Below are 138,412 nucleotides of genomic sequence, written 5' to 3' on the forward strand. Positions count from 1 at the left end.
CATAGTTGAATTCATGCACCAAGATGGTGGGTGAAGAAATGTGAGATCACCCTCTTTCCTAGGACTGCTGCTTGGTTTCCTTGGTCTCTAATCAGCCAGCCTTGAACCTGGATTTTCAGCTTTCCCCCAGGATGACATGATTGTACGGGGCTGAGCCACTAGAGGTCAGTCTGCAGAATTTCTTCAAGGGATGGACGTTTTGGTGGTTGGAGTGGATCGTGGACCACTTCTTGTTGGTGCCAAGGGCATCAGGGAGAATGACGGTGCTGTCATTGTCCTTTGGGTGGAAGGCCCTGCTGGTATAGGATCAGCAGGCTTTGTCCAGTGACCGGAGGTTGCATCCAAACCCCACCTTCCTTCACATCCTGAGCTTCTCTTCTCATCCCTTGCAGGGAGGTCAAGGTCTGGCTTTCCCCCCTGCCTGAGAAACTTGGCTTTTTTTTCTGGGCCTTTTCTCTGTAGATCAAGGGGTGATGGGACAGGCAGAACAGGAGAGGCTAGCTGGGTTTGTGCTGAGGAGAAAAATAAGGGTGGGAAGGTAATGGCTGAGCTTGGGGTGGGTTTGGAAGGCTGGGAGTAGGACAGGAGAATCGAGCAGCAGCTGTCCTGTGTGAGGAATTGGTCGAGTTAATAAAGATTTTAGGGCCCTACTGTGTGGCTCAATGGCGTGGAGCCACATACAGGAGTCAGCCAGTCAACATTTCTGTTTTACGCCGATGTTTCTCTCTCTCCCTTTGTCTCTCAAAAAAAAAAAAAAATCAGTGAAAACATGTCCTCAGGTGTGGATAAAAAAAAAGTTTCTGGGACTTTCTTCGTGCATTTCTCTGTGCATTGCCTCCTGGCACCCCTTCCCTGCAGTTGCCACCCTCCTCCTTGCCCTGGTGTTGGCGGAGAAAACTGCGACAGAGATTACTGCTATCTTTTTCTTCTGGATATAGGCATGTCTTTTTTTTTTTTAATTAACTAACTTTTTAGTCCTCACCTGCCCTTACTGGAGATTGAACTCACAACCTGGGCACGTGCCCTGTTGGGGAATCGAATCTGCAACCTTTTCGTTTATGGGACGAGGCTCCAACCAACTGAGCCACATTGGCCAGGGCAGACATATGTCTTTGAATGGAACACCATATGTAGAAGTGACTGCAGGCCCAGCCTTGGACACGTTACACTCTTACTGCACCTGGAGAGTGGGCTCTGGGTCTCGTTCCTCTCCTGCTCTGGCCCCCACCTCACAACCCAGCACTGGGCCAACACACCAAGAGATGTGCCCATGTTTGCTGGATATAGTGGGGTAGGTCAAAGACGGGGGGTGGGGTGGGGGGTAGGGGGTAGGCAGCCGTAGGGGAGGGTCCTACTGTGGGTGGAATGACCTGTGATCCTGAACTGGGTCGGGGGCAACCATATGGAATAGGAACTCTCATCCAAAGTAATACTGGTGAGGGGATGACCCGGAATGCCAAAAGGAGTCTGGGAGAGAGGTAGCAGGAACAGGTGCCGTGCAGTGGTCTCAGCAGGACGGCGGTTTTATGAGCCTGAAGCACTTGAACAATCTTTTCAAACCTCGCACTCACCCCTAGAATAGGACACCCCCTAAACTCTCCAGGACTGGGGTAGACCCCACCCAGCATTTGCAGGTCCAGGTTTGAGCACTGGCTCCACCCCTCGAAAGTGGTGTGATCTTGGGCAGTGTATTAATATTAATGCTTTCTCAGTTTGTCTCCTCTTGAAAAGAGAGAGCGCATTTTTATTTGCCTCGCGTGTGAGTAAAATGCCTGGCACCTCTTCAGTACTCAGTATTATCCATCATGAACACTTACTACCATTACCAGCAGCATTTTGAGGTAAAGAACTGGGAGCTTTTTGCCTTCCCAGAGGCAGAGGAAAAATGAAAAGACTTCAAGCCTTTTCAGGCTGCAGAGGTGGGTGGGCTAGAGGGAAGAGGGAGGGCGAAGGGGTGGCTCAGGGCAGGGCTGCCGGCGACGGTGGGGGGTGGGAAGGGGCGGGGTTGGGTGCATTGTTGGGCCTTTCCTGCCACCTAGTGGTCCCCTCTGGGTTAGGTCACCCCACTGTCCCCTCAGGTCTGGTGGTGATGGGAGGAGGCTGGTCTCAAATATTCCACATGATCTCTAGTCCTCTTCTGCTGCCCCCATTCAATGCCCTGTCCCTTTGGGGACCCTGGCCCATGGCACATCCTCCACATGACCCTGGTGTAGAGGACAAGTCCCCTTTCTCCTGGTGGAGGGAAACTTTTTTTCTCTTGGCTCCCAGACAGAGTGGGGAGCTAAGGCAGATACCCCAAGAGCTACTGGAGGGTACCTCAGGTCTACCCTCAACCCCACGGGCTTGGTGACTACTAATAGTATTCTTATTTATTTTTTAATCCTCACGTGAAGACATGCTTAATGATTTTAGAGAGAGGAGAAGGGAGGGAGAGAGAAAGGGAGAGAAATATCAATGTGAGAGAGAAACGTCGATCAGTTGCCTCTCATACGTAACTCACCTGGGGACTGAACCCACAACCTAGGCGTATGCCCTGACTGGGAATGGAACCTGCAACCTTTCCACTTATGGGACAACACTTCAAGCAACTGAGCCACATCGACCAGGGCTACTAATGATATTCCTGCCCCAGAGAGATGCCAGGGTCTCCTGGCACTGGGAGCCCAGACCTGTCCTAATGTCTACCCTGGGTTTTATGTAATTCTATAAATACTTAATATCTTGTGCAGGCTCTGGGTTAAGGTTGTCCTGAGCCTCCCCCTCTCATCTTCCCCAGGGGATTTTGCTCTTCATCTTTGGGATGAGAGGAACAAAGGACAGGGAACTGCAGCCCAAGGTCTGGGGCTGAAGGGCCCCACTGGGGCCTCTGAGTCAACTGGGCGTCTGGGTCTCTGGTTGTCCCCCTCCCCCGTGGGGCAGTGCCCTTCTCCCTGGGGCGGCTGCCTGGAGTGATGTCCTGGTTGCATCATGCCTGACTCCAGCTGTGACTTTGGTTTTGGAGGAGGGCGTCTGGACCTGGTCCTTCAGGAGTAGGCCAGGAGCCACATACTGGGCTGGGAATTCGGGGTCAGGCATCCACAGGCCCCCAGCGTCTGCCCTGCTGCCCACCACCCTCCAACCCTGGATGCCCACGATTCCTCTAGTCCCCCAGCCGCACCAGGCCAGGATTGCATCATTCTTGGCTTTGTGTGCGGAGCAGCAGGTGGAGGAGTGGGCCCGCTGCTCGCCACCCCCCTTCCCCCTCCTCTCCTTCCACTCCCTTCTGGTTCATCCCCCTCCTTCCTCCTCTCTCAAGCCCATGGTGCCCCAGGAGCTGTCTGTCTTACCTCGAGGCTGTCAGCTCCCTTTCCACCTTTTCCTGCGCCCCAGAGAGCCCCAGAGGCTACAGGTTACAGAGGCAAAGGGAAAGAAGCCGGGGGCTGGATCCACACCAGGCTAGAAACTGCCCTTCCTCACCTCTGCTCCCCACTCAGCTGAAGGCAGGTGCCGTCCTCAAAGGGGACACCTGATTATAGCCAGGGTATGGCCTCCAGAATTGGGGAACAAGATCAGAAATGGTCACCTGCTAAACTAAGGATAATAATAATAATCAACAGAAGGCGAATTAATTCAGCTCTTTGTGGAAAGCGCTTCTATTGAGTATTTACGTGTTTGATCCAAGGCCCAAGCATTTATTTCCTGTTCACACCTTATTCAGTCTTTCATCAGCCCTGTGAGCCGGTGCCATCATCCTGGTTATGGATGGGGTTATGGATGGGGGATGCCTCAGCACCATATGGCTACTAAGTGGCAGACCGGCAGTTTGAATCTTGGCTCATCTCCCTCCGGTGTGACTCCAAGTCTCTCAAAGAGATGGTGGGAACTACAGTGCTGACCAGACTTGGGCATTTTTTTTTACCCCCTAAAAGAAGATTTTTGCCCAAAGATACTCATCAAGAGACAAGACTGTCCACCCTGGCCAGGTGGTTCAGTTGGCTGGAGCGTTGTCCCTGTGCAACCGAGGGGTTGCAGGTTCCATCCCCCAGTGGTCACATACCTGGGTTTTGGGTTCGATCCCCGGTTGGAGCACATACTGGAGGGAGGCCACTGATTCCATCTATCCAATCAATGTTTCTCTCTCTCTCCCTCTCTCCTTTCCTTTCTCTCTCAAATCAGTCAAAACATATCCTCAGGTGAGGAAAAGAAATGTAAAGAGAGAGGCAGAGAGAGAGCTAGAGAGACGAGACTGTCCTCTTTCAATCTTATGAAGGAAATAAGATACATATCAGACGGCCTGGGCTGAGCCTTGCCTCTACCCCCTACTGCTGCCCCTCTGAGGTAATGCTGTTGCTGAAGGTTCTGGCCTCTGTGGGGGCAGAAAAGGAAAACAAAGAGCAGGAGCTTGCTGGGGATCCAGGCTGACAAGGGAAGTCTGGTGGGCTGCACGCGCAGACCCCGCAGGCTGGGGCGGAGGTGGTGGGCAGTACCATCTCTTCCTTTCACGGGGACTCTCTGCTTGGGATGTTCCGGAAGTGCAGGGTGTGCTGGAAAAACAGCTTTAGCAGCCCAGCCACCATGACTTTGGCCGGTAGGAGTCTAATCCTCGGGGCCAGCTCAACATCTTTGGGGGCTGAGATTCTCAGCTTTGCAAAGCCCAGCTCCGGACCTCAGGCCTGGCCAAGCAGCAGCTGCTCCAGAAGCCCAGCACGGGCAGCTGCTTCCTCCAAGGCTGCCTCCTCCTTCTTGCTGTCATTTCCCAGTGGCCGCTTCAGTTCTGAAAGAAAACCAGAAGGGAACCAACTGGGAAGAATGGAGCCTGCCTTCCACGACCACCATGGTCTGAGAGACATGCTTGCTGGCTGGCACTCTTCTCTGTCTCCTGTCTCATTAGCCCAGGACAGACTCCGTCTGAAGGGACAAAGGGCCTCATTGACCCCGTAGCCTTGTGACCCCACCCAAGTCTGCCCTCCCCTCCCCAGGCAGCCAGCAGGGCACTCACTCGGGTAGCAGACAGGGGCCATGAGGCCGCAGAGAGGGCATGGTGGGGAAGCCAAGAGAGGCTGCAGCCAGCTGGGCTGGGAAGACTGGGAGAGCATGGGCAGCGCCCACCACATCCCTGAGAGGAGGGGTGGCCAAGGCGCAGGGCTGCCAGTCCTCCTGGCTGCAGTCCCAGGAGCAAAGCAGCAAATAAGGCGCAAGGCCCGAGCACAGGAGGGCTGGGGGAGTCCAACCTCAGCCCCAAACAGGGCTGGCTGGGAGCTCAGGGCCTCTCTGGCCTGCATTCCTGCCTTCCTGCCCCCAGCATGTCCCCCACACCCAGCCTATAAAGCCCCCTTTGTCCAGGCCCACTGAGGATCTAAACTCTCCCATCTCAGCTTCCTGCCCCCTGCCCCCTCACCCTCTGGTGCCTAAGGAAGAGGCCAGGGTACTGCGAGAAGTGGTGAGACCCCCTTCATGTCAGCCTGGGCGCTGGCCCTGGGGGGCTGGGCAGTTGACCCCTGAACACTGATGCCCCCACCCCACTACCTGTCTCAGGGCAGAGTGATCCCCACCCCTGTCCACTTGGGACTCCACCCTCCAGCCCTGGGCAGCAGCGGACCTCTCACATGCCTGCTCATGTGATGCCCCCCCCCCCATCAGTTTGGCCCTGCCCTGTCAGGGGCTGGGCAGAGAAGCAGTGGGCAGTCAGGAGCCAGGCCTGATGGGGGTGGGGGTGAGCAGAGGGGGCAGTCTTTCTGCTACTTCCCTGGTCTTCAGTAGAGTGGGTGGCCCCACAGCCCGCAGGTCAGGTTCTCAGAAGGTATCTGGGGCTGCAGATGCCCCTTCCCTAGTGATGGACAGTTTGACCATCCTCCTGCTTGGTATGTGCCTGGGGCATGCACACAGTGGGTGGCAGGAATCTCCATGCTGTTCCCCACACCCGACCCAGGACCTCACAACACATTTAAATAGAGGCTGAACCTCGGCCACAGAGAGTGGCCCTTCCTCACCGGGTCCTGTCTTTGCAGGGTCACAAGGTCTAGACCCCTTCATACCCAGGCTGGGGCAAAGCACTATGTCCTTGTGTGCCAGGCTCTGTGGACATCTCCCGCCCGCTTGCAGGGAACCCCTGAGGTGGGGCATCAATCAGCCTGGAAGACAGTGTTCTGGACCATGGGTCAGCTCTGTCATCAAACTGCTGTGTGACCTTGGGCAAGCCCCTGTAAAATGAGGGTGGGGCCATCTAATTCTAATAAACCTCAAGAATGAGGAGAGGGTTTCCCCTGGAAGGGGTCTTCTCTGAATTAACAGTGCCCCCCAGGACAGGCAGAAGAGAGGGTGCTGGCAGGGGTGAGCCCTTGAATGCGTGAGGAGTGTGTGTGCATTGTGTGTGCGTGTGATTGAGAGAGTGTATGTGCGCGTGTGTGCGCTCACGGTGCCTCCACCCGCGTGTGTCGAGAACAGGGGAGGGGAGGGGGCGGGGCCTGTGGAGCAGGGCGGGGCGGGGGTCTGGGCGCTGACACCAGGCGCTGCTTGGGCTCCGTGGTGCTGCACGGCCGTGCCGCATGGAGGGGCAACCACCCCCAGCGCCCCCCGGGGCTGGCGCGGCGAAAACGGCATAGCTGGCAGTAGTATGGAGCAGGTCAGTGGGCGCGGGTGCGTGTCTGGGAGGGGAGGGCAGGGACTGGGGGCGTTAAGAACAAGGTGTGGGTGGGCACGCCGCAGGAGAGGGGACTGGCCGCCGCGGGAGGGGGTTGGATCTCCGCACGGGCGGGGCCGAGGCTCTGGGGGCGGAATGGGACTGCTTCGGTGTGTATACATACACGCACGGACGCGAGTATCCCCCACCACCGACACACAGGGAGATGTGCACGGAGGGAGCGCACGCTGCCTCTCTCCTCACCCCACCCCCTCCGGAAGGAGAGCACCCGCATTTAGAAGCCCCCTCCCCACTCGATGAGGTCCCAAGCCCCGCTAGGATCCTAGGCCTAAGGGGGCTACAGACTGTGCTGGATGAAAGAGTGACAGAAGGTGGGGCTGTCTCTCCCAGGCCATACAGCCACCAGGCTGACCTGACCACCCTAGTGGGACCCTAGGATGCGACTGTCCCCTTTGCCCCTACACATCAAGGGTTTCTCCCAGCTGGGCTCCTGCTCCTCTCCCAGTTGCAGCCGCAACTGCTGACACCTTTACATCGCGGAGGCAAGATGGGGCGGGCTGGGAAAACCTCTCCATATGCCCCTCCGAGTAGAGACTTGCACCCCAGGCTGAGGGGGGCTGTCTTTTTCACACAGGCGCCATCCCAACGGGCCAGGGGCAAGTGCTCCCTCAGGTCAGAGCTCCGCACCCTCTCCATAGAGCTCAGCAAACCCTGGGTGAGCGAGGCCAGTTTCCTCAAGTGTGGGGAGGGCTCTATCCTGACTTGCACCCCCCTTACTCCGAGAGGGGCAGCGGCCTGGCCCCTGGCCAGAGTGCGAGGCTGCTCCCAGGGCTGCCTGGCTCCCTTCCCCATCCTCACTTCATGCATGGTCTTGGGGTGGGACCTGAGTGGTGGGGTTTTCTCTTCCTGGAGGTGCCTTTGAGTGCTGGGCTTGGCACATCCCCAGGCGCCTTAGGGCTGCTCTACCTGAAGCAGTGGCTTGGGGCCCTGGGCTCTGAAACCCGCTCTTCCAGACAGAGCCAGCCCCGCACCTCTGGGGCGGAGGGATTCCTGGGCTGCCTGTGATGGTGGTGAGGAGGGGCGGCTGGTGAGGAGTCAGGCCGGGTGCTGGGGAGCTGGGAGCTGGGCTGATCCCTAGTTCTGGGGTCGGAGAGGGCCACTGGGAGGGTGGAGTGCTCTGGGCATGGACTCTGCGCGCACAGCGTGATGTTTGGGGTGGGATTGTGGGCTGGTCTTCTCCAGGCCTGTTTGGCATCTTGGTTGTTAATTTAAATGGCCAGTGGCAGCTCCCTGGAGCACCAGGCCTGGCCGGGGGGAACGGGGCTCAATTCATCATTATCTGCTGTTGTTGTCGTTGCTGACTTTATCCTCAACTCCACTCTGAGGGGGAAAAAAAAAGCAGAAGGGGGAAGTACTAAATGCCGCTGAATCGCTCAATTTAAAATAGTTAATTTTATGTTATGTGAATTTCACCTCAATAAAAAAAGGAGGTGCGGGGCCAGGGGCCTCCCACTACTGTCTGCCTACATCACCCTAAATGTCTCTCACTGGACGGGAGACTTGGCCTGAATTGCTCTCCCAAGCAGCCCCATGGTTGCCTCCACCAGCCTCTCTCCTTCCAGGGGCCCAGCTGCTTCCTCTTTTTAAGAGGACAGAGCTTGTCTCCCCTGATCTGGCATTATGGAAGGGAGGAGAAGGCGGGATGGAGGGTCAGGACATTGAACTCCTGCCCTGACCCCATCGAAGAGACACACGGTGGCTGTGGACTTCTATCCTCTCTCTGGGCTGCTGTGATCCCTGCCAGCTGTGGTGCATGGTGGCTTTCCAGGTCCTGTCGAGGTGTCGTCCTAGGACACCCCTGAAGCAGAGGAGCACAGCAACCAGCCTGTCCCCTGGACTGTGAATGCCTCCACCGTGTGGGGACTCTGATGATGAGCACAAAGCGCCGCTGTGGGCCGTGGAGGTGCCCGGGCTGATGCCAGTGCCTTAAGGCAGCCCCAGCCCTGCCAGCCCCATGGGTATTGCCAGCTTTCTGGATGTGCCGGAAGCATAGTGTGTGGGGGGCACTTCTGAAATCAGGGCTTCTTTCACGGCACCAGGGGAAGCTCCTATTTTAAGTTTCCCATGTGCTGAGCCCTCTCGTAAAGCAAAGAATCCTTTTATAGTGCAAGAACCACCCTGATGTGTCTGTTTGGTATGTGTGGATTTTGGCATGTAGGGTTTCCTTAAAGGGGAGCATGCCTGGAATCTCTCACAAGGGCTGGAATTGCCTGGTGGTGTGTGGGGTGGATGCCGGGCTTGCCCCACTGTGGTCAGTGCCCTGCCCCTCTTTCTTCTCCATCTAACGCCCCTCACTCTCGCCCAAGGCTGGCTCAGGGCCAGACAGAGGCGAGGGGAGCAGCTGCGGGGGATTTCCAGAGCTTCCAGGGGGAGGTGGGAGGCACCCTTCCCCTCCTCCTTTCGCCCCTCCCCTCTGTTCCTGTCCCTTCTTCTCCTCCATTCCTCTACATTCCCCTTCTCTCTCCTCCTCCTCACTTCTTCCCTCCTTCCCCACTGGAGACAGGGAAGAGAGTGGAGCAGGCCTGTCCTGTGCAGAGTGGCGTGCAGGACCCAGGTGTGGCTAGGCAGGGTCCGGGGGCCTGTGTAGAAAGCAAGCTTGCAGGTCAGTTGCTAGAAGAATGAAAAAGACCTCACAAAGAACAATGGAATTTAGCATCTGGGAGCTGCAAGGGGCCACCTGGCCTGGCCTCTCCCAGGAGGGTCATGCTTTGGAGAAATAGCAAGAACTTAACATAGGCCTTCAGTAAGTTACTCACCCTCCCTGAGCCTGTTCTCTCCCTTACATAGTGGGACCAGCAATGCCTACCTTACAGAGTGGCCATGGGCAGTGCCTGAAATCATGCCTGCAAAGAATTTGCCCCATATTGGGTGCTCAACACATTTCAGTTCCTGCCCTCTCCATCTTTGTGTTGTTCTCAAGCTCCTGCTAGGCAATGTCACGCCCAAGCAGCCCAGGCCACTGGGTGGGTCTTCAGTTGTCAAAACGCTGAAAGGCTGCAGGGCTGAGACCCCAGCCCAAAGCCATTTCTTCTCCCTCAGGTCCCCACACATGGTTTCCCCCGGGGGCTCCCAGCTAGCGGTGGCAGCGCTGGGCATCAGTCATCCACCCTCCGCCTCGACACCAGGGCTTCTTCCCTGGGTGTGGCTGGCTGGCCTTGCCGCCAGCCCAGAGAAGCAAAAGTCTCTTGCTCCCGCCCCAAGCCCACTGTCCAGAGGTTGCTGAGTTGGAGGCCCAGCTGTTTGGCTGGTTTCCAGTGTCCCTCGGCCCCAACCTGGCCAGGGGTCTGTAACCTACCCTGTCTGAGGGATGTTCAAGTGGGAGCCCTCTTACCCAGGTTCCTCAGGGACCTGGAAACAATAAGGATGAGGGTGGGGACTGGCATCATCTTGAGTGGACGGTCGCCCCGCCCTGTGCCATTAGAGATGCTCAGTGAGGTTTGCTCTGTGGGCCGCCTGGATCCTCTGCCAGAGCCTGGGCTCCGCCCGCTGCCCGGCTCTCGGACTTCAGGCCCCCTTCCTCTGCCTGAAGTTGAGAGCCTTCCTGGTCTAGGTCTAAGACTGTCTCCCACGCCCCGGCCTCCCTTCCCTCATTCCGGAGGCCCCGCTTGTTTTGCTCGGTTTTCTGCTCCCACCACCACCGCCGCAGTGGCCCAGCCATCCTTCCCTGTGTTTGTTGCCCTTCCTGGAATAGGAGCTCACTGCAGACAGGCGTATCCAGTGGTTCATCGAACTGGCCCGGCCACCCCACACGGCAGTTTGCATGTAGTCAGTGCTCAGTAAATGTCTTTTGACTTGAATGAACTGGCCACTCACCTGCTTTGGAGATGAGAATTTGAGGGAGGGTGGGTTGCTCTGGGGGGACTGGCAGAGGCCTTGGAGGCTGAAAGCCAGAGGCACAAGGAGCCAGATCTCTCCTCAGCATTCCCTTCTCGCCCTGCCCTCTTGCCCTCTTCCACCAGGGGGTGCTCTTTTACCTTCAGTGGAAGAGCCGAAGCTGTGGCCAGGTTTATGGCCACCTGTCCTATGACCTGCCCCCCCCCCCCCATTGTTTTTGCTTTCCAGCTCACAGCATGCTTGGAATACATGGTCAAATCCAAGGCAGGCAGAAATGGCCTTATTGTTCTCAGCTTACAGAGGACGAAATTGAAGCTCGGAAAATGTCCTTTTCCTCAAAGACCTACAGCTACCAAGAGTCCTGGTCTTGGGACTCTCGGTTCAGTGCTCCCTGATGACACCAGACAGTGCCTTGCTAGCTTCCAGGCCACTTGATCCTGACCCTGGATCGTCTGGTCTGGGGGCTCCTGGATCTTCCCCTATGCCCCACTCCTGGCCCGACCTGGCCTTGGGAAGATGGGTTCTTTTTCTTCTATTCCACTCATCAGCCCCTCAGACTCTCTCTCCTGGGCGCCTACTCCTCAACCAAAAGGCCTGCTCTTGTCTCCCCTACCCAGTGGGACAGTGCCTCACCCATGGCTCACCTGTGTGCGACCCTGTCACTGTCCCTTCCTGCTAATTCCCTTAGCAGGGACGATTTCACGACCTCACCCCCATGCCCTTCCTTGAAGTCCGGCCTGGACTCCACCCCCACTGCACCCTGAAGGTGCCCTCCCTGCCCAGCACGGTGCCACCTCCTTCGGCCACCAGCTTCCTTTCAGTCTTCCTCGCTGCCTCTTCCTCCCGCCCCCCCCCCCCATGCCACTGACAGTGGGTGCTCCTCGGGGCCTGCCCCACCTCTGCTCTCCTCTCTGCACTGTCTCTGGAGAATCCGACCCACACTCCTGGACCACCAGTGATGCCAAAGCCATGGCTCTAGCTCAGGCCTCCCTTCAAGGAAGTGGACCCCGGGCTTAAGCTGCCGATCATTACTCCACACAGCCCGAGAGTTAAGTCTGTGGACTCTGGGCCCAAAGGCCTGGGTTCAAGTCCTGAGTGGCCTTGGGTAAAATATTCAGCTCTCTGAGCCTCGGCTTCCTTATCCCCAAAACGTGGAGTGTACTATTTCATGATTCTTTGTAGGGCTAAATTGGAACGATACATACAAAACAGAGCATGAGGTTAGGCCCCCCTCCCCGAGAAACTTGAGACAGAAATCTTGAAGTTGTTCTAGACTCTTCTATTTCTTTCCCCCCAGCACTCAGTTGGTCACCAAGTCCCAGGCACACTGCTGTTTGTTGCTCCATGCCTGGTGCAATGCCCCACCCCCTGGAAGTGCCCCCCCCCACCAACCGTGCTCCGCCCCTGTTGCAGCATCAAACCACAGTGGCTGTGGCACATCTCCTCTTAAATCCCTGCTCCAAACCAGGGTAAACTCCAAGTGCCTCAGTCCCAGTCACTCCAGGGTCACATCCCCACCCGCGTTTCCTTCCTCATCCCTCCACGCTTCCTGTGCACATACACTCCGCCTGGCTCCCACCACTCCCACGCCCTAGTCCGCTCTCTCCTGCAGCTCTGCCTTTGTCCATGGTAGTCCTCTCCCTGGAGTGCTTTTTCTCCCCATTCCCCATCCTGCCCCCATCCCATCCATGTAGCCCCCCAAAGCTCAAGGCCACCTCCTTCTGGAAGCCTTCCTCTGCTTCTCCAGCTTTGCATTGCTCTTTTTCTGGGACCTCACCCTAGAGTCAGGATTGGTAAGACCCCAGACCCCCCAAGGGAAACAGCTAGGCCTTATCTCTAGATCCTCAGGGGCCACCTCTGCTTCCCCACCCCCTCATGTATGAGGGTTCTCAATAAGCATTTGTGAATGAAGAAAGGTGACTGGGCTGGGAGGGGCAGTTTAGACTCTCAGTGAGGGACACCGTCCACCCTGGGTTGGGCTTTACTGCCTGAAACCCCAGAGAAAGTGCAAACCAGGAAGGGAAAAGATTTGGGGGTGGATGGTGGGATGCAGGAAGTGAGATGAAGGGAGGCAGGAGATGGGGAGCAAGAACGGAGAGGAAGGACGGTGGCAGAGGTTCTAGAGAAGATGGATGAGGGAGGGCAGGGACAGGATGGGGGTGCGGGTCAAGGTGCAGGAAGAGGTGGGAAGGGCAGGAGGGTGGGGCCAGAGCACACTTTCTGGGAAGTGGGGGAGGTGAGTGCGGCGCATTGTGGAGGGAGGAATGGCCTGCCGGCCAGTGTGAGCTCATTTCCTCTCACCGCCTCCCCCAGTATCTGAGGGCATCAGGCCCTGGAAAAAGTGAGCCAGGGGGCCCCCAGGGGCCACCACTCTCCCTCCCTTCCCCTAACCCCAGTTCAGTCTGGATCTCAGATGCTCTGGCTTCCCCCTTACAAGGACAACCCATTTGTTATGAGAGAAAAGGACCCCTGAGGCAGGGTGGCCGAAAGCTTTGGGAGCTACAGGGCAGAAAGTGTCAGAAACAGGAACCTGGTTGAAGACTAAGCAAGAAAATAGTGTGATGGATGACGGTTAGACAGCAGGAAGGACTTCTCAGGAGTGGGGGATGACTCTGGTTGCACATGACCTTCATGAAGAGAGATGGGGAAGGAAGAGGAGTCATGCACTGCCTATCATTGGAAAAGCATCCACTCTCATTGACTTCCAGGGGATTTGAAATAAATTAAATTAAATGTAAGATTTATTTTTTTATTATTTTAAAAAATATTTTATTTATTTATTTATTTATAGACAGAGGGGTAGGGAGGAAGAAGGGGAGGGAAACATCAACATGTGGTTGCCTCTCGCACACCCCCCACTGCAGGGACCTGGCCCACAACCCATGCTCAATCCACTGAGCCACACCAGCCAGGGGAATTATATGTAAGATTTGAAAACAAGTCAGTAAGTCCTTCCTCAGGTTCACAGGAGTAGGGATGGCCTAGTTGGTGTCTGAGCCACTCTCCCCTCCAGGGCCTGATTCCCTGATCTTGACCTGAGGGGAAGGTGCAGAGGGCTTGGACTCATCTGCTCTCAGGAGGCAGGGTGCTGGTTGACAGGTCTCCCGGCCCCAGAGGGTGTAGGTGATTCCAGAGTAGACAGTCAGCCTTCCTGCCTTCCTTGCCTGCATTATCCAAATCATATTCCTATTTATCTGTGGCCTCTGCCTTCCTTTCTTCATGATCTGTGAAACTGTGAGAAGGCGTGGGAAAGAGGTAAGCACAGGCTATAGGAAAGAGGAGGTAGGAAGGATGTTAGTTAGATAGCAGAAAGAACTGTGCCCATCAGAAAGGAAGGACTGAGCGACTGTCCCTTCCCGGATTGGCTGGAGGGGTCCTGCTTGGGGACCCAATAAGCATTTGAAATTGAGAAAATCGAGGAACTGGCGTGGGACCCCAATGGCTCTTTGAGCCCAACTCCAAGTGAAGCAGGGAAGAGAGGTTAAGGGCTGCCTGTGTCTGGGAGTCCTGAGGGTCTCTGCTCCCTCTGCTGCCCACGGGAGAGGGGGGGCAGGTCTGTTCGGAGGCCTGAGGCACGGACTGGCCGGGTGGGAGCCCGAAAGCCTGGGGCCCCTACCAGCCTGGTCTTCCGGCCTCCCTTCCCCTGCTTTGTGAGGCCTGTGGGCTAAGACCCTGACGGGGCCATGGGGGCTAGATGGAGGGGAGTCCTCGAAGGTCCCCCCCCTCTCGCACCCTCACCCATCTCTGCCTTTGCCTCAACTTCCATAAGCCTCTGGATGGGTTGGGTGCCCTTGTCCACTCTCCTTGGCCTGCCCGGATCACCGTCTGTTTGGGCTGGTCCCCTGGAAGCTGGCCGAGATTGTCTCCCTGAGACCAACGGTCTTCCCCAGGCTGTGTTCTGCCCTCTAGTTCTACTGCCAACGCAAACCCCTTCCTCAGTCCCCTTTACCAGTCTGGTACCCTAAGGAGAGGCGGTGCGTGCGCCCCGTCGGAGCTCAGGGGGAGGAGCGAAGGAGCGGGCCCCGCCCCTCCCGGGTCCCTGCCCGCGCCCCCAACAGTGCCCTGGCCAGAGCCGCCGCTGCCGCCCGATGAATGGAGTCGCCTTTTGCCTGGTCGGGATCCCGCCCCGCCCGGAGCCCCGGCCCCCCCAGGTGAGGCGCTGGGCCAGGGGAGGGGGTGGGCCCAGGCACTGCCGGGGAGCTGGAGGTAGGGCGGGGGTCGCCGCCCCCCTGTACGTCAGGCACAACCTGGGGCGCACGACGCCGGGCACCGCGAGCACCACTGCAAGGAATATAGGCTGGTGGCAGGCCCGGGAGGGGGCCGGGACTCGCAGGGTTGCCAGGACAGGGGCACGGACCAGGGCGGCAGTGCCAGGACCCCGGCGGCCGGCCAACGGGGACGGAGGTCCGCGCCTTTTGTCCGGGTTTTTCAGGCGGGGCGCCTGCCGCCGTTTCCTCTGCCCGAGTTTTCGTTTTCCGTTGGCGAGGCCCCGGCACAGCTGGAGGGAGAGGGAGTGGGGGAGGGGGTTCCCGGAGCGAGATGTCCTTGACCACTGCGGCCGGACACCCCCCTCCCCGCGCCACACTCGCCCCGTGCCGGGACGGGCCTGGCCGCGCGACGAACTGCCTGGCGCGATTCCCCGCTCCCCTGGGTCCTGAAGGAGAGAAACAGGTTCGGGACCCCTGGTCCTGCCGGCAGGGCTGCTCCCTCTGCCCCCTCGGGCTGGCCGTGGGTGGGTCTGGTCGCAGGGTGCCAGGGGATTACTCAGCGCTAGGCTGCTTTGCTTGGATTCTTTCATCTGCCAGCTGCTGAGGCTGGGGAGGGGCCAGCAGGGGCCTCCGGGCCCCGTGGGGCCAGCCCCCTAGGAGTGAGCCTGGCTGCCCAGTCCCGCTGGAGCACCCGAGCACACACTCCACCCCTTCCCAGGTTGGAGGATCGAACATTGTCAAGCCAGTCGTTCCCCGAGCTTGGAAAAGAAATTCCCTGGGGGTCTGGATGGGGTCAAGGTCTGGGCTGAGGCCTCTTTCGCTTTGGACAGGGCTGAAGGACTTGGGGATGCTCTTCCCCAGTCGGACCCCCAGAGCTGAAGCGAGGCCTGGGACTTTGCAAACTTTGAGACTGGCGTGCTTCTCAGGAGCTGGGTGGATGTACGCGCAGTTCACCCTCAGTCTGCATCTCCCTCTCCTGGACTCCCCTCTGCCTTTCAGCCAAAGTGTTCCTAATTATAAACTTGAAATTCAGGATGAACCGGGGGTGGGAATGGAGGCCATTAAACCTGAATCCCCTGGACTCCCCCCCCCCCACCCCCTGCCCGCCATCAACACACACTTTTCAATCTCTCTAGCATCTCCACCCCCGCCCCTACCCTGTGACCCAGCTGGGGGTGGATGGCTTGGATCCCATGTGGTTCTCCCTCTCTGCTGGGGCAACAGTTCCATCCCCAAAGTGGCTACTTTCACTGAGATGCTGTGCTCATTGGCATGTGATTTGAGTCTTGATTACATAACCAGTCATTTCACCTCCAAACGCAACTCAAAGGCCCCCAGCCGCGACCTCTTCCACTTGCTCACAAGGTGGTTGAGCCCCACACCCAGGGAGCTAGGAGTTCCCTGTTCCTGCATCCACGGCCCCCCAGTCTCTTGATGGGAGTCACAAGATGAAAACTTTTCGGAAGGGAGCATTATTAGGAAGGCGGCTTTAGGATGCCTTGGGGAATGGGACAGGCTTTTTGAATGGGGCAAGTCAAGAGGCACTTGTCCCGGAGAATAGGCCTGTGGCCAGGCACCTTGGATGGGGATTTCTGTGCCCCCTCCTCAATCTGGCCCTGAGCACTCATGGGGGAGGGGAGCAGGAGACTGGTCTGGCCCCCCAGGGGTGCAGCATTTTTGGAATGGATGGCAGCGGGGGTGAGGGAGGGTGCTGGCACCGAGCAGGGCCATGCAGGAGTGGGTAGAGGTATTTATTGCTTCATCCTCCATTGCAGGGATACTTAGAAGGATTGTGTGATATATATGGTTAAAAGACAGAGTAGCCCTGGCCGGGTGGTTCGTTTGATTAGAGTGTCATCCCACGCACCAGAAGGTTTTGTGGGTTCGATTCCTGGTCAGAGCACACACCTAGATTTCATGTTTGATCCCAGGTCGAGGTGCGTGCAGGAAGCAATGGATCGATGTTTCTCTCTCTCTCCCTTCCTCTCTCTTTAAAATCAATACACATCCTTGGATGTGTATTTAAAAGGAGAGAGAGAGAGACTACAAAAGAGGAGAATGGAGTAAGTTACAATATGAGGGATTGCAGTTAGCTCTTTGGGAGAACTTCCAGGGAGAGGCTTGTGAGCTGCCACATCCCAGGCTAGCTTGGAACACCATGTGGGGAAGTTTCCTTCAGCATAGTGGGTTAGGTAGATTCCTGTGAAGTCCAATTCCAGTGCAGAAATCCATAGGGGATGCAAATATAGTCAAATGAGCATATACATTAGTGCCTAAAAAAGTGTTGTGAGGAGAGGGAGTGGCTTTAATAGCACAGTTGATAGCTAAGACATAGATAGCAATTTCTCTGGGCCAGGATTTTTGTAAATTACCCCATTAACCCTCACAACACAACCATGAAGTGGGTAGCATTAGTAGCCCCATTTTACAGTCGAGGGCACGGAGAGCTAATAGCATGAACAAAGTCACGTCGCTAACAAGGGGCAGAGCCAGGGTAGGGTCCCAGCAACCCAGTTCGAGTCTGTACTGTCACTTTGCCATCCTTCTCAGGACCTGCCTTGACCTGCCATCATTCCCACCTTGAATCCAGGTCCATTTTCGACACAGCCCAAGATCGAGGTTGACCTCTCACTGGATTGCAGCGTGGTTGCTTTTCTTTAGGTTGGGACAGGGAGGGAGACAAGAGGCCCCAAGGTGGTAAGGCCTCAGGTGTCCATGGTCAATGGGTGGGAGAATCAGCTCGTTTACCCCTCGACCCCCCCCCCCTTGCTAGCCTGTAACACCTGTCTGTGGTTCAGTTCATTGGTGTTTTCCTTCCAAAGGGGCAGGAGCCCTGCTCTGTTCGCTGCAGGGGTTCAAAGGTGAGATATTGGCTTGGTCAAGGATTTGGACAAAGCCTGGTTTTAATTATCCTGCTCTCTTTCCCTCCCCGGAGAGAGCCATGAATAGGGCCTGCGGGAGCTGGCTCTGCCTTTCCCTTAGCGCCCTGCCCCCTTCAAATACCAGCCTTTAGATCTATGCCCCGCCCCCCCCGCCCCGTTCCATGTGAAACCGCCAGCCCCTTGGTGGGGCAGTGTTAGCCAGTACCAGGCAGGCCTCAGTGGGACGCAGGCTGGGACAGCCTTGGGCCTGGTCTTTAGGGCAAGTTTAAAGCTCTGTGGGGTGGAGGATATTCATCACCTGTCAGTGTGGGTCAGGACCAGATGGGTCATCTTGTCCAACTCGCTATGCTACAGTGGGGAAACTGAGGTCAGAGGGTGTCTGCGGTCAGGTAGCCTGTGAGTGGTGGACGTGAACCCAGGTGTTCTGACGGCCGAGCCCCCAGGCTGTGCCTTCCCACACACAGTTCTGTCCTTGGTGGCCCCCTCGGTGCACCAAGTTCTGGGACTGAGCCCAGGAGGAAGAGGGAGGGTGAGGAGGAGCCAGGATGAGTGGACAATGTGTCCTGTTCATCTCTGTGTCCCCAGTGACCAGCACAGTGCCTGGCACTGAGTGATTCTCCATAAATGTTTGTGAAGTGCAGGCCCGGGGGCAGCCCCTCCCCTGGCTTCCCAGGGTCCAGCTCTGACCCTGGCATTGTGAGAGTCACTCCACACGGCCCTCTCCCCTACCAGCCTGGCATCATTTGAGGGCAAGAAAAATAGTAATGGCAACTACTTCCAAAGTGCCCGCCCCTCTAGGTAGGTACATTATCATCATCCCGTTTGACAGACAAGGAAACTGGCACAAGAAGAATACATGGCTTCGCCCTGGCTGGCGTAGCTCAGTGGACTGAGTGCAGGCTGTGAACCAAAGGGTCGCGGTTCAATTCCCAGTCGGGGCATATGCCTGGGTTTCGGGCCAGGTCCCCAGGGGGGGCCATGTGAGAGGCAACCACACATTGATGTTTCTCTCCTTCTCTTTCTCCATCCCTTCCTCTCTCTAAAAAAAGAATTTTTTAAAGAAGTAAAATATTTAAAAAATTATATTAAAAAAAAAATACATGGCTTCCTAAGGTCACACTGCTAGTGGCAGAGCTGGGCAGTTGACCTTGCTCTTAGCCTCATTCCAGGCAGGCCCCGAAAAGTCGTATTTATCTTGGTATCCACAGGGCCTGGCACATAGTCGTGTTTGTTAACTGACCAGCCGTGTGTGGAAAAACCACAGAATTCTATCATCTCACCTTGTGGAAGTAGCCGGGATTGGCATCTTGGGAAGGCAGCCAGCCTAGCGGGGCTTTGCTGTGTTGTCTGTGCCAGGAGTACCTGAGCCAGCCCTAGCAAGGAAAGGGAAGCCCACCCACGCCGTCACCACTGTCTTCCACCACTGGGCAGGGGACGCTAGCTACTGACTTCTCTCTTGCCCTCTCTCCCTCCCTTCTTCTCCTGGAGTTCCAAGGGGTCAGTACTGAGCAGTGGGCACGTCGAGGAAGACTACAGGTTGGATTAAAGAGGCCCGTTCCTTTCTCATCTCTCTGGCCCTGAGGTGTTCAGCTCAGTGCATCCCCTTGGTGGAAGATTCCGCATTTTCGAAGTTGGAGGGTGCGCAAACTATTTGGTTAGGGCCTGTCAGAGCTATCCATTCTCTCTCCCACAGGAAGGGTTACTGGGTTTCTAGTCACCTCCAGTCCTGAACCCTGAGACACCCAGGGTCATCTCCTTCAACCCCCTCAAGGCTGTGTGCCCCCGGGCAAGTGACTACCTCCCCTCTGGCTCCCTCTGTTCCCCATGTGCCGTTTGAATTACCATCCGTCTGCATCACAGGCCACACTTCATGCTGTGACAAAGGCTGGTGGGGAGCCGGACAGGAAAAAGAAGATTTAGCGTGGGGGTGACGTCTGCCCTGGCAGGCCCCCGCCCCGCTGCCCCGCACCTGGGGAGGCAGCTTGGGTGTCAGGGGCCTCGGCCTGCTGAGGTTCGAATTTCAGCCCTACCCCTCGTTCCCTCTGTGACCTTGGCTAAGTTATTTAATGGTTTTTAGACTCAATTTAGACTCAATTTGCTTAGCCCTGAAATAATCCCTCAAAACTGTTTTTGGATTAAATTGGATTAAATGAGGTCATACAGGTAAAGGGGCTGACATTCCGTAATCTCTACTCTGGTAGCAACTGCTGTTAAACAAACCATAATCAATGAATGGCAATGAGGACAACACACTTCCGGCTCGGCAGAGAGAACCCTGTAAGGCAGGAGTGATCCGAAGAGGAAATGAGCTGGCCCCAGAGCTGCTGAGGTTCCCAATCAGAGCAGTTGAGCAAGCACAGGCCGGACTGGAGAGAAGTCAGGCCTTGTGTGAGAGGCTGACACAGGAAACCTTGAGGGGTCTCCTGAGGGGTCAGCCCCGTGGGCCAGGAAGTTAGACGAGCAGGTGGGCCTGGTTCCTGCTCTCAGGGGTGGCGGGGCGGGGGTGGGGGGAGTAATGAGAAGTTGGCCCCTGTGCTTTGGGCTGTACTGTGAGGCTCCTCCAAGAACAGGGAGTCCTGGGGGGGCTGCCTGAAGGAGGGAGGCCTGGGAGGGTGCGTATGGCTCTGAGGGGTGGGAGACCCTTGTAGGCCTGGGAAGGACTTGGTCCTTAAGGGGCACTGAGGCCCTGGAACACTAGTCCTAGAGTCGTCCCCAGGGCAGCCTCCACATTCTGGCTGCCCTAGGGGGTGGGTGTATGGTGGTAGCTCCCTGTCGCCCCCACTCCCAGCCTCTCCTGCAGGAGGGGCCAGGGCTACTCCCAGTGGCCAAGAGCAGGGGCCTGTACGGAGCGGAACTGGGCAAAGAAAGACTTCTTCTGCCCAGCGCATTTGGGGGCGTCTGGGGGTCGGAGGAACAGTGGAGCCTTTGTCCCCAGCCGCCGGGAATCTGGCCGAGGAGCCGGCCCTGGGTCTGGCTGGGTTCTCACAGGCAGGTCCTCTTTGAAGTGACCCTTTCAAAGCTCAGCCTGTGTCCCGGGGTGGAGAGACAGCTTGGGGCGGGGTGTCAGGATGACTGAGACCTGCGAGCCAGGGATGGAAGCAGATCCAGCGCCTCTGGGCGGGCAGGCTGGTGGGAGGTGTGTGGGCGGGAGGAATGTGGCCGGGCGTGGGGGGGGGGGCGCACGTAGGAGCCGTGTGGGAGGACAACCGCTCCGGGCTCTTGGCATCCAAGTGGGGGTCAATGTGGAGAAGGGCAGAGTTCATTTTGGCCCCCTACCTGGCTTCTATCATTCCCAGCTTGATTTCTGTCTTGATTTCTGGGCTCCTAAATCCACAGGTTCTTTCTCCTTTTTAATTTCCTCAAAGGGTGTGAGAATTCCTTAGAGAGAATCCAGGGTGGGTGCAGGCCTTAGAGCCCTTCGCAGAGGGCAGGGTGGAGAGATCTGGCTGTCAGAACTTTACCTGCTTCTGAGAACCCCCAAAAGGCTGAAAGGGGAGACTAAAGTGGAAACCCCCACCCCCACTACAGAGCTTCCCTCCTTCTCAGTGTGAAGAAAGATCTGTATTTCTTCAAATGAGAGACAGACAGACAGACCCCTGAGCAGGAATATCTTCAAAATTACAGCTGGGGGCCTCTTAGAGGCCACCCCTCTGCCCCTGCCTGGTGAGGATACTGAGGCCTAGAACAAGGACAAGGACAAGGAGACAGAGGCAGGGGGCAAGAGAAAGGTGAAAGTGGGAGGAAGAGGCGGGATGGAAGCCAGGTGAGGGGGGAGCCCAGGTGGCTGAGCTCCTTCCATTCAGAGGGTGGTGAAGTGCCCTGCTCTCTTCCACCGACCGTCTGGGATCCCATGAAAGGAGGAAGGCGGGGAATCGGTTTCTGCTGGTTTGTTTGTTTGTTTTTGGATTGAGCAGCGGACGTGGAGCCTCAGGCAGCCCAGGTGAGAACCCTGCCCTGATGCTATTTTCTAGTTCATGCCCCCACATCCCGATCTCTTGGCATAATGACATGCTCTGTACTTGGGAAGATTCTTCTAAATCTCCCTTACTTTGTCTGAGGGTGTGACCCTCGGTTCCTCTTTGAGAGAGGGGCAGGAGGGAGTTGAGAGTCCAAGGTCCTGCTGGGGGGCTGCAGGCGGTTCTGGTACTCTCCTGTATCTCGCGCTGGCATCTGCAGAGCTGAGCCCTCATTAGCTCTAATGAAGCCCTGGAACCGTGCCCCACCTCTGCCCTGCAGCAGCTGGTGGGAGGGAGGGGGCAGCTGAGATTGAGCCCAGAGACCAAGGGGGGTGGGATGTCTGTAAGAGGGAAGAGTGGGAGTCAGGAAATGGGGGCCACGCAACAAGGCTGGGGCTGCCGACAGGACTGGGAAAGAGGCCCTCGTCTCTTTCCTTCATCACTGGGACTTTTCCTTGTCCAGTGGCCCCTTGGTCCCACGGTGCTAGGGAGTGTTACCTGAGAGACTAGGGCATTGAGGACATTCCCAGGCCCGGCTTGCACAGAGTGCTGCCTTGCCCTCTCCCTAATTTCAGCCTGGGGCAGGAGAAGGACCTGACTCCAGAAACTGGAGCTTCTGTCCCGGGAAAATCAGGCAGCAGCCAGATCCCAAGGCCAACTGGCCTTTGTTAATTTGGTGGTCATTCCTGTGCACCCTCTCATTTCCTGTGTTCCTGGCTCTCTCTGTGGCTCTTGGGACTTGGAGAAAAGAGACACAACCCTGCCCTCAAAGGGTTTCTGGTCTGTTTTCCTACCATCTAAAGGCTCCACTAAGATTGTATAACCACAAGTTCTGAGATTTATATCTTTACTGTCTGCCGGTCTAGATCACCCCTCAACATCCTCTGCCAAAAATATTAAGATAAAAATGGTCTGGCATAACTGGGGAGACAGACCCGAAGCAGACACCGAGTGTCTTCACTGTGACATCATGTGAGGGCGAATGTGGTCACAGCGGTTTAAAGATGGAGACAGTGTTGCTGGGTAGAATCGCTATAGGCATTGGTTAAAAACTGGCTGGCAATATGATTCATCTCCTTTCTCTAATTTCCTGTTTCCACCTACCACTGAGGATTCTTTAAAAAATATATATATATTTTCGAGAGGGGGAAGGGAGGCAGAAAGAGAGGGACAGACACATTGATGTGTGAGAGATACATTGATCAGATGCACGCCCCCAACTGGGGACCTGGCCCATGACCCAGGCATGTGCCCTGACTGGGAATTGAACCAGGGACCTTTCGGTTCCCAGGCCAGCAAGCAATCCACTGAGCCACACCAGCCAGCACCATTGAGGACTCTTTAGTGAAACTTTCTATGATGAATTTTCAAGAGCCATAATGAAGTGGTTGTATATTTACTGATACAAGAACTGAGACCCTGATAAGGTTAATGACTCTACCAAAGGCTGCCCAGCATCTGGATTTAAATCTGGGTCTTCTGAATCCTAAGCCTACCCTGTGTCACTCCTACCTCCCCTGACAAAGAAGAACCTGGGAGACCACCCTCCCACCTGGGGAGGCTGGCACTCCCCACTGCCCCGAGCTGAGCCTTGAACTCCAGGTAGGGTCTACATGATGAAGGAGGATGCACATGCATGATCATATTCTGTTTCTCCATGACTCTGCTGTGTACAGGGTTCTTCCTGTGCCTGCCCAGAGTCTGGGTTTGCCCTTGAGTGGTATGGAACATCCCAGGGCACCATCAACAAATGCTACTGAACCCTTCCTTCTTCTAAAGATGCTCCAGCTCTGAGGGAAAGAAGCCTTCACTGAAGAGGTGAGGCTGGTCCAGGCTTGAAAGATGTCTGCTGGCCCTGGCTGGTGTGGCTCAGTGGACTGAGTGCTGGCCTGCAAACCAAAGGGTCCCCAGTTCAATTCCTGGTCAGGGCATATCCCCAGTAGGGGGTGCACGAGAGGCAACCACACATTTGATGTTTCTCTTCCTCTCTTTCTCCCTCCTTAAAAAAGAAATATATCTGCTGGGACAATAGAGGGGTGGTGGGCATAGAAGGGAGAGATGGACATTCCAGACCCAGCGTGACTTGCTCCCGTAGATACTGTGAAGCCCTGGAAGGGTGTCTCTGGCAGTGGAGGCAGCAGACCAGATGATGAGGGCTGAAACTGCAGTTGGGGGTGGAGAGGACAGGGTAGAAGCCCCCTTCATCTTTTCCTTTCCAGAAACTTGCCACACCATCTCCTCTGCTTCTCTGAAGAGCCTTCCTGCCTTTGCCATTTCTCAAACTCCTATTCATCCTTCAATGCCCAGTGGAAATATCCTTCTCTGTAAAGCATGCCCCCCCCCACAATGTCCTCAAACGTATGAGGACTTCCTCCTCTGCGCACTAGGCTGTAAGCCCCGTGAGCAGAGTCTTTGTCCTGTTCACTGTTCTATCTCCAGCTTCTAGCACAGGCCGTGTTGACTGGGTGTTGTTGACCAATGAACTACATGTTCCCATAGCACCTGGCACTGTGTTGTGGGGAGCACGTCATACTGACAGTAGGAGTACTGGTTGTAGCTACCGTTTGTTAGGTATCTCAGTGCCAGACTCTGCAGTGCTGAGCACTTAACACACTGTCTCTTCAGTCCACACAACGGCCCCGTGAGGAACAGATGATCTCTGTTTCATAAATGCAGAAACAGAAGCTCAGAGAGGTTAATTATTAGTTCAAGGACACACAGTTAGGAAGTGGGACCAAGGTGGGATTCAAACCCCCAAATCCTCTCAATCCTGTTTCAGAGCTTTTAAACACTGTGCCTCTTTATTTGGTGCATGTCTATCTCTTTATAAAGTCAGGGACTGTTTTATTAATTTTTAAAAAATCCCTGTGGACTACCAAACTAAGATTTGTTAAATATCTCCTGGGTTCCAGGCACTTAACACAGAGTCCTCTTGAGGATGCCAGTTACAGCTCGGGAGACAGAAGCTTGGAGAGGGAAGAGACTTGACTTGGGTCCCACAGCCAAAGCCTAAACTTAGGCCTTTTTGACGCCTCTTTCCCCAGTGTCACTGGGCCCAGCCCAGTTGCCAGGCCCTCCGTGACACCCAGCCAATAGTCCCGGAATGAAAAAAAAAAAGGGGGGGATTCTGAGATTAACTGACTTATTTGAGGGCACACAAAGGGCAGGACTGGGCTGGGGACTGGGTCTTCGGTCGCTAGCCCAGTGTGCTCCCCACTGCGGTCACTGATGAGGAAACGGGGTCCAGAGGCAGGGCAGGGACAGGCCAGTGACATTTCCCAAGTGCCCAACTGTCAGACCCATGAGCTCCAAGCAGGAGAGGTTGACCTGGCTCTGGGGTGGGCAGGGACGGTGTCTGAAGGTCATAGCCTTGCAGGGCCTTGAGAGAAGAGGGTGAGATGCCTCCAGTGCACAGTATCAGTGGAATTTGTGTCACAGGGTGACTCCAAGCTTGGGAACTGCAGCCGCCAGGGTTGCGGCTGAGGGAAGGGGTCCTGCTCGGTGCTGCTGACTGGCGCTCAGAGACTGGCTGATTGCCTATTGGGTGCAAGTTCCCAGGCCCTCAGAGATCCGCCAATCAGATACGTCATCTCTTCTCTATTTGCATGGTCACACCCCTTCGCTCCAGCCACTCAGGCTCTGTCCCCAAGCCTGCCTCTTCGGCCTCCGCCCCATTTCTGGCCCCCTACGCCCGGCTGGCGTGGGAGGGCTGGGGTGGGGGGCTGCAGCGCTGGGAAGGGCCGACCTGGGCTGCCAGCCTGGCTGCACTATTCATAGCTCAGGGGCTGGCGTAGTTCGCATACTTGGCGTTTCTCAAGTCTGGCTGGCCCAAAGCTGCCACCCCATTCACGCTCCTCCCTCCCCCCCTCCTTATCCCGTCCTCCCACTGCCTTCCCTCTACCTTCATCATAGCCAATCTTCATGACATCTTGAGGTGTCCGCAAGCTCGCAAGAAGAAACTGAGGCCTGGAGAAGGGGCGTGCCTTTGGGCATGGCCTCCACTGAGAAACTAGTATTAAGGAGTCGGGTAATGCGGTGGCCAGGAGCCTGGACTCTGCACTGTTGGCAGACAGACCTGGGCTTGAATCAGACATGTCACTACTTCTGGGACCCTAGCAAGTACCTTAACTCGCAGTGCAGGAAGCTTTTCAGAAGCAGTCAAGCTAAGACCTGGAGGATAAGGGATCAGCTAAAGGAAGATGAGGGAAGGAGAAAGACAAGTGTTCTATCCCAGGGAGAGGGACCTGCAGATGTGGTGGGCCAGCCCTGAGTGGACAAGGGCTTGGACAGCTAGAGCGAGGGGACAGAGGACACTGCAAAGGGGACTGAAGCAGTTTTCCTTTCCTCCCCACCTCTTACACCCTTATTCAGGCACCTGGCCCTCCTTTCTGAATCTGGTTCCCACTGAGGAAGGGGTAGGATGCAAAAAGATACAAGATATGAAGCAGCACCTGCTCCAGGTAGAACTCCCCACCAAGGACTGTCTCTGAGGAGCGAGTTATTCCTTCCTATTTAGAAATAGGATGCCCAGTACCCATCTTGTAACAGGAGTTGGGGATTTGACAGCCAGCAAAGCAGAAGGTCCCTGCCTTCCAGAACTCACAGCCCTGGGGAGTGGAGGGAGGGATTGGTTGGTCAAAATAACCTCATAAATACATAGACACCAACTCATGAGTGCTATGAGAGGGTGCAGAGGGACCTGACCTTGTCTGGGGCCCAGAGGAAGTGACTCTGGGGAAGTGACATTTTTTTCTGAGAACTATAGGGTGAGTAGGAGTCAATTAGGGTATAGGTTGGGAAGGTAGGGAGGGAGCTGGGGGAAGAGGACCAGCATTCCAGAAACAGCATGTGCAAAGGACCTGAGGCTGGATGGGTGGAAGGGTGCCTGGTCCTCAAAGAAGCTGGAGGAGGCCAGGGTAGCAGGAGCACAGAGGAAGGGGGGTATGGTGGGCGTGGAGCCCGGAGGCGTGTCCCATAGAGTCTGGTGGTTATAATATTAGAACGATTGGTCTGGACGGTCAGGGGCCAGAGGAGTGGTGGCAGCTTGGAGCAGAGGAGTGGCCGTGGTGGAGTGGTAGACTTAGACGTTTGGCAAACAGTTCACTCTCGCTGGGTGGAACATAGGGTTGGGGCCACGACACCTCCCATGTATCAGTGCCCAGAGTGCCTTCCCAGTGACTTTGTCAGGCTGCTATCCCTAGCTTCGTTTTGTAGCTGAAGAAGTAAGAAAACCTGTGTGACCTTAAGGTCCCATAGCCAGAAAAGGGCTAAGGACGGTACCAATGGCAAATGTGACTCTTTCACCATATCAGCCTTCTTGAGGTGGGGACAGTGATCTTTCTCACTAGTGTACTATCCCCCCGCCATGTCCCCCACCCCCAGTGCTTCTGTGAGCCCAGCACAGCACCAGACTGGGGGTGGGGGAGGGGCCAAGGTGGCAGGTGTGTGCATGTGTGTCACACTTATCTGCTGCTCTGGCCCTGGCTGGTGTAGCTCAGTGGATTGAGCGCGGGCCTGTGAACCGAAGGATCATGGTTCAATTTCCAGTCAGGGCACATGCCTGGGTTGCAGGCCAGTTCCCAGCAGGGGACTCACAAGAGGCAACCATACATTGATGTTTCTTTCCTTCTCTCCTTCCCTTCCCCTCTAAAAGATAAATAAATAAAATATTTTTAAAAATCTTTAAAAAAAGGGTCCTGGCTGGTATAGCTCAGTGGATTGAGCGAGGGCCTGTGAACCACACGATCACGGTTCGATTCCCAGTCAGGGCACATGCCTGGGTTGTGGGCCAGTTCCCAGCAGGGGACTCATGAGAGGCAACCATACATTGATATTTCTCTCTTTCTCTCCTTCCCTTCCTCTCTAAATGAATAAATAAAATCTTTTTTAAAATCTTATAAAAAAAGGCTGCTCTTCCCTTTTTTTTAAAAAAAAAGATTTTATTTATTTATTTTTAGATAGAGGGGAAGGGAGGGAGAAGGAGAGGGAGAGAGACACCAATGTGTGGTTGCCTCTCACGTACCCCCGACTGAGGACCTGGCCTGCAACCCAGGCATGTGCCCTGCCTGGGAATCGAACCAGAGACCCTTCGGTTTGCAGGCCTGCACACTGCGTCACACCATCCAGGGCTGTTCTGCTTTTAAGTGAGGTAATGCATGTGCACTGTGCCTGCAGACAGTAAGGGCTCAACAAATATTAACATGGGGCTAGGCTAACTGAGGAGGGGTAGGGCCTGGGACTGAAGGCAGTGCCATCTGTCCTCTTCCCACCACAGAACCCAGCCCAGAAACCATCTCAGTGCCTTCCTGGGCAGGAACCAGGGGAGGTTGTTTGTCCCTGCAGAGCCACCATTCCCTCCACCCTTTCAGCTGCCTCTGGGGCATCATGGACTTGATTAGGGAGAGGTTCAGCTCCTAAGTTGGGTGAAGGGATGACCTGGGCAGGTTGGGCAGGGCCTGGGTGAGGGGGCGGGTGGTTTCAGGGGTGGGGCTGAGAGCCTCTGCACAGGGAACCCCATGTGCCCCGGGGAAGATTTCTGGAATCTGTTGAGGCCTGCCCTGGGAGGAGATGTGGTCTCAGCTTGACTAGGACTGAGCTCTTGGAAAAAAATGCAAAAACACACACAAAAAACAGGGGGTGCACCTGTTGTTTTTGCCCAGGTGATCAGACAACAGGGAGCACTTCATAGAGCCTGGAGTTCTCCACCCCTCCTCCACTGTCTCCTCTGAAGTGAGCTTCCCAGGGCAGTCAAAGAATGGATATGATGACTTTGGAGAGGAGTAATTGTGGGCATCTTTCTGCCCGCAGGAATGACTGCCCTGAACACGATGTAAGAGGCTCTGGCCTCTCTCCAGTACTGCTAGACCCAAGGAAAGACCTTCCTAAGGCTCCATAGTCACTCTGTCCTTCTGCAGGGGACCCTGCTCCCTTGTAGGAGATGGGGACGGGTAATCCTGGAATGTGATGGGAGGGGTCTGGAGAACGCAGCTGGGGAGAGGCAGGGTGGAGGGAATGAGGGCACCCTGCCCACTCTGGGCCATGAGAGCCATAAGTGTGCTAGATCTCGGCCAGCAGGGGGCTCTCCTGCACATGGGACCTGCCTGCATCTCCAACAAGACTGTGCATCCCTCAGTGTTTAGGCATGTTTTTCTTGGAGTGTGTGCACGGGAGAGCATGTGAGAATAGAACCTTGCCTCTGTGTGCACACCCTTGTGTGTGTGTATGTTAAGGGTGTTTTGTAGGCTTGGAATAGATGTGTGTGCTGTGCGGGGTCAGCCCTCAGGAGGCGGGAGCCCCACACTTAGCCCAGCTTTTGCTGGAAAACTCTTCCGAGGTCCTGACACCATGGGATATGGCATCCCCTGTGTTTGTGCCTCTACCAGTTCAGCCTCTGATAGGTGGCAGGTCTTCATCGATGCCAAGGACCTACTGCATCAAGGTTCAGACTCCCCGGCAGCCTGAAAGCTCACCCTGTGCAGGGAGCACTGGAGCCCCCAAAGATGGCAATAGGGGGTCTGAGAAGGCACAGTGGAGAGAGGTGGGGGGAGGTCCTCCAGCAGGAGATGCCCAGCTGTCCTGGACAATCTCTGTGGGCAGGCCAACCTCTGGGCCCCCGTGGGAGACCTACCTGTTCATTTGTCTCATCTTCTTTCAACAGCATTTTTTTCCCATTTGAATTGTGATCTTGCCATTTTTTTATTGCAGTAAAATATGCAATATTTCGTACTGAAAAATAAATGTACTGTTTATAAAACATTTTTTAATCCTCACCTGAAGACATTTTTTCATTGCTTTTAGAGAGAGAGGAAGGAAGAGAGAGAAACATTGATGAGAAGCACCAATTGGTTGCCTCCCGTATGTGCCTAGACCAGGGATTGAACCCACAACCTTTTGGTTACGGGATGATGCTCCAACCAAGTGAGCCTCACCGGCCAGGGCAAAATGTACTGTTTTTGAAGAGTACAGTTCGGTGGCATTGAATACATTTACATAGTGGCGCAACCATCCCCACCATCCATCTCCAGAACATTTTCGTCTTCTCAAGCTGAAACTCTATACACTTTAAACAATAACTTTCATTTCCCAGTACCCCATCCCTCGGCAGCCACCATTCTATTTTTTTAAATCTCGCTGAATTTAGTTATCTCACTTAAGTAGAATCACACAATATTCGTCCTGTCTTGTCTGGCTTATTTCACTTAGTACAATGTCCTCAAGTTTCATCTATGCTGCAGCCTGTGTCAGAATTCCCTTCCTTTTTAAGACTGAATAAAATTCCACTGTGTGCACACCACCTTTTGTTTACCCATTCATCCGCTGAGGGACGTTTGGGTTGTTTCCACCTTTTGGCTTGTGAATAATGCTGCTATGACCACAGTGTACACGTATCTTTTTGAGTGCCCATTTTCACATCTTTCCGGTACAGAGCCAGCAGTGCAATTGCTATGTTTAATTTTGTGAGGACCTGCCATACTGTTTTTCATAGCAAGGGCATTATTTCTGCTTTCCCACCAGCAATGTGCAAGGGGTTCAATTTCTCCACGTTCTCGCCATTGACAAATAATTGTGGAGAGCTCACTATGCACCGAGCACTCCAAGCGCACAAATCTGTTGCAGAAACCTCAGTAGCTGTTACCGTTGTGAGGCTCTCAGTCCAATGGGAGAGACTCAGGCCATGCCCTTGAGCAGTCTCCGATCTGAGGGACAAGACACAGGCCGTCAGGCACCTCTGGGGGACCCTGGATTGTTATGGGGCAGAAACAAAGAAACATACAAACAAAAAAGCAACCCTGCTGTCAGAGGGTTCCCATTTTGATGGAGGAGGCACAGGCCCTTCCTTTTGGGGAGTCCCAGACAGGCCCAGAGACCAGAAGGGGTATGTGGAGGGCACGCATTGAGACATCAAGGGGCTGCTGGGCAGAGTAAATCAGGGGGTTGGAGAGGGCTTGTGGTGGGCCCTGTCCCACACAGCCTGCAGTTGCCTAGGCGACGGCCCTGCTGTTTACTTTGCGGCTGGCTCTAGACTCACCCTTTTCGGCAAGTGCTCATTTCCCACCATGAGGAAAGATGCTCATTTTTCGTCTCCCCTCCCCGAGGAGGGAATGGCTCTCCTGCTGGGAAAGGTCCTGCCAGCCTGGCACTTTTGCCAAGTTCCTTGCCTGCCAGGAGCAGGCCCCATCCTGGGGTCTCACGTCTCCCACTCCTTCCCCGCTCGCAAAGGACCTACAAGACAAGGCTCTGGGTCTGTCCAAGTTCTGCTGTGGAAGGGGGCGTCCTGAAGATTCCTCCCTGCTTGGGGGAAGCTGGGGTACACGGGAGCCTGTAGGGGGCTGGCAGAGGGAGGTGGTGACCCCCCATGTCAGTGGGTTTGTCTGGCTCAGTGTCCACGTGTGTCACTGTGTCTTTGTGCACACATGGCTGAGTTGTTCATGGTGAGTGTGGCTGGGTCTGTGAAAGTGCAAAAATCCAAAAGGCAATCAAAGCAGCCTGCATTAACCTTGAGGACATTATGTTAAGTGAAATAAGTCAGACGGAAAAAGACAAATACTTTATGATCTCACTTACATGTGGAATCCTAAATAACAAACAAACAAGCAACCCAGACCAAATCCCCCACAAGCTCATAGAGAACAGATTGGTCATTGCCAGAGGTGAGGAAGGGGGCATGAGGGAGGTAGGCGGTGGGTGGGAGTCAGGTGGGGGGTGTTGAGGGCGTGGCCAACTGTCAAAAGTTCCAAACTTCTAGTTCTAAAAGAAGTCACAGGGTGTGATGTACGTACAGCGTGGTGACTATAGTTAATAATACAGTGTTGCATATTTGAAATTGCTAAGAGAGTAGATCTCAGAAGTTTTCATCACAACAAAAAAATTCTGTAACCATGGCTGATGACAGATGTTAACCAGATCACTGTGGTGCTCATTTCGTGATGCACATGTCTGGAATTACTATGTTGTATGTCTGAAAACTAACATAATGTTGTATGTTAATTGTACCTCAATAAAAGGTTTTTTTTTTGAAGGAAAAGAAAAAAGAACAACAACAAAAAAACCCTTGCATTTATTGAATCCCTACTCTGTGCCTAGGGCCTGTGCTAAGGACTTTCTTTAATTTACTTAATTCTCCCAACAACCAATGAGGTGGAAGTTAGTGCTATTCTCATTCTAAAGATTTTATTTCTTTATCTTTTAGAGGGGACGGGAAGGAGAGAAGGTTGCCTCTCGTGGGTCCCCTGCTGGGAACTAGCCTGCACCCCAGCACGTGCCCTGACTGGGAACTGAATCACTCGATCCTTCTGTTTGCAGGCCTGTGCTCAATCCACTGAGCTACACCAGCCAGGGCCCATGATCATTTTACTGGTGAGAAACCAAGGCTCAGAGAGATTAAGTAGCTAGGCTGGGTCTCACAGCCAGAAAGTTGTAGGGACTCGGGAGCCCGTGATGAGCTCACCCCTGGGCCCTGCTGCCACGCAGAACGAAGGGTTTCTGTGCCACTCAGGCTCACGCTGGTCCCTCCTGGAGATGACACTGGGATTTCTGGCATCGCAAGGACTGCCTCCTCCCCTCTCCCAGCCATCCCTGGCTCTGGCTCTGGCCCTGTTTAAGGGCAGGAGGGGAGCCTCACAACCACCTCAACTCAGAGCAAGGTTGGCCCTAGACAGAAAGGGGGGCGGGGGAACATGAGTCTGGAGCTACTCTCAAACCACACCCTGCCATGGGACCATACCAAGTGCAGGGTCCCCAGGCTCCCAGTGACTAGGGGTTATCTGCACATGGAGGGTGTTGGGGAAATGCAAGCTTGTTGGGCCGGCTCGCCAGCTCAGCGTGTTGGGGCATGTCAGGACTGTACACAACTGGTGCTGGGAACCAGACATCTGAATGGGGCGAAAGGGTGGAGGAGGACCTAGGGGGCAGCTGCCCTTGAATGAGGAGACTGGGGCAGGGGTCAGAGGCCCAGGCGCGGGCGGGTGAGATGCCTTGGGTATCGCATTGCCCGCATGCCTGGGAGGGACAGAGCTGGCGGTACATGAGCTGTGTCTGATGGGGAGGCTGTGGGTTAGTTATAGGTCTGCGTTTAGTGGTGTTGCAAAGACGGGTGGATGTGTGGGCCCAGCTGAAGCTTCCTAAATGCCAGATCATTCTCTTGGGGTGAGGAGCCTAGTTCGTACACTTTGGGGCCTACGTTCTGGGAAGAAAAGCCAGAAGAAGGAAAAGCAGGAGAGGTGACCCCAAGCCCTTCTCTCTCTCACTTCCTGACCCACTCGCCCTTCAGCGGCAGTGGCGTTCTTCCTCTGGCTCCCAGACCCTCGCCTCCGGGCTCTCCTTTTCCCCGGCTCCTGACTGTCGGGCTGGCCCCTGCAGCCTTCTGCTCCTCTGCCTGGGCCGCCCTCTGGTGCAAGGGCTCTGGCCCCACCCTCAAACAGACTGTTTCCTCCCAGGGAGAAGAGGCCCAAACCCTTGATAAGGGGGCCCCTTGATGTGTGAGAGTCTCCTGTTCTGGGTGAAAGGTGCAGGCTCGGGCTTGAATCTGGAACTTGGAGACCCCCAAGGGTTTCGGAACCTGGCATGCTAATAGCACTCTAAGTGTCCTGAGGACGAGGTCTGCACCGTCTTATTCTCCAAGGTGCCCCAGGCCCTGGCACAGTGCCTGGCCCGCAGCAGACACTCGAGAAGTGGTTGTTGAAAGGATAGACAAGAGGGGAGTGGAAAAAAGATCCGTTTTAGGCTTTAAAACCCTGGGGCCTGTCCCAGCTTAGTAAAAGTGAGGCTTTGAACCAGTCACGTGTCCTCTTTGAGCCTCAGTTTCTACATCTGAAAAATGGGTGTAAAAATAATCCTGGGACATCCAGTTCTTAGGGTAAGGGTCAAATGAGATAAAATGAAAGTGCTTTGAAGTAGTAAAGGGTGATTAGGTCGTTTGAAGAGAAGAAAACTGGATGCCAGCCCCTTGAGGGTGCAGCTCCCAAGACCTGTCCCGAGAACCCCTGGAAGATAAGGTTGAATGGATTTTGCAAGCTGGTCAAACTAGAGGATGATGGGAGGGACTGCTCAGCTGGGTAATTCCTGATTTGGGGGGAGGAAGCTGGGGAGGGTGTAGGGAAAGAGGACTCACACTAGACAGGAAGGCTTGGAATAGAATCTCAGCTACGCCTGGTATTTCCCAGCCCTTGGCCCCCTCCCCCCCCACCCTCTGGGGCCCACCCCACATTCCTTTCCCAGAGGAAATGGGGGAGGGGGTTGAGAGGCTCCCCAGGCCTGGAGGATTATTTATTCAAACTATGTGCAACCTTGGACCCTACTGTGTACACCCCTTTCCTGATATCCCTGTAGAAGCAGCTGGGGTTCAGGGGGAGGGGGAGGGAATGTATGGGTTTGTGTTGGACCAGGCTGTTACCTTCTTTGCTGGGCCTGCTGCTCCGGCCCAGTGAGAGGGCAGGAAATAGACATCATTCATGGCTCATCACTTCCCAGGTATGTGCATCCCGGGACATGGAACCCCCAGGGGTTGATCCAGATGCACAGCAGCACCTGTTGGCCGTGAGAGACTCCCTGGGGCGTGAGTGGAGAGAGTCACTCCATTTCCTGGGAACCAGGGACTGGACTTACAGCAAGAGGAAAGGAAGTTAGGTATCTGGAAGGACTTATAGACTGCTTGCTGGGACAGCAGGCCAGATGGAGGACATCCCCGTGGCCATTGCCCTCCACTTGGGGCCACAGAGTCTGACGTGGCTGAGGACATCTTGGTGCTTCCGGCAGGAGCAGGCCGCCCTGAGTCTCTGGTTTTCTAGTGCCTGAGGAACAGCAGAGGTTGCTGATGGGAGCGTCATGAGTTCTGCTGCCTTGACCGCGGTCCTTTCCCACTCTGCTCCTAGGCCCTCCTGACTCAGCGCTAGTGGCAGCCTCCCTCTTCCCGTCTGGCTTCCGCCAGGGTGGGGGTGGGGGTCCAGCTCCTGCACAGGGGGCCCTGCAAGCAGCAAACAGGAAACAGGAGAACAAAACCGCTCCCTGGCCCCCACATGCCTCACCCTCACCCTTCCTCCTCCCTTCCTTCTCCCTCCCTCACTCCTGCCCACCCCTAGGGTCCTCTATTCTCCTCCCTCTGCTGCTACGACCCCTCTCCTCTCTGGGCCCCTCCACGTCACGCCCCTACCGCCCACAAGGCTGTCCTTCCTCGGAGGGGATGAGGGAGCCAACCCTTCTGCTCTGCTCTCCCTTTGGGTGGCCGCCAGCGAGGGCCCACTGCTAGGATTCTGTCTCCCAAAATTCCCGGGTCTGGGAGCCGGCTTTGGCTGGAGCTGCCTCCCCCACCCCAACCCCGGCCTCCCTTTCTTGACTGCTGGCTAGAGTCTGGAAATAAGACCCAAGGTTGGAGTGAGGGGTTCTGGGCTTGGAGTCCCAGTGACGCCATGACAAGCTGGGTGCTCTTGGGCCTCAGTTTCCTCATCTGAAAACCTTATCATAGTGGTGGCCCCAGGCTGTAGCGAGGGGCCGTGTTGAGAAACACACTGTTTGTGAACAGTCGAGTGGGATAGAAATGGTGGTGCTGACGAGCACTTACCTACCAGCCCAGACCTCTGTCAGCCCCACCCGGGAAGGGGCCTGGGGAGGGAGAGGGCCAGGAAGGCGAGGGAGAGCAGGGTCTGCCATCCACTTGGGCTTCCTGTCTGACTTGCAGGCTGGGTGTGGGGCGAGGACCAGCTTGGAGCAAGGTGTTGGCCCCTCTGGGCAGAGTGAAGGGGTGGTGGGTCCTGGGGAAGGGGCAGTCACACTTCTCCACAGTGATGGTGGGGACTGCACCTGTAGCCCTAGGGCGCCTCGGTGTGGGTGTGAGGAGAGCACCAATTTGCGTGCCAGGCAGAATGTGTGTGTGTGGAGCAGGGTGCTGGGCGGTGTGGGCATGTCACCTGCCTGCCATTGTGGGGGCTGCGAGTCTCTCCATGGGTGTGCGTAGAGCGGGTGGGTGGTGACGTGGGACATGTCTGGCGGGCTTTCAGGCCATGGTGGGTACATGTGCACACGTGTCTCTATAGTATGTGTGAACCATACACATATGGGAGGTGCCCAAAGTGTGCATGCGTACAGCATGCAGTCCACACATGGAGTGCGTGTAAGGGGAGTAGCATGTTGATGTGTGTGTTTCTGTGGGGTTTGTGGAAGAGGGAGCGTGAGTGTGCGTGGCTGGGAGGGTGTGGGATGTGTGGATGTGCATGTGTGGTGTAGGTGTGTACTGGGTGGGTAGGGTGTGTTTATGTGTATGCCTCCATGTGAAGGACATGTGTGCACATGTGAATGTGTGCTTCTGTGGGTGCAGGAAGCTGGGTGCGGTGTGTGCAGGGCCGGCACGGGGTGAGTTTTTGTGTGGGTGGGAGGGTGAAGGGGTTCTGTACTTGCGTGCCTGTGCAAGGGCGCTGTGTGCGTGTGTGTGAGTGTGTGTGAGTGTGTGTGAGTGTGTGTGAGTGTGCGAGCTGGGGCGGCCCTGCACAGGGGCCGCCCCGGAGGGGGAGGCGTCTGCTCTGTGCGACTCGCCGGCGTGTCCGGGCTCCGCGCCTTCAGCCGAGTGGAGCAGGAGGCGCAGAGACGCTCCAGCCGTCCTGCCGTCCTCTGCGCGGGCCGGCCATCCCTTCGGGGCCCCCGGGCCCCGGGCCCGCGGCTCTGGGGGGCAGGCGGGGACCCCTGGGGTCCGTCTGCCGCCAGGAGGGCCAAGGACGCCGCCCGCGGGGCGCCGAGGAGTGGCCGTGGTCCCCCGAGCCGCCCGCGGTGCTCCGGAAACCGGGCCCCCAGCGGCGCAATGGGGCCGGGACCGCCTGCGGGGCCGGGGGCCCCCACCTGCGGCGGCGCTGGTGGGCAACGCTATGTGGCGCTTGGAGCGCGCGGGAGCCGGGGGCTGGGGCTTCGAGCGCGCCGTCGGTGTGGACTGCAGTGCCCCCGAGCCACGCTGCCTCTGGCTCCCCTACCTCAGCCACAGCGACCGCCAGGCGCCCGGGTCACGGTGGGCCAGGGTGAGCGCTGAGGAAGTAGGGACTGGGGGCAGGGGCCTGGGCAGACCTTGTGAAGAGGTGGGGCCGCGCGTACTGGACCACCAACTCCCTGGGATCTTTGAGCCGTGTGTGCCCTGAGCTCTGGGACCAACGCCCCAGAGCGGAGAGTGAGTGAGGAGCTGGAGAACTGCTGGGCTGGGTGGTAGGATTGTGGCTGAGAGCTCTTCCAGGGGTGCTGGGTGACAAACCCTAGTCTGGGCGAGGGCCTCCAGGGGGCTCAAGCCTACTAGTTCCCAAGCAGCAGAAGCATGGAGGAGACCTGGGTTCTTTGAAGAGGTGCTGGGGCATCTGGAATCCTGGGGAGTTTGGGCCGCAGGGACCTTGAGCCAGAGGCAGGAGCACCACTAAATGGAATGGTGGGCACCACTCTGCCCTCCCTTTGGTAGTGGACAAGGGCCCAGGGTTTTCTAGGGGGCAAAGGAGACTGAGGTGGCAGGACGGGCCACAGTGGGTGGTGAGCGACCTGTGGGTGAGGACTAGCAAACAGGGCAGGAATGGAGAGGTGGGGACAGTGCTTCTGATGCCGGGGATCGGCCGGGCTGGCAGGGCGTGAGTCACAGTGGGCACCCTGCCCGGCATGAACGTTGTGCTCCCTGCAATGGCCTCTTTATGCCCCTGGGGGAGGAGCAGGACTCCTGGGGTCTTGTTCCTGGTGTTGCCGGCACACCATGTGTCCAGCTGTGTCTGATTTGTGGCCCTGGGGCCACTGCCCTTCTCCTAGAATCAGCTGGTGTTTCTGGATGTCCCCTTCTCTCCTGACATGAGGGTGGGAGCTTTGAGAAATAGATCTGGGGCAGGACAGCATTCATCAGGTGTGTCCCCGTGTCCCCTGAGCCTCTCCTTCTGCACCCCCTGTCTCTGTTCCAACCTCAGAGAGCAGAGTTGAGGATGTGTGTGAGCAGCACCCCTTCCCAATCTAATTACCTTTCTAGTGCTCCTTGCTGGCTCCTTCTTTGTTTCTGCCTCTATCACCTCGTCCCCCAGCAAAAGAGCACGATGGACCCAGCATTGTCCCCCGCCAGATGAAGGGGAGGAGAGGGCACAAACCTGTATAACTGCACAGAGGGATTGAGGCTAAACCTAAGGAAGGGAACTTCCTGCAGGACGACGGCCAGGGCAGGCTGTGGATGGGGGCTGTGGTGTCCCCACTTCAGGCAAGAGTGAGGTAGCTGTGGCCAGGGGAATCGCCACACTGACATCCTCAAAAGCCTAGTTGGGAAGGATGGGGGAAGGGACACTGGAAAGAGGGAAAAGGGGGAGCCTGAGATAAGGTTGGGGGCGCCAGCAGTGCCTGGGTGAGGAGGGGACCTGAGACAAGGCATGCCTACCGCCCTGGGTTCCGGGCGGGCCCCCCGGAGGGTGGCACCCCCTAGGCAGCTGGCAACTCCAGGCAGGATGTGTGCTGGGGGAGGAGTGGGGGGCATGCGGGGACCTGTCTCAGCCACTTCTCGTCACTGGGGCAGCTGGTGGCTTAAACCTTAATCCAGGACACCAGCAAGACAATGGTCCCTGCAAACAGCCTCAGCTCAGAGCCTGGGCGGAGGGTGTGCAGGGGCGGCTGCCCCCACACTGGAGAGGAGCCGAGGCTTCTGGGAGGAGCGGGCAGGGGAGGGTCTCCTGAGGCCCTCTCTTCTCCCTGGTCAGTTCATTGCCAGGTCAGCAGGGATAGGAAATCCGAGGGATTTCAGCCCTCAGCAGAATTCCCAGAGAATTTTCTCCTCTGGGCTCCCATGGGACTGTGGGTCAAAGTGGGAGAGTCTGGGCTGTCACCATAGGTGGAAGGAGCTGTGGGGGGCATCGCTGGGCCTCGGACCCCATGCCAGAATCCCAGCTGAACCCTGTTGGACTGGGGGACCTGCCGCTTTTGCTCGAACACTTGCAAGCACAAAGGGCCCACCCCTGCCTCTGGGCAAACTGCCAGACCTACGGGCCAGCGTGGTCACCTTGGCCTGGAGCTGCGCGTCCTCGTCGCCCACCCAGCTGTGTCCCCTGAAGTGGGGCTGTGGCCACCGCCGCATTTTCCTTTACTCTTCCCAACCCCATGTCGATTTTCCTAGCCTAGTGCTGGGCACAGGGCAGGCTTCCTTCCACCAGATGTGTGAACAGGAGGCTGGATGGAAATACAATGGAACTTCTTGTATCAGTACATTTGAGTGGCAAACTTGAGCTCTCTCCAGCTATTAGACGGGGAGGGAGGGGGCCTTAAGAGGAAAGGGGGGGCCCTCACCCCAGAGCTGGTAGTCTTCTTCACTCTGCACCTTTCTTTCTGGTCCCAAGGAGGGATGAGGGGGTTGAGGGCTGTTTAGGGGGGGAGAGGAAGGGGCTTCTTGTCCATTGAGGGTTTTTGGTTAGGCTGTCCGAAGCAGGGGTTGGAGAGCCTCTGAGGGAGCCCTCCTGGCTTTACACTGGGCCGCCGCCCTGGGCGCCTGTCTTCTCCAGTCTGCCCTCTGCCACCCCGTGAACACACCTCTCTGACCCCCGCCCCCACGTCACTTGCCTTCCTTCCTCGGGTCCAGGCAGGGAGCCTTCCCTCAGACATTGTCCATCCTCTTCTCCCTCAGGCCCCAGAAAGAGTCCTGTGTGTCCCCAAACCCTTGTCTTCAGACACCCTCTGCCACGCCATCCTGGGCAATCCCAAGTGTCCCAGCGGGCCAGCCAGAGGGCAGCGAAGTGCCCCCCGCCCCCACCCGAGTTCCTAGTCACCGAGAGCCAGCAGGCCTCTGGGCTGGGCTCCCAAGCCATAGGAAGTCTCTTCAGTTCAGATGTCCAGTTGACTCCCTCATGGCTCTTGGTCCCCGACTTGTTTCAGCTGCGGCTCCTGAAGGACATGTGTGTGGGCCAGTCTGTCCATGCCTATGTATGTCTGTATGCATGACATGTGCTATGTGTGAGACTGATTATGTGCAACTGTGTATACCCATGTCTGCATGTCCACATAAGAGGGCGTGTGTGAATTCATCTGTGTGTGTGTGTGTTTTGCACATGGGTGTGCTTGTCTGGGTCTTGTGATGTGTTCCATGTGCATGAGTGCGTGTGGAGGTATCTGCATCTGCCTACACGTGCATCTGTCTGTGTGCGTGTGTGAGAGTGTGCGGCGGCCAAATGAACTCAGACAGCAGCCGGCCCCACGTGTCCAGTGCCCGGCACGTGGCGGGCAAATGTCTGGGGAACTGAGTGGAGCCAACACCTGGTTCACTCACTGCGTTGTTTCCTTGGAGGCAAGTTGTCACGAGGGAATTGAGGGGAGTGAAAGAAGGAAGAAGCTTTTGGGCTGATGAGGATGGGAGAGGGAGGGAGGGCAGGAGGGTGCCTCGAACCCCAAGGACCCCGGCCTTTCGGGTCCTCTGGGCCGAGGGGGGTAGTGGCCACTCACCTGGCTCCCTGTGCTTCTACAGCTGCCGCTGGGCCCGAGAGGTGGGTGCGCTCCTGGGCGCCCCTTCCCCTGGCAGGGGACCCGGACGCTGCTGCTGCACAAAAGGCCCCAGGATGGCTTTGGCTTCACCCTGCGCCACTTCATCGTGTACCCGCCCGAGTCCGCCGTGCACTGCAGCCTGAAGGTACGCCCAGGTCGCCCGTGGCCCCAACCCACCGTGAGGACGCCATGATGGGGGAGAGGGGATGGCTTTGTACTGTCCTCTTCCTCACAGTCCTTTTTCTGGGGCCCGGGTCATTTTCAGCTTCTCAGGTGAAGGCAGCGGTTGTGGGGGGAGCAGGTGGCGGGTTCAGTACAGGAGACCTGGAGGTGGGGGAGCCAGGATGCTAGTTCACGCCGCAGACTCATGATCCCTGGAAGGGGGACAACCTGCTCGGAGAGGTGCAGTCCATGACCCTGGGTCCACTGGCCACTTCTGAGCGGGGTTTGTTGCTCCCTCTCAGCCTGAGCTCTCAGAGGGTCTGTCCTAACACACCCTGGGAACCCCTCCTAGAGCACCCAGGCCCTTGCTGACCTCCCTCTGGGTGCTGGAAACAAGTCTGGGCTGGGATGGAGGAGGCCTGGCTTGTAGCCCTAGTACGACTCCCAACTCACTGTGGTCCCTGGGCTTCTTTTCTCCCGCTGTAACCTTCGGGCATTTCTCTACTTGACCCTTAAGGGCCCTTCCAGCCCTCATATAAATGTCAAGTTCTCTGAGTCCAGGAACCAGGGCAGCTCAGCCCAACCCACAGAGTCAGCTGGGGAGGAGGGGGTCCTGAAAGTGAAGCAGTTATGCAGGAAGCCATGGGGAGCCCTGGGCAAGGACCAGGGCTCCCCAGGAGAGCCCTGCTCCCTTCCTCAAGTCTCCCAGCAGGGGAGAAAGATTTGTTTTGTATGTATATTTTAAATATTTTATTTATTTATTTTTAGAGAGAGGGGGAGGGAGGGAGAAAGAGAGGGAGAGAAACATCAATGTATGGTTGATTCTCGTATGCCCCTACCTGGGGACGTGGCCTGTATGTAACCCAGGCGTGTGCCCTGACTGGGAATAGAACTGGCAGCCCTTTGGTTTGCAGGCTGGTGCTCAATCCACTGGGCCACACCAGCCAGGGAGAGAAAGATTTATTTTGGAGTCAGTGAGCCAGTTTCTCTGCTTCTTCCAGGGCTGGCACCAACCAGCCTGCACAGCTGCTGGGGTCTCCCCTTGGAGAACTCGGTCCCACCTGCCAGGGAACCGAGGCATTGGATTTCACGGCCTGTGTTTGTGCACTTGCATGGCTCTTTGTGGGCACATGTGTGTGCATGGTGTGCTGGTCATGTACACACACATGCATATATTGGCGTCTGTAAATACACATCACACGTACATGGCTGTGCAGCTCTCCTCACCATGTCTGGGTCTGGGGCGCGTGGGCTGCACACGCTATTCTCACTGGCTGCAGTTATGCTTCTGAGTTTAAGTGGGGATTGATGGTGTGGGGGGGCACTGCCCTGCTCCTGGATGCCCAAAGACACCACCCCCTAGTTCCTTGGAGCTTCAGTCCTTTCTTCCCTCCTTTTCCAGAATGCCCCTCCATCCTGCCAACTTCTCTCAGGGGTCCCTGCTGAGGGGTGACAAGGGCAAAAGCAGTCTGAGTGGCCAAGCTGGGCGGTGGACCTGTCTCCGAGAGACCTAGCTCACATGGGTGCTGGCAGACTCCGGGGCAGAGTGGGCCAGGGACAGGCTCCATTCCCTTTCCACAACCTGCCCAGGACTGGGAGCCTGCAGGGAGCTCAGGCATCCGAGTGCATTGTCTGCATTGTCGGCCTCAGCCACCCGCTCCCTGCGCTGTCAGCTCCCATTGGCTGGCACGCACCCCACGTGGGAGGGCGGGGCAGAGCGACTCTCCAGCAGCGCCCAGAGGCCCTCCTGCCCTGGCTGGTGTGCCTGAGTCTTGGCTTCCAGCCATGGCTCTGCTGCTGAGCCTCTGAGAGGCCCTGGACAAGTCCTCTGTGACACGGATGCTCTGTGGAGAGGGTTTGATGTGATGACACTGCAGGTCAGATCCTGCTCGAAAGCGCCACGTCCCGTGGGCCTGTTTTTGTCCCTCTGACCTTCTCCTTCCGTTTCTGTTTCCTCCCACATCCAGTGCCCTTCCCCCTCACCAGGGAGACCCCAGAGGCCCCCTAATGGGTCCCCTTGACTCTGCTTCTTAGCCCTGCACCTCGATGCCTCTTCTCCAACTGGTATTTTCACAATCACTTGCTCCCACTCAAGAACCATCACTGGCTTCCCCCCTCTCTCATTTCAAACTTGAATGCTTCAGTCTGACTTCCATGGCCTGCTGGTGTTGACTTCCTTTCTCCTTCGCCTCCGCCATGAAGTCCTATATATCTTTGTTTATTTCTGACACCAGGCGCCTGCACACTCCACTCGCCTCACCCAGGAGGCCTTCTCTCAGCCTTCTGAAGGCCCCTCCCCCACAGGGACACTAATCAGGCCCTCCCCTCCCATTCTCTAAGAACCGATAGCCACTTTTTGCACTTGTCATGCCTGCTTATCTCTGTCTGTCTGGGGTCTCTCTCTGCGTTAGTATGTTTGCTTCAGGCTCCCCAAGGGAAGGGGTCATAGGTCCCCCACTGGATTGGGGGCTTTTGGACGGTCGCGATGTTGATGTGGTGGGATCAGCGTGAGAGAGAGCTCATGTCATTGGGAAACCCTGCCTGGGACTTGATGTCCCCATAGACACCCCTCCAGGCACAGGGCTATTTGGAGAAGATAAGGAGGTAGGCCGTTGGGTGAGGGAGATTGAGGGGGCCCACCCAGGCGGAGCCGGGCCTCCCTCTGTGCTTCCAAGGGCTGGACCGAGGGCCAACACCCATCTCTCTGTCCCCTGCAGGAGGAAGAGAATGGAGGCCGAGGAGGAGGTAAGGGGTGGTGAGGGGTGGGCCCCAGGGGCTGGGGCCGAGCTGGGGTTCATCCTCCAGCTTCTGTTTCTCTCCCTCTCCCCCAAGTCAGCCTGGATTTCGCTGTGCCCCTCAGCCTCGGCTGCTGTCCCTGTCCTTGCTCTTCTTTGTGTGGCCACTCTGGACATCTGCTCACACTCTGTCTACCTTCCCTTTCTTCCCTCACACTGGCCTCCCTCTGGACCCTTCCGTTTCACACTAGAGGTGGCACCTGGGGGAGCAGATGGGTTTCTGAGACCTGGCTCACGCCCTGGAGTTACTCCCAGCCTAGACTGAGGCACGCAGGGGCTGCAGGGCCTGGGGGCTGCAGGGGGTGCAGCTGATCAGGGGCTGTTCTTGTGGAGAAGAGCCTGCAGCCTCTGGCTGTCACCCTTGCTGTTTCAAAGGGTCCCTGCACCCAGGCTTCCCAGGGTATTCAAGGCAGAACTCCTCGCACAAGCAGCCTTCTTCCTTCTCTGCTCCCGGGGTTTCTGCTGGGAAGCCACAGGGACACTGTCTTTCTGTGTCCTTATTACAGAGGCCTGTGGTGAGGGAGGAGCCAGCTGACTAGAATAGGCCCATTTCTCTGAGGGAGACGGTAGCGGAAGAGTATCTCTGAGTATAGTGTGATGTCGGAGGTCGGGGAGTTGGGTGTCTATGAGCTTCAGGGCCTTCCCTCAGCCTCCCCTGGTCTGTGGGTGTGGACATTCTCTGTGTGTGGGAGTGTCGCTCCCTGCTGGTATGTCTGCAATGCTCGATACAGCCTCTTTTATGTTACCCTTGTCTCTACCTTGTGACGTGTGTGTGTGTGTGTGTGTGTGTGTGTGTGTCCATCCCACGAGACAAGGAGCAGAGAAGGGGAAGAACCACGTCTCTGCCCTTTTTAGTCTGTCTCCCAGCACAGCGCTGGGATGCATGAGGAGCCACTCTGCACCTGTGTGGAATTTCCCACTCCCAGGAGCGTGTCTTTCTGTCTCATCCTGTGCACCTGTGCCCCTTTGAACACGTGGGGCTCTGTTTGTGTCTGTGTGAGTGTGGTTATTCTCTGAGTGTGTGTAGCTGTGCATGGGCGTGACCTTCAGCAGGTCCCCTGCCAGCTAACCTGGCCGATGCCCACCAGGACCCTCCCCCCGGCACCGCCTGGAGCCCATGGACACCATCTTTGTCAAGAATGTGAAGGATGAGGGCCCCGCACACAGGGCAGGGCTTCGCACAGGTGAGCTGTCCCAGTTAACAGGCTCATTGAACCCCCTGGGCCTCTTCTCCCTACCCTCTGGTTAGGACGGGATTCTTGGATCCAGGTGTTAGGGAGGCTGCTGTCAGCTGCTATCATCCATTCTGAGTAGTGGGGTTCTCAGCTGGGTCCATGGATGTACCTTGGCCTGCTCACACTTGGCCCTGCCCCTTGTCCCCAGGAGATCGGCTAGTGAAGGTGAATGGGGAGAGCGTCGTTGGGAAGACCTACTCCCAGGTCATAGCTCTGATCCAGAACAGGTGAGCGCCCTCCACCTCCCTCTTCCATATCAGCTCCTGCCCAGTCACTGAGCCCCTGCACACCCTTCCCCTGGCCCTGGGGGTGCCCTGGAGACCAGGGTCCCTGTTACCCCAGACCCTGTTGCCTCAGCCGAGCCTGACCCCATGCCCTGTCTCTGTAGTGATGACACTCTGGAGCTCTCCATCATGCCCAAGGACGAGGACATCCTCCAGCTGGTGAGTCCTGCCCTGCAGTCTGAGGTGGAGGACCCCTGGAGCCTGGGGGACAGGATATAGCTTTCCCCCTCGGGCCTCCCTCCTGTGTCTGCCCCTCTGGGAGGTAGAGAAGAGAGTGGGGGGGCAGCACCAGCCTGGTGTTGCCCAATCAGGGATGCCAGGCCTGTCCCTGGGCTGGGACTGGTTGTTGCTTCATTCAGGGCTGGTGTGCTGGGGGAGGGGAAGGCACCAACCTTGGCAGACAGGATTCCTGCCAGGGCGTCTGGAAGGAGGGTGACCCAGCGGGCCCTGCCAGCCTGGCACGTTCTTGTTGGCTCCCATGAGAAGCCTGTTACCCACACCTTCTCCCGTCCCCACGTGAGTGTGTCTCCTGTAGCTATGTCCACGCACACAGCACACCCACCCTACTGTCATGTGCTCCAGTTCACACGACACACCATTCACTATTCCATACACAAGCAGAACACACCAGCCACACAATGTGACCCCTTAGTATGCTCTAAACTGCTATATGCGATACACAAACACACCACAGCAGGTGCACGCCTCCACACACATAACCTCGGTGCACCGCAGATGCCACGCAGCCCCACGCAGCCCTCGGGGTCTCCATTCCCACGGCACAGCGCACGTCCCGTGTATCACAGCACAGGTCCTTGAGCTTCTCACTACCACGCATGAACACTCACTGATGTCACATTGCTCCCTGTCATCACAACAGGTGTGCCCCCAAACACCACAGCTCCAGCCCAACACAGGGGCCAGCACCCCCCAACACGCAGTGACCAGACCGCCCACAACCACGATGGGCTGTGCAAACTCGCCTCCCCTACAGGCGCCTCAGCCCACCTGGCGCTCAGCAATGGGCCCAGCACACGCCCCAGACATTGTGTGCATCACACCTGTACCTGTCTACCCCATACACTGTGCACACACATGCATGCACATGCACACACTGTCTCTCTCTCTCTCTCTGCCCCACTCCCAGCTCTGCCTCAGAGCCCGAGGCAGTTCTCTCTGTCTGGTGCCCAGTTCCCTGGTCTCAGGGGTCACAGCCAGATGCCAGCTTAATTGGCCCCAAGGTCACTGCCCCCTGGGGAGGCCGAGTGCCAGGCCTAGGAGGCCCTGAGAGCCACTGTGTTGGCTTCTTCCCTGGACGTGATCTCGTAATCACTGTAATCATCATGTCCTGCCTGGCACCTTGCCCCTCTGGGAACCTCCACCCCCGACCTCAACTGCCCCATTGCCCTTCCTGGCGATGGGGAGGCTAGGATGAGGGTCCAGAGAGGGGCGTGGCTCCCTCAAAGTCCCAAAGGCCCTGCCCACACCCCCCCAGATTGAGGCTGGGCAAGCTGTGGGCTGGGGCGACAGGACAGGGCCTGGGGCTTGCCCTCCCACTCCCTCTTCGGCTGGAGGGGGCACGAAATGGGGAGGGAGGCGGCATGGAACTCTGCTACCCAGGCTGGGGGGGGCAGGCCCAGATGTCAGCATTTGGGGGCCTCCGCTGGCACCCCCATCCCTGCCGGCTAGAGGGTGGGGCCCAGGCATTCCTGTGGTCGGGAGCCAAGGCTGGAGGCCAATGGGGCCGAGGCAGCCGCTGACGCCACCGCCGACGCTGCGAGGGCCCTCCACACCCATCCTTTCCTCCCTCCTCCTCCCGCTGGCCGAAATAGCTGGCGGGGGCCAAAGGCAGCCACTGGGAGGGCAGACGGGGGGTGGGGGGCAAGGAGGCCAGGGCTGGCGCAGTGGTCAGAGGGGTTAGCGCGGTGGGGGAGGGTGGAGGCCGGCGGGATGCTGCTGCCACTGGTGTGATTGTGGGGAGCCGGGAGCTGAGCCGGCAGGATGGCAGGAAGGAGAGGTATGTGCGTCCCGGCTGTGTTGGCTCAAAGGGGGCTGAGTGTGCGGGGGTGTGGTTTAGCTAATTTTCATCACATGATGTGTGTGCCTGGGACTGGAGGTGTAGTTATTTGTGTGTGTGTGTGTGTGTCTCATTGTGTTTCACTATGTGTGTGTGAGTGTGTCTCTGGGTGTGTATTTTCCTGTGTCTCCTGTGGGGCGTGTGTGTGTGTGTTTGGTTTCACTCTCCCACCCTTTAGTACTTCACCCTGAGATAGACCCCCCAGGCACCCCATCAAGGGCCAGGCTAGGGCTGGGCCACAAGGCCGCTGTCCCTGGGGGCTGCCTCCTTTTGTGGCTGGCCTGGGCACTGGCCCTGTCACTCCTCAGCAATGCAGCATCAGCCTCAACTCCCAGAGCCAAATTTCAGGCCTCCAGTGGCAGAAGGTGGCCCAAGGCCCCTCAGCCAGTCTGGCCCCTCCCCCAACCTGACCCTGAGGAGGCAGGAGGTGAGCTAGTTCCTCCTTACTCCAGGGGCCCGAGAGCCAGGCCCCCCTCTCCACCCCTCCCCCTCCCCATCCGGGGAATGGTGGGACAGCTGGGCATTCCAGCCTCCCCTTAGACACACCCCTTAGCCGGCTTCCTTCTCTGTCATCTGCCACCTTGACCTGTCTCTGGTGGGATGTCCCAGCTCCACCCGAGGGGCTGTGGGCACTGTTGGACATGGGGGAGCAGGGAGGCAGCTGAGGCCAGCATGGGGGGAGGACCCGGGAAAACAGATGTTGGGATGTTTGTGGCTAAAGGCAGTCCTTGTCATAAGTCCTAGAGGAATCCTGGCCCTTTCTCCAGTGTGTGTGTGTGTGTGTGTGTGTGTGTGAGAGAGAGAGAGAGAGAGAGAGAGAGAGAGAGAGAGAGAGACTCTTGCAGGCCTCTTGTTTCTGTCCCCTACCCCACCCTCTTTGGAGCGCGCCCTCCTACTCCCATGACTCAGGACTCCCCCTGCTTGGTCCTCTCCTTTCAAGCCCCGTCTCTGTCCATCACCCTGAAATCCCAAGGCTGCAGTTGCCCTGCCCCATGCAGCCGCCCAGCCCAGCTCACTGGCCTCTGTCCTCTGCCAGGCCTACTCCCAGGATGCCTACCTGAAGGGGAACGAGCCATATTCTGGAGAGGCCCGGAGCATCCCAGAGCCACCCCCAATCTGCTGCCCTCGGAAGACATATGCCCCGCCAGCCCGGGTCTCCACCTGGGCCGCAATGGTGCCTGAACCCCTCTCAGCACTGCCCAGTGACCCCCGGAGTCCTGCTGCCTGGAGCGACCCGGGAACCCGCATCCCATCTGCTGCCCGCGCCCATTTGGACAACCCTTCCTTGGGGATGAGCCAACCCCGCCCCAGCCCTGGTGCCTTCCCCCGCCTTCCCTCGGAGCCCCGAACACCTCGTGCCTTCCCGGAGCCTGGCAGCCGGGTGCCCCCCAGCAGACTGGAGTGCCAGCAGGCCTTGTCACACTGGCTGTCGAACCAGGTACCCCGCAGGGCGGGGGAGAGACGGTGCCCCGCCATGCCCCCTCGGGCCCGCAGTGCCTCCCAGGACCGGTTGGAGAACGTGACTACCCACCACCCATGGCCCTGCTCCACCTCCCAGGGTGCCTTGAGCCAGCTGGGCCAGGAGGGCTGGCACCGAGCTGGCTCAGACGACTACCTGAGCCGGGCCACCCACTCAGCTGAGGCACTGGGGCCAGGGGCACTGGTGTCACCTCACTTCGAGCGCTGTGGCTGGGCTTCCCAGCATCCATCCGCCCGCACTCCTGCCTGCCCATCCAGGGACCTGCCTGGACCCCAGGCCCCGCCCCTGCCTGGTCTGCAGGGCCTGGACGACGTGGGGTACATCGGGTACCGGAGCTACAGCCCATCATTCCAGCGCCGGACTGGCCTCCTACACGCACTCTCCTACCGGGACTCCCCCTTTGGGGGGCTTCCCACCTTCAACTTGGCCCAGTCCTCTGCACCGTTCCTGCCAGAGGCCTCCGAACCACCCAGGGTTATCCAGCCAGAACCCAGCTCCCGGGCCCCAGAGCCTCCCGCCGAGGATCGTCGAGACGAGGTGATCCTGAGGCAGAAGCCTCCGACAGGCCGCAAGGTCCAGCTGCCCCCTGCGAAACAGATGAACCGTGGGTTTGGTGACGAGTCCTCAGACCCAGAGACCAGTGGGCGAGCAGAACGCCTGGGCAGGAAGATGGCCCCTCTGGCCACTACAGAAGACTCCCTGGCTTCCATCCCCTTCATTGGTGAGTGATGGTGCAGGAGGCTGCCTTGGGAGACCTGGTTGTGCCGTGTTGTACCCCACCCACCTGTCACCATGGGCAAAACTTCAGGTTGGGTGCTGGTGGGGTCAGACTGTTTCTCTATTCATTCATCCATCTACCCATCCATCCATTTTTCTTCTTTTCCTTCTTCCCTCCTTCCTTTGTTCATTTCTTTCTCCCTTCGTATTTTTCCATCAATCTTTCTATCCTTCTATCCTTCCTTTGTTCCTTTCACTCTTTATTCCTTCCATCCACCCTCCAACCTTCCATCCATCCGCCGAGTATTTGTGTCAGGCGCAGTGCCAGGCCCCAGGCCCTCCTGGGGCATGTGGCCCACCGAAGGGACATGTGCCCAGGCCAGAGCACTCCCATGGGGTGGGGGTGTGATGGGCAGACGGGGAGCTCTAGGAGACAGAGAAGGACCACACAGCCTAGACCGAGGTGTGGTGGCCAAGGAGAGAACCTTGGAGAAAGATTTTGGCGAAGCCTCGAAGGGTGAGAAGGAGTTAGCTAGGGGGAGAGAGTTCGGGGAGAGACTGGAATAGGCAAGGACGGACGTGATACGGGCAGGAGGCCTTTCCAGGTCGTCAGAATGGGTCCAGAGGGGCTTGTCCAACTCCAGGCAGTTTGTGCTTGATCCCGAGAGCAGACAGGGCACCGAAAGCTTGCTGCCTCTAGAATGGACGTTGGATAAGGGAGCGGCAAGGGAGTGGAGGAGCTGGGTGATTCCCAGGTTTCTTGCCTCACCGGAGGGTAACACCTCACCTGTATTTGGGAAGGAGAGGGAGTGGGGCAGGAAAAGGTTTAGGCTTTGCTGAATATGAGGCACCTGTGAGGGAGCAGGCTGGGCTGGGCTGGGTCTGGGGGCTTGGGAGAAAGACGGGATGAAAGGTGGTGGGGCTGGCGGCCAGGGGCCGAGAAATGGTTGCTGGAGCTGCGGCTGTAGTGCAGCCGTGGAGGGAGGGAGGGGAGAACCAGCCCCGGCTGCCCACAGCCGGCCTTCGGTGCTTCGGTGTGAGTGGGCAGGCACGGTCTTAGGAAGCTCCCGGTCTGACATGGAGGTACAGCCCTCGCTTTCGAAGTGCTCCCCATCCGAGGGGAACACACAGCTCCTGCCTCTCTGCCCTCTGGAGCCTGGTCTAAGAAGGCTGGCTGAACCTCTTGCCCGGTGCCCCTGGAGTGATGGGGGAGGCAGGGCCATGCCCCCATCACCACAGTCTGATTGGCGGGATGTCCTTGGCTGTGCGTATGTTGCCAGCATGGAACACTGGAGAGTTGAGGGGCTTTGGGGGTGTGGGCTGGGCCTGGAGGCAAGTCTGGGGGTGGGGGACAAGCAGGCTCAGCTTTCTGCCACCTTCACCCACCATTCCCTCCCTTCTCACAGATGAGCCCACTAGTCCCAGCATTGACCTACAAGCCAAGCACGTCCCTGCCTCTGCTGTGGTCTCCAGTGCCATGAACTCGGCTCCCGCCCTGGGCACCAGCCCATCCTCCCCAACCTTCACCTTTGCCCTCGGCCGCCATTACTCCCGGGACTGCAGTGAGTGCTCCCCACACCCACACCCACACCCCCGCCTTGCCCTTCCCCTTGCTGTCTAGTCCCCATAGTCTCTGTTGGGTCTGCTACCTGATGTCTGACCTCTTCTGGCCGGCTTCAGCTCCTCCTGGCCCTGCCCAGACTGGAGGGCTCCGGGGAAGCCCCTGGCCCGAGGCCCCACTGACCCTGGGGCCCCACGCCGTGGTTTTGCAGGCAGCATCAAGGCCAGCCGCCGGCGCTCCTCCTACCTGTTGGCCATCACCACAGAGCGCTCCAAGTCCTGTGACGACGGGCTCAACGCCTTCCGGGAGGAGGGCAAGGCTCTTCGGTGAGGACGCTGGGGTCCAGCCCAGCTTGCCCCCAGCCCTGGAGTCCTTCCTCCGCCCACCACGGCAGTGAGCCAATGAGCCTCCTCCCTAGAAGGCCTTTGAGCCTGGGCCTCTGGGAGAGTGGTGGTTCAGGCCCTCACGCTGCTTCCCAGGCGCCTCATTCTTGGTCCTTGCTCCCCAGGCGTCTGCCAAACCGCGTCCCCAGCTTGCGGATGCTTCGCAGCTTCTTCACCGATGGGGTGAGTGGCGTGTGTGGGGGGTGGGGGATGGGGGGTCGAGGGTGTCGGAATGCTGGGCAGGGCCTTGGCGCAGGGTCCAGGCCCATGACCTCTGTCATCTGAAATGGGCTCCTTCGGTTCCTGCCCTCTCCTTTCTCCCCAAACCCACTCGCCCCCGTGTCAGCCACGTGACCCACCCTCCTCCGTGGGCTCTGTCGTCACTTACAGATGCTACGCACCCTCCCAGCCAAGGCCTTTGCACCCACCCTGGAATGCCCCTTCCACAGCTCCCTGCCCAGACCTCAGGACTCGCTTTTTCCACTTTTGTCAGGTGTTTTTAGGCCTTCCATGAAATTTCAGCCTCCACCCCTGACACTTTATGCCCCACTTCACCACTTTTTTTTCTCCTGAGCACTCCTCATGTTCTATAATTCACGCATCCACCTCCTTTCCTGCCTGTCTCTCAGCTGGAACGTAAGCTCCTTGCGGACAGGGATTTTATCTGGCTTGTTCGCTGCTTGATCTAGATGGTACCTAAGACGGTGTCTGCACTGGGGAGGCACTTGGCCGGTGTTGGAGCTATGTCTCCAGGGGCCGGGGCCATCGGAAAGCCGTGGGGGGGACACAGGGTTGAGGGTGATGGGGAAGCTCGAGTTTCCGGCCTCAGGGCCTGGGGAAACAGTGGGTCGGTTCTGCAGTGGCCTCACCTCCTTGATTATGGATGGGCAGGAAGAGCCATCTTGATTTCACACTCCCAGTGTCTTTGGTTTGTTTAACACTCGATGACATTGTCACCGGGCTTACTCCGTCTAACTTCCCCTGCTGACTTCACTCTCCCTCCACATGTCACCTCTGTGGCTGGAGTCCTGCTGACACTGTCACTTCCTCCGTTTCACCCTTTGTGGACATGACTACCTGCTGCACTAATTTAGTCTTCGTTGAGGTTCCGACTTCCTCTGTTTACTTAACTCGGTGTTAAGACAATCACTTCCTCTGATTCCTTAATTCCTTCAAGTCTATAAAATTAAGTGAGGCTCTTGATGGGCTTTTCTGGCGCGATGAGGCCCATGGTCTGCAGATCAGAGCCTTTTTCCCTTTCTGGCTTTCCCAGTACCTCTGACTCATGACCTCGACCCAGCGGCCCAGGGAGGGCAAGCGAGGCCATGAGGCCACACAGCGCAGCGGAGCAGACTGCAGGCGCCTGCAGCTGCGAGGGCTCCATGGGGCTCCCACGACGCTGGCATTCTCAGAGCTACCTCAAGTCACCCTGTGTGGTCTCCTTGCAGTCCTTGGACAGCTGGGGCACTTCTGAGGATGCCGACGCCACTTCTAAGCGACACTCCACCTCTGACCTCTCAGACGCGACCTTCAGCGACATCAGGAGAGAAGGCTGGTTGTGCTATAAGCAGATCCTGACCAAGAAGGGGAAGGTAAGACGGCTGGTGGGGTGAGGTGGAGGTGGATGGCAGCTGAATCCAGAAGAACCGCCAGCTTCTTACCCCGCGGTCTCTCGAGCCAAAGAGAACCAGCCGAGGCTGCAGCAGGACGGGTAGGAGTTAGATGCTGGGAAGAACTGGGGGACCTAGAGCAAAGAGGTCTGTTCCGTGGAAGGGGTCTGATCATGTTGTGCTTGGAATTCTGACAAAACCAGCCCTTGGTTGGCAGGTCACCCCAAAACTGGCCACTAGGGTTCATGGAAAATGAGGGAGCAAGGCCAGGGTGATTCTCTCAGGGGGGCTGAGGCCCCCAAAGAAAGCAGAGGTCAGCCTTTTCAGAGCCAGCAAATGTTTTAGTCTTTATCCTGAGAGCAACTGAGAGCCCTGGGGCCTATTTCATGTGGCCTCCTGGGAAGTGCATTAGAGCCAAAGCAGAGGCAAGAGGACCAGTTGAGAGCTGCCACAGAGACCCAGGTGAGAGATCCAGGGGCCTTGGGCCTGGGGGTGGAGGGCCCGAAGGGGAGACCGCTGGGCCCCTGGTCTGGGCAGCAGAAGCTCCGTTCCAGGCTGGTGCCGCGGCCGAGGTGGAGGGAGGAGAGGCAGCCCTGCGCTGTGCCTCTGAACAGCACAGGCAAAGCGGAGCAGAGCGGTTCTCATGACCTGCACTTGCCTCTTGGCTGCAACACGGTGAGTCCCTCACCGGCCCAGGACTCAGTTTCCTCCTCTGTAAATGGAACTGATGATATCCCCAGCTCGCACATCTGTTGTCGGAGAGCGGATGAGATGGGTGGACTCGGTGCCTGGCACGGGCCAGCCGCTGTTCTGCTTCCTACTTTCACTCGAATGTGCCGGCCTGCCTTCCAGGGGTCTTGGGCCTGGAGAGAACATAAGCTTTGAAGTCAGACAGACTTGGAATTACCGCCCAGCCGCTTATCAGGCGTAGGCTCTGGGCATAAGGCCTGTTAGCTTCTGAGCCCCCGCCTCTCTGGTATGTAGAATGGGGACGATGTCACTCCATCTGGGGGCCAGGGGTGAAGTGAGGTGGCTGTCCAGGCAGGGCTGGCTCCTCTGTGCCCTCATCCGTCTGCGGGTAATGACTGAGGGCGGGGCCCGCCCTGATTCTCAGTGGAGGTTCTGGGGATTTCGTGATGAGGGAGCCGGGCCAGTCCTGCCCTGCTGGGGCTCCTGACGAGCAGAAATAGCTCAGTTGCATAACAGTTCCTAGTGCCTGACTGCTGTGATGGCGGTGTCCTGGGCAATGGCACCCAGTAGGTGAGGACGGGGTTGCCCTCCGGACCACCTGGAGAAGGGTGGGGAGGGAGTGCTGGGTAGCTGGGAGCCAGGCCAAGAGGTGGGAGCCAAGGCAGGGACTTGGGCACCTGCCTGCACAGGGGGCTTTTTCACTCAGGGCAAGAGCTTTAAATGGGGGTGGGGGGTGGGCCCAGGAGGCAAGTGCTGCGCCTGAGACAGGAAGAGACGATGCCACCGCTGTTGTCCCGGTGCACGAGGGTGCAGGCCCTGACCGAGACTGTGGCGGGGGCTGAGGGGAAGGGACAACTTAGAGAGATTTGAGGGGAAGAAAGGCCCGGGCTTGCTGATGGCTGAAAGGTGAGGGGGAATGGGGGAGACAACACTGGTCCCTGGGGTCCCTGCTTGGGCTGTAAGGTGGTGGGTCCCCTGAGCCACAGGCCCTGGAGGGACAGGTTTGGGGAAAGGAAGCCAAGAGGTTCCCTTGGGCCCTTGTGGAGCCCAAGGGTGGAGGTGTCCTGGAGACCGGGGTGCTAAGGGTACGGCAGTTAGGACGGAGGCCCCCCAGGGAGGGTACTCGTCCGTCTGGGTGTGTGAGGGCACCAGCAGCCAGGGTGCGGGCGCAAGGAAGGAGAGGGCCAGAGACAGGCTGCCCCGTGAAAGGAAGGGTGGGGAGACGGAGGCCAAAGAGGAGAGCCAGCAAGAGGGCAGGTGACCAGGAGGTGTGACCTAGGAGGCTCAGGAAGGGGAGCCAGGTGCCGACAAACCCCTTTGGCCCAACATTTGGGTCCCTCGAAGGGCCTTTGAGAACTGCTCCTCCTGCCCGCCTGGTAGCCCGTGCCCCAGCTCTATGCGGCTCCTGGAAGCCCAGCCACAGTGTTTCTGGGGCAGGGAGAGGACCCGGTCCCTTCCCGCTCACTGCCCAGTGCTGGTGGACAGGGGCTTCCACTCCCATCTTGGCCAGAGTCCGATTTCACTCGCCCCCTTGGTGCCATGGCCTGGGAGTTAGGAGAGGGGCCCTCAAGTCAGCTTGTATCCCCTGGTCTGATCGGGGTCCCGATTGCCAGCCAGGCGCTGTCTGTCCCCATGAGTCCAGCCTCTCCTGGGTGACCCCCTCATCCCTCAGTCTCTTTCCGAGACATTGACTATGAGAGAGGGGAGGGAGGATGTGACATGTCCCTGCAGCCACAGACCCAGCACTTGAGCCTGATGCGACCCTGGAAACCAGCTAGCTCACCTCTTGTTTTAGCAGCAGAGAACACTGATACCAGGTGAGGGGGCTGGACTTGCCCAAGATCACCTGGTTCAGTCTCAAAGGTGCACCCTTGCTACCACCTCACCCGACATTAAAATTCTCCTGGAGGGCCCTGCTGTCCCCTGCCCAGGTCCCCTGTCTGTGGCGGTAGGCAGGCTTGCCGAGTTCACCCGGTCTGCTCTGAGAGCAGACACGAGTGCTGGGTACGGAGCAGCAGGTGGGCCACCAGCCAGAGGGAAGGAGCTCTCGGTCTGAGCCGGAGCCCTTGCACTCGGGGTGCGCCAGGGCTGGCTCGGTCACTTGTGCAGTAAACACTGGTGAGCACTTACCGAGCTCCAGGATCTGGGGTGCCCACAGAGAGGAGAGGTGAGCTTCCTGTCCTCAGGGTCTTACTCTGAACCGGGAATTCCATCACCCGTATCACCTGAGACGGCAGCAAGCCCCCAGGGACTGGGGTTGCCTTTAAGTTGGAGGGAGGGTTCCCCCATGGGGGAAATGGTCAGAGAGGGCCTCGCAGGGGAGCGGGTGCTGGTGACATTGGAGCTCAGACCTGAAGGGCGAGAAGGGAGCAGCCACAGGAAGTAAGAGAAGGGACCCCAGGCAGAAGGACCACCCACTGCAAAGGCCTGGAGAGGGTGGGCGTGGCTTGGTCACTGCCGAAGGCCCTGTGGCTTGACCTGGGGAGGAAGGAGGGAGAGGAGATGGGTTTGGAGAGGGAGGACCAGATACCCAAGTCCTTAGATTTGATTCCAGGATGGTGGGAACCCCTGAGAGGTGCTAAGCAGGGGAGAGACATGATCTCCACTACGTTTTAAAATCTTTTAAAATCGTGGCCACTGCTTCTGGGCAGAGAACGGCTTGTAGGAGGCGAGAGTGGAGACTGGGCAGGTTCGTGTGGTTGTCCAGGCAACAGAGGTTGATGGCGTGGACAAGGTGGTAGCAGGTGACATTTGGGAAGCGGAAGTGACTTTCGGACAGGCTGAATATCAAAGTGAGGAAAAGGGAGGAGTCAAGGGCGACTTCCAGGTTTTTGGGGCCCCGGTGAGTCAGGTGCGCCCTGCTGAGCAGGGCCTGTGGGCTGTGCCAGCAGAGATGCCACCACAGCGTGGGATGGGGCCAGGGAGCCTGGGGTGCCCTGGGCATCACCACGGGCAGACAGATGGTGCCAGGGGGGAGGCACGCCGGGAGAGGGGAGCCCAGCACAAAGTTCGGCAGCTCCCATCCTTCAGGGTGGCCTCCCAACCTCTCTATTGACCCCTGTGGCCAGATGATTCTGTGTTGTGGGGCGTCCTGAGCCCTGGGGGCTGTTTAGCAGCATCCTTAGTCCGTGCCCACTAGATGGCGCAGCACTTCCCCAGGGGTGACCACCGAAAATGTCTCCAGACAAGGGTCCCCTGGGGGCAATTCACTGCCATTGAGAACCCCTGGTGCAGAGGAGGTAACTAGTGGAGGAGATTTGAGAGGGAGCCAGTGGAGCCAGCAGGGAAACCAGGGGGCGTGGGGTCCCAGGTGCTAGGAGAAGGTCTGAAGAGGGTTTGAAGGCACAGCCAAAGGCTTCGGAGATGCTACGGAAAAGGCCCAGAGGGGCCCGGAAGTGGCTTCCTAGGAAGGGGTACTGGGTGGAGTTTTGAGTGAGAGGCAAAGAAAGGAGCAGAGCAAGTGTGGTTGACACCCTGGACCAGTTTTGCTGTGAAGGGAGCGTGTGTGGACTAGGGAGTGGCTTTGTCAGGATTTGATGTAAGGTGGCTCCTGCCGGGTGGGGCCGACGGCCTTCCCAGGGCCCCTGGCAGTTCTCTGGGGCATTGCCAAGGCTGCGAGTGTGGATGCTGGTCTTTAAAGAGAAGGTCGTGGACTTCTGGGGGGCACTGAGAATGATGGGTAAACGTGTCCAGGCAGGCGAGAGGCTGAGAGAGTTGGAAAACTGTGGGCAGGGGGCTGCCCCAGGTTTTCACCGGAGTGAAGCAGGGGGCCTCCCGGTGAACAACGAGGTGTCCACTGTCTACAGTTTCCTACCACCCCGCTCCCTGGGCTCTGGGGTGGAGAGGCAGGCCTGGCCTCTCACACCCTCCTCCTCCTGTCTCTCTCCCCTCCTCCTCCTGTCTCCCTGCAGAAAGTGGGCGGCGGCCTGCGCCAGTGGAAGCGGGTGTACGCCGTGCTGCGGGCGCGCTCCCTCTCGCTGAGCAAGGAGCGGCGGGAGCCCGGGCCGGCAGCGGCGGGGGCGGCGGCCGTCGCAGGTGAGGACGAGGCGGCGCCCGTCTGCATCGGCTCCTGCCTGGTGGACATCTCCTACAGCGAGACCAAGAGGAGGCACGTGTTCCGGCTGACCACCGCTGACTTCTGTGAATATCTCTTTCAGGCTGAGGACCGGGATGACATGCTGGGCTGGATCAGAGCTATCCGAGAGCACAGCAGGGCCGAGGGCGAGGTGAGGGCCCCGCCCAGCCCCCACTGGGCCAGGGAGGCCAGGGTGCAACCCAGGGCCACCTCCCACCTGCCGCAGGCCTCCTTGCAACACTCTGAGCCTCAGTTCCCTCTTCCATAAAATGGGTCAGCAACTGTACACACCTAGGGCTTGTGTGGACAGAAAACAGTGTCTCGCAGAGTACCTGGCATCTTTAGTGTGTTCTGACTGGCAGTAACAAAAATAACCGTGGGAATGATAGTAATTACTATTATTATTATTATTATTAGTTATTTTACTATTGGAGGCTTGGCGAGGTCAGCTCCAGGCCAGCCTCAGCTTCTGGCTGCAGGCTCGCTGGTGTGTGTGTTTCCTATGAAGTGTGTCACGGCGCGAGGTGCCCCTGTGCCAGGACTGGGGCTGGCCCTTCTGACAGGCCTGGCCTGTCTGCAGGGACATGAACACATTGACCTTGGGAGGAGGCCAAGAGGCTTGGCCTTTGGCAGCAGGCAGCAGGGACCGAGCCAAGGCTTTGGCAGGGACTTCGGGGGAATTGAAAAATGGCGCCCCTTCCTAGGCGACTGCACACCAGGGGCCTGGGCCAGGGTTTCCGCCTGGACTGGCCCCCTCCTTGGCCAAGCGCCCACACGGAAGTGTCTCTATACACCTGCACAAAGTGTTGTGGGGGTCCTGGGCATGGGGGCCAGTCTCTGCCAGGGGGACCCCTGCTCTGACTGTGGGGAGAGGGCCGCAGACCCTCTGGGTGAGGACGCACCCTCTCACTGCACCAGGTCCGCCCCTCCCGGGACATTGTTTTTCCTCACCACAAGGAGGAAAGTACCTCACATCTGGGTCCCTGCTCTGGGAGGCCTGGCTGGGCTGTCCCCAGCAGGGCATGGTCAGGGGTCCCGAGTCCCCTTCATTATCGGGATAGCTGCTGCTCATGGAGCACCCCCCTCACGCCTAGGCAGGGCTGCGCTGCGTGCTGGGTGTCTCATTCTGCACCCACACTCTGAGGTTGCGATATTATCCCTCCCATGTTACTGCTGAGGAGACTGAGGCTCAGAACGTTATCCACGGCTGTGCGGCTGGTGGGGGTTGCTCAGGAATCCAGCCCTGGTCTCTCTCGCTCTAGGGTCTGTGCCCTCCAGCTGGCAGATGGAGGCGGGGGGAGGCAGGGGCCGGGGATGAGTTCTGGCATGGGCTGGCTGCGGGCCTAACCGCATCTGCTCTCTCCTCCTCCTCCTCCAGGACCCCGGCTGTGCCAACCAAGCTCTGATCAGCAAGAAGCTTAATGATTACCGAAAAGTGAGGTGAGCACCGCGCTCATGGAGTGGTCCTGGCTGTGGGGCGAGGGAGCACTCCTCCGGGCTCACCGGCAGGCCTGAGGGCAGCCCTTGACTTGCGCTGTGCTGGGGGTAGGGAGGGTGGCAGTCCCCAGAAGGGCGGGCATGCAGGGCTCGCCTCAGGGGTAGGGGGGGGATCCAAAGTGGAGGGAGGGCAGGGCCAGTGACATGCTGAGTCACCCAGATGAAGACCCCTTCTTTCCCCCTTTTTCTGTGCAGCCATAGCTCTGGGCCCAAAGCTGACTCCTCCCCAAAAGGCTCTCGAGGCCTGGGGGGGCTCAAGTCTGAGTTCCTCAAACCAAGCACGGCCCGTGGCATCAGGACCCAGGACCAGCCTGCAGGGGGCAAGGGTAGGACATGGCTGCTGGGGGGGGGGAGCCGCGGGAGGTGGCAGTGTATCTGCCCACGTGTGTATGCCTGTGAGGATCTGGGGCTCTCAGAGTCTCAGGGCCGATGGGTCTGGGGCCTGATTTGTTCCTAAGACTTCCCTGCTACACAGTCTCTGTGTGTCCCTTACGGGACAGAAGGCCCATTCTCTCAGGAAGCAGCCCTTTCCATCTTCACACACTTTTGGCTGTTAGAAAGTTCTTCCTTTGGTCGCACCAGAATCCATGGCTCCCACCTCACTGTGTTAGCCCTGGAGGCCTCACAGGAGTCCTTACACAATTCAGAGGCCTCCCTCCTCCAGGGTAAACACCCCTATCCCTTTGGCCTTCATAACTGGCATATAATTTTCCATCAGCCCTCAGCATCCCGGCGGCTTCTCTGCAGGGCCCCTGCTTGTCCAAACATGTGCAAACATGGTGGGTGGATGTGGATGCTGCCCCTCCCTGGGCTCAGTTCATCCTGGCGTTTTCTGCCTCACTCCCACAGATGACAGTGGTGCTGCCCCCAAAAGTCCCTGGGGCATTAACATCATCAAGAAGAATAAGAAGGCAGCCCCCAGGGCATTTGGGATCCGGTTGGAGGAGTGCCAGCCAGCCACAGAGAACCAGGTAGGTCTCTGCCACGGGCCAGAGCAGGCACGGGAAGGGGAGGACAGAGCTGCAAGGGACTTTGGAAGCAGCTGTGCCCCTCCTCCTACAGACACAGCTGGGGAAGCCCAGAGAGGGTGCAGCGGACCTGAGGCAGAGCCCAGAATCCCTAACCCCTGGCCAGTGCCCCTTCTCAGACCTGGGCGAGCCTTAGGCCTTAGGCCTTCTTAGGCGAGCCGTAGGCTGGAGGCAGCGAGGGCCCTTTGTCCTCCCTCCTAAAGGGCCCGTGGCAGCAGCTGGGGCTTGTGCTGCCCCTGTCTTGGCCCACCACCTTCCCTGGCCCACTGGTGGAGAAGGCTGCTCTCACCCTCCCTGACACTCCACCCTGCCCCTTTCTCCAGCACGTCCCCCTGATCGTGGCTGCGTGCTGTCGCATCGTGGAGGCACGGGGGCTGGAGTCCACGGGTATTTACCGAGTGCCGGGCAACAACGCAGTGGTGTGCAGCCTGCAGGAGCAGCTTAACCGCGGGCCCGGTGACATCAACCTGCAGGACGAGGTGGGTGTGGCAGGGGGGCTGTGGGAGGGGCCAAGCTGCCTTGCGTGAGGCTGTTGTATTCATCTGCCCCGGGCACAGAGGTGGACGAGTCGGGACTTGCCCTTGCAGGCCAGCCCTGGGGATGGGCATCACCCCAACTGAAGTTGAACACATGGTTGCAGTCAGGGCCTAGGAAGCCCTAAGACAGAGGCTCACTAGCAACAGGGTTTTGTCCCTTAAAGATAAGCAGAGTTCCCTGAAAGCCAGAGACAGCCAGGTAAGGATGTTCCTGGCCGAGGAAACGGCCTGGGCACAGGTGAACTCAGGTTTGCCATCAGTCAACCTACTGGACTTTCTCTGTAAAGGGCCAGGTAGTGAATATTTTGGGCTCTGTTACCTATAGCCTCTGTTGCATACCTTTCTCTTCTTTTCTCACCATCCTCGAAGAATGTAACATCCATTCTTAGCTCAAGGACTCCGAAAACACTGGCCGCTGGGTGGGTCTGGCCTAGGGGCCGTGGTTTGCGGACCGCTGGCTGAGAAGAGGGAAGTATATGGTGTTTTCTGGAGCGGCCAGTGTTGTGGGGGCTGCACGGTGGGGAGAGAAGAGGCTCGTCACAGGAGACGAGACCTGCTCACGAATCTGACAGCTACCCTCGAGTTTTTAGCAGGACCAGTGGTTCTCAGACTGTGTTTCCCAGAATCTTGAATTTCCTTAGAGGTGTTCTGGGAGGCCAGGGCTGGCTCAGGACCCCCGATCTGCGCTTGAACTAGGACGACCCCGACGTATTCGATGTTTGGGTACAGTTGGGTTTTTCGGTGTGATTCCATTTGATGGAAGAGGCTCTGCTGAAAAAGAGGTTCTGGGAAACCGTCTGGGTGGTGGAACCCCATGAGTCACACGCCATGTGGCCTCATGTGATGCACGGCAGCCTTCCTGCCCTTGGCGGGGAGGATGGGGAGACCACACCAGTGTGTGTGAGATCGTGGGCAAAAGAAAAGAATCTTCTGATCTCTCAACAAGAAGCAGACTGCATGATGAGGAAGGAGAGGATGCTGAGGGCTGGAGCAGATGGTAGGCTTAAGTGTTTGACTATTTGTGGGACGAATGGGGCGGTGGTGGACGAACCAGAAGGCAGGCCAGGCAGGGCATGACGGCGTTTTCTAAAATCCCAGAGAAGGGCCTGAGTGTTGGGGCAGAGAACGGACCCCCCTCTCTTCCTGGGCTTCACAGTGGGCAGGGTGAGACCCAGGGCAGGGGACAGAGGGCTTTGGAGGGCTTCTCTGGAGCCTTTGACCTGACCCAGTGGACAATGGGAAGCCTTCGACGGGTCTTCAGCTGAGAGACATAAGTGAGTGGGGTTTGAGAATGGTCCCCGCTTTAGCTCACGCCTAATGGACACGAATGAGGAAGGCACAGAGCAGGGCGTCTAGGGAGGACATTGCTGGCATATTGGGAGTGGACTCAGTAGTCTTAGATAAGGAGGATGGATGAGTTGGCTGCCTGAGAGGGAAGAGGAGGGACAAGAAGAGTCAAAAGTTTGAGTTGAGGGCTGGTAGTATCTGTTCCTGGGAAATAGGACAGGAGAGGGAGGCTGTGGCAGGTAGTGGCCCCATTGGATTTGGGGTGATGATGAGTCACCCATATAGGGCGGACGGTGTCATCCAATACCAGACCAAGAGTGGACTGACTGTGGGCACGGGCCATGCTGGGGCTCGGAGGTGAGATGATGAAGGGAGCTGTCGTCGGTGGGGGGGGGGTGGGCACCAGGAGTGCAAGGGCCGGGCTCTGCATGGGCAGAAGCAGAGGGAGCGCAGATGAGGCAGGGGCTGAGGGGTCGATGCTTGCACATAGAAGGGGTCAAGAAACAGGGGCAAGGCCTTGGGTTCGGCAGCTGGGAGATGAGAAGGCTCACACATCAGGGCCAGGAGGTAACGGAGGGAGGTGGGCAGCGGCGCCACTGGGTAGGGGTGGGTCTGCGCCGAGGCACGTTAGCGGGGCCTTAGCCAGGGAGAAGAGGGCCCAGCAGTGGTGGCCTGTTGGGTGTTTTGGGTGTGTGGTTCTGCCTTAGGTGTCAGTGGTGTCCTTTGTTAGTGAGGTGTGGGTGGGAGTGGGGGTGGTGTCACAGTGCCGGAAGTTAAGCTTTGCGTGAGGGGTGAATCTAACTCTTCTTCAGGCTGTGGGAGGTCAGTGCTGGCAGGATGGTTGGGCGTTAAGCTGTGGATTCATTCTAATGATTTTGTGTATTATCGTGCTGTGTATCTTTGTGTAAATCGTCAAGTTGTGTGTCTCTGTTGTGTGTCTTGTTCTCTGCACACGAGTTCCTCTGAGTTCTCTTCGGGGTTCTTTTTCTAGCCTTTGTGTTGTGTGATGGTGCCCCCTGGTGGAAAGAAGGGGGAAATGGCCCTATTGTTCATGTATTCCGCAACCCTTTATTTAGATCAGGGTTTTCTCAACCGTGACACTTTGGACAGAATTATTCTTTGTTGTAGGGAGTTGTCCTGTTAATTGGAGGAGGTTTAACAACATCCATGGCCTCTATCTGCCAGGTGCCAGTAGCATCCCCTAGTTGTGAAAAACAAAATAGTTCCAGAGGCCCAATGTCCCTGGGGGACAGAATCGCCCTGATTGAGAACTACTGACTTAGACTTTTTGAGTGTCAGAAATAAGGAGGGAGGTGTCAAGGACGACTCTGGGCTCAATGGGGAGCACTGGAAAGCAGGAGCTGGCCCTGAGTAGACATAAAGGAGGTACAGTGGGCAGGCTCGTGAAGGGGTGGGTTTTGCTTACTTCTGACCCTTACAGGTACCAGAGAAGGCACCTGGCACTTTCTGTGGGTGGACAAATGTTGGCGCTCAGTAGGCTGGCTAGAGCAGGGAAGGACTGGGGCCAGGTGGGCAGGGGGCTAGGACCTAGCTAGGGACTCTGTTCCGCTGCCCCTGCTGAGTCTTCTTAGCTCAGAGACCCCCCTGGGCAGAGCTTGGTGTAAGTGGGTCCCAGGTAGGGCCTGGGCTGGGCTGGACCCTAGGGCTGGACTAGCATGGAGGCAAGGGCACCGGGGCTGGGCCGGGCTGGTCCTGGACCTGGGGGTACGGGGGTTTTGGCACCTGGGCTGGGCCTCCCTGTGGCCTGACATCTTTGCACTTTCTCCAGCGCTGGCAAGACCTCAATGTGATCAGCAGCCTGCTCAAGTCCTTCTTCCGAAAGCTACCTGAACCTCTTTTCACTGATGGTGAGTAGGGGGTGGAAGTGGAGGATGGGAGAAAAAGGGACATCCTGACTTTTCAAATTGGGTGTGTTGGTTTTATTTTGGAGGGTTTTGTTTTAATACAAAGGAAACACATGCTTGTAAAAGTCTTGGGTAGTACAGATACAAGTAAACACAAAGGTCCCTGCCATTCTCCTACTCCATCTCCCGAGGTTATACTAACATTCTCCCAGCGTTTTCTATGTGCCAAGCACCACTCCACCCTACAGCTCGAGGAGGTAGGTACTGTGATCTCCACTTCACAGATGGGGAAAGTGAGGCACAGACAGGTTAAAGGACTTGCCCAAGGTCTCACAGGTGGTGAGCGTTGCAGCCTGGACTGGGCTCCGAAGCCCAGCTTTGACCATTTTCGGAGCTGCGGGTCGGCAGCCTGTCTTGCTTCTTCCCAGACCCGCTGACGCACACGACAAAGACGCATGTGCAGTCAGTGCTGTGCTGGCGCATGTTTAACCTCTGGCTCTCTGGGAAAAAAGAGCCTTGACCTGTAGCGTTTTCTGATTTCCTTGTATAAATATTTCCACCGTGGTGGATGGCAAGCTATCGAGAAGCTGCCAGCAACGTGGAGCTGGGAGGAGACGAACAGCCGGCTCTCCAGAGCCAGTGCGAGCGGGGTGCTGCCCGCCATGGCTGGGCAGTTCTGAGCAAAAGGAGGGCTGCGGTTTTGAGGTTCATTCGTGTCAGTACAGAGAGCTCCACCTCATTCTTTTATTTATTTTCCTTTTTATGTTTTTGAGAAACAAAAGCCAAGATTATTTTGTTCATTTCTTACGCTGGAAGGCCTCCTCGATGACATCCTTGGCCTGAGACTCTTTCCCACAGGCCTTCACCACCACACACCCACAACCAGCCACCTTACGGGGTTTTCCCTTCCTGCCAATTGTACAGAGGCCCAGCCAGTCCCTTTGTTTCTGGCTGCCGTTGCCTGCCTTAGGTCGGTTTGGAGTTTAGGGCCTCCACCAACTTGACACTTAATCACAGTTGGATGCAAGCACATGAAGGTGGGCTCCGTGCTTGTCTAAGGCTTGGGCAGCTTCATGAACGCCGTGCATAGCCTGTCGTGGGTGAGAATGGTCTTCCGCACCTCTTGTAAAACAGTATTGACGTCCTTGACACTTTTAGCAGCAATGCCTCCCTCCGTCACGGCGCGGGTTACAGGTGCAGCCGAATCTTGAATGTACTGCAGCCTCCGCACAGCTCCACGGTGGCAGGGAAAGAACCATTCTTCTTTTAGATAATTTTTTAAAAGATTTTTTTAAATTTATTTTTAGAGAGAGGGGAAAGGAGGGAGAAAGAGAGGGAGAGAAACATCAATGTGTGGTTGCCTCTTGCACGCCCCCTACCTGGGACCTGGCCCACAATTCAGGCATGTGCCCTGACTGGGAATCAACTTGGCGACCCCTTGGTTTGCAGGCTGGCGCTCAATCCACTGAGCCATACCAGCCAGGGCTAGGTACTTAAAAAAAAGAGATATTTATTTATTTTTAGAGAGAGGGGAAGGGAGGGAGAAAGAGAGAGAGAGAAACATCAATGTGTGGTTGCCTCTTGCATGCCCCCTACTGGGGGCTTGGCTCACAATCCAGGCATGTGCCCCAACCAGGAATCAAACTCTTGACCCTTTGGTTTGTAGGCTGGCACTCAACCACACCAGCCAGGGCCCATTTTCCTTTTCCTTTTTCTTCTTCTCCTTCTTCTCAAATATTTTTTTTCTTTTTAGAGAGGGGAAGGGAGGGAGAAAGAGAAGGAAACATCACTGTGTGGTTGCCTCTCAAGTGCCCCCTACTGGGAACTGGGCATGTGCCCTGACTGGGAATCCAACCAGCAACCCTCTGGTTTGCAGACTGGCGCTCAGTCCCCTGAGCCACACCAGCCAGGGCCCATTCTTCTTTGAAATCAACCACGTAGTATTTCGTGGTCTGCATAGACCATCATTTGTCCAGTCACCCCCCTATTGGTGGGTATGTAGGTTGCCATCACAGTTCTGCTGTACAGAACGTGCTGCTGCGACTTTCCGTGTGCGTATCCCTGTATGTTTGCATCAGTGTCCTCGAGGGAGATTTCTAGATGTAGAATTGCTAGGTCAAAGTCCTGGTAAACATTTCCTAAAAATAGTTTTTTTATTTTTAATTACAGTTGACTTCAAGATTATATTACTTTCTGTTGTACAACCTAGTGATTAGACACCTATATAACTTAAAAAAATGATCACCCTACTAAGTCTAGTAGCCCTCTGATACCCTACCTAGTTTTACGGTATTACTGACTGTATTCCCTGTGCTGTAATTGACATCCCCGTGCCTGCTTTTATAACTGGCAATTTGCACATCTTAATCCCTTCCCTTGTAAACATTTCTGAAAGCTAATGTCAGGTGGCACTGTGGGAAGTGGGCTCTGGTGCACCGCCCCCCACCATCAATTTTGGATGTTATTAATATTTTAAACTTTTACTAATTGGATAGGGGAAATGGCATCTCTTTATTGTTTTCATTTTCATTTCCCTCATTACCAGGGAGAGATTAACTATCTTTTCATTTGTTTATTGGTCCTTGCTATTTCCCCCGTACTTGCCCGTTCAGACTATGTACCCCTTTTTCTGTTCGGTGGGACTGTCTGTCTTTTCACATAAATTGAAAACAATTACTTTGAGTGTAGTCAAAGCTGTTCATCTTTCATGGGTTCGGCCTCTCATGGTTAAGAAGGCTTTATGATGATGAAACCATTTTCTTATTTTCCCAGTGTTTTAATAACTTTTATATTTGACCCTGTAATGCAATTAAATGTGCATTATGTGAGCTAGATGCGGATTTGTCCCCATTGGGGTAGCTCATTGTCCCGGGGACAGGTATCGATGCCGCCATCCCTCCATGCCGACTTGAAGGGCCACCCTGTTGCACCGCGGAGACCCGAGTGGCCTGTCTCCCCCCCTCTGCCCCCTCCTGTCTGCCCCTGTCCGTGTCCCTACCAGCCCCACGGCTGTAGCTGCACTGACGCTGCACGTTTTAGTGTGGGGCGGGGCGAACCCTCCCTCTTCATTCTTCCCTTAAAACCCACCACTGGCTGCCCTTGTGCCTTGGCTCCTCCAGACGGGTCTCAGAGCAAACTTACCACATTCCGTTTTAAAAGTTCCCCATGGACTTCTGAAGGGAGTTGGGGACATTCTGACCCAGGTGGGTTGTGATGTGTGGAGACTGGAAGGCCCTTCCCTCTTTCCAAGTAACTTTCTCGGCTGCTTTTATAGCAGACCTTGCTATAGGTCTGACCTTGTGGTGTCCTTGTCCTGGAGACCGCTGTAGGGACCCCTTTTCCAGTATTTATGTGCAGCTCAGGCCTCGTTTCCCCCAACACTTGCACACCTTGCCTGCCCCAGGTCAGGTGCACACACACCTGAGAGCAACTCGGGTGGGTTTAGTCACCTGAAGGCAAGGCCACGGAGCCCTTCAGAATGGGAACAGCATAGGCCTCCTTGACCTTCAGCCTGAGGGTGGGAGAAGGGACTGCCTCCCACTTCCCTAAAGGTTCTTTGGTATGTTTCAGACAAATACAATGACTTCATTGAGGCCAATCGCATTGAAGACTCGAGGGAGCGCATGAAGACGCTGCGGAAGCTGGTGAGGGAAGAGATGCTGTCAGGCAGGCGGCAGGCTGGGTGGGGAGAGCCCCAGTGTCCCGGGGACCCAGAGTCCAGTGCCACCAGTCCCCTCTGTGACCTTGGGAAGCCCTCCTCCACTGCAGGCCTCAGCTTCTCCATCTCTACAAGGGGGGCAGTTAGAGGTCAGATTCCAGAGCCCTGTAGATGCAGCAGTGAGAGCCCCTTTGGGGCGTGAGGGACGGGGAAGCCATGACAGCCCCTTCTCTCTCCCACCCAGATCCGGGACCTCCCAGGACACTACTATGAAACACTGAAATTCCTCGTGAGCCATCTGAAGACCATCGCCGACCACTCGGAGAAAAACAAGGTGGGCAGGGGCTCCGGCGTGGTGTGGGGGTGAAGGAGGTGTGCCTGGGTCCTCCTCAGAATGTTCTGGGCTCCTCTGGGTCAGACACCCTCCAGCCCTCTAGATGCGTCCCCCCCACCACACACTAGCCAGTGCTTCTCCCTGGGAACCGTCTCTTGAGTTTCTGTGGGCCCAGAGCCATAGCTCTCCTGTGGCTACTGAAAATCTATCCTCCAATTTAGCTGGAATTTCTTGCACTGCATTTCCCAAATCAGACCTCTTACATCTTCTGGTTTTGCAGTGGGGAAAATGAGGGGAGCCGTAGGGTTTCTCCCAGTCCTGAAACACCCTTGGAGCTCAGGGTGGTCCCGACCCCAGCACCTCCCATCACTAGCACAGGAGGCACGTGTGGGCTGGGCACTGCCCACAGCTGTCAGGCCTGGGCGTGAGTAGGGCTAAAATCTGGCTTCTGCTCTACTCACCAGGTACCTCTGTGTCCGTGTAAGGAGGTGTTCAGCCCCTAAGCCAGGGACAGCTCAGGATGTGGTCAGGACAGGGCCTCAGGGGCCCAGAGAGTGGGAGACCTGGGGGACTGGAGTCAGGCTCGCATGGTCACTGACACTGGCCTGCTCCCCCCACTGCCCAGATGGAGCCCCGGAACCTGGCCCTGGTCTTCGGGCCAACGCTGGTGAGGACCTCTGAGGACAACATGGCGGACATGGTGACCCACATGCCTGACCGGTACAAGATCGTGGAGACGCTGATCCAGCATGTGAGTACGCCCAGGCGGGGTGGTGTCCCTCTGGGCACCTCGCTTCTGCTCTCCTGGGTGGGTGTGCACAGGGAAGGGTGAGGCAGCTTAAGAAAATGCTGCGGGGAGGGTGAATGCCCTTCAAGGCTGACCAGGAATGGATCCTAGAATCCCTGATGTTCTGGGATTCCCTGAGTCCCCAGTAGGAGAGACTGGAGGCCTCTGAGTTTCCACGGTGTGTATGAGAGTCAGAGGGAGGAGGAAGGTCAGGGCAGTGCTGCTGGGTTGCAGAGCTGAGTCATGAGTGCAGGGGCGCCTTCGGAAGCTGGCCCCCGGCAAGAGGCATCCCACAGAACCTGGCAGACAGGTGCAGGGGTGGAGGCAGAGCTTTGCCCAGCAGGGCCCTATGAGGCTTCAGGGAGGAAATGGTGATGCCCGGGGTAGGACGGAAGCGGATGGGGTGGGGGAAGACATGGTCTGCGACAGGATCCTGCACTGTGCTCTGTGTATCCTGGGCTGGTCACCTCCCTTCTCTTGGCTGCTTCAGGCGGCAGAGGCCTGTGTTTCTAAGGATTCTTCTTGTTGTCCACGAAGGAGTGAGAACCAAGAGTGGCCAGCAGAGGGCGCAGGAGGCCTTTGTCTTCCAGAGCCAAAGCCAGAGCAGTAGTGCCCCCTTCTGGGGGCTCAAGGATTTTCTTTTATAATGAATACTTAATCTATTTCCAAATGTTCTCTGCCCACAGAGGGCAGAACCAGACCCCCTCCTGCCAGGAGAAACATGGTTGACAGCCAGTCAGAGGAAGAGAAGGGGCCTTAGCCTCCCCCCACCCCCGTACAGACTTTAGGGAAGGGAAACTAGATCATCTTACAGATGAGGAAACTGCACCAGGCTCTACTTACCAGGCAAAAGGCAGACAGGGTTGGGAGAGCAAGGTGACTTGCTCAAGGTCACACAGGTAGTAAATGGCAGTCCTGGGACTTTAACCTGGGCCTGTCTGACCAAAGCCTGTGCTTCCTTCCCCACCTCCCGGGAGGGCAGATTCCTTGGTCTGTCCTAGAGCGAGGCAGGCTGGCCAGGGTCAGTGAAGTAGGGCCGTGGGGCCAACTTGGGGCATGCTGGCTTGCTCGCCTGTTTGTTTCTTTTCTCCACTGCACGGTGAGGACTCTGAGCCATGGGAGGGAGCAGCATGGCCCTTTCTCACCTAAAAATTGTGACGACAAGCCCGGTTGCCCATTCCAGAGCTGTGCAGCAAGCCAGGCCACCAGGCACGGTCAGGGATCCTGATGAGGCCCTGACTGGGGAAGCGTATTTCCACTGGGAAAATTCAGTTCTCCAACCCGACAGGGAGGCCCCCAGACCCTCCATGAGTGTGTGCTGGGCGGGTTGGGGGGGCAGTGGTAGGGATGCGAGGGAGGCTGCCCCCATGGAAAGGAACTCTTCTGGAGAAGTGCCTAGAAACTTGAGACTGTGGTCAGCTGGGATGTCAGAACCAACAGCTTTCAGGGAGACAGGAAGCCCAAAGTATGTCTACTCACTCTCCCGGAGCCTCGAGGGGAGTCCCCAGCCAACGGCAGCCCCTCCTCTGGGCAGGGTGGGGGAGGTGGGCACGTCTGTCCCCTCCGTAGGTGTATTCCCGGCGTTGAACCTAGTGCCTGGTGCATAGTGAGCGCTCAGTGTTTACTGGGTGAGTGGGTGGATGGGTGAGTGAGTTGCTACTGAGGTTATGCCCGTCTGGGCTTTTCCACCCAGGGGTTCATTCCTGGAAGCTGAGCTGATGACCCTCCAGTTTCTGCCTCCTTGGCACTTGGACATGATGAGCCCCAGATGGTTGTTAAGGGAACAAGCTGCCCCTTCTGCAGGCCCGTGGCCCCCACAGGTGTACGGGCTCCGTCCAGCCTGAGGCCGTATAGCTGGGGGTCTGTGTAGTCATGGGTTTGTGTAGTACTGGTCCGTGTACTCACGGGTCTGCGTGGTCCCAGTCCATGTAGTCCTGGTCTGTGTAGTCATGGGTCCATGTAGTCCTGGGTCCATGTAGTCATGGGTCCATATAGCCCAGGGTCTGTGTAGTCATGGTTTGTGTAGTCATGGGTCCATGTAGTCATGGTCCGTGTAGTCATGGGTCCATGTAGTCATGGTCCGTGTAGTCATGGTCCGTGTAGTCATGGTCCATGTAGTCAGGGTCCATGTAGTCATGGGTCCAGGCTGGGGTTGCCCTGTGCAGAGCTGCTCTGGCTCTGAGGCCCGGCCAGTCAGAGGACGGCTGGAATTAGTGAGGGACATGACCTCCTGCTGGGGTTTCTAGACATGGCCATCACCTGGCCGGCCTGCCCTGCCTGGGACTCCTGTCATCTGCGGTATGTTCAGACAACAGAGTGGACGTGGCCATAAGGCAGCAGACCCGCCCTCACCCTGCACAGAGGGCGGAAGCTGGGGTGTGGGGAGCACAGAGACTTGCCCAGGGTCGCATAGCAAGAAATGTCAGAGCAGAGATGTGCAAACTCAGGCGTTCATCTCTTGGCGGCCAGTCCCCAACCAGCTCCTATGTGTTTACTAAGCCAACTGGGGCTCAAAGACGTTGCCAGGGCATTTGTTCAGTTACTCACTCAGCAAACATGGCGATACCTACTGTGTGTACACTGGCATTTTTCAACCTTGGCACTGGTGACCTTTGGGATCAGATCATTCCTCACTGTGGGTGACTGCTCTGTGTGACAACGGGGGGTTTAGCAGTGTCCCTGGCTAGGTGTTGGGGTGTTCCTCCAGTTTGCAACCATAGAAAACATTTCCAGACTTTCCCTCATGCTCCGGAGGGGGACAAAATCCCCCCCGTCGAGCACCACTGGTGAATCAGGTCAGGGCACTGGCTGCGAAGCCAGGCTGCCTGAGGCTGAACCCTGGCTCTGCTCCGTGTATTCTGTGTGGCCTTGCACGAGGTACTCCTGCCTTTGTTCCTCAGTCTCCTCGTCTGTAAAGTGGGGTTCAGGGTAACAGTAGCTGCCTCTCAGGGTGACGGAGAGGGTTTCGTGAGTTAATATCTGTAAAGCACTTACAGAGGTGCCTGGCAGTTCATGAGGGTTATGTGAAAGTCACCACTGTCACCATTCCATGCCCGAGACGTGCAGGTCCTGGGGACGCTGAGATGGATGGAACCCATTCGGCTCTGAAGTGACTCCCCTTCTTCATGCTCTGGGCTGTCTGTGTCCAGGGAAGCCCCACATGAGCAAGGCCCTGGGCACGGGGCTGTGTTGGCAGAGTCAGGGGGATCTTGAAAGGTCCTAAAAGCCCACAAGGCCTTTAGCCAGGCAGAGAAGGGAGGGAGAGCGCTCTAGGCAGAGGGGACTGTGTGTGCAAAAGCAGGCATGAGTGTGAGTGTGAGCTCCTCCAGAGAAATGGGGGCCATCCCGAAGCTTCTGTAGACTTCTGGGTCCCCAGAGCACGTTTGGGCACTCTCAAACTCAGGTCAAAGGCTGGCTTTTTAGGGCGTCCTCTGCTCAGCCTCTCTCTTGGGACAGCACTTTTAACAATAACAGCTATTCTTTTTAATAACTTTTATATCTTTATGGATTTAGAATAATTTACATATTATATTTAATAGCCATTTATTGTGCACTAACAATGTGTTTTATGTGCAGTATTTCATTTTCGGGTCACTTTTTTAAAAATCGAGCTGTGATGGGTCAGGGACACAATGACTCGATACTCGCGCCCAGTGGGTAGCCATCAGCACAGGGAGCCCAGGGGACGTCCGCGCCGCACGCGGTCGCAAGCTCATTCTCTCCCGACGAGCCCTTCAGGTCTAATCTCTAAGCCGCTCGCAAGCACACAACGCCAGGTTGTCACTGTGGCCGCCTGCCGTGCGTCACATTCCCAGGAGCAGGTCACAGCCGCGCGTTTGTTCCCTCCGACCGCCCTCACCCATGGCACGCCCCACCCATTCCTTCTCTCTTGGCTACCGGCAGTGTGTTCTGTGCGTGTATGAACTCGAGTTTGGGGTTTTTTCTAATGACTTTTATTCCACGTTTAAGTGCAATCATCCCGTATTTGTCTTGCTCTGACTTATTTCACTTGGCATGATGCTCTCAAATCGGTTGTCGCAAGAGGCAAGGTTTCCTTCTTCTTCATGGCTGGACAGTACTGGGTCCAGCAGCAGTACAGCCCATGTGAGTGTGGTTGGCAGGGTGATACTAGGGGTGCAGTAATTTACAGTTGTAATTTGAACATTTCACCTAAAATTCATATGGTGTGCTTGAGTGTGCTATTATGTTACAGAATTACACACTTATGATTGTGTAATAAAGAAGGGGCGTTATTTGTGCCGGGCTCTGTGTTCTGTTTCCTTTTCTTCACCCATTCACCCACCTACAGACGCCTGGGCTATTGTGAGTAACGCCACAGGGAACACGGGGTGCACGTGTCGCTTTGGGTTAGTGTTTTTGTTCTGTTCGGACACCTGGAAGTGGAGTTGCCGGGCCATACGGTGGTCCTATTTTTAATTGTTTGAGGGGGCTCCCTGCTGTTTTCCACAGTGATTGCCCCAGTTTGCATTCCCACCAGCGAGGCCCATTCGGTTCCCTTTTCTCTGCGTCCTCACCAACACTCGTTCTTTCTTTTGTTTTTGGTAATAGCCGCACGGTATTCCGTGTTCGTTCTCACCACCGTTCTCGGTGGAGACGCTGCTATTACTGCGCCCATTTTACAGATGGGGCAAACAGTCTCAGAGAGAGAGGTCACTTGCCTGAGATGAAGCTGAGCCCAAGATGACCGACCCCAGGTCTTTCTTAAACTCTCTCCCTCTTCCCTCTCTGGTCTCTCTCTTGTTTTTCTTCTGTACCTCTTGTTTGGGGAAGTCATATGCCTGGCTGTGATTAATAATAACTGAAGTTCGTGGCACGTGGTCAAAATTGTTTTCCCCCTTCATCCCTGACCCCACCTGCCTCCGCTCCCATACATACCCACCCTACAGGTTAATGTGTGTCCTTCCAACCACCTCCTATACTTATTTTTATTTAAATTTTTAAAAAAGAGTTTATGTATTTATCTTTAGAGGGAAAGGGAAGGAGAGAGGGAGAGAAATACCAATGTATGGTTGCCTCTTGTGAGTCCCCTGTTAGGAACTGGCGTGCAACCCAGGCATGTGCCCTGACTGGGAATCAAACCACAGTTGTTTGGTTCGCAGGCCCATGCTCAATGCACTGTGTTACATCAGCCGGGGCCTATACTTATTTTTAAATAGATGCATATCCTCAATGCTACATAATAGTTTCTGTGTGTTTTAACTTTCAACCAGTGAGCTTAGCTTATATACTTTATTGTAAAGTTTGTATTTTTAGGACTTATTTCTGTTATCCTAAATGTTATTTGGTTTTTTTTTTCCTATTTACCACATTTTCATTTCATTTGATTATTTATTTATTTATTTATATTTTAGAGAGAGAAGAAGGGGGAGGGAGAAAGAGACAGAAAGAGAGAAACATTGATGTGAGAGAGAAACATCCATCCATTGCCTTCCAAACACACCTTGACCGGGGACCAAACCTGCAACCCAGGCCTGTGCCCTGACTGGGAATCGAACAGGCGACCTTTCAGTTTGCAGGATGATGCCCGACCAACTGAGCCACACTGGCTGGGGCCATTTCATTTCATTCACTTATTTTGGTCTGTCTTACCTGGCTTTGGCTGCATTGATTTTCATTTTTTTAGCATGAAAATCATACAATTTATAAAACCTATACTTATGTTTAATTATACAATTATAAAGCCCATGCTTATGTTTTGTTTTCACTATCCGTTTCTAAAGCTACTAGTATCCACATCTTCTTTCCACCACACCTAAAGCCAGGTGTCTCGGTGACCTTTCACCTCTCCCTGGGTTCGAGTTCCGGGTTGTCATGGCTGCCCTTTGTGGGTGTGTATGTGCTGTTCTTGGTTTGATAACAAAGGCCTGTTCTCTCTACCATCTTGAAGCTGATTGCTCAGCCCTGGATTCATTTCTTTACTTGCTCATGTGCTCAGTTAAGAGAATCTTTGTGTGGTGCTTTCTGATATCTTAGAACAGCTTTGTTTCACACTCGAACTTTAACGAGAGTGTAGTAGGGCATAAAATTCTAGGTTCAGAATCCCTGCATCTGCGGTCCAGCAACACACTGGAGTAATCACTTCCTTCTCGTGTTGTGCCTGTTGCCGCTGAAAGTTCTGGTTGTAGCTGGTGCTTATTCGTGTGTCAGCAGTCTGTTTTTGTTTTTTAGAAAACTTCTAGTTTCCTCTTCAAGATTCTCAAGTTTCACAAAATATATTCAAGAGTGGAGTTTTTTACTTTAATTTCTATCCCGTTTGGCATTCATGAGAAACCTCTTGCCTGCCTCCCCCTGGTCCTAACACCTCCTTCCAGGTGCTTCCCTTTTCGGGGTGGAGTGTGCTGCCCCTGGTGTAAGAGTGGACTAGCCCAGGGCTGGTGTGGGGTGCACGCAGCTCTACTGGCCACGTTTCCCTCCCATACTGGGGCACAGTCTTTTCTTTCCTCAAGGGTTCCTCATTGTCCGTGGGGTTGGTTGGGTCTCAGGGTCCATCAGCCTCCCTCTGAGGCCTCTCAGGACTAGGCCAGCCTGGGGCTTGTCAGGAAGGTTGGGGGGGGGGCGGTGGCCCTGGCCTCTTGGTGCCCCTCCTGTTCCATTCTGTCCGGCGCCTGCGTGGTCCTCTGGACTGAGCAGGTTGGCAGCACAGGCTTCCCTGTCTCCCCTCGGCCCCTTCGCACGCCAATTTCATCACTTCCTTTTGTCTCCTCTGCAGTCAGACTGGTTCTTCAGTGATGACGAGGACAAGGGAGAGCGAGTAAGTGGCGCAGAGGGCAGCGGGTGGGGTCTGGTCTGAGGTGGGCCCTCACTCCGAGCTGGGGGTGGGGGAGAAGCAAGACTCAAGCAGGGGAAGGTCCCTGTCCTCACGGCACCTCCAGTCTGATGGAGGAAAGAGAGCCCCTCCCCTCGGGAGCCCTCAAGCCCACAGGAGACGCACCCTCAGGAGTTCTCGGTCTGCGTGGGGAGATGGAGGCCTCCTCTAAGGCAGCGGAGCCCAGTAGCAAAGGCAGACCCCACCGTCCAGTCTTGGTGGAGGACGTGGGTTTTAGGAAGGTGCGGTCTGCTGGGGGACACGGGTCTGGCCTTCGGCTGCAGGAGCAGCTCGGGACTTTGGGTTTCAATCAAGGAGTTGGGAAGGCTCAAAAGAGACACGGAGCACCTGCCCTCAAGAGTGCCCGACTGGTGGGGGTGACAGTCACTGCCCCAGTGAGCCCCAGGCCGAGGGAGAAGACATGCGCCCTGTCTTCAAGACGCCCCATTCTGCAGGCTCCACGGTCCAGCTGACCGAGGGTGCGCTGGCTGACCCTCGGTTGACCCTCCCTCTGTTTGCAGACCCCTGTGGATGACAAGGAGCCTCAGTCCGTGCCCAACATTGAGTACCTCCTGCCCAACATTGGCAGGACAGTGCCCCCTGGCGACCCAGGCTCAGGTGAGTGCGGGGTCCTGGGAAGGGGTTGGGGTACGGGTGGGCTCTGCATTCCTGAGGGCCCCAGATGCTGCCAGACGCCCAGCTTCCCTGCTCCCGCTCCTGCCCCACCAGAGAAGGGGCTGTGGCAGGGCCTTCTCCCTCTCTGGGCGGGTCCAGCTTGCCTGTGCCCACGTTCCCTTCTGCTCAGCTGTCCCTGCCCCAGGGCTGGGTGGGAGCGTTGTTCGCCCTCCTGGTTTCTTTCCTGAGCTTTCTTATTCCCCATGGGCTGTGTCCTTCTGGGCATGTTCCTCTTTTTAATTTTTCTTCCTTTTCTCCTTGCACCCCTCCACCCCTCCTCCCTCTTCTCCCTGTGCTCTCCCCCCTTGCCCTGGACCCTGTTCCTTCCCCTCCTCTCCCCCTCCTCCAGCGGACCTGTTGGAGATTTAAAGGGTACAGTGTGGCGTCGCGTCCTCGGTCACTAACAGTGGCGGGTGATTATAAGAAGGCTGGGCAGGCATGTGGGGCAAGCAGAGACATCTGGGCTATGAGGACCTCACCCTGACATGCCAGCTACCCAAGGCTGCAACAGCCCACATCCCATCAGAGAGCCCCTTCTCAGGAGGAAGGAGGCAACTGGCTAGGGCCTGATCCTGTCCCTCTTGCCAAGAAGGCTGGGCGTGGCATGGCCGACCTCCTGCAGGTCCTCGGCCCCACCCCCACAGCCTTGTCTCTGTGCAGCCCGGTCTGGCTCTCCAGGCAGGGGGAGGCTTGGCTGGTAGCAGGACCCAGCCTTTCTGGGCACCAGTGGCATCGCTTTTCAGAAGCCTCTATAGCCGTAGCTGCCGCCTCCGTTACCTTCGAGGACTGGCTCTTTCTGCTTCTGAAACCAGATCCCCCGGCCATTCGGCCTATGGCCAGGCCTGTGGCCTTCTCATAGCAGAGTAGCCCAGAGACCAAGAAATGCCGGGTGCCTTCTTGGCTCAGGCCACTAACTCCTCCCACCCCGAGGGTGACCTGCCCCTAGTATTTTGACGGGTCCTGTCTCTGACGGAGGCATATCACACACCCCCTCGTGGCAGAGGCAGGCTGGGGAGGGGCCCAGAGGGTATGGGGTGGGGATGGCAGAGGAGCCCCCGTCTCTTCTAATCACCCGCTGCCGCCCCTGGCCCCGTGGTGTGTTGGTGTGTCGCTGTGTGATCAGCACGTCTGCTCTTCTCACCGTTCGGGGAGGGCTGGGGCTGAGACATCTAACTTGCTTGCCAGCGAGGGTGGATTAACCGCACCTGTCCACTGCCCCGTCGGACCCGGGAGGTCCTGGGATCCCCAGTTCTGGAGAAGACGCTGCCAGGACTTGTTTCTGGTTCCTTCTCCACCCCAGTGATATGAAGGGAGTGGGACCCAAGTCCAATTGAGGTGATAAGGATTTTACTCTCCTGCATAACTCTGGTTATAAATGAGGGCCTTGCCCCATAAGGGCGGACGGACCTCAAGTCTGGAGGTAGAACCCGTTAAGACTCAGGTTCTCAGGTAACTCTACCTCCAATGTCCACCTACTCCATGCCTGCCCCTGTATTCCATCGCTCATCCACCTGGTCCTCTTCCTTCTCACGTCCTGAAAGCGGGGGGTGAGGGTGAGTGTGGTAGGGCACCCCCCTCTCTGTGCACTGTGGTCTCCATTTCTCCAGAGCATTGGTGATGTGCTGTGTCTCACTGTTGTGGTTTTGTGGACTGCATCCCATACTGGCCGTTTTATCTAGTGCCCAGAGTAACAGGGGTAGGAGGGGGGAGAGGAACTAGGCCCCCCAGAAAGCCCTCCTTGCCCTTATCTCTGGGCAGATGAGGGTTCAGTGGCTGGCTGCCTGATGTCACTTGCTGCCTCAAATGGAAGTGGTGATTGACACCGCTCTCTGCCCTCTCCCTATCCCATGGGAAATGACCGCAGGGGTTCATGGCGCTCCCCGGGCCCAGGGAGATCTCGGGTTTCTGAACTCCCCAGCCTGTGAAGCCTCCGAGGAGAGGAGAATGTGTCCACAAGTCTCAGCCTGCTCTCACCCCATCCAACTTTCGTTTTTCTTTCTGTTTTCACCAACAGACTCTACTACCTGTAGTTCAACCAAGTCCAAGGTAAGTCCCAAGGCCATTCTGAGGGCTTTATCCCTATATAAGCTAGCCCACTTCACGTGCTGGTCAAGGGAATTGGCCGAATTGCAACTGGACCCTGAGAGAAGTTCATGGTCATGGGGAAGGAGGGTAGGAAACACCGATGTCCAAGATAAACTGAGGAGTCGCTTGCCTTGGCAGTGAGGTGTCTGGTGTAGTGAAGGGCCTGACTTGGGAAGCAGTGTTGCCCAACGGTTAGAAGCCAGGACAGTCCTGGGTTTGAGTTCTGGCTCCACTACCTGGTAGCTTTGGAGCACTGGGCACGTTACTCAACCTCTTTCTGACCCTCAGCTTCCTCATCCGTAAATGATGGGGCCAATATTTATCCCCATAAATGGGGTGAACAATAAATACGCCCGATAGAACTATGTTTAAGGGCTTTGGAGAGCCCGAAGCAAGTAGAAGGAAGGAAATAATAAAGATAAGAGCAGAAATCAATGAAACTGAAAACAATTGAGAAAATCAATAAAAACCAAAGCTGGTTCTTTGAAGCGAGTCTCACAGCCAGCCTCTCGCCTGCCCTCCGAGACGGAACCCTTCAGGTGAGCGCGCCTGCCGGGGGCAGGGGCGTGTCTCAGCTCCAAACACGGCAGACTGGGTACCAAACACGGCAGACTGGGCCGCTTAAGCAACAGGACTTTATTTTCTCACAGTTCTGGAGGCTGGATCCAAGATCAAGGGGTTGGCATGGTCAGGGCCGAGTGAGGACGTCTGTGTTGGCTGCCTTTGTCCTGTGTCCTCAGATGGCAGGGAGGGCTCTGTGGTGTCTTGTCTCACAAGAGCACTGATGTCACCATAAGGTCCCCACCCTCGTGGCCTCTTCCCCAGCTGGCCACATCTTTTGGACCATAAGATGCACCTAGGTTTTAGAGGAGGAAAATAGGAAAACAAATTTTGAAGCATAAAACATGGTAAAATATTTAATAACATAAATAACATAATATTTCACCAATGTAAATGTAAACAGAACTCAACAGCAGCATTAGCAACCATTATTACTCCCAAATTTGGGGGGGTGCATCTCACAGTCCCAAAAATACAGTAATTACATTGGGGCTTCAATTTGTTAGGCCTTCAGTATATGGATTTGAGGGACGGGGCACAATTCTGTCCATAGTGGTCAGTGAAATCATTTAAATATTGCTGGTTGAACTGAGCTCACTTCTGTCTGGGTCTCTAAGCCTTGGCCAGGTCCCAGCAAGGCCACTGTGCCTGATGAATGCACTGGAGAGAAGGAAGCCTGCTCTAGTCAGCACAGGCCCCCTGTAACTTCTTCATAAAGCCTCTGCCTACATACCTGTGGTGATGGGGAGCTCACTCCATCACAAGACTTTTGTGGCAGGGAGCAAGTTCATTATAGTGACCCGAATCTAGCTCTTTGTGCCTTCCACCCACCTATGAGCCCCCTGTTTCCCATAGCCTCTCCTGCACTGGCCCCTTGGCCTTTATGTGAACTTACTGACCTCTGCACTCACTGGAAGTGACCATTCTGACCTCTTACTTTTGTAACTAGTTGGGATGAGAGGGTCATTTGGTCAGATTGTCCTCAGGGCCTCTCAAGGCTCTCAGAGAGCGTGGCCAGGACAGAAGGCAGCACTAGCCACCATGGGCCTCAGAGTGGTCACAGTAGTGCTGCCATGTCGCAGAAGTCCAAGGGTGCCTTCTGGAGCCATGCAGTGCGGGCAGCCATGACCTAGGGCCACGTGCCAGTGAATCCTGAATTCCTGATGTGCTCTGGCTTCCTTAGAACTAACTGATGNCTCAGGGCCTCTCAAGGCTCTCAGAGAGCGTGGCCAGGACAGAAGGCAGCACTAGCCACCATGGGCCTCAGAGTGGTCACAGTAGTGCTGCCATGTTGCAGAAGTCCAAGGGTGCCTTCTGGAGCCATGCAGTGCGGGCAGCCATGACCTAGGGCCACGTGCCAGTGAATCCTGAATTCCTGATGTGCTCTGGCTTCCTTAGAACTAACTGATGTGAGAGAGAGTGCACGGGATGCAGTGGCCACAGCAGGCACCTCTGTGTCTCCATTTGTCCTTACACTGTGGCTGAAAGAGGAGGTGGCCTGTAAGGAGGTGTCCCAGGGCAGGTCATTCCAGCCCAGCAGGGGGACCAGTCCCAGCATCTACCTCTACAAGGCTTCTTATGTTGAGGGAACCCCACTCACCCATTTGTTCATTCACTTAATGTTTATTGAGCACTTACTATGTGCTAGGAGTCATGGATGCAAACACAAGCCGCAGACCTTACTTGCTCTCAGAGAACGCAGAGTTTGGTATAGGTGATGTGGAAGCAAAGCTATTCTGATGTGAGAAGAGCTGCTGTAAATGCATCTTCAAAGGGCTATGGGACAGAAGTGATTTACCAGCTCAGCCATAGCAAAGGTTGTGAGGTTGCTGCACAAAGGGTGCCATGTTGGAGCTGGGCCAGGCAGGAGGAGTAAGAACTCATCCAGCAAACAGGGTAGCTGTGGGAGGAGGGGAGGGAAACTGAGTCAGCCAGTGTTAAAGTGCAAGTCATATCAAGGGAAGGGTTGGTAGGTCAGCACTGCCAGAGTGAAGGCTGGTTTGGGTCGGGGTCAGGCCAGGGAGGGCACTAGGCTGGGAAAGCTGGGACTGGGTTGTGAAGGGCCCTGAGCCCCTGCTGTGGTGGGGGTGGGGTCCGGGAGAGTCCAGCCTTCCCTCAGGACTGATAAGGATTGATTGCTCCAGAGGAGAAGGGACTGGGGTGCCTGGGGTAGAGGCAAGGAGTCCTATTAAGAGAGGAGAGACTTAGAAAAGTCAGAGTGAGAGCCTCAGTGAAGGATGATGAGGATGAGCTGGCTTTGGGAGTCATTTCAAGAGAATGGAGAGAAGGGGAGAGGGAAGGCTCAGATCACTTTAAGGAGGTGGTTTGGGGCCAGGGTAGGGAGTGTATGTGGTTCCAGACAGGTGAGTTTCAGGGCCCTGCAGACACCGTGGCAGACACTGATTCGAAGTTGGAAAAAGAATTCTGGAGCTGGAGCTCAAATAGAGTTCGGTGTGAGACAGGGCGGCCCAGGAGCAGGGATGTTCAGGAAGTGTTTCCCCAGCAACATAGAGGAGAGAGAGGGCTGAGAACAGAGGCCTGGAGAGGTGGCAGAGGTGCGAGTCCAGCCCTTGGCTCCCAGGAAAGAGCTGAGAGTCTGGATTAAGACGGGAAGGGCTGCGGAGGACGCTCCAGGGTAGGGGGGAAGGCAGCAGGGTTAGTCTCTGGAGGTATAGTGACACTTCAGCTTGGACAGCGGTCCAAGAGAAACGGCTTATGATGCGGGTACGGGTGCCGGGGCTGGGCTTGGACCTGGGTGCCATAGTGTGGGGGTGTCCGGATGGGAAGGTGGAGGGCGCTCAGGCCCTCCTGACTGGGGCTAGGTGAGTGGGCAGCGCTGGCGACAGTCTGGACGCCTCCTGAATAGTGACCTGTCTCTTCCCAGGGCACGTGGGCCCCCAAGAAGGAGCCGTACACCCGGGAGATGCTGGCGATCTCCTTCATCTCGGCTGTCAACCGCAAAAGGAAGAAGCGGCGGGAGGCCCGGGGGCTGGGCAGCAGCACAGACGACGACTCGGAGCAGGAGGCACACAAGCCCGGGGCGGTGACAACGGTGCCGAGTTCCCAGGACCAGCCAGAGGGGCAGCTGCTGGGCGCCCCCGCCCAAGAAGCCTCCGGGCGCCTCAGCCCCCCGGCGCCGGAGGAGCGGCTGGCCGCGGACACGCGCTCCATCGTCTCGGGCTACTCCACCCTGTCCACCATGGACCGCAGTGTGTGCTCTGGCGCCGGCGGCAGGCGGGCGGGCGCCGGGGACGAGGCAGATGACGAGCGCAGCGAGCTGAGCCACGTGGAGACGGACACGGAGGGAGGCGCGGGGCCCGGAGGGCGCCTGGCACGCCGACCCTCCTTCACTTCGCACCATCTGATACCCTGCGACACCCTGGCGCGGCGCCGCCTGGCCCGGAACCGCCCGGACGGGGAAGGCGCGGGCACGGGGCGCGGCGGCCCCCGAGCCCCCGAGCCCTCCGGCTCGGCCTCGTCCAGCAGCCAGGAGTCGCTGCGCCCCCCAGCGGCCCCCGCGGTGGCAGCGCTGGGCGTGCGGCCCTCGCGCCTCGAGGCGCTGCGCCTGCGCCTGCGCGGCACCGCAGATGACATGCTGGCCGTACGGCTTCGTCGGCCGCTGTCACCTGAGACGCGGAGGCGCCGGAGCAGCTGGCGCCGTCACACGGTGGTGGTGCAGAGCCCTCTGACCGACCTCAACTTCAACGAGTGGAAGGAGCTGGACGGAGGGTGTACTGCGGGTCCCCCGGGCCCTCGGGCGCACAGTGACAACAAGGACTCTGGCCTCAGCAGCCTGGAGTCCACCAAGGCGCGGGCTCCGTCTTCCGCGGCCTCGCTGCCACCTGCGTCCGGGGCCCCTGGGGCCCTGCAGAGCCAGCCCCCGCGCCGCTCGGCAGCCTCCCGCCTCCATCAGTGTCTGTGACCAGCCTCCTTCCCTCCCTTCCCCGTGCCATTCGCCTCCCATTCAGAGTCCCTTGGGAAACAGGCATCTCCTCTGGCTTGCACCCCCCTCTCCTGCTGCCCCTGGCGCATGGGGCGCTGAGGCCATGTCTCCAGTTTATGTGCTGGGATTGATAGAGGGTGGGCAGAATGTGAATGGGAGGGAGGGGACTAGTGGAAGGAGAGGGGAGAGGCAGCTGGGGGCCTGTGTCCCCTGGGTAGATGACAGAGTGTGCCCTTCTGGGCCCTTCTGTGTCTGCACTTAAAGCCCCTTTGGCTATGGGGTGTGGATAGGGAACCCCCTAGTCTCAGACTAAAGGAAAAACACTGCGTGATGCTGGTTCTTCGCTTCCTTCCTCTGCCCCCACCCCCATTAGCGCCTAGCGCCTAGCTAACGGGTGTGGGGATTTCGTATGTACGTCTAGGGGGAGGGGGTAGAGTGGTGGTGTCCACGGGAGGGGGGCTGTGTATGCAAGTGTGTGTAGTCACTGTGCAAACGTGTTTCCAGTAGCAACCTCCGCCACCCCTGCTTCCTTTGTCCCTCCGCCCGCACGCCCACCAGGGCTCCCTGCCTTTGGCACACACAGGGATCCTTCCCTCCTGCTGATTTTCGGAGCTGGGGGAGGGGGTTGTGGCCACTCCACAGAGGCGGGGCTGAGACTTTCACCAGGTTCACTCCCCTAGCAACCTTTTGGCAAACTCTAAATCAGCGGTCCCCAACCTTTTTGGCACAAGGGACCGGTTTCGTGGAAGAAAATTTTTCCACCGACTGGGTGAGGGGGCAGGGGAGGAGACAGGAGGCGGAGCTCAGGGGGTAACAAGAAGCTTCATAAGCTTGCCAGCCGCTCACCTCCTGTTCTGCGGTCCGGTGCCTAACAGGCCACGGCCCGGCGCCAGTCCGAGGTCCAGGGGTTGGAGACCCTGGTCTAAATCATCCCTCCCTCCCCGCTGCGCTCTGACCCTGCGGAGCTGCCCATTCCCCGGACAGTTTAGGGAGGGTCCAGGGTCCCCGCCCCACAACTAGAGCTCCCTGGCCACTCTTTGTTCTTCCAGCTGTGCCGGCTTCTTCCACAACCCAGGAGCACCCCGCCCCCCAACACACACACACCCCTTCTGCGCTCGGTGGGTAAAGCATCCTTGGTCTCTGCCTCTCTCTCTCTCTCTCTCTCTCTCTCTCTCTCTCTCTCTCTCTCTCTCTCTCTATCTCACACACACACACACACACACACACACACACACACACTGATTTATGGGGTCTGAGCTGGGCTGTTCCTTCAGAATGGGCGAGACCCAGCCCCTCTCCTCCCCCCATTGTAAATAGACCTCCTATCCCCAGGCCTCCCACGCTCGCCCTTACTCATTCCAGGGACGCCCACGTGGGGCTGCAAACCCTACTGCCACGTCTATCAGTCCTCTTGATTTATGCAAAGATTTGCTGTAAAGTAGATTTCTCCTTTCCCCTCCCTTTTATTGTAAATACTGTCTCTAAATGTGTAACATATTATAAAGAATTTATAAGGATTTTTAAAGATGTTTTGCTCATTTAAAGTGTTGTAACAGTGTTGCAAAAGCCTCCGACCCCACGTCAGCATGTCCCCCTCCACTATGTCTTTGGCACACCTCTCTAGGCGACAACTAAGATATCCTGCTTCTGAAAAGTCCTGTCTTAAAAGTATAGTCTATATCTTGGAAATAAATGGCCTTCCTTGAGGCGTGAGTCAGATGTCTCACTTGTTCTGGAGGGAGGAGAGGGCCAGAGCGGGGCTGAGACGGGGGCAGTGTGAGGTCTCTGGCTCACAAAAGGAGGACAGCCGGGGCTGGAAGGGGGGAGGCGGTGGCAGAGTGGAGGCAAAGCTCTACCTCCCGGTACTCATCAGGGTCCTGTCCTGGGAGACTGGTATGAGCAATGACATGGGCACAAGATACAGGATGGGAGGGCAGGTGACCCTCGTTGCACGGAAAGTTTCTGTGCCCCTGCTGTGTATTCCCACAGAGGCCAGGCAGGTCCATAGGCACCTTCCTTCTCAGGCCTGCCTGGACCTTCAGAGTGGTCCAGAGATGCTGGCCAGAAGACAGGAGGCATGGGCAAGGCCTGGGCCCCCGAGAGGACCTATCCTAGCCCACTGTCATCAAAGGCACTCTGGGCCCTGACAGTATCCCCAGAGGACATTACGGGGTTTGCCTGTTGTCTCATTCATGTGCACAAATGTATAACATGGGACGGGTTTCGTTCTACCTCTCGGCACTGTAGTTTCACCTTCCAGCTTCCAGGCTGCCTTGGATGAGCCTCTTCTCCGTCTGCAGGAAAAGCAGGTGACAGCCATCCAAGTGAACCGAGGAGGGGCCCAGGAGCCGGGAAGAGAGTCACTTGCTGAATGCCCCTCCTTCCTCCACCTGGGTCCCAAAGGTGGTTTTTGTCCATCGTTGCGCTACTTAGGAGCCAGTGTTGTCGTGGGCGCACATCCGCCCCGAGAGCTTTCCAGGTGGTAAGTCGATCTTCCAACACCCTTGAGCTCCACACCACTGTCATCTTCATCTCACTTGTGGGGAGACCAAGGCACAGAGAGGTGGCGTCGCTCGTCCGGGGTCACACAGTTACTGAGTGGTGGAGGCAAGATAAATCTAAGCCCGGAGGAAAGACACACCCGCCCAAGGGCCCCCCTTCTATAGGCCGCACTAGGCTTTGGGTGAGAGAATGAATCAAAACCCTGGGCTCTCCTTCCACTCGCCTTCAAAAACAAAGGTGAAATGAAGACATCTCCGGTAAAGGAAAAACAGAGAATTTGTCGTTGGTAGACCTGCCCTTTCAGAAATACGGAAGGGAGGCAACAAGCTGATATGCGAGTACATGAGGCCAGTAACTCGGATCCACATAGAGAAAGAAAGAATGCCAGTAAGAAGCACTACATAGGTCGTGGGAAAGACAGTGTAAACATTTTTATTTGTAATTCCTTTCTTTTTTTGTCTTTAAAAGACAACTGCATAAAGCAATCATTGCAAAACCGTGTTGACAGGCAGACACATTGTGGCGAGATGCGCAGACTGTGCGGGAGAGAGGACGAGGGCCTCCCCCGGGATCCAGTGGTGAAGCGGTCCCTCCCTCCTACCATTCAGGGCCCAACGCCGAGGCCAGCCTGAGGTCGGTCAGACCCTGACTTTGCTCAGTCCGCCTTCCCCATCAGTACAATCAAGGTGATCACACCTACACCTGTGTGGTGAGGACCAACCAAACGCTCAGTGCTAGTGATGAGTGTCGCAAGGGTCAACAAAGGTCTTCTGTTGGCTTTGCGTTGGGCGGCCACCAGCAGGCCTCGAAGTCTGGGTCTGCGTTCACTCCCTGCTCCTGCCCGTCTCTTCTCCATAGTGTCCAGAACTAACTTCTGAAACAGTATCAGACCATGTCATTCTCTTACTTGAAACCTTCCAAATGCTTCCCACAGCTCCACGAAACTCATCTTTCTTACTGTAGCCCCCCGCCCCTCCCCCCCTCCGCAGCGCCTCCTGAGACAGGGCTTCCGCCCACCGCTCTGGACTCAGGGCATGCCCTCTTCCCCCGATTGCTCTCCCTGGGTTTCATTCATTTTCTAGAGGCCACAAATGACTTCTCACTGAGGGCTCTTTGGCTTGGGACACTCAGCCACCAGCTTCCATGTAGACACTTATTCTTAAAGTCTCCATTCAAATGTGACCCCAGGGTTTGGTTACCCTCTCGGACATGGTCTCCACTACTCACTACCACAGTCGCCGCAGGGCCCCTTTCCTGTGGCAGACTCGGGTAACTGCCATCACCTCCCGGGATAGAAGGGTTGGTGTTTGGGGTCAAAGTAGAAGAAACCCAGTAACACCCCAGGCCTCAGCCATGCAAGATAGATCGCCTAGGAGGGCAGTCTCGAGGACCATTGGAACATGCTGGAACAATAACAGGGCCTCCAGAATCCCAGGAAAACCCAGAAAGCCCCGTCAGGACATCCAGGCCGGACTCTGATGTGGGGACCTGGAAGGGTTCGGGCAGCTGGCTGGCTACAGCATCAGGGCCCAGGGCCCTCTACCCAATCAGAACCAAGTACAAATCTCCTTCAGGGGTCTTTCCGTTTCAGAGGAGACCATGGGGTAAGTGCAGCCAGGAGGCCCTGGAGGAGGAGAAGGCAGAAATGCAACATGGTGGGGGCTGGAACTAGACCTGCAGAGAGTCTGTTCCAAACTGGGGGTTCTGACCCATTGGAAGGTCATGAAATTGATGTAGTGGCTTGCGACTTACATGTTTAGCATTTAAGAGAGAAAACTGGAGTGCACTGTATAAACGCTGTTTCACTAAACAGACGGGTGTTTGTGCGTGTGCATGTTGAAACTGTTGAGATGAAAAATGTATTTCTTACCATGAACTACAGTTTTTTTTAAAAAAGGTTTGAAAGCTGCTGCTCTTGAGAGGATGGACGGACACCAGGAAGGGTCATCCCACTCAAAGGGCAGGAGGCGGAGACCCAACTCTGGGGATTCCTGGAGGTAATCAGACCCTACTTGGTCTGGGCGGGGGGGAAGCATTGGGTTTGGGGCCAGGCAGAGCTGACTCAAGTCCTGACTGCATCCTACAAGTTGTGTGACTCTGAGCCACACACCTAGGGTCTTTGGCTTTGTCACTCACAAGCAGTAAGTAATGCCCGTAGCGACCTCACTGATGGTGGTGAGTCACCAAGTGAGTTCCTCTCCAGTATCCTGATGATGTCGGTTTGCAGGGCCCTTGGGGGCCACGGAGGCCCTACGGGGGTTTCTGCCCCTTCTGCCCTGAGCCTTGGCTGCTAGGCTTCCAGGCAGTTGGCTGCCTAGGATCCCCATCCCCGGCCCCATCCATCCCAGCACCTTCCAAGGTGAAGCTGAGAAATAATGAGACAGCAGCCTATAGGAAAGAGATCCGGAGAGGAAAAAGAAACAAGTTTTATTTAAGCCCCAAACATTCGGCTAGAAAAACCGAAAAAGAAAGAAAGCAGGGAAGTGGGGAGAAGAAAAAGGACATTAAAAAAGAAAGAGACAGAGAAAACACAGCAACCCTTTTCCATTTAGAAATTGTCAAATTACACTGACAGAGGTCACAGAATATCCACAAAAGCCATCACTGCTACACCAACACGGGCCCTACAGGGTGGACCGGGTGGGGTGTGGAGCCAGGGCTCGCCCCGGGGGGCCCACCTGGGGCCCCTCTCAGAGCCTGAGGCTCCTGGGGAAACAGCGTATTGTGGAAGGGGCAGGAGAGCAAGCCCCGTGCGAGTTACACAGCACAGTGGGCGGGGGCTGGGAGGACCGGATACAAGGGTCGCCCCAGACGATTCAGTTTTCTCTTGGTCAAGCACACACTGATGGACAGAGCAGCGAGGCGCATGCAGCTGGGGAGGCATTGACGTGCTGTGGGCTGTGCAAGGGCCATGGGGACGGGGGCTCGGGAGGGTGGCCAGAGCAGGTGGTGCAGGGGTGATGGAACACACCCAGAGGCACTTCCACACACCTAGGTCTACACGCATTTGCACACTCATGCACAGGTCACATGCACCCCTATGTCCACACATACGTGGCCCACACACTCAAGCCTCTCGAAGCTACACACATCTGCATACACACATTCCAATGCATTCTCACAGGCAAAGCTCTTCACCAATGTGCAGGTGAGCATGTCCTGCTGCCCATACGAGTCATACAAACCGGTGAGTGCACACACATGCTTCTCCCTGAACCTGGGTAAGCAGACTTGTGCCGGTGCACACACACACAGGCTGCACACAGTTCCACACAAACGCCTCTCACCCCGTAATGTGCAGGAGCCAACGTGAAAGAAAGTTCTGCGAATCCCACTGGGCTCCACATGAGCAGGTGGGGTGGGCCCAGGGTTCCTTCTGTCTGCCCCCTCGTGGATGGATACTCCCCCCGCTTCCATCTCCCCCCACAAAGGGACATTCAACTCAAGACAATGACGGTGGGACACACAATCAGGTCGCAGGGCTGAGGGCAGGAGCAAGTGAGAGTAGCAAGCAGAGAGTAATGGAGTGGAGGGAGGAGGGGGCACCACTCCCCCCTCCCCTCCTGAGTCAGAGGGTCTCTGTACAGCCAAATCAGACCAAACCTTGTCCCTGGACCGCAGAAGCCAGGCCGATGTGCCCATCCTCCAGCCCCCCTCCCCCGCCAAAACAGCGGCCAGGGAGAGAGTGGTTTTCTTTTTTTTTTCTTTTTTAAATATTTATATATATTTATATTACGTATATTATATATATAATATGTAAATATATTTTTAAAACAATATAAAATGTTAAGACACTTCACTTAAATGTAAAGAGTTGCCTGCAATTAGAAGTAATTGCATCATTTATGAGGTCCTTTTTTTTTTTCTGTTTTCCAGGGTATTTTTTTTCAGGAGGGATTTTTTTCCTCTTCTTTTGTTCGTTTTCAAGAAGGCTTACTTGCCTTTGTACAAAAATGATTCAAAGCTAGAAAACAAGGATGAACCGACAAAAGCAAAACAAAAAAGAAAGAGAGAGAAATGAAGAAACACAACCCAATTTCCCCTCCCTCCCCCAACCCTCAACAGCTCCCCCAGGCTCTCGGGAAGAGAGGACCTTCCCACCAGGTCCCGGGGTCCAGGAGGCACCGCCCCTTCCGTGGCTCCTTCTTTCTGTGCTTACTAAGGGAGACTAATCCCAGCCCCCCACCCTGTGCTTACCCCACTTTGTGCTCCAAATAGGAACCCTGCTCCCTGGGGATTCCCGCCATCCTCCTCCTCCTCCTCCTTCCCCACCCACAGGATCTCCCTCGGGGCCTCTCTGCCCTCTGGGGGGCCAGGGCTGAGGTTTCTCCCTCCCATCTCAGGACCTGGCCTCTAGCCACACAGTGGACACCTTCCACAAGGCAGGTGCCCCAGGCTGGGGGCGCTGGCTGTGTGGTCAGGCCTCAGGGACCATCAAGGATCTCCCCAGAGATCACCAGATCCTCATTAAAAACTGTGTCTCACCCCTTCCCTGAAAACCCTCAAACCTCAAAAGAGGATGGTCGAAGGTCAAGTCACCCTGCCCCTGGGGTCAGAGCCGTCCTCACTGCTGCTCATCCACCTCCTCTGTATGCCCCCATTTCCTTTACAATTAGACCCTTCCCACCCTCCAGGCCTCAAAATGTAATTATCTAGGCCCTTCATTCTCGCCCGCCCCACCCCCATTAAATAAGTTAATGTCATTTAAAGTGCTAAATTAGGAAATGAAAAGTATCAAATACCCCTCCCCTAGGCTACCCTCTCCCACTGAGGCAGTGTCCCCAGGGTCAGGCTGTCTGCTCAACCACCTTCCACAGCCCGTGGTCCAGAAGGGTCCCTTCCCCACCTCGGCACAGACCAGTGGCCCCTCATCACGGGAAGGGGGTCCCAGGAAGCCATCTCCCCTCCAAGACACAGACTCAATGGGCTCACAGACCTCTGAGGCCCCTCAACCTCTAAGGTCCCTTCCCAACCCAAAACTCTTAACTCCAGGCCCACCAGGGCAGGGGGAAGGGAGCAAAGAAGCAGCCTCGGTCCATCATCTGGTCCCGAGCTTGCAGCACACAGGTGGGCCGCCTCCAGCCCGAGTCCGCATGCGCCCCGTTCTCCAGCTCCATACTGGGGTGGGTCCGATGTCCAGGTTTTCCTCCAGGAAGGTTTCCAAAGGAGGGGAGGCCGCGTCTTGCTGCTCCAAGTCTCCGTGGATCAGAGTTCGTTTGGAGTGCTCTTGGGAAGTTGGGGGGAGGGGAGGGGGAAAGGAGGGGGAAGGTACAGGAACTTGAGCATGGACTTGGACGGAAGAGTGGAGAAAGAGAAAAGGGGGGGAAGATGACAAGAAGTGGGCCATTTTGGAATAGGAAATCAAAGGAAGGTGGTGTGTTTTGGTTCTCAGTTTCACTGTTTTGCTTTTTTTTTTTTTTAAAAAAAGAGAAAGATGATTAAAAGTGAATCATTTTAAAAAAAGAAAAACCACCAACAGGGAATGAGTAGAGAGAGGTAAGAAGGGCCACACCTGTGGCAACCCTTGGGGATGTCTAGAGAATGGGGGGATGGGGGGGTGAAGGGAAGCATAGGGAGATACATGGCAGGGGTCAGAGAGGGGTCAGGCTGGGGTGGAGGTGTGAGGGGGCTTCTAGAAGGAGATGGAAGAATTCCTCGCCCCAAACGAAGTCAATACAGGGATAGAGGTTCTGGAGGCCGAGGGCTTTTCTGAGACTGGGCTTGAGGTCTCGCTCGACCCACTCGTCTCTCTAGATGGTTTAGTGGCCTGGAAAAAAACAGCGGTCCAGGGTCAGAGAGAGGAAGGGAGGGCCTGCATGCTGGCCCCCAGCTGAAGCCTTAAAAAGGTGAAAAACCTGCGCATATCCAAGAGAAAATTAACTGCAAAAGGAAGAGACCCAGAGGGGCATCTGAAGAGAGTGACCCCCTTGAGACAGGGGAGGGGCCACAGCAGGGGCAGAGTTGGACCAAAGGGCCTGGGGACCAGGGTTGGGAATGTGGGTCCGAGGTTACTGACAGGAAAGAGAGAAGGTGGAAGAGAGAGGCCAACGAAGCACAAGGGAGACGCGCCGGGGTCAGCGGACAAGGAGATGGGGCGTGGGGGAGGGGACAGGAGAGGAAGGGAGAGATGGAACATTAGCCACCACAGAAGCGCGTGCCCTCCAAGCAGGGAGGCAGTAGGTGGGCTCTTAGGCCCCGCTGGCCAGCAGCCCAGCCAGGGTCCCTTCCTCCTCCGCTCAGCAGGAGGCTGATTCTAAGCGGAAGGTTTTGTGGTGGCGGAAGAGCGAGCTTGTCCTCCCCACCCCCACCCGGGAGGAAGAGGCGCTCCCCGCAAGGAGCCTCCCTCCCAACTTCGCCCTGTGTCACGGTTTCTTCGGCTGCCAGCTGGGCCTTGTGAGTAAGGGAGTTCACTCCCGGGTGACACGCCCTGGGCGCACTCGGCAGCGCTGAGAGTCAGAAACAGTCCGGTCCCTTCCCACCTCCAGCAACTCCCTCCCTGCAGGTCCGTACTGTATCAGAGCCGTCTGCCCCCCCTCAAGGGAATGACGGGCCACAAATGCAGATTCCTGGGCCTGCTCCAGAATCCACCTCTGGTGTGGGCTCAGGAGCCTGCATATTAGGCAGGAGCCCCAGGTGGTCCTGTGCACGTTTAAGTTGGAGATCTGCTGGGTTAGGGCTACACAGCTGGGTTTTCTCCCTGTCCCTCCTGGCCTTACTTAGCTACTAGTGCAATAACTGAACCGTATTGATTAAAACAAAAAGCAGGGGGCGGGGGGAAACGGCAGAAAGGGCCCTGGCCAGGTTGCTCAGTTGGTTGGAGCATCGTCCCATACACCAAAAGGTTGTGGGTTTGATTCCCCATCAGGGTGCATAGGGGAGGCAACCGATCCATGTTCCTCTCTCACATCAATGTCTGTCTGTCTCTCTCTGCCCCCTTTCCCCTCTCTCTAAAAGTCAGTGAACACATTATTGGACGAGGATTAAAAAAAAGACAGTCCTGGCTGGTGTGACTCAGTGGATTGAGCGCCAACCTGTGAAGCAAAAGGTGGCTGGTTGGCTTACCCGGGCACATGCCTGGGTTGCGGGCCAGGTACCCAGTAGGGGGCGTGTGACAGGCAACCACCCACTGATGTTTCAATCCCTCTCTTTTTCTCTCAACTTCTCCTCTCTCTAAAAGTAAATAAACAAAACCTTTTTAAAAAAGACAGAAAGGAAGAGGACTGGAAAGAGAATGCTGTGGCCCATCGCCAGAGACCTCCTGCAGCTAGGTCTGGGCCGGGTCAGCTAGTTTCCCACGACCTACACGATCAGCCAGCTGCTGGGTCAGCTCTATCAGATGTCTTGCAGGGGGAAAGCCAGATCATGGCCCCAGCCGATGGGAAGGGAAACAAGATGGCATGCAGCCCGACTGCTGACCGTGAACCTGCCCTTGTTGCTGGGGGCCGTTTCTTCTTCCCCACTGCACAGACTCACCCAGGGCTTGCTCACCACACTGCCTCCTGCTTATACTGCCCTCTTCAGGAAAATCAAGGCAAGTTCCCCATGGGTCTTCCATCCCTCTCCCCTTGACTGCAGCCACACGCTCCTTTCCCAAAAGGGCTCCAGGCTCTTGGCAAGCTACCTTTCTGTTCACTCAGCCCTTTGCCGAGGGCCCTGTGCCAGGCATGGTCCCTGTTCTCTGGTCCCAGTACCTATGCTCACAGAAAACTCATTTAAAGGCAACCAAGAGCTCTCTTACTCCTGGTGGGTTACCCGAAGCTCCCGTCCTGCGCCTCCTCTCCCACCCTTTCCTGTTTCAAGTTCTTTCTCCCAAAGCCAGGTGGGAGAGTCAAGGTCCCTCTGCTTCCTCCCCTTGTCCCCTCACATCTCACATCCCAGCTGTTTGATTCTCTTTGTTCCTGGTCCATCTCTAGTTAAAAGCGTTTTCTGTTCCTTCACTTGAGCACTTGTTAAAAGCCTCCATCCATTTCTGAGCTTTGGTCTTTAAAACACCTGTTCCCCCCTCACTTGGGCCTCCACCTGACTCCTGCATTCGTTCAGGTGAGGTGCCCTCACCCAGACGATGCCCGCCTCCTGCCATGGCCAGTGCAAGGCCTGCAAATATCCACACTGGGCAGAGTTGCCAGGGACGCCCCTCCCCCCAACACCTTCTTCTTCACGGAGACCTCTTACGGTTGCTCCGGTTGCTCCGTGAGCACCTGTTTGGCAAAATTCTCTCAGCCTATCTTCCCTCTCAGGAGGCTGGCCGAGGCAACGGCCAAAATCCACTTTCCTGAAGCTGGGGGAGCCCCATGTCCATCTGTGCCTGTGACCCTGCCCTGTGCTGTTCAGAACTCTCAGGTGACACCGTGGCTGTCTCTGAAGGCTCCTGCCACTGGCATTTCACCAGCCAGTTCTCTCCTGTTGCTGCCAGTTATGTCCGGAGGAGCAGAGCTTTATCACCTTTGAGGCGGGGCAGAAACCCCACAGACGTTCAGCTTTTAGCCAGAGGAGACTGGAACCCTTAGCTGGGGCCCAGAGGGCTGAGCCCAGCATCCTTCCTCTTTCCGTGGGTCAGAGGTTAGCACCCCTTCTACGCCCTAAGCACACTCACCTATCTCTCCACACTACAACACACAGATTTCCATACAGGTGTAATGGCCCCGATGCAGCAGACCCTGCTGGCACCTCGCCCAGGGCTGTTCCCAGTGCCACCTCTGTGCCCCCCACCCCACCCCCGATCCCTTCTTTCCTGCTATCTGCCTGAACCGGGCACTGGACTGTCCGGAGAGACAGGGCTTCTCCCAGCCCTCGGAGGGTGGGTCCTGACAGATCTATGGCTGAAGTCCCAGCTCCGCCACTTTCTCCCCGTGTGACCCTAAGCAGAGTCTCTCTGGAGCCTTCCTGTCCTCACCAGCAAGACAGGGAAAAGTCCCTACAGCATCAGAGTCACATGAGATGACGCAACCCAGACTGGGAGGCCAGTGCCTGCGCCCAGGACACAATGGACAGCAGTGATTATTACTCATTATTATGCCACCGTGACCCTCCAGGTCTGCCTTGTCTGTTTCCATCTGGCTCGGGCCTGACCCGTGGCAAATCCCTTCATCTATTCACTCACCTGCCCAGTAACTGTTTACTGAGTGCCCAAGGGGCGAGGCACTGCGGTAGGTGCTGAGGGATCAGCAGTGGCAAATCAGGTTAAGCACCTATGAAGTTGTTATGAGGATTAAGACACGTAAACTTGGTACATGGAACGTGTACTGATTATTTTCTACCTGCCTCTCCGATGCCTGCCCCCGCAATGCAAGTCCTGCCCTGCTCTGTGCCTTGGCTGGCTGACCCCCTACCCTACCCCCATGCCCTTGCTGACTATCTTCTGGTTAGGTTTGGCCAGTGAATGGGATTTTGGCAGGGTGGACAGAGAGCGGGTGAAGTTTCTTCCCTAGCACCGCCCTCCTTGGTGTCAAGTTGCTGGCAGTAGCTCCGCCCTCTGTAACCACAGCTCCCGCTGCCCAGCTCTGACTGGGCTCCCTGCCCCTCTCCCCAGGGAGGCCCGGCCTCCTGCTTTCACCAGTCCCTGGGTGCCTCAGCATCCCTGTACTTTCCCAGCTCTCTGGGTGGGCCCTTCATTACGGTCCCTCCATTTGAGCCACCCGAGGAGACCCAGGAGGCGCTCAACCATCTCCCAGCTGCCGTGCCACCCTTGGGTTCTGAGGGCAACGCCAAGAGACTTTTCTCAGTCATGCCTGTAGTACCGGGCACTGCCGCACCATCTCAGAACTCCGGTCCTTGGCCCCCAGTTTCTGTGTCTCTGGTCCTAGTAGTCCTACCTCCCTCCCCCATCGCCATCAAAGACTGCTTGGAGCCTCAAGTGTTCGAACTACGTGATGGGGAAGAGGCCTCTGCCCAGCCCTTGACAAGTGTACGGTGTGACCAGGGACAGTGGCGACTCCTTCCCTTTGGAGAGCACTTGGTGGCTTTCAAAGTGCTGTCCCACACCCAGCATTCTGGGACCTCAGAAGCTGCTGCCGGGTTTTTGTCCCCGCGGTACAGATGTGGAAGGAGCGGGCAGAGGGCAGAGGGCAGAGGACACGGGCCCAGGTCACAGACTAACTGCTTATGGAGCTGTGTCCTGGCCTGGAGGACAGAGGGCCAGGTGACCCAGGGTGGCTGAGCAAGTCCAGGGTGTGAGTGGGGGCAGGGAGACCCGGGGGCAGGGAGCCTGGCTGTCAAGGAGCGCCCTGGGCAGCAGGGGAGGACTTTCTATTCCCTTACCCGACAGGGGCCGGTGGGCACAGCTTCCAAGCTGGGGGTGTGACGTCACCACACCTGCACTTTACAAACATCCCTCCCACCCCATGGGGCTGGGAAATAGGCTGACGGAGACAGAAGTCACAGGGGGAGCGCAGAAGAGCCTGCATTTAAGTAGTGGGGCATGAGGTGAATCCCTGCCCTGCCTCCATAAACAATGGAATACGTGTTGTGTATGAGAAAGGAGATGCTTTTTGAAAGAAAGGCCCCAGAAAAGTGAATGTGAAAGCTGTAACGAGACCAGAGGTGGAAGCGTGAAGAGAGAAGCGTGATGTCTGCGAGAGATGAGGGAGGGAGGGAGGAGGGGCTCCCAGAGACGCCCAAGCGTGGGTGGGCACTGCAGGTGGGTGACACTTGCTGAGGGGAAGCAGTGGCAGGTCTGAGCTCAGAACAGAGACCCGGGCAGGGACAGACAGCACCTGGTGCCCGGGGAGAGGTGCGTGTGGTGTGAGATGAAAAGAGGACCAAGAGGAAGCAGGCCAGTGAGGTGAAGAGAGGGACAGAAGGGGACAGAGGAGAACCGCCCAGAGAGGAGGCAGGAGGGAGGGCGTGGGGGTGGACGAAGGAGGAGCAGACATCAAGGAATGGTGGGTCTACGCAGCCCCCCGGGGGGGGGTGCTGCGGGGGGAGGGGGGTGTAATATGCTGCTCCTGCTGCAAAGAGGTGGGGGATACAGCTGGAGGCCACTGGAGACCTAGCCGAGTCCAGCGGTGGGGCTGCAGGGGAGGCAGAGTGGACTGAGGAGTGAAGGAGAGGGCGTGGCGGCGGTGGAGGTGACAGGTGGGCAGGAGACAGGGCAATGCACCAGGAGCATCACCTGTGCTGGGGAAGCTGCGAGTCGGGCCAGGAGACAGTGGATCCTAACGAAAGGGCGGGTGTGGGGGAGGGTCTGGTGAAGAGGATGCAGCAAATGTGTTTTGCGGGAGGGTGTCAGGCAGTCTGGATTTGAATCCCACTCCACGACTTGCCAGCTGTGTGATCTCACAGAAAGCCTCAGTTTCCCCATCTACCAAACGGGGATGATAAGGACCTCTCTCGGAGTGGCGAGTGTGAGAGGACGTAACGTGTGTCCGGCACATGTGAACACACCACGGGCACCAGCTGCCGTTCTGGACACGAAGGAGAGAGCAGCCTGGGCAGGACAAGTGGCTCTTCCAGGGCCGTGGCAGGGAAGAGAGCTGGGGGTGGGCTCTGCAGGTGCGCCGGGGGGCCCATGAGGAGGACAGTGGGGCAGTGGGAAGCTGGTGAGGAGAGGCTGGTCAGGGGGTGGACGGAGTGCATGGCTCATCCCCGCTGGATTTTCCAGGGGACCAGCAGGAGGCAGGACCTGCATGCCCAGGGCTGTCCCAGGCCATGGGCTGAGAAGCTTTGGGATGCCTGTGCCCCAGTCCTGGCTCTGGTCCACTTTGCTCCGAGCCCTGGGGAAGCCCTTTTCCGTCTCTGAGCTGTCTCCTCAGCTCTAGGAGGCGGCTGGACTTCCTCATTTCTAACCTCCCGCCTCTGAGCCTAGAACCTTCTTCATCGTACAGCATCTGGACATTTCACAGCCCCCACCCCCACCCCAGCACCCAGAATGGGGGCCGGACATACGGGAGCTGCAGAGAAATACCCACTGAACCAAACAGTGCACTAAAGGTTGAGCTGCATCTGGGCCCAGGGGCCACCCTGCACCTCTGACCCAGACACACACGGACTGCAGGGCAGAAACACCCGTGGTGAGATGGTTGACTTTGTACTTCAACCTGCTACTTAAATCTGAAAGGGGGTGAAGCTGCTCCTGCTGCTCCTGCCCCATGGGGCGGGGGGGGGGGTCAAAGTCTCTCTCTTTTCTCGCCCTCCCCATGGAATGTCAGCAGGAACACACTGACACCCAACACGAGCCCGAAAAGCAGATGCAAGTTGGTTTCTCCCTCAGCTGCGAGACGGCCTAGGAGCTGAGAGAGGAGCTGAAACGAGAGTGGAGCCCCAAAGACCAGGCGGGTCTAAGAGTGGACAGAAGAAAGCAGGGGAGAGGAGGGCAGTGGCAGAAGGCGAAGAGGTATATGGGTCCCCCTCCCCCCAGGGCAGGCCCGGCCTCCGAAGGGACCCAGCTATTGGGGCTGGTGGGAACGGAAGTCTACTGGCTCCTCCTCCTACAGAAGCAACCGGGGAGGAGCCTTGTAATGGGGAGGGGCCTGGTTGAGGACGCACGTTCTAAACGAGAGCCAGAGCCCTGGGCTTAGGGAGAGGAGAGAGAAGGCTGCTCAAGGGGCTGGTGAGGCAGCCCTGGCAGGGAGGGTCTCACTGGACGGGGCGGGGGGGAAGGTGGGCACAATGGCAGAAGGGGGCAGCACACAGCACTGCGGGGGTGGGGGCGGGGCTGGCTGGGGCCACATCCCATTCCCCTGGCGCCCACCTTACCTGCTGCTGGGCCTGGATCCTCATGTACTCGGCCCTCTGCTTGCCGTGCTTGCCTTTGTCAGGGCTGCCTGGCTGGCCCTGGGCTGCCTTCAGCCTAGAGGCCCCTGGAGTCACCACCTTCATGGGTGGCACACTGCCACCGCCACTCTACAGGAAGAGGAACAGGCTTACAGTTGGAGAGCAATGACACAGGAACCCTAGGCACTGGGCGGGAGAGGCTCCGGGGCTGGGACCTCTTCACCGCTCCTGGCTCCACGTCCCAGGCGGGGACTCAGGCCCACTCTCTGAGGCCAGGTTTAAGGTCTCCCTGAAGGAGAGGTAACAGGGGCCACCAGCTGGGTCCCTAACCACTGTTCTCCCAAGTGGGAACTTTTGGGTGATTTCCTTAAACAGCCCAGAGGCAGCTGGTGACCATGAGGGGGAGCCATTTCTAAATTAAAGGCCCCTAGTACCACCCGCCACTCCCAGCAAGGGACATCATCCTAAATCCAGGAGAGCGTGCCTGAGACTGGGGCGGGGGGGGGGGGGGGGGGGGGGGGGGGGNGGGTGTGGGGGGGGGCGGTCTTTATAATGGCAGACAGCAGGATTGGCAGCCCCAGGCCCACAGCTTCCTGCTGGCGGGAGGATGTGGGTAAAGTTTCCCTGGAGATGGACAGGTCTGGCCCCACTGAACCACCCCAGGCACCAGGCCTGCCCAGAAGGGCTCTGGGGATCCAGAGGTGCAGACAGAGAACAACAGAGACAGAAAGAGTCAGACAGGAGAGGGGAGGGGAGAGTGGGGATAGGAAAGGGGGAGAAAACTTTATTTGTCGGTTTACAGATACAAAGCAGAGAAGTCCTGGTCCCTGCTGGGGCTGGACGAGCTGATCCCTATGGAGGCCAGCTTCCCAGCCTCCCAGGGCTCTGCCTGCAAAGCCCACTGGGTACCAGGCTCCCAGGAGAGTGAGAGAAGGCTGGTGGGAAGAGGGGTTGTCGGTGCTCCTGCGGCCCCCAACTCCCTCCTGCTCTGAAGATGGAGAGACTGGAGCATGAAGGCAGGAGGGGAGGACAGGGAAGGAGGCAGCCACCTTGGGAGTGTGGGGCGGGGGTGGAGGGCTGCCAGGGGGGCCCTTGGACGGGGCCGTGCCCATCTGGCTCAGGGTGGCTTCCAGCTCCTGGAGCGACTCTTCCAGGCTGTCCATCCGCTGGGTGGTGCTGCCCCGCATTGTACAACCCGGGCCGACAGCATGCTGGCCCTTACAGTTCCCACTGCAAGGCTGGGCATTGTGTCCAGACTCCTTGGGGGTCTCCTCCAGGTGGGTCTCAGCAGTGGAAGGCCCCCGAGAACAGGGGACCCTGACCCCTCCCTCTTCTGGGCTGCAGCCTCCTGTCCCCAGACTCTTCAGAGAGATCCCCTCCTTTTCAGGCATCAAACTGCTCCTGGGCCCGGAAGCCTCAGCCGCTACCCCTGGTGGGGCCTGTGGGCCATCCCAGTCCCTCCCACTGCCAACCAGGGTCCGAGGTCTCGGGGTGGGGGTCGTTCTGGGACTGAGTTCCTCAAGCCTGGCCTCTTGTGGGGACGGAGGGTTGGGGGCACATTCCGTCAAGATGATCCGGGGGACACAGAAGGCCCTGGGGCCTGGGGCATCCTGCAGGGAGAAGAAAGAGGAGGGAGAACAGGATCACGGCAAACCAAACCACCTGTGCTGGGGTCAGGGTTAGACGATGGGTGAGCCCAGCCCCTGCCTTCCATAGATGGGGACACTAAGACAGGGAAGGGGCCTGAGTTAACCCAGCAATAGAGGCAAAGCTAGGACTAGAGCTCACACTTCTTTCCACCGCACCCTCCAGCCTCCCACTTTCTGGCACAGACACCAGTTTATCTGGAAGTGCAGAGACACACTGACTGCTCCTTGCCCGCCCCACATTCTGGGGGCAGGTCTTGCAGGGAATCCCATGAGCTTGCCCACCTGCGCAATGGGGCAGCCCTACAAGGGGTGGGCAGAGAACTGAATGCTCAGAACAGTGCCCGGTGCATCGTAAGTGCCCAGTGAATGCCAGCTATTTGCTGAATTGCACTGAGCAGTGGAGACCAGCAGCCCTGTATGGGTAGAGACCAGATGCTGGTCTGGATGGTTGGGCTCTCATCCTCCATCTCAGGCCAGACTCCTGTTCTTCCACCCCCAACTTTCGGAACTTCCTCCAAGAGTTTCACAGCTGCCACAAGGGGAGGAGTTCGGCCAAACTCTGCTGAATGCAGGCTCGGGCAGAGCTAGGGCCCCTGCTTTGGTGTGAACATCCTTGCTCTGGCTTTGGTGGGGGCGCAATGAGATCCCCCAACCTGTGTGAATCCTGGTCTAATTCCGAGCACCAGTTCTGTGCTAGGCTCTGTCAGATCCGTCTTCGCCTTCAACCCTTACTGTAACCCATAGAATGGCCACTACTCTTGTCTCCACTTAACCAGCGAGGAGATCGAGGGTGAGGGGGGCCCTGATTCACTCAAGGTCATTTACCCACAGCTAGTTAGTGGCAGAGGCAGGATTTGAACCCAGGTAGTCTGACTCCAAGTCCAGTGCTCTTTCCACTAAAAGGAGCCATAGGGCAATTCGTGAGGGGCAGCAGAGTCCCCTAGCCTCCCTCCCAAGGCAGCCCACCAGCCCTGCCACCTGCTTACCTGAAGGTGATGGCGCAGACTGGGAAGGCAGGGGGGTGACCCACGCCTGCCTGACTCCACTGCCCGATGGTGCCTCAGGATGCACAGGTTGGGCCCGGCCCCAAAGGCCAGCAGAGGGGCTTTGCCCACTGGGCCCCTTCAGGATCGGCACCCAGAGCCAGAAAGGGACAGGGGCTGGGAGCCGAAGGCACAGCCCGCTGGGGGCAGCCCTCCCACACTGCGTGCCCTAGACAGCTCCCCGGACCGCTCTGTGCCCATCCTCCACCCAGCAGACAAGAGTCTACCCATCTGGTGCCTATCTGCTCCCCTGGCCAGGAAGACAGCAACACCAGGCCTCAAGCCAGAGCAGAAATCATGTGGTGACCAGCACAGAGCCCACTGTGGGCCAAGGAAAAGCAGACGGGTCAGGTGAACCCATGTGCGCACTGGTGGCTGCCCTCGGAGTGCAGACCCTCCTGTCCCGATGTGACTGAGCAGTGGGAAAGGTTCCCAGACCACCCCCGACCCCCTCACCCCCCCTTCACCCCCCCCCCACCCAAAGTGGTCTTCCCCAAGCACAGCCTCCTGGGGGTGCATACAGCGGCTCCACCCCCAAGTTCCCAAGAAAGAGTGAGGAGGAAATAAGTGTAGCAGGACAGCAGCAAGGACTGAAGTTAGAGAGAAGGAAGAACTTCCCAATGCCACAAGATACGGAACCAGCAGCCAAGGAAGGGTATGAGTTTCTTCCATTCCAAGCTCCCTGACCAAGGGGGCACGATGGGGCCATGGGTCAGAGGGAGGCTGTAGATGAGCTCCCTCCATGAGTCCTGGCCCCCCGTGCGAGGCCCAGATTCTAGTGAGAGGAACGGAGCCCCTGCCTGGCACAGGCAGCAGAGCAGGGGGGACCAGAGGCAGCGGAGCAGAGGGGATGGCAGGGACCAGGCAAGGTCTCAAGACAAAGATTCTGAGTTGGACCTAAAGTCCTCTAGTGAGCCGGGTCCTGACTCCATCGTGGACCCAGGCAAAGCCCAGACTGCAGGCCAGACCTAGACTCGAGTCGCAGGTTGGAACAAAATGCCCAGGCCACCATGAGCTGACTCGGAATCAAGCCTGAAAGAAAAAGCAGACCCAAGGGGTCACTGGGTACCAGACTGCTGAAGTCTCAGGAACAGAAGACAGGGTTACGTGTCTGTCCTTGAGCTGGGGAGGGGGTGATTCCACATGGGTGAGACTGTGGCAGTGGTGGAGACCCAGGGATGTAACTGGCATTCTAGCAAGTTAGCGTGACAGGTGAAGACAGGAAGCTGTGGAGGCACAGGCAGAAAGAGCGCCGTGAGAGGTGGGGGGCAGCCCGTTACCTTCCATGTGGGACCTGGGGCTGAGCCCCCAGGGGGCCCGGGGTCCTGGGGGGACAGCAAGGTAGGGATCGGCTGGCGGCGGGGCGTAGGGGGGAGGGAAGGCACTGAGCTTCTCTCAAACACCTGGGGAGCAGAAGGTGGGGGAAGGTTTGGAGGAGGAGTACAGGGAGGACAATGGGGGTGCTGGCCTACGGCTCAGGCACCCACAGGCAGGGGTGGCCTGGGCTGGCACTGGGATCCAGCCTCACTGTGGCCCCTCGCAATGGCCACCGGGCACCCTGCCTTCTGCTTTGTCTCTCCTCCAGAAGCCAGGGAAGCCCAGTGTCTGCGGCCATTGGGGGGTGGGGCCGGGGGACAGGCTGAGATCACCAGAGTATGAGGGGCTTGGGGACAAGGGCATCAAATGCTCAAAGAACGCTCAAGGATGGCGGTCTCAGAGCATGGTGGGGTCTCAGGGCAGTTGGGGGTGGGTCTCAAAGAATACAATCAAAAACCTCAAACCTGCAAGGAGAGCCTTCAGGACCCCTCCCCCCATTTTCCAGTGGAGAAAAAATTGAGAAGGGCGGGGCTCTGGACAGACCAGCGCTCAGTGGGAAGCCCAAGAGGCCAACCACCTGTCCCAATCCAGCCACCTCACCCTGGGGCCCACTTGGCAGGGACAGGGAGTCGGGTCTGGCCGACGACTTGGGGGCCAGTTGCACCCCTGACCCACCTCCAGCTCTGCGATGATGCGGTCCTCGTCGTCCTCATCCTTGATGGCAGAGGCCATGATGGGGGGCGTGGAGGCCGGGCGGGCCACCTCGGACACCGTCCGGCGCAGCTTCACTTGGGGTTTCTGCACCTCCAGCTCCTCGGACTCGGCCTTCTGCAAGGCCCGGGCCCCCTGTCAGGACCAGGCTCTGCCCGCCTCCACACCAGCTCAGCTGGGCTCCACGGGTTCCCCTCCCACCTGCCCCAGTTCCCCATCCTTCCAGACAGCCCCTTCCCATGGTGGAAGCCCAAGTCAGGAGCACAGCCACCACTGGCCAGCCCCCTTCTTTCCTTCCACTTCCTCTGAGGGAAGAGAGAGGACCGCCCAGAGGATCTGCACAGGTCCCTTCGGGCATCCCCCCAACTCCACTTCCTCACCCCCTGCCCAAGATGGGGGTGGTACCTTGATGAAAGCCGAGTCCTTCTTGCTGGTGACCACAACCTCTCCAGTGCGTGTGGTGGTCAGGCCATGGGAAGAGGGGAAGCTCCGGCGGGGAGGGGGTGGTGGGGGCGACTTAGACGGCTTCTCCGTGCGGTATCGGGGCACCGTCAGCTCATCTGCAGGCAGCCAAGGAGCTGGAGGTCAGGGAACCTGTAGCCCTGGAGTCTGTGAGCCACATCTGACTCCAAGGGGGCAAACCTTGCTTCCTCTTCCAGGGAAGAGGGGAGGGAAGGCTCAGGGGAGAGGACATAGGCTCCCTCCTCCTCCTCTCTGACCTCCCCCTGCAATCCAGCCCCAAACCCTGCCCTCCACGGCTCACAGCAGTCTCACCCCGCCCCACTCAAAGTGTGGGCCCTGGGCCAGCAGCACTGGGAGCTTGTTAGGAATGCAGAAGTTCAGGCCCCACCCAGAGCTGCCGGACCAGCAGCCAAATTTTGACAGGTCCCCCAGTGATTTCAGGGGCACACTCAAGTCTGACAAATGTCGCTGTCGTCCATCTCCTTCCTACCTGCCCCTCAGCCCCTGCCCTGGTGTGGAACCGCATCCTTTTCCCACCAAGAGAGAAAGTAACTAGTGCAAGAGCATGACCCTGCCCACCAGGTTCTCCCTTCCCCCGGTTCTCCTGGCAGCTGGGGCTGTTCCCAGGGCAACCTGCAGAAAAGTCGCTCAAACCTGACATTCCTCTGCCTATCATCCTCAGTGGCTCCCCATTACCCAGAACACATCCAAGCTCCTTGGCCCAGCACCCTGTGCGCCTGCCAGTCTTTCGGCCTCGGCTCCGCTTGCTACCCCCTCTCCTGGGCCCTGATGGGCATCACCAAACACCTACCTCCAGGCGTCTGCGCAAACTGTTTCCTCTCCTGGGGAAGTACCTACTCATCTTCAAGACTCCGGTGGAAAGTGCCCCTCCTGCCCTCCCAGGGCCTCCTCTGAGATTGTTGGACAGCAAAGCTCACCCCCACACGGCACTGAGCACCTCATCCTACCTCTGGTTTACACACTAGCTATGGCCTGGGACAGGTCACACGACCACACTGAGCTCAGTGCCACCATCTGTGAAACGGGAAGGACTACTGTGACCGCCTCCTGAGGCGGTCATGACATTAGAAGAATTAATATATAGAAAGCATTTGGGACAGTTCTTGTCACTTAAGTGCTTGATAAACACATACGTTAGTATTATTCCCTCACTAAATTTTAAGCTCCTTAAAAGTAACCAGTGTCTTATTCCTTATTCCCAGCACCTAGTGCACAGCAGGTGCTTAGCAAATACGTGTGGCAGGAATGAATGAATAAATGATGGCTGCCATTTCCGGTTCAGATTCCTGCCTGACCTGTGAGCGCACAGGCAGGGGGTTCAGGGCACACTCTGGGTCTGAGATGCAGAAGGATGGCTCTCTGCCTGGACCTGCCCCTCCTCCCTGCGAGGTCCTCTCAGCAGCAGTCAGGGCAGTGGGAAGAGGCCTTGACGGAGTCCAGCTCTAACCCAGCCTCTGGGTCTCCCTGCAGTGGCTGAGGGTCAGGCTGCTGATGTCCCAGCACCTCCCCTCTCCAGCAGCCTGACCACAGAGGTCCTCACTCGCACCTGTTCCCTCCCACCCATCAACCTGAAAGCTCCTGTAGATGGGGCCCCTCCCCTCCTCTGGGCTCCTCACCCACCCCTACCTTCCCCCATACCTGAGCCCCTCCTTCCACTGGGTTCCGTTCGGGGGGCTGCCTTCTGACCGTGGGGGACTTTCGGGGGCTTGTGGTCAGGGGTGGGGGCCAGGCCTGGGTGGGCCTTGCTCGCACAGTCCAGGTCTGGGATGGCCTTCAGTAGCTCTGCCTGTGTCTCCTCCAGCAGCCGATTGATGTCCTTGGCGCTATATTGGGTCAGAGCTGCCCGCTTCTCCTCCCAGTCCCTCTCGGCAGCCTTGAGAGGAGGGGGTGAGAGTCAGGACTGCAGTGGCCCCCCTACTGCTGGACCTGTGGGGCCTCAGCCCCTACCACATGCAAGGAGTGGTAGAGGAAGCCCCACATTTGGTCCAGCTCCCTGAGGACCCCTGGACTTCTTAAATATTACATGCTTTCTCTGTGAGTCTGGAGCGCTGCCTTTTAACACACAGCTCTCTTGACATAGTTAGGCCCATTTTTGGACATTTTCTTTTCTTTCATTGACCACATTGTCTATTCTTAGGCGAACACCGCATTGCCTCAAGCGTTATAGCTTTATAATATGCTTTTCTGTCTAGCAGGACAAATGTCACCCTTAATATGCTTCCAAGACTTCCTCTTCCCCCAGGGAAAAGTACCATGATGCGTGTGCACTTCCAACCTAGGATGGTGGTGAGAACACGGGAGCCCAGCTGACCCCCGCCCCCTGATCCTGGGCCCCGTACCTCAACACACACAGCCTTGTCCACAGTTCTCTTGCCAGGCGCATCCAGGCCTTTGGTGGGGTTGCCCCCCTTGGGGGTAGAAGGGGCTCCCTCGGGTGGCCCACTCAGCTCATGGAGGTTTAGCGGAGGGCTGGGGGGTGGCAATTCAAAGTCCAAGCTTTTGTTGAAGTCGGTCTCAGCTGGCACCTTCTTGGGGGACTGATTCAGGAGGTTGTTGGGGGGTGGCCACACTCCTTCGTCCACTTGCCTGGGGTTGGAAGAGTTAGGAGCAGCTGTGAGACCAGAGGGGTGGTGGCCCCGCGAAAGGGAAGCCTGGCCTGAGGGGGGCGGGGTGGAAGGAGGGCTCTGGGATCTTGTGGGACAGAAGCAAGGGGAGGAGTAACTGCCCTCAGCATTAGGGATGGCCAAGCCTACAAGTCAGAGTTGAGGTGTAACTCCTGTCGCCACACCAGTGACCTTTAGGGGAGTCAGGATAAGGGGTCGGGCTGATCTATCAATCTGGGGCCAGTGCGTGACCAGAGAGGGAAAGAATGACCTTCGGATCTGGGCCAGCATGTCTGTGACCCCCCGGCAGCGCTTGAGGAGCCCGTCCAGGCGCTGCGGCTCCTCCTTCAGGAACTTCACTGCCTCCACCTCCACGCGCAGCACGACCCGCATCTTGCTCTGCAGGCCTGGGAAGTGAGCTGCAGGGACCACAGGCAGTGGTGAGCTGAGCGGGGAGCAGCTCAGAGGCCTGGGAGAATGGGTGGCAGAAAGGGCAGTGCCTGGGGGGGGGGCGAGGGGGCACAGCAGGGACTCCCACCTGGGCCTCGAGCCACCGTCACTGGCCCCCAGGCTCACCCTTGAGCTCAGTCAGCGTCTCCCCGAGCTGCTTCAGCACCAGCGCCTTCTCCTCCAGCTCGGGCCCGGGCACCAGCCGGTGGTTGTGGGAGACGTCCCTCTGGATCTTCTCCACCGACTTCTCCAGGTCACTGCAGCCACAGAGAGACCCTCTCAGCCCCTCTGGCCCCAGCCCAGCCCCCTGAAATCAGGCAGCTGGAAAGAAATCAGGTCACCATCAGATCAAAATTAAAAGCCATCCATCAGGCCGCAGCCCAAGCGAAATCGGAAATGCCAAACCTCAGGGAGGAGACTTCAGAAGAGCTCCCTAACAGGGGCCCCGGGTCCCCTTTTGAAGCTCTGATCTTTAGCCACATCAGCTCAAATCTCGGTCCCTGTAACTTGCATCTTCTGATTCTCGCTCTGCCAAAGGAGCAGCAGAGAGCTTGGCAGCGTTTCAGAGAGCGGGAGGCGGCAGCACGTGCCCGGAGGGCTCTCTTTTCTTGCAGGGCGACACCACTGTGTCCACCTACCTTTTCTCAAATGGTCCAGACACAGCCGCTTTCTTTGAGGACAAAAGTGCTTTTGATTTTCACCTGGCTTATGCCGTGCTCGTATCGTTTTTACAACCCACATCGTTCTACAGCGTAAATCAGACCAAGGCGCCCCGCACTCTGTTGAACCCTAGATGGACCCCATCGTTCTGAGGGTCAAATCCAAACCCTTCCAGGCAATGCAGAAGGGCAAGCGGGTGAGAGTTGAAAATCTGACTCAGGGTCAAACAGATCCGCGTTCCAGCCCCAGCTCTGCCCAGGCCCGGAGAGAGACCTTGGGCCAGCTACCTCCCCTCGCCAGGCCTCAGCCTCTTCATCGGAAATACAGGGGTGGTGGGAGTTCCTCCCTCCTGGGACCACTGTGAGTTAAATAGGCTAATGCAAACGAGAGGTAAGGCCCCGAGGGCTGCTCTTCTTCTTTTCCCTCCAGCCCCATCTCCTGTCCTCTGTCTGGCTTGCTTCTGTTTAGAACCGCCCAGAATTTCTCTGAGGTCTTTATCTGTGCTGCCCTCTCTGGGCCTTTCTACTGCCATTTTCTCTGCCTAGAATACACCGTTCCACACACACACACACACACACACATACACATGTGCACATATATGTGTGCATGTGACTCCCACCCATCCTAAGGTCTCCATGGGAACCCCCCCTTACTTCCTACGCTGGGGGTTGGGGCCTGCGTCCTGCCCTGCCAGCCCCTGGGGCCCCTCCCACGTTCTGGACTGCACAGCTCCAGGCAGGCAAGCAGGAGCCAGGCCTTCCGGCATCATCTCCAATGCTCAGCACCTGGCAGCGTGCCTGGAGCAGAATAGCTGTCTGGTAAATAATTGTGGAATGAATGATTGAGAGAAAGAAAGAGCCGCTGATCTGGATGAGACCTCTAAAAAGGAAAACAGAAAACAGAAAGGAAGAAAGCAAGAACTGCTGCCCGGGTAGGTCATCTCAGCTCCGCCCTCGAGTCACTGACATCCCTGACCCACATGCAGGGCATCACATGCACTCCCATCGGGTCCCGCCTTCTGGGTGTCGGCTCAGCTCTCCAGGCGGGAACAACTTCTGAAGCTCAGTTCTACCATCCAACAGATCGGCTCCGCCTCCGAGCTCTGCGTCATCAGCAAATCTCATCAGCATGCCTTCTACATCTTCATCCAACCAGACTGGAGCCAAGGAGAAAATCCCGTGACTCCGCCCAACCAGCGTAAGAGCTCCCACGTCCTGTACGTATGGAACGTCAGGTGCTACAGTCAGCCCTCCCCCTTCATGACTTTATTTTAGCGAGTTTCAATCTTCTTCATCTCACAACACACCAAAAAATATATCTGCTGGTCTGACAAAAAATAGGTCTGACTTTGATTCATTCGCACCAGATGGCTATCGTTGTGTTGGATGTTGACCTTTTTTATTTGACAATCTAAGGAAAAAAAGGTCAGTCTATTGCATGTTTTAAAAATTCTTGTGGCACATCAACGTGCCTCTTGCGGCGCGCCGGTTGAAATCGCTGCCCTAGTTAATCCTCACGACTAATTCTGTGAGTGGGAACCGTCGGTACCTCAACACACAGACAGACAGCAGCTCAGACATCAGACTACACGTCCCAGCCTCCCCAGCCCTTTGAAGTGGCCATGCAACTGAAGTTTAGCCAGTGAAATATAAACGAAAGGGGTACATGCCGTGTCCAGGCCTGACCCACACACACCTTCCCATAAGCTCTTCCATGCTCTTCTCCCCTTCCTGTTGGTGGAAAGGCAATGACCCTGTGGGTGATCTGACACATACTGAATAGGGCCAAACCTTCATTAGCCCAGGTCCCTGAATGACTACAGGGAGGAGGGCCATCCACTAACCCACCCCCAATGCTGTTCCATGAGAAAGAAAGGCATGTCTACTATTTCTGAACCATTATACAGGTTATTACAGCAGCAACCCTAAGTAACTAATTAGCCACCTTAAAACTAATACAACTGGCTTTGGCATTGAAAAAAAAAAGCCCTGGCTGGTATGGCTCAGTGGATTGAGCACCAGCCTGGAAACCAAAAGGTCACTGGTTCGATTCCCAGTCAAGAGCACATGCCTGGGCTGCAGGCCAGGTCCCAGTGGGCAGGGCATAAGAGGCAACCACACACTGATGTTTCTCTCCCTTTCTTTCTCTCTCCCTTCCCCTCTCTAAAAAATAAATAAATAAAGTCTTGAAAAAAAAGAAAAAAGAGGCTCACCCTGACCATGTAGTTTTGGTCAGAGAGTCATCTCAATACGCCATATTGTAGGTTTGATTCCCAGTCAGGGCACATGCAAGAAGCAACCGATGAACACATAAATAAGTGGAACAACAAATCGCTGTTTCTCTCTCTCAAATCAATCAACCAATCAATAAAATTTGCAAAGAGATTTTTTTAAAAAAGAGGCTCAGCAATATTCACTTGGGAAAGAATACCTGCACTCTGCTTTGTGTGGCACCTGATTGGCTCAGGCGCACCAGTTTTGTAAAAACGTCACTCCCACACACCACTGTGAGCAGGAAGAGACCCTCCCATAAAGGTGGATGCGAGTAAGCCTTTAGGAGAAGGCAACACTGCAACTTCCAGGCAGAAGGAACTACCCGCCCAGCCTTAGGCTCAATTAGCACCTGGATTTGGGGGCCCTAACTTGGGCAGGCTCTGCACGTGAGTCCCTGACCAGTCCACGTCTAGATACTGGGATCACAAAGTGGTCAGGCTTTGCAGACCCAGGTTTATTCCTGGAGGTGCCAAGGGGGGAGGGGAGGGGCAGACCTGCTGCATGATCTGCAGGGCCCCATGCAAAATGAACCCTAGTTAGAACATTAAGAATTCCAAGACAGTGCCCTGGGTGGTGTAGCTCAGCGGACTGAGTGCGGGCCTGTGAACCAAAGAATCACGGTTCGATTCCCAGTCAGGGCACATGCCTGGATTGCAGGCTAGTTCCCAGCAGGGGACCCACGAGAGGCAACCATACATTGATACTTCTCTCCTTCCCTTCCCCTCTAAAGATAAATAAATAAAATGTTTTTAAAAAAACCCTCCAAGACAGTGATAGCACAGCACTAAACCAGGCGTGCCCCGTGTTACTGCACTGGCCACGTGCCTACAAAGTCGGCCCTGGGTTGGGGCAAATTAGGCTCCAGAGGCCAAAAGGCCTTCGTCAGCAGAGGCTGCCCCCAAGGGCAAGGTCTACACAGAGATCAAGTGCTTGGCTGTAAGTATAGGTGAGTGAGCCAAGCTGAATGAAGCATAGCATTGATCTTAACTTCAGGCAAGATGCAAGGGCAAGAAGGTGCAGAGCAAATGTACAAGGGTAAGATAGGGCCTGTTGGGCCATCTAATGCCCGGGGAGGGGATGGAAGCTGGGCAGGGAGGACCCCCATGGCCAAGCTGGAACCACTGCCGGGTTGGTGTGTAGCCCAGTCCAGGTCCCACCTCAAATAGGCAGGAGCCCTACCCTGGCTGGTGTAGCTCAGTGGATTGAGCACAGGCCTGCAAACCAAAGCATCGCCGATTAGATTCCCAGTCAGGGCACAGGCCTGGGTTGCAGGCCAGTCCCCAGTATGGCGTGTTCTAGAGGTAACCAGACATTGACGTTTCACTCCCTCTCTTTCTCCCTCCCTTCTCCATCTCTGTAAAAAAATAAATAAATGAAATCTTAAAAAAAAAAAGGCAGGAGCTCCCTTCAAAGTGGGCAGAAAATCCTGCCAAAAGCAATCTGTTGTCCCCCAAGCTCTCTCTCAAGTGAGCGCTCTGAGTAACACAGCAGGGGGCATGAGTCTGCATGTTCCTAGGGAACCAAGGGCCCGGAAAGCTGAGGACCAGACACTCTTATGACAAAAGCATAAATCCGTCCTTTCATTTCTCCTGCCTTGGTGTTTTTATACTTCCTTTTATTTTCCTTTAATGTCTCAATAAAGTCCCCTTTGAAAATTCCAACCCAGCTCCTATATGCTAAGTGAAAAGGGGCAAGGAGAGGACAGAAACACCAGGTAATAGAATTCCCCGGGGTTGGGGGGATGGCAGCTGCCAGTCTACTCGGAGATCTCACAGGGGCTATCACTGAGTTTTCACACCTGGAGCGATGGCGTAGCTGCAGCCAGCTTTTCTCTAAGTGGGATGACCCCTTATTTCATCTCAGCTACAAGGGGTCACGGGGATCTTGGCACATGCACCACCAGGCCACATGGCCCCAAGGCTGAGGAGCAGGGGTAGTTCTCAAGGAGCCCCTTGCGAGAGGTACAATCAAATATGACTTGGTGAGGAAGCTGGGCTCCTCTGAGCAGCCTCTCCTGGCTCCCCGAGTCACTGGCCAATGGCACCCAAGCTTTCTCTGGAAAGAACTGCAAAAATCTTAATACTGGGCACAGATGAGGAAGTCGCAGCACAGAGAAGGACAGAAGCCACCCTGACCACACAGGCTCTCAGTGCTGGAACTGGACCTCAGGTCCCCTCATGCCCTGTGTCACCCAGAGGGAGGCCAGAGAAAGCCGCAGGGCCTCTGTCTCTGACAAGGGAAGGCGACAGTGGGGGCGGGTGGGTGGGGGGGTGTTCANGGGGGGGGGGGGGGGGGGGGGGGTGTTCACACACTGGACCAACAGTGAAAAGCAGCTTCTTCTTAAAGGCAGCTTCTTCCTTCAGTGGTGCCAGACAATCAAATCTTGGCCAGACAGCTATTTGCTAAATTTGGTTCAAAGGACTGTCTTCTGTTAACCCTTCCATGTCTAAGCATCTGGGCATGGGGTGTNTCTGACAAGGGAAGGCGACAGTGGGGGCGGGTGGGTGGGGGGGTGTTCACACACTGGACCAACAGTGAAAAGCAGCTTCTTCTTAAAGGCAGCTTCTTCCTTCAGTGGTGCCAGACAATCAAATCTTGGCCAGACAGCTATTTGCTAAATTTGGTTCAAAGGACTGTCTTCTGTTAACCCTTCCATGTCTAAGCATCTGGGCGTGGGGTGTTCTCTATTCTTCATTCCTCCTGGAAGAGCTAGAGGCATACTAGGAGGGGAGGAGGGTTTTTCCGTGGCTATACCTGGTCTCAGAAATTAAGGGACTGGAGTGCAGCTAAATGTGGCTGGTCAGCACCAAGCTGACCAAGCTGGCAGCACCTGGAAGTCTCCACGTGAATGCTCTACCGGAGGGTCATTTTACAGCGGTCACAGGCCAGAATGAAAGCAGACAAGGCAGAGTGAAATCAGGCAGCTGGCCACATGAAAGTAAGGCCACGGAGTCTCCAGACTGTGGGCCATTAGGAAGAAAAGACCATAGCAAACGCAGGCATCAAGCCAGAAAAAAAGTCAGGAATTGTGCCAGAAGGTCAAAGGTTTGTGGGTCACAGGGAAATCAGGCCACACAGGAGAAGGAAATCAGGCTTCCGAACAGATCAACGTCACCGGTGATTCAGAAGGACAGGAGGAGCTGCGCCTCCCAGTGAAACCAGGCTGCGCCACTCTGGCCGCACCCCCGGCCCCAGCCCTCCCTCCGCTGCCGGGCCCAGCCTCACTTGAGCTGCTGGGTAATGAGCTCCTCGTCGTTGAGGTAGCGCAGCCGCTCCTCCTCCACCAGGGTGCGCTGTCGCTGCAGCGGGTCCTCGTGCCGCCGCGCCGCCTCCGACACGCGCATGCTCAGCTCCGCCTCCGTGCCCTTCAGGAGCGCGCGCAACGACTCCACGTTTTGTAGCTGCCGAATGCAGGAGGACCGATGGACCGGGGTGGGAGGGGATGGAGGCACGCATCAGGGAAAGGGCCGGGAGAAGGCAGGCAGAGGACAGCCCAATGCCGGGCGTGCTCCACAGCAGATGCAGCTGCCTTTCGGGTGGGATGGTGGGGGGCAGAAGCCAATAGCTAAGTTCTGGGGAACAGAGGCAGGAGGAGAATGGCATGGGGATAGGGCAGGGAAGAGTGCTCAGTTGGCCCATGCAGAAGGTGCGGCTGCATGACTGTGGAGTGAGCAGCAGCGAAGGGGTGGGATGGTGAGGGGGCGGAGGACAAGGTTACTGTGCTGGGGAAATAGAGAGGCAAGGAGAACAGGATATTTGGGGGATGAGTGGCCCTATGTAGGGGCTGCTGCATGGCCATGGCTTCCATGGACTCAAGGAGTTTGATCGAGTTTCCGTGGCTGGGATGAGAAGACCAACTTAATCTTCGAACCCAATTCTAAAGCCCAGTTGGGGCAATGGTGGGTGTGGGTGAGATCTTATCTGTTGCCCAGATGGCAACTCTCTGCCCCCCTCCAGCCTGTCTCTGCTCATTAGCCTCACCTGACGGGCTCTAGGGCCCTCTGGAGGAGCGGGCACAGTGATGCCAGGCTCCTCACTGGGGGGACCATCTGCCAGGCGGGGCAGGGCGGGGGAGCTAACAGGATCTGGGGAAAGGGCTTCCGCCCAAGGGGACACAGAAAGTCAGGGAGGGGGGCAGGAACTTGAGAGAGGGAAAGGGGAGAAAGCATTCGGAGAGGGGCCCAGGGAAGGGCTCCAGGTTCGACTGAGCGAGTAAAGGATGGGGCTGGACTTGTAGAAAAAAGTTTCATCTCAAGTGGGTGGGTCCTGAGGGGGCGGGGCAGGAGCAAGGTCCTGGAGGGAGCCTACCTGGAGCTTCCGCAATTGTTGAAGCTGGCCGCGCAGGTCACTGGTGCTGTTCTGGAGGCCACGCAGGTGCAGCTGCATCTGCAGACGGCTGATGGCACTGGGCTGTCCCGCAGGGGTGCTGCTGGCAGAGGGCGGGGGAGGGCCGGACACCGGGGTGGCCCCGCTGCTCCGGCCACCTGACCCACAGGCTGCACAGGGACGACAAGGATGGGAGAAGAACAAATCAGGAGCCTTGGAAGGGCTGGGGCAAGGTCCCCCACATACGGTAGCCACAGAGGCACGTGACTCTGACTCCCTGCCCCAGATGGTAGTCAGCCCTTCTGTGGGGGGCCAGGGCAAAGCCATCTTGGGCTGAGGTGACTACTCATTCATCTTTTCAAGCCCAGTTGTTTAATCCCCACTTTACAGACTGGGAATCTGAGGCTTGGAGAGTTTGAGGACCTGTGGAGGAGGGGGTAAGGTCACTCACGTGCGGAAGGTGTAGCTGCTCCGTTGGAGCTCTCTATCTTCTCACTGAGACACAGGGAAAAGATGGCTATCAGAGGGCCCATGAGTCTCCAGCCCCCTGATCTCAGGATGGAGACCCAGAGAAGGGAAGGCACCACACCCAGAGTCACACTGGCAGAGCTGATCCCGGGGCTCCCTCGGCCCACCTTCCCTTCCTCTTGCCCCAGCCACAGTCCCTGACTGGTGCTGGGAGAAGTGCTCACCTGGGGGTCTCGGGCTCCGAACCTCGTAGTAGGGCACTCTGCACCAGGCCTGTGAGGCTGGCAATCTGCTTCTCCATGGCCTCCATGCGCTCCCTGGGGAGGATGGTGGCTTCGAGCAAACCCTTTTCTAGGCATTGGATCCCTCCTGCCCAGACCCCTATTACACAGACAATTTAAAGGGTCCCAACACCTAAGGATCAAGTCCACAGCTGACCCCCCCCTCATATAACACTGGTAAGCCCGTCTCCATCCGACAGGCACCCCTTCCCTCTGCAGCCTCACCCCTCACCACTGGCTCCCTACTGGGCCCACCCTTGTGTCTCAGCGATGCCACACGTTTTTCCCTCACCTGCTACACCCTCCTCCCTACCGCTTCTCTGAAGCCATCCCAGCAGCCTTGAGGGGTCCTTGTACACCCTCCCAGAAGAAGTACAGGGATTTTTTAACTATGTCCCCCCCACTAAACAGGGCAGAACTGGGTTTGCCCAACTTGGTGTTGACGGTGCCCAGCGCACTGCCAGGCACAAGGCCACTAAAGACCTGTGTGAATATAAATCACTTCTTACCTCTCGGCAGCACTGCCAAGGGCAGAGGTGGGCAGGTCAGTGCCCTGGCCACCTCCTCCAGCCCTGCATCCTTAGGAAGGAGCTGAATGATGGGCAAGAGCTCCCCAAAGCAGGGGCTACCTAAACGAATGAGCCTCTCTCTCCCCAGCCCTATTTCTTACCAGCACCCCCACCCCAGTGGACTTCAGCAGGCCCTGTGCTGGACAGCTCTCGGCTGCACGTCCTGTCCGGGCGAGAAAGGCACTAAAGAAGTTCAGCCCGGGTCTTGGTTGGGGAAACAGGTTCAGGGAACTGGTGTAAACCCAGGTTTCCAGAGTCTTTGTCTGGGGCCCTTTAGTCACCCCTAAGGTCTCGCAAACAGAAAGAAAATACCACGCCCACCTTTCCATTGCCTTGCTTGCTTCATTCAAGATACCCTGGTGACTCCACTAGGCTACTTCAGGTCCACAAAGGACTCCGGGCTCTCAGCGTCCAGAACACAACAACCCTGCCACAAACTCTGTGGTGCCCCTTCTCCCCCCGCCCCCGCCGCCCCCCTCCCGGGCCCTGAGGCCTCGTGAGCGTCCCTTACCTGGTCTCTGTGTCCTTCGCTGGCACAGGTGGCCCGAACCCAACGAGGGGACGCTCCCCAGGCCCGGGGAAGAGCTCAGAAGGGGGGACTCCGGCCGTAGAGGAGCTCCCGGTGCTGCGAGTTTTGCCTCCGGGGCTCTCTGCGAAGACGGAGGAGCCCGAGTCCTTTCGGAAGGATTGGCGCACCGGAGAGCCGCGGCTGGGCGGCCCGGAGTAGGGACTGTGCGGCGGCGGGGGGCCTCCGGGTGGCGCTGCCACGTCGGCCAGCTTCTGCGGCGACGAGGGCGGCAGGCGGAAGCCGTAGCCGTCCCCGTAGAGAGGGCCGCCACCCGCCGCCTTGTACAGGGAGTCCTCCAGGTCGGACTGCAGCGCGGCGGCCGAGTAGGTGCTGAGCGAGCGCACCGAGCCGCGCTTGTAGAGGCCGCCGGCCCCCGGGTAGGCGAACGGGTCGCCCGCGGCCGCAGCCAGGCTCAGGCGGCCCTCGTGGAGCAGCCCGTAGGGGTCGGCGTAGAGGCCCTCGCCCTTCACCAGCACCATGCCGCCCGCCTTGTTCGCCAGGTCCTCGTCCGGCTTCACGTCGCGCCGCTCCAGGATGGCGCTGGGGCTGGGGCTGACGCCCTGCGCGGCGGGGGCGCCCCCCAGCCGCTCGGCCGCGTGGTGCACCGGGCTGCCGGCGTAGGAGGGCGGGCGCCCCCCGGCGTAGGAGAGGCGCGAGCGCGACGGGGAGCCTGAGGGCAGCCCCGACGGCAGCCCGGACGGCAGCCCCGGGGGCGGCGAGCTGGACGCCAGGTGCGGCGCGGGCGACAGGTTGTTGAGGCGCCGCGTGGGCGACGACTCCCTCGACGCGTACACCATCTCTCTCTGTGCAGAAGACAGGCCGGATCCCCATAGGACTGGTCACAAAGAGCTTCCCTTGCTGGAGGAGCCAGCATCCTCCCCCCCCCTCCTCCGCACTTAAGTCCCTTCTGCTCTCTGCCTTCCCTCGCTCTGGCTGTATATCGGGCCCCTCTCCCAGCAGGGCTCTCCGAATGCAGGAAGAAGCGGCGAATGGAGAAGCCCAGAGGAGCGACGTACAGCCCACCCTGCGGTGACAGGTGGGGAAGCCCAACGGGGAAAGAGTGGTTCTGGGAAGAGTCGTCTAGAATATCCAGAGGTGTGTTGGAGAGACCCATGACCCCACCATTAATGGAGGTCTCTTCTGCTTCAGCCTCTAAGTTTTCTTCTCCAAAGCAGGGCCTGGTTCCTGATGACCAGTTACTATGCTCCCAGACCCGGACCCTATCTGCCCAGCCTCCCCAACCCCTGGGCACCCCCAGCCATACCCGCAGATCCCCGTTGGTGAGGTGTGAGCCAGGGAAAGCAGCGTAAAGCGGCTCCTTTCTATAGATCTTGATAATACTGCGGTCCTGGATGTCCCTAGAGGGCGGGGGAAGGTCAGAGGGTCACCATCTCCCTGCCCTGCGTTGAGGAGCGGCAGCTACTTTCAGGAGGGAAAGAGGGATGGCAAGACGGGCAAGGAGCCCCAACCCCTGTCTAACTCCTTGCTCAGTGGCTCTCGTGCCTCAGGCCACCTGCCACCAACACACACCCAGCAGCCTCCCCCACCCCGTCCACTTCCTCGGCCCCCCGGGCCAGTTTCAGGTCAGCTCAAGACTGCCACAGCCAGCAGAGAAGGATGATTTAGAGGGAAGGGGGTGGGGCTGAGATGACCAAGAAGGGGGCGGGGCGGCAGGGCGTGGGGAGGAAAGAGGAAGGACGGGGGTTGGGTCTGGAGGGGGCTGGGGAATGGCCTGCATAATCAAGCCCCCCACAGAGGGGGAGTACACGGAAGCCCACTCCTTCCACCCCTCCCCCGGGGCCACGCCCACCGGACATCCTCCAGTTCATAGAAGACGTTGCGAGCCTCGTCTTTGATGAGGATGGCGGTGTTGGGCGACTTAAGCATGCCCATGGTGAGCTTCTGCGGGAACATGTGCGCGATGAGTGCGTGCAGCGTGTCCAGGCTGCTGACCTCGTGCGTGATGTGCACCCGCCGAGTTTCTTCCCCGAACTGCAGGAACAGCACCCCTGCGAAGGAACCGCTGTCATTGCCGCGGCCTCTGCCGCCGCCACTAGCACCACCACCACCACGACGGCGCTGCCGATGGCCAGGAGAGCAAGGGGGCGCTTCCGCAGCCGCGCCGGTCCCGCAGAGGCAGGGTCTGAGACCCGACGCTGCTCCGGAGTGCAGATGCACCCAGGCGCTCCTCATGCTGCTGACCTCTGAAGCCACCTCCTTGACCCCAGGCAGGCTGGAGTCTAGGTGAGGAAATGGAATTGGGGGCGGGAGCAGGTGGGACAGAAACCGAGGGGGGGGGTCTTTGATGAAGGGGAGAGGGGTGGAAGAGATGATGGAGAGGTGAGCGGGGGAGAGGGAAAGAGGACTGGGAGGAGGCACTGAGGAGGAAGGGCTCTGGGGGGGAGGAGATCGCTGGGGGGTGGGAGATGGGGAAGGGAGGCAGAGGCTTCCAGAAGGATGGTTGTGGAAGATGGAATGGTGAAGCGGATGAAGAGTGTTACAGGGCAAGCAGAGCAGGGGGAGGAGCCAGTGGCCAGAAGGAGGGTGGACAGGCGGGCAGTACCTGGCGAGCGCAGCTTGGTCTGGCTGGCTGAGCGGGAGAGGGGCAGGCTCTGTCGGAAGCGGTTCATCCTGCTGAAGCCCAGAGGCAGCTCGGCCTCCGACATGGTCTCCAGCGACTCAGCTGAGGCGTAGGACAGCTTGGCCGCCTGGTCTGCCAGCCCCGGCTGGGTTCCCTGAGTGTGGCGTGCGCTGCGGGTCTGCAGAGGCAAGGCGGATGGAAGGAATGGAGCCGAGCCCTTTGCTCTGCCCGCTCTGCCCGCTGTGCCATCCGGGCCCTGGGAACCCCCACTGGCCAGCGACAGACACACACACACACACAGGAGGGTCTCCTGGACTCCAGACTTGGCTGCGTGGCTGCAGGAGAGTTCCCAGACTCTCAGGGCCTTGGCCTCCCTGGGATGCCCAGCAGGTAAGGAGTGGGCAAAGGGCTCAGGCACCCTGGGAAGTCAGACGAGAAACCCTCTGAGTGGGAGCCATGGGCACACCTGCTATTTTAAGCTTCCAAAGAACAACAACATAAATTTGTCACTGAGGTGAGCAGCAGAATCTTTGAGCAAATTGGGGCATTAGTTCCAGACATTAATTAAGCGACAGATTGGTGAGCGGCGAATTTATCCTTCATGGAGTTCAGAGGGTTGGGCTGGGGGCAGGAGGCAGGGCCCCAGGATACCAGCTCTGGCGGTGTAGGCTGTGGGTCCTCACGGAGCCGGGCACAGTGCCCTTGACTTAGGGTTAACTGGGGAAACCATCCCAAACCCCTCAAAGCCAGCTGGACCCCAGGTTCACACAGATGGCCTATTACATGCAATGCACATGCTAAGCCTGGTGTGATCCACATGTACACATGGCATTAACCGCTAGGCCTTAGCGCCTCCCTGCAAGGCACACCACCGAGCTAGCCTCCCAAAACACTGCCCTGGCACCCGCCATGGCAGCCTCTTGTGCTGAAGCTACAGCTGAGGGCAATATGCAGCTGGGGCTTGGGAAGGGCATCACCCAGTGACCATTCCCTACCCTGGGGACAGTCTGAGTACTCTCTCCGTGGGGAAGGAGTCACCATGGTTTCCATTGCACTTTAAGAGCCTACTTTTGGCTGAAGGCCAGGGCTTCCACTCAACCACAGCTCCCGCCATTCTGCCCCGGCCCCTCCCCCCAAACCTGGTCGTCATCAGAAACTCATTTATTTAAGAGAGAAAGATAATGAATCAGATCTATATCATTCCATGTTATGTACATTACGTATATATATAGGTTACATATGCATATAAGTATTACATATATTATCAGGAAAAATCATGTTGCCCAACTGGATTTCTCTATGAAATTAATTGCCCATTTTAAACAGCAAATCACTCAAAACCATTAACATCGGTTGTCTCGGGGTTGAGACAGCTTCTTTTTCACGAGTTTGCGTGCCAGCCTTGTGCAGGGACCATGCTAACCTTCTCTGTATCGTTCCAATTTCAGTGTATGTGCTGCCGAAGCAAGCACTCTCTTGTTACCTTATACGTTTTTCTGCTGGGCAAATTTTGCGCAATCAGAACGTCACTTTTATAATTGTTTAAAAAAAAACAGTAAAGGTACCTCTAAAAAGGAAACATTTATTCTCTTCCCAGCTCTCTCGTTCCCCAAATCCTGATTAACCCCTAATTAATCTCCATCTTCATATTAACTCAATTTAATGTTCCAATTGGACTAGCACTCTCGAAAAGAGAGGGCATATTCCTCTGATGGGCAATGTGCCCAGCGGTCCCCAAAGCGGCCTCAAGGGCTCAAGGAGGTGGAAGGACAGGCTTGGAGACCTCAGGGGGTGTCCAGCCTCAAGTGCAATGCCCTGACTGTGAGTGGGCATGGGTCCTGGGAGGAGGGAGGCGGTGTGGGAACTGGGGGGGTGAGGGGGACAGGAGGATGCTCGCTCAGGTCTGGGTCGACCACCAGTGCCAGACTGTGACCTTCTCTCTCACCTCCGCCCTGAGGCAATGTGGGAAACCAGGTCTGGTCTGGTGGTGATGAGGTTGCCAAGCAACTGGAAGGTCAGTGGTTGCCTGGCTGATAGGGATGAGGGGCTAGAGTTAAGGCAGAATGAGCAGCTAGCAGGGATGAAGAGAAGGAGGTGGCCACAGTGCCGGGGTGGGGGGGGGCACAGCTGGGCTTCCAGTGAGAAGATGGAACAGTGGCCAGAAGGCAGGACCCTGCACAGGGGAGCCTGGGGAAAGAGATGCCCACATTCCCCGCCCCATGGCCCTGCCTCTATCCTGGCCACCTTTCTAGTCTCACAGCCTTCGTAGGAAACCCTCTTGAGAAGAGAGAAAACCTGTTTTCAATCTCTCCATCCCTGGGGTGAGACAATAGGGCAGAGGAAAGAGTAACCTGTAGGAGGACTTCCCAATTAGGAGGGAGATGGCGAGAAAACAAAAGAGTGATTCAGGCAGAGCTTCCCAAAGGTAGGAAAGGGGCTGCTAGAGCGAGCACCTGTCACTGGAGGCGTTCCAGGGAGCCGATGACTCCTAGTCTGAGATCAGACAGAGGGAACCGTGAGTGGGGCCACAGACTGGGCTCAGAGGTTCCCGAATACTCCACGGACTGGGGCAGAATCATTTGGGGGCTTTCAAAGACACTTTCCAGGGCCACACATTCCCTGAATCAGAATCTCTGGGGTGTGGGGCACGGGGTTCAAGATTCTGGCAAGTCCCCAAAATGATTCTGATTTGGGAATCAAGTCAGCCTCTATGATTCTAGAGGCGGATGACGTGAGCCACCATGGAGGGCTCCCTGTGAGCCAGGCGCAGTGCTCAGGACCTGCAGCATCTATTTCTTCCCTCTTCAGAGCAGCTCTGTGCTGCAAATATTGTTGTGCCTACAGAGCAGAAACCGGGCCCGGGGGCTTATATAACTTGCTCAGGTCACCTCGCTAGTTAGTAGCAGAGTGGAATTCACCGCCAGGTGGTGTGGCTCTCGAATTAAACCACTCCACTCTGCTGCCTCCCCCAGAAAGTCTATGCCTGACGCCCTGATTCTCTGATTCAAGGATGTCTTCTCTCTGGGTGAATGCATGCAAACAAGACACTTGCTGCTGGGGAGTCTGGGGTGGATACCTCCCAATTCCTGTCATGATGCTTGAGACTTGAGGGGCCAGAGGCTGCAGGACACAAGCTGTAGTCTAACTTGGTTCAGCCCTGGGCCTGGGTGCTAAGGAAGACAGCGGAGGGGCCCCAAGGTGGTCCCCCAGGGGTCTGTAGGGTGCCCTTGAGGGGCACACAGCTCCTTGGCTAGAGAAGGTCCAGACTTTCCAGAGCAGGCAGGAAGGCCCCCATCCCTGAGCTTAGCTTAGCCACTGCACCCAGGCAACCGGTTTAGGGGTATAGGGCTGTGAGTCTCTTGCCTGGCATTGACCAGCTCCCCATAGTGGAAAGTCAGAACAGGATGAGGGACCCATTACAGTCCCAAAGACTCCCTGAAAGATGAAGTTCTAGGATTTGAGTTCAGAGAATAGGACCCTCAACAAGATTGGGGGATCCAGGCCCCTGCCTCAGAGCCAGCAGTCATGGCCTGGGAAAGCCTGAGTATCCCCAACTCGGATCCCCAGCAGGGGCGGCCAGAACTCCCATGCTGGGTCCACAAGCCCCTGGCAGGCAAACCCAGACTCTCAAAGCAGCAGCCACAGCCTGCAGCCCCAAGGCCCTCTGCCCGCGCCAGAGGGTCCCGTGCAGCCACACACCCCTGTGCAAAGCGTATGCAGGGAGAGGTCGGGCAGGAGAGCACATGCAGTTGTCACGGAAGCAGAAGCAGCGCGCACTGACCTTGAAACTCCAGTAGTTTGGCTGCTGATGGAAACAAGAGAAGAGATGGTTATGAGGGGTTGGGTGGGGAGCGAAGGGGCAGGGGTGGGTTAGAGACCTTTGGAGCTCAGCACTAGGCCCTGGGAAAGGGGCCCTCAGGGCCCCCCCACCCTCCAGGAGCAGGAAGGAAGCTCTGCCTGGTACATCCCGTAGTCTGCTGAGACCCAGGATGGCCCTGAGCAGGCTCTGGGGGTGGGGGTGGGGAGATCCACTCCAGATATTTACAAGACACACATTCCAGTCACAGTAACTTTCCTCAGAAAGTTACAGGTGGGAAAAGACGCCAATGACAGTGATACAGGGAACCCATGAGACGCTGGCAGAAATGAATCAGAGCCACGGGCTCAGAGAATTGGCATCTGGTTGTGGCAGGCCAGGAAACTCTTCCCGGAAGTGGTGGCATTTAAGCCAGCCCTTGAAAAATGAGCAGCTCAGATTGGGTAAAGGCAAGCCGAGCAGAGGGGAGAGCTCGGGCAAGTGCCCTGGGGCAGATGAACAGAGTGTGGGTAGCAGGAATAGTCAAGTGTCCCATTTGGCTGGGATGCAGGGCCTGGGAGGTTCGAGATTAGGCTGCAAAAAGGGGGCTGGGGCCCAAGGAGTGAGTGGGCTTAAATGCCGAGCAAACGTCTGTGGACTTAACAGGTTGGATGAGCAGAAAGTATGCGAGTGAAGCACAGAGGGGTTAGAACTGGACCCCAGGAGGGTTGATGGGGCAGCCAGTGGAAGAGGGAGGCCTGAGACCAAGGCCAGGGCAGGAAGGCCCATTAACGTGATAAACCCAGGTCACAGAGCAAGGTGGGCTGGTGTCAGCCACCTCCCAGCCCTGGGCAGTGGGTGGGAGCCTCGGGCAGCAGAGGGGCTTGGGGAGAGTGAGAGCGTGGGCAACACCCTGCGGCCAAGAGAGGGCAGGGCTCTTTGAACATCTAGCATGGGGGGAGCGGGCTCAGATCCCTCCTTATCCACAGTGACCTGGGGACACCTGGACTCCCCTGGAGGCCAGAAAGCCTTTTCGGATTGCTGAGGACAGGAAGGAGTGGCCCGGGGGCCTGACCGATTCTTGGCAAAGCCAAGGGCACCCTGCTGACCGGTGCCAGCCTCAGCGGGAAGACAAGAGGCAGCAGATGGCCTGGCCCTGGGGTGCCTGGCACCAGCAAACAAGATTCCCCAAGCCTCAGAGCCTCTGGCAGAGGAGAGGGACACTGCAGGGTCCCCAGTGGGAGAAGAACCCAACATCAGGCATCTTGAGCCACCCAAATGCTTTAGTGACGAAGAGGAGTTGGACAGGGGCTGGAATGGAGGCTTTTTAGGGTGGGGGTGATGCCGGGCCAGGGCGGGGTACATTGGTTCACTCTCCAGGGCCACTCCTATCTCCCCAGTCTGAGCTACAGTCCCGCCTCCCTCTGGCACTGGATCTCAGAGATGCAAAAAATAGTATTGTAACATGACAGGGGCAGGGAAAAGGGGCAGCGAAGTCTGTGTCCCAGCCGGTGCCTGGAACAATCTATGGACACATGCCACCCCCACGGGTGCCGGGGTGCCCACAAATGCCAAGGGGAGGGGAGGCACAGGGCTGAAGTAACAGGCTCTTGACACAGCTGCCTGTGGCCTTGGGAAGGGGAGGGGCGGCAGAGAGAGCGGACACAGAGGGGCCAGGCAGAGCCAGGCAGAGGGCACTGGCAGGTTTATGATGAGAATCATGTCTGCAGCGCCGGTGGTGACGGACAGCTCTGCAGAGAAGGCTGCTGTCTCTCACTCACCGCCACCATCGCCCTGTGTGCACTTGGGCCACCCACAGCCCCTGCACCACACCGAGCCCACGCACTGACTCCCAGACATCCTTGATGAGGACATCACCACAGGCACACCCAAAGCGACAAAACACACCCACAAAAGGACACAAGCACTTCGAGAGAAGCCCTCCACAGTCAGAAACCACCCCAGAAACAAACACACTCCGAGGTGGAGGTACTCGGAGGTGGCCCATCCCCACTCCTGCACAGACACGCAGCCCCCACGGGGCCCTGACTCGCTCACACACACTGCTGCAGGCGCCACTCCAGGCAGCCACACAGAGGCACCGGCCCCAGTCACACCCCGTGAATGTCCCCCAGAGGGCCACAGAAACACAGAGGGCCAAGGAGACCCACTCACACATACGTACACAGACATACACCAGATGTAGGAACACCCAACACAGTAGACAGGCATACAAAGAGAAGGTCTCATCCTTCCTTTGCCCCATGAGCTAGGGCGGGTGCCTCTGGCCACCTCGGCCAAAGTCCCATGGCTACGATGTCCCAGACACCATGTGTCAGGTAGGTGCACCCCTGATTCAACAGCGGCAGAAGATGCCCCACCCCCACCCAGCCCCCAAAGCCTGCACATCCAATCAGTCCGTGCAGATGGCTGGGGCCCACCTCACGCTTCCAGCAGAGGTTCAGGAATGGGGCCTGTCCACAGCCATACTGACTATGCCCTCGGGGGCCTGCCTCAGGGTCCCAAGACTGGTAAGTCCCTGGGGGCAGTCAGACCTGCAAGGGAGGGGTTCCAAGCAGGGACTAGGGCAAAGGACTGGGTGGCATCAGTGCCACAGGAAAGGCCAGCTGAGTCCCACTAGAGGGTAAAGATGGGAGGGTCGCTTCGTTTGGGCTTGGTGAACTTGGAGGGAGGCTGCAATCATAGCCCTGGGCCTTCGGGCGCTGGCCTGGACAGCGCCCTCAGTGAGTCCGCCCACCCTCCTCTTTGGAAAGTGGGAAGAATGACCCTATTTTATGTTGGACCCACCAGGAACAAGACAGTCTCCTGGCAACTCAGTGTCCTTCCAGGGGGAAGCCTGGGAGAGGTCCAGGGGATGCCATCCCTCCCCCACCCGTCTCTGCCTTTTTCCAGGGTGTTAAACCCATGGGACAGCCTTGGGTGACGGAGCAGAGGGCTCCTCCCTTGTTCGCTCAGGTGGGGCTCTCCCCGTCCAGTCTGCAGCACCCTCTACCTCCTCGCCCCTTTCCTGGCCGTCTGCTCCTCCCGCCATGCCCACCACAGTGCCTGATGCCTAGCAGACCCTCGACAAATATTGGACCAGGAATTAGTACCAAGAAAATGGGAGAAGGGAAATAATCTCTAACACCCTGAGCCAGCACCACCCTCTCCATCTCCTGGCATCCAGCTTTGCTCAGCCTTCTGGGCCCTTTCCCTAAGAATTTCTCAGCACAAGGCGACCCATGCCTCCGCCCCGCCCCCGCCCATCAAGGAGGGCAGAGGTGAGGTAGGGCCCAGGAGGGGTCCAGCTCTCCAGCTCAAGCCAAAACCTCCAGTACCTGGGTGAATGAAGCTGTCTTGGTCCCTCTAGTCAGGAAGGGTCTCCCCTTCCCATCAGACAACGAGAAAGCAAAATAAAGGCTAACCACCATAGGGAATAATCTTACAGGGGCCAGGGAAAATGTCAGATGTTCAAAGAGGGTAAGATGGGAGCCCTCCATCCACTCTCTAGGGAAAAGGCTTTCAGAAATGGGGGAGGGGAAGCTACTCGGAGACCCAAGGAATCGAGGCCAGAGAGTCCTCAAAGTCCCCGGAGAGAAGAGGGAACAGCCTCTTCCCTCTGGGGGCTGGGGAGCTCACTCCCTTCCTTCCCCACCCTAGGGGCCTTTAGTGGGGTTCTTCCCCACCCCCTGCAGCTGGTCCCTCTCAAGGCTGTTCCCTGAGAGGGTGAGGTTCTGCCCCCCGGGAACCTTACCCCAGCTGGACAGCTGAGGTTCCGCCCCTTTCTGGGCAGACTCCCCCTTAGGCTAGGCAGGTACGTGACCTCTCTTGACCTCGAGCCCCTACGACGCATCCTCACTGGAGGTCGCACCCCTGCTCCTTAATACTGCGGCTCCTCGTTCACCAGTGCACACACCCACCTCTCAACTCCTGTGAACACGCGTCCACGTAAACACCCGCCCTCTTAGGCTGGAGCTACGTAACGCATCCCGAGGCCGCCACCTCCCACCGCGAGGTACTTGCAAGACTCCCCCAGGTGTGCGTCCTGGCGCTCTCACCTCCTACCCCTTCCCAGTGCAGTGTGTGTGTTGGGGGAGGGGAGTTGCGGGACCGGAGCGGCGGTGGGGGGCGAGGACGCACCCCAGAAGGTCATGACTTTCTGAGGTTGGAGGAGGGGTCGCCCACCGCATTTCGGGGTGGGGGCCCAGCCCACGCGGGAGACGGCAAACGCGGTGTGGGAGTGAAGGGGGCGTTTCTCAGGGATCTGGAACCGCAAAGGCCTGAGCACCCCCCAGCCCTTGGAGCCGCTGAGCAGCCCTCCCATCTCCATGCCTCGGCTCCCCACAGACCCTGAGCCCGCGACCCGGACCCCCACAGCCACTCCGCTCCCCCTTACCTGCGGCCACAGGTGTATCCCCCGAGCCCCAGGTCCCGCGTCAGGCAGGGGAGGGAGAGTGGCCCCTACTACCGTCCGCCTGGGCTCTCCCCTCCCCCGGCCACCTCCGCAGCCGCCGCCGCCGCTGCCGGTGCCCTTTGCTGCAATGCGAGAGCCGCCGCCGAGCGGGCCCGGGCCCCGGTCGCCTCGGTAACCACGACTCCACCTGGCGCGGCGCTGCGCGGCGCGCCGCCGTGCACATCCTCTCTCCGGCCCCCTCCCCCGGCGCGGCCCCGCGGGCGCAGCCCAGCGGAGGAGCGGCAGAGGCTACTGGCTGCGTCGCCGCGGTCACCCGATACGCCGGCCCTAAGCCCAGGACTCGGGTTGCAGAAGGAGGGAGGGAGGTTAGACAGCCTAGTGGAAGCGGGGGAGGGGCTGCGGTTTGGAATCTAGCCTCTGCTCCCTTCCCAGGGTCCTCTCCAGGCCCCCATCTCCGAAGATCAGACGTAAGGGGTGGGGGAAGGAGAGTGTCTTGTCCCCTAACCCGCCACTGCGAGAGCTCACAGCCTCTTCCCACCAGTCCGCTCTGCACCGTTGCCCTGCTAGTTCTACTGTGACTCAACTCCCAGCCAAGTGTGGGAGGCCTAGCACGCCTGCTCCCTTGATGGCTTCTGATCCTGCTCTGCTGTGTGACTCTGGCACTTGCTGAACATCTCTGGTCCTGCACTTTGCAAAGAGGAGACTCCTGCTCAGCCATGGGCAATGGGAAGTGTTTGGTAAGCACTATCGGGTGGTGACCCAATGCTGTGCACAGAGAGCCCCTTCTCTCAGGAATTCCAAGGGTGCGAGGCAGGGGATCCCTTCAAACTCTCCTCCTTCCTCCAGCAGAACAGATGTGGGCAGGCCTCCGACCCCTCGTCCAGTCCAGCCTCACTCCTCTTCATCACCCCAACCTTATCTAACCCCAAGACACTCCATCCAGGGAGGCCTCTGCGTGCCCCAGGTGCAGGGCACCTGTCCCCTGCCTCCTCACCACCCCTGTTCCAGCCCCGCTTTGGCCTTCCCATGCACTTGGCCACTCAGGACAAGTCTGTCCCACTTGCCATTTGGGGGCAGACACATCTTGTTCCCGGAAGTTCAGTCAAGATGGGGCAGGAAGCTGGGAAAGGAAGGGGGCAGAACGCCCTGGGAGGGGTGCCACGCCACGCCCATCTGTTGCTAGACTTGAGTTCACTCAGCTAAAGCGTTGGTGCTCTGGAGACTGGTCTTTCCTTAGGTTGACACATGTATTTTTCTACTTCTTAAAAAAGGTCAAGGCTGCCTCTCCCCAGGAGAAGCCAGGTGTGTGAGGAAGTGAAGCAGGCACCCACGCTAACCACTGGCTGCCCTGACCCTGCGCCCCCTCAGCCTGCCGGAGCTGACCACCAAGTCGAGGCCCCCTCGGGGCTGTCCTTCCTCCAAGTAACGCTAACTCGGTGACCACTCCTCCCCGTTTGGGCCTCGAATGTCTCTTATTCTCCTGTGGCAGGGTCCTGAGCTGGGACACCCAAGCCCTGTCCAGGGATAAGCGCCATCTTCCCATCAGGGAAAATGAGGCTGGATGGGGAAGCAGGAAACAACTTCAGAACAAATAGCCAGATGCCCACGTCTTCTTAAAAATTTGAAACTATGCCTTGAACACAGCAAGAAGGGTGGGAGAGAGACATCATGAAGAACTTCCTAGTGGTAAGACATCAGAGAAGGCTGGGTCTGCTCAGAAATGGAAGGGGTGGGGTGGGGAAAGAGGGGTGAGATGGTCTGCAGTGGGGTGGAAATCAAGTTCATGGCTAAAGAGACTCCTGAAACCCAGTGGGGGGAGGGTGGGGGAGGGGCTCCTGTTTAAAGGAGAAAAGAACACACACCAAAAAAAATTTTTTTAAAAACCTGAGTATTCCCCCTCAAAAATATTCCTTCCCCAAAGCCAAACCTTGCTACAGGTTTGAGGAGGAAGTGGTAGTAATTAGGCAACCAGGGGGATGAAAATGGGATGCAAAATAAAAGTCCTGGATACCCCCCTCCAAAAAATAATCCTCCCCAAAGCCAAACTCCGACAAGGGTTTGGGGTTGGGGTGGAGGTGGGTGACTCACCTGGGCCGGCTGGCCAGCCCCGGAGGGGGCGGAGTCGCCATGGAGGTGGGAGCAGAGGGAGCTGAGAAGGCACACGGGGTCCACGGTCCAGCCGCCAACCTGTGTGTGCGAAGCGGGGGACACCCCATTAGGGGGAGCGGGCAGGAGCCGCTGGGGGGCTGTGATGGGCAGGGAGGGGCATTCTCTCAAACCTCCGAGGGACTGGAAACACTGGCTAGCCCCTTAGGGAGGCCCCTTAGGGAGGTCCCTTAGGGAGGCTGGGTCTCTAACTAGAGCCCTCGGTCTGTTGCTGCACATTTTCCTCAGACTTGGGGCTCCCTGATCCCAGGGGAAAAGCTTCCCCATCAGATACTCCTAGGTCCTTTTCTTCATTTCTCCACCACCTCCTTGGACACTCCACCAAGGAGCTGCGCCCCACTTCTCCCCTCCTCCAGTTCTTCATCGCCCCCTCACTGAAGATGTCCCTTCCTGCTTCACAGCGATGAGAACCATCCTCGGGGTCCTCACCCCAATGTGCCCCTTCCCCTGCGGCACCGTGCTGCCCTGCCATCTCAGGAGACACCACTCCTCTCCCACCGCAAGGCTACCCTACACCTAACGCTCAAAGCCCATCGCCTTCCGACTCCTCCAGGGCCTTTCCCCATGGCCCTCTCCACCCCCCTCCGCCCCCCGCATCTTCACTCATCCTCACTCACCCCATAAATATTTACTGAGCCGGCACCACGCTTAGGCACGCAGCATTCCACGGCAAGCTAACCCGCTGTGGGTCCTACCCACTTACACTCTACAGGAGGGAGCCAGTGAGCCAATGAGTAAACAAATGAATTTGATAGTGAGTGGCTTTGATTCATTTATTAAGTATTCACGGATGCCTACTCCATGCCGAAGAACATGCCAGACACGGATGAAGCCCTCAGACACCTCCTCGTCGTCTCATGGCCCTGCTGCCCCGTGGGCACCGCCTTGGCCGTCTTCGTCTTTTTCTGGCCAAACCTCCCCAGACAGGTCTGCAGCTACAAGGGTCCTGTTCCCTCACCACCCCCAGTCTCCTCTGAAACTGGCCATTACCTCACCACACCCCAAGAAACGGGCCCTCAACCCCCTTGGACCCACCAATCCTGGCCAGTCCCAAAGCCCTTTCTCTCCCACCCCTCCTGACTTTTGAAGCGCAGGGGCCCCTTCTGCTGAGCCTGTCTCCTCTCCCTCAGAGGCAGAGCTGTTCCCTATCCCTCCCCGACTGTCGTGGGCCCTCTGCCCTCGCAGACTCCATTCTGCCCTAGTGGCCGTGCTATGCCCCAGGTCCCACTTCCACTCTGATTTGATGGTTCTCAACCCCTCTCCAAAGCTGTGGTCCCTGTAGAGCCCGAACTGTACAAATGGTGTGTAACCGACATCCTGTGAATACCCTCCCCCTCCCCCAACTCCTGTTGCATGTTCCTGTCTCCCACCCAACTCTCATTTCTCCCCAAGGCACCAACGTCTCTCCGTCTCCCAGATTTTTCTGTGTTTGCCTCTTAGTGCCAGGCAGCAAACAAGTCTTGTCCAGTCTTCCCTCCAACCCGCCAGGCTTTTCCCTTTGTCCTCCAGGACGCACACTCTTCCTGCTCCTCCTTCTGCCTCGGGCCCCTCTTTTGTCCCCTCCTCTCCACCGTGGAAAACAACCACAGCCCTTGTAGCCACCACATCTGGCCCCCCTTTCTAGACTGCCCCCCACACCTCCTGCTCACCCTGAGTCTTCTGCACCAGCCAGGTGGACCTCTGTGCCAGCCCCAACCAACCACGCTCGAGCCTGTGCTCCCCTCCCCTTCCCAACACCTCCTAAAACAACATTCTCTCTCTTAATGCCTCAGCAGCCCTTTCCCATCCTTCTAAGCCTAGTTTAGGTACCTTCTCCTCCAGGGAGCTTTTCCTGTCCAGGCCTGCCCATCTGATCTCCCCTCCTCCAAACCCTCTCCCAACTGACTGGCTCCTCATGTTTAGGTTGAACCATCCTTTCACCCCATCTCGATCACAGCTGCCCCCGTTTCCTCCTCCCAAGCCAGAGGAAACAGAGGGAACCCACGACGGGGGGGGGGATCCCTGAGAGTGGGTGGGGGCCATATCTCCTTCGTCTCTTCCTTACCCCAGTCTCCTGGCTGCTCCCAGGAGAACTCTGGAGCTGGGAAAGGGTAAAACCAGACGTAACAGGGTGTGACATCAGGGGGCAGACAAGGTACCAGAAATGGGTCAGTGTGTCCTTATTCCCTGCAGTGAGGATTGGGTAGGAACACCCTTCCCCTTTCGAAGCCACACCCAGCAGTACCTGGGAAGGGGGGGACAGAGCAAGTCAGGCATGGGAGCAGGGGCTGACACTCCGAGACTCAACTGAAAGGACGCTGACGGGATGTGCCACCCTCCTCTTGGTCCCTTCTTCCCAGTTAGACAACACCTGAGTCTCAGCAGCCATCAGGGCACCCTCACCAATGGCGACTGTAAGCAGAAGGCTAGTTCCTGGAAAGAACTTTCCTACAGATGAGAAGGTCATCCTTGGATGGACAGACGCATCCAGGAACCCAAAGATCCAGGAGAGGTTAACAAGGGAAGCATCCCCTTCCCCCCATAAAGCAGGAGACAAGACAGGCCCTGGGCCAGAGGCAGGAGCCCCAACTCCCCTTTAAGCCTCGCTGATGGCAGGAGAGAAACTAAGGCACAAGAGAGGTGGACTCTAGTTACACAGAGTTTTGGGAAAAGGATGGGAGAGGAGGAGGTACGAGGTCCCAGGAGTCCAGGGCCCTGTCCTTGCAGGGGTGCGGGGGCACATCAGATGGAGCCTGCTGAGGCTCTCACAGAGTCACGTCACTGAGGTGCCAACCTCAAGGTCTCAGCTCGGCCTCTGGATGGACCCTCAGGGTCAGAACCTCAAGATGCCCCTCTTCCTCCAAGGCAGCCTTCCTGCTCCTCTGCCCAGTCCAAGAGTTTGAGTTAGAGGCTGGGCTCTCTCTGCCCAATCCCGTGCTCCAAATTCCAGGACTGCAGGTGGAGGTCTGGAGGCTGAGACTCCATCCCCTCCCTCCCCAGGCGCCAGAAAAGGCTAACCAAGGCAACTGCCCAGCTCTCCAGTTCTTCCCTCTGTGCCCCAGACGCCTCTCAGAATCCTCAGCGTCGGAATGAGCCTGGGAGCAGGGGAGCACGAGGTCAGACCCCTCCCCTGCCAGCTGGCCCGCCCGTCGCCTCCACCCCAGCCCCAGCCTGCAGTCCGCCCCCACTCACCTGCTCCCGCATCCTGTCCTGCTGGCCGCGAAGGGCCAGGGCGTGCTGGGGGTACTTGCTCTTCAGGTGGTCCATGAAGGCATCGCGCTTGCGGTCGGCGTCCGCCTTCTGGAGCCCGCTGAGCGCCTCCAAGCTCTGGGCCGCGATCACCGTGTGCCGGCGCTCCGACGTGTGCACCAGCCCCACGTTAGAGAAGCGCCGGCCCCCGCCGCCCCCGCCGCCCCCGCCCCCCAGGGTCCGGTACTCTCGCGGGTACTCGGCATCATCTGCAGACAGCATGGGGGGGCTGCTCCGCTCCGGATCTGCGAGGGGGGAGAGGGGACACGGCGGGGTCACTGCGCGCCCGGCCTGGGGCTGCCCAACCCCGTCGGGGTCACTGGGGGAGGAGAGGGCCGGGCCTGGGAATAGCAGAGAGGCGCCGGGGTGAGGCAGGTGAGGCCCACCCCCATCTGGCGGACAGAATGGGCAGAGGCGGGACTGGGGTGGGCAGTGAGAGCCTAGAGCGGTGGAGGGTGGAGAGCGAGGGCCGGGTCCAGCTCCTTGCGCTTCTGCGGGTGGGTTTGCAGGGATGACTGCAGGTGAGGTGCTGACCTTTGAGGCCAAAGAAGGTTTGGAAGCTGGGGTCCTGGACACCTGTCTAGCCACACATCCCCTTCCTCCTCCTTAACGCTGGTTTGACTAAGTGAGGACGGGGGTTTCCTTTTTAGATGCTTCCTAAAAGCTGCAGAAAGGGGCCTACACTGTCTTCCTTCCCAGAGTGTCCTGTAAGGAGACATAGGAGGCCCCAGCCTCCTCGCAGATTGGCACATCCAAGGCACTCTCCTCCCGAAGGCTGGGGACTGGCTCGGAAAGGGCTGGGATATGTGGGGAACAGGGTACGAAGGCAAAGGTCACAACCAGGGCTTCCCAAGGAGATGGAGGCCCAGGGCCTGGAGCATGGGACCCTCTTTCCCCTCCCTTCCCAGAGACAGACAGATGGACGGACAGGCGAGACTGGCCACAGAGAGAACAGTGGGAGATGTACTTCGGACAAACTCAAAGGAGAAAAAGAGCAGACAGAACAGATCAAGGCTTCCTGCGGGGACCCACCCAACCCCTCCCCTCCTTTTTTGTGGTCTCCCCTCCCAACACACACACATACACACAAGTTCAAGACCTGTAAGGAACGCACAGGGGACAACAGACAGTACAGAAGCAAAAAAAGAGAAGGCCGGGGGTTGAGGTGCCCATGCAGAACTCTGCACCCCTCCCTTCCCCACAGGCTCACCCGCCCTGACTCCCCAGGCCCAGCCCCCAGTCTCAGTGCTGACTCCCCACTGCCCAGCAGGCAACAGGGGGCGCCTGCCAGCTTGTTCTAGGGGGCGGCAGGAGTTGCTGAGGCTTCCCTCAGCCATATTCCTAAGCATTAAACAGATTGCCCTCCCCCGTCCCCGAAGTCACCCCCCCTGGGAGACAAATGCAAGCTTCCCAGCGCACCCCCAGCCCGACAGTCCACTAGCCTCAAATAGCACCCTCCACGTGTAGCCTAAGTCTGGGGATGCCAGGTACTGCGGTAGACCCATGCACCCCCACACCCGGGGGCTGACTTGAAGGGCCAACTGGGGCAAAAAAGGAGGAGGCTGAGATTCTGGGGCCCAGCCGGGCTCTATCCAGCCCAGCCCCTTGTCAGGCCCCTCTCCACACATCCACTGCTGGTCACCAGTCAGACTGAAGTCACCTCCTGTCTATCTGAGTGAGAAAGTGGAAACGTAGCCACTTTTGAGGAAAAACCATCCCTCATCCAACACACGGCCCACCCACCCCACCCTCCAGGGGCTACCGAGCCCAGGAGCGCCCAGCCCCTCCCATCAAGTCCAAGGGAAAAACCCCTTCTGTGAACACAGAGATCCTCAGCTGCCGAGAGTCTCTCTCAAGGTCATTGTCACAACCTGTGAGCCTCCTGGGAGTCCTGTTGGGGTGCTGCTATGGCCCCACTTCAAGATGGGCTACCAAGGTCAGAGAAGTCCAGTGACATGTCCAAGGCCACAGTGAGGGGTGGAGGCCAGATCCAACCCCTGTGCCTAGTAGGTTCTCCCCACCCCGTCCCACCGCACTTTTCTGGAAGTCAACAATCGCTTATTGATGGAGCACTGCCACCCCGCACCCCGCCCTGGGCACTCTTCCTCATTTACCTGCTGCCGGCCTGGGCCCAGGGTCTCTCCCTCCTTGTCCCCCCAGGCATCTGTCCCTCTCACCTCGGTCACCACTCTCTGTTGTGCTTCCAAAGTGAGCTCCAGATGTACAGAGAACACTTTGGGAGAAGCATGTTTCTTAATAGTTTAATAGTTATATCTTTATTTTCACAAGGATTAGAAAAACCCCAACTCAAAGGTCCAACCACTGATTTCATGGATGTCATTCCTTGTGGGAGCAGACAGATAAGGCTTCCTTTCAATTTCAGTAAATTTATTTATTCATTCATTCATTCATTTAGAGAGCAGGGAAGAGAGGGAGAAAGAACAGAAGAGAAACATCAATCGGTTTCCTCTGCACCCCGACCGAGGCCCGAACCCATAACCTAGGCAAGTGCCCTGACTGGGAATAGAGCCGACGACCTTTTCGCTTGTCCGGACAATGTCCAAACCGACTGAGCCACACCAGTCAGGGCTCAAGTAAATTTACATAAGTTCAATGTGAGCTAACGAAACACACACCCCATTAATCCCATTCGAAGACTCCCTCACAGGGAGGAAATCATGAAGGTGGCTCCTGACAGACTGAGAACCCTGGGGCCATCTTCACGGGTTCCCAGTACCTACCCTTGTGGAGCTATGGCCACAGGCCCTGGACATTCCGCAGCCCTCTCACTGCCCAGGCAGGAGGGAATTCTGACCACGGCCTTGCGGCTGGAGCCCTGGAGCCCTAGAGCCCTGCTCAGCCCTGCTCAGCCCTGCCGAACCGGAGGGTCCTCTCCCTTACTCCACACAGCCGGGCTTGTTGCACCTGAGGGGCACCTCCCAGAGCTCTGGACACACAGGTGTGTTGATTGGGACAGGTCTCCAACTCTCCTCGGTCCTCCCTGCCAGGACTTCCTTCCCTGGCGCCAGAGGGGGACCTCAGGGTGTCTGGGATGGGACAAACAGTGTGCCCGCCTGAGACAGTCAGGGACTGTGGCGAGGTCCAGGGTCACCCAGGCTCTCCCAGGTGGACTAAAGGGGCCGAGGCAGGGCTGGCAGGGAGGGCTCCAGGCTACTAGAGCAGGCAGTGGGCAGGGCAGAGGGGAAGCAGCCGTGGGGACAGTGGATGTGTGTTCGCACGCAGCCCTGTTGGTGGCTGCAGTCCTAAAACTGTCACGTGGGCAGCAGCGGTGGAGAGGAGGCTGCTGAGCAGGCCTGAGCAGAGACTGAGCAAGGATGAACGCCTCCCTGCCTCCTTGAGGTCAGGACTCACCCCTGGTGCCCAGGCATTGGTGGAGGGGGTGGTCAGGGATGAGGCAGAAGCTGGGTTCTGGGGAGTGGCAGAGAGAGGGGAGGAGGCGGGGTACAACAGCCATCTCTGAGAGGGGTGGGTGGAAAAGAGAGGCTTTGATTTGAAAAGCTTTGGAGTCTGTTTAAGAACCTTTCAGATTCTTGGCTGAATTTGACAAACATAGAGACTAGGCTGGGAAAGAGGTGAGGCCCCTATACCACCCAGGGTCCCAGCTCTCTGCCCTGTGCATTTCCTCCTCCTTTCTGCAGGGTCACAGTGGCCTGGGAGCACAGGCTTGCACTTCTGGCTTGGCGAGGGGGCCACCCTGTCACCCTCAGGAGGCGCACGGGAGATCCAGGGCTTGGATGATAATTTGTCTCTTTGAGCGGGCCCAGCCACCGGAAGTCAGAGCACTGCTGGGCAAAAAGCCAGGCCGGAGACTCCCTGGGTGTGGAGTCAGCTCCTTCCCTGAGGGACCCCAGGTTAGCCACTCATTTACTCACCCGGTCTGCCAACAGTTCTCTCCCTCTGGGAGCCTAAAGGCACTAATCTGTAAAATGGGGGTATTAACCTAAACCCTGCCCGAGGGCACTGAGTGAGGAGCAGGCAAGACAATGGAGGGGAACGTACATGGTTTTGAATGAAAGACATTCCTGGCACAGAGCTGTTGAGCCCTAGCAGGACAGCCTTCCCACTTCATTACCCCAGAGCCTGCTCCAGCCACCCCCGATCCCCACAGCCTCCCTGACCCTCCCTGGACTGAGCAGCCCAGTGGAAAGCCCGGGAAATCGATTCCAATCTAGCAAGCAGCCGCCCTGAGCGGATCGATGCTTCCTGTTGAATGGCAGGGGGCAGTGGGGGAGACATCCTGGCAGGGGTGTGGTGGGGCAGGGTGCCAAGGAGGTCTTGAGAGGGTAAGCAGGGCCCTACTGGGTCCTCCAGGGTTCTGCTGGGCCAGGGGCTGAAGAATGAAGAACCCGGGTGGAGAGGCAGAGGCAGGGAGCTCTGAGGGAAGGGGAAGGTTTGGGAAGCCCTGGAGGGGAGCAGAGCTGGGGTGCACTGGGGAAGGGGCAGAGGTGTTGAGACTGAAGGCCTCTGAAAGACAGGGGCTGGGGCAGCCTGAGAAATAAGTTGGGGCTGGGAGTTGGCCCTCTTTCCAAGGACCCCCAGTGTGCAAAGCTAACCATAAATTTTTGAGTCAGAGATTCAAGCTACAAGGAAGACTCCCAGGACTGGTGAAACCCAGCTCAGAATAAGGGGAAAGGGAGTGTGGGGAAGGGGTGCTCTGGTCACCCTCAGCTCAGCCCTCCCAGCCTGGGCAGTGGGGAAGGGAACAGCCAAGGCAGGGGTGACCAGGGGGAGGTGGGCTCCCCCAAGTGGCCAGCTATAGATAAAGGCGCAGATGCTTGGGAAGAGGGCGACATTGTTATTTGTTCCACCGATTCTAAATTCCACGTTTATTTATGAGCCTGATTTATTTTTATCCTCCACTGCATTCTTTTACATGAGATCACTGTAACTCATGATGAGAATTAAGATTCCCTAAGTTTTAGTGACACCGTCTGGTAAGCCATCAAGCCCATCCCCACCTGGCTTATTTACCCAGATGTCACCATTCACTCTGGCTGCCGATGGGCAATGTTCACACATGACATCATCTTGGAAGGAAGAGAATGTGGAGAAGAGAGGGGGAGGAAGAGGGAAGGAGAGAGAGGGAGGGGAGGAAGGAGAGGGAAGAGCAAAGGCACAAGCTCCTGGAGAGAGGAAAGGATTCGGGGGCCCCTGTTGTGAGGGTCCCAAGCAGCTCAAGACTGGGAGTTCAGGTCCCTGTCTCCCTCTCCCTGGAGACTGGGAGGCTGGTTGAGGTCCCTCCCTTGGGGAGCTGAAAGGCCTCACAGGTGTCCCCCCCACCTGGGCAGAGGTGGGGGCTAGGCACTAGCTCAGGATGCCCACACGGGGCCTGGCTAGGCGGCAGGCAGAGCAGAGGGAGGGGTGTGGGGGGACTGGAAGGGCAGAGGGCCCAGCTCAGACCCCGCAGTGCCTCGCCCAAGCACACACACTTGCGGCTCGAGGCTCCCCCAGTCCCACTGTCTGCAGCCAAAGCAAGTGGAGCCCAAATCACCCAGGAGGAGCCCCGAGGCGACTGCCACCATTGATTGTGCCTGACGACTTCATCCTGTCAGGAGCCTGCTGCAGTCATGAAGTATACCTTCCTGGGAGGTCAGAGGCCAGAGTCCAAAGGTCAAGACTGGCAGAGACTCAGGGCACCTGGATCGGGTGAGGAGATCATCCCCTGCCCGACCCCCTGTGAAGGCATAGGTCTCTCTGCCTGTGGGCACCCCCGGTTCTGGGCTCCTGTGTGCTGACGCCCCTCTGTGCCTGTCTGTCTGTGGTCCTCGGAGTAGAAGCCCACGTGTGTCTGTTTTCTAAGACTATCTTTTCCACCCCATACCACAGCAACCAAAGTCATTTTCCGGGCAATTGCCTTTCTGTAAACATTCCTGTGTAATATCCCCCCAAATTGCTAATTCCCAGCGCCCTGTTGAGCCTCCCTGTCACTCCAACCAGAGCTGCAGAGGTGGGGGCGGACCATGGGGGAGGGCAGTCAGAGAGGAAGAAGCAGCTGGACTGAGAATTAGGGACAGGGCTTCATGTCCAGCTCCTGGCACAGAGGGGGGGCCAGAGATCCCCACACCTGCCCCCCATGTTTGCACATTCCCCACCAACCCAGCACCGCCTCCCCTGAATGTCAGCCACCTCAGGACAACTTGTCTGGGCTGGAAGGGAAGACAGAAAGGACGCAGAAGGGAACCCATGGCAGTGGGGCCTGGGAGGAAAGGGAGCTGACTTAAAAGCTTGGAGGAGGTGGTTGGACAATAAAGGTGACTTCCTGGGTAACTGAAAGCAGGGACACTGAGGAGGCAGGGGCAAGGCCAGGCAAGTTATCCTCACTGTGTCCCTAGGGAAGGCCAGCTCCCATCCCCCCAAGTGTGAGAGGGAGGGCAGAGAAGTGGGAAGAGGCCAGATGGAACCCATTCTCCCCAACAGGGACCACTACCTGGGCACTGCAGTAGTGGTGGGTAAGGTGGGCAAGGCACAGGGGTGTCAGAAGCAGCCTTGGCTGGTGACACATGTGATGCCGCCTCTCCAGCACTCAGCACTAATCTCCAGAGCCACTGTGACGGGCCTGGGGCAGGCAGGTTCTCCTCAAAGTACGGCAAGGGAAACTGAGGACCAGGGAGGTTGAGTGGTGGAGGAAGAGGAAGACTGGGACTAGGGCCCGAGACCCTCTGGTCTCTTCCACCCCCATGCCCAGGTAGCCCTGCTACCCACCACCCTCAGGGAAGCTGGACATCTAGACTCAGGTGGGCTGTGGGGCTGGGACAGCAGAGCCCAGAGGAAGCCAGGAGGCAGGGGAGAGTGCAGGGCACTGCCAGTCACAGCTTCACGCAGGCAGAAAAATACAAACCAATTTGCACAGATTTAAAACCCACAGAAGGCCACTTAGTTGGTAAACGAGTTGGAATCTAATTAAAGGACGTTGTCAGGGCTGAGGGAGGGAGAGCTCACCTGCCTAGGAGGGGCTGATGCATGGCCTGCAGGGGCTGGGGGAGGGGGGCCAGGAGGAGGGCTGAGTCCCGTGAGGCTTTCTCCAGAGAGAGAGAATTTGAGGGGTGTGGGTGTTGAGTGCCCTGGGGGAGGAGTGGACACTGTCCCAGCCAGATGCTGCCTCAGCCCGCATTTCATTCTCAGAGGGAGCCTCCCCAGGGCAGGGCCTCTTCCCTCCAACTGGGCACAGCCCAGGGGGGGTGCCCATGCTTCCCCCATCAGACTAGGGCTCTCCTGGGCCAGAGCTTTGTCCCCGCCACAGTCTAGGCAGTCGCTTAGGGCAGGGCCTGTGCCTCGTCTGCGAGGGGCCATGGGGTAGGCCCCTGTTTACCTCATCCGATTGGAAGCTCCCTCACACGAGGGCCTCTTTCATCACAGAGGTGCCACCCCAACCAGACTGGAGGTCTTGCAGGACAGACCTGAGAGAGGTGAGGAGACCCACAGGCCAGCTCGGGAG

At 57.3% G+C, this 138,412-nt stretch overlaps 2 protein-coding genes, 1 non-coding gene and 1 pseudogene across 8 annotated transcripts in view; 1 reads left to right on the forward strand and 3 right to left on the reverse strand.

The window, feature by feature from the left end:
- Positions 1–6,529: 6,529 nt before the first annotated feature.
- On the forward strand, positions 6,530–83,863 carry ARHGAP23 (Rho GTPase activating protein 23). Of its 6 annotated transcripts, none has more exons than XM_037033210.1 (24): positions 6,530–6,601; positions 39,990–40,151; positions 42,886–42,913; positions 44,052–44,147; positions 44,347–44,425; positions 44,587–44,641; positions 47,596–48,760; positions 50,163–50,318; positions 50,529–50,643; positions 50,826–50,883; positions 52,149–52,292; positions 56,912–57,226; positions 58,454–58,515; positions 58,768–58,898; positions 59,422–59,543; positions 59,924–60,079; positions 63,213–63,291; positions 66,859–66,932; positions 67,191–67,280; positions 67,906–68,031; positions 74,798–74,839; positions 75,415–75,511; positions 77,583–77,614; positions 81,099–83,863. In XM_037033210.1, exons 1-24 carry the CDS (start codon positions 6,593–6,595, stop codon positions 82,134–82,136), a joined length of 4,431 nt encoding a protein of 1,476 aa, XP_036889105.1. In that variant the 5' UTR covers positions 6,530–6,592; the 3' UTR covers positions 82,137–83,863. The 6 variants fall into 6 exon arrangements, with proteins under 6 accessions (XP_036889105.1, XP_036889104.1, XP_036889103.1 ...); XM_037033209.1 differs by lacking the exon at positions 6,530–6,601 and adding an exon at positions 14,562–14,664; XM_037033208.1 differs by lacking the exon at positions 6,530–6,601 and adding an exon at positions 36,115–36,555.
- Positions 64,080–65,246, reverse strand: LOC118977986 (40S ribosomal protein S12-like; annotated as a pseudogene).
- A 6,220-nt stretch (positions 83,864–90,083) lies between the features above and the next one.
- Positions 90,084–138,412, reverse strand: part of SRCIN1 (SRC kinase signaling inhibitor 1) — a 65,852-nt gene continuing 17,523 nt past the window's right edge. The window contains exons 3-23 of the mRNA XM_037033316.1: positions 130,900–131,201; positions 127,651–127,749; positions 121,134–121,157; positions 117,335–117,530; positions 116,582–116,780; positions 116,036–116,129; positions 114,715–115,574; positions 113,578–113,670; positions 113,337–113,380; positions 112,868–113,055; positions 111,785–111,960; positions 105,753–105,883; positions 105,448–105,595; positions 104,913–105,159; positions 104,212–104,446; positions 102,496–102,650; positions 102,055–102,207; positions 101,343–101,465; positions 98,420–98,980; positions 97,353–97,499; positions 90,084–90,426 (exon numbers count right to left, since the gene is read on the reverse strand). Coding sequence (XP_036889211.1) covers positions 90,292–90,426; positions 97,353–97,499; positions 98,420–98,980; positions 101,343–101,465; positions 102,055–102,207; positions 102,496–102,650; positions 104,212–104,446; positions 104,913–105,159; positions 105,448–105,595; positions 105,753–105,883; positions 111,785–111,960; positions 112,868–113,055; positions 113,337–113,380; positions 113,578–113,670; positions 114,715–115,574; positions 116,036–116,129; positions 116,582–116,780; positions 117,335–117,530; positions 121,134–121,157; positions 127,651–127,749; positions 130,900–131,201 — 4,310 coding nt within the window. The 3' untranslated portion in view covers positions 90,084–90,291. The remainder of the gene's footprint in view (positions 90,427–97,352; positions 97,500–98,419; positions 98,981–101,342; positions 101,466–102,054; positions 102,208–102,495; positions 102,651–104,211; positions 104,447–104,912; positions 105,160–105,447; positions 105,596–105,752; positions 105,884–111,784; positions 111,961–112,867; positions 113,056–113,336; positions 113,381–113,577; positions 113,671–114,714; positions 115,575–116,035; positions 116,130–116,581; positions 116,781–117,334; positions 117,531–121,133; positions 121,158–127,650; positions 127,750–130,899; positions 131,202–138,412) is intronic.
- LOC118978234 (U6 spliceosomal RNA) lies at positions 118,718–118,824 on the reverse strand. The gene has a single exon (XR_005064662.1). It is a non-coding gene; the product is annotated as a U6 spliceosomal RNA (small nuclear RNA).

This window comes from Sturnira hondurensis, unplaced genomic scaffold (assembly GCF_014824575.4).
Source record: "Sturnira hondurensis isolate 20B ecotype Veracruz unplaced genomic scaffold, ASM1482457v3 Scaffold0021632, whole genome shotgun sequence".
Taxonomy (NCBI): Eukaryota; Metazoa; Chordata; class Mammalia; order Chiroptera; family Phyllostomidae; genus Sturnira; species Sturnira hondurensis.

Bases quoted from the DNA above. Each gene is read 5' to 3' on its own strand.
- ARHGAP23 (XM_037033207.1), top strand. From the start codon at position 36,345: ATGGGGCCGGGACCGCCTGCGGGGCCGGGGGCCCCCACCTGCGGCGGC. The intron at 48,761-50,162 runs GTGAGTGATGGT...CCCTTCTCACAG, and splicing joins GGCTTCCATCCCCTTCATTG to ATGAGCCCACTAGTCCCAGC. The intron at 77,615-81,098 runs GTAAGTCCCAAG...GTCTCTTCCCAG, and splicing joins GTAGTTCAACCAAGTCCAAG to GGCACGTGGGCCCCCAAGAA.